The sequence below is a fragment of the Fringilla coelebs genome (genome assembly GCF_963513975.1).
Source record: "Fringilla coelebs genome assembly, chromosome: 1".
Classification (NCBI taxonomy): Eukaryota; Metazoa; Chordata; class Aves; order Passeriformes; family Fringillidae; genus Fringilla; species Fringilla coelebs.
In genome coordinates, this window is record NC_140028.1 from 8391514 (window position 1) to 8513409 (window position 121896).

Here is a 121896-nt window from a genome sequence, read left to right on the forward strand (position 1 = left end):
AAAGTGGGATTCTGTCTCTTTGTTTAGCTACAGAAATAGAACATGCTTCACTGCACCTCATGAATTCTTCCAACATAAGCATCTTCAGTTACATGCCCACAGGCTGGACATGTGTGCCTGTCACCACGGCAAGGGAGAGAGGAATTTCCACCAAAGTGAGAGTGTGGTGCTCCCTTTTATGCTGTTCTCATTGTTAAACAAATGAGCTGCCTTTAAAAGCACTGCAACATTTATTGGTGCCTCCAAAATAGGTTGTTTTCACCCTGTCCCAGTTTGCACTTTAAGTAGCAACATTTTTTTACAGGATCTGTTAATTAAGGGAAATAGTCTTACTTTCAGTCAGTAAAATTTTTTTGTGTGCATGTGGGTGTGTGAAAATAATACAGCATTTTGTTTCAAACCTCGTGGGGTTTCAGCAATTATTCCTTTGACAGAAGATCTCAAAAGTCAACAGCCTTACAATGCCTAACTCCTGGGAACTAGGGTAAGGGGAAATTAAACATCCATCTTGGAGTTTAATGGTGTAAAAATATGCAGTGTAGATAACTGCCATTATGTGCATAATTCCCTCCTGCCGAAATGCAGCTTGCAGAAGGCTCGCCCAGACAAGGTTCAGCCAGATCCCTCCTTGCCCGTGTCAGCCTGCAGGGGAGCACTGCCCGTGGGGAGGAGAGCAGGGCAGACATTTCCAGGTGCAAAGCAGCACGTCCCAGGTGAGGAAAGCCTCACCCACTTGTGAATATGCATTTCCTCTTGGCTGTTCCCTAATCATCCCGCCCTTCTTCAGCTCCTGGTCTTTTTTTTTTTAATTTATTTTTCTCTGATCAAGGATATGCAAACGCTGCTCTGAGTCAGAGCTGCTGCAGCAGGAGTTCTCTCTCCTCAGCAGGAGCAGCCCTGGGTGAGTGTGTGCATTTCTGCTCTACGTGATTGTCTGCACGCCCCTTGGCAGGCACCGAGAACGTCTCCCAAACCGCGGCTCACGTCTGATCACTTCCACTCCAGACTCTTGAGGCTGACTTAGGGACAATATAATAACCAGTTCCTTGCAGGCAGCTGGGCAGTGGTCCAGCCAAAAAAAGTTTAGTGAATTTGCTGGCTGACATCTAACTCATCAGAAGTTCAGTTCCACAAATAATCTTCTACAGTCTCTCGGAAGAGGTGAGATACTGAGAGACCTGATCTTCTTGGGATGTCCTGCACTTGGCTCCCTAGCACATCCTGCCCCAAAATTTGGAGGGATTTAAGGTTTGTTTGGTGCTAAGAAAGGGAATCTCCACACTTCCAGAGATTGAGGGCTTGTGTTTGTAAACCAGACCACCATCATTTGAAATTCATGATTTATTGGCAACAGAGAGCTTTGCATTCAGGTTGGCAGAGATTTAAATGTTTTCTAGTCCTGAAATGCTCCAAGATGTTCACACACAGTGCAGTTTAGTGGGATCTGGTCCCACTTAAGGCCAGTTCAAGTGCACATGGCAAATAGACTGGAGAAATGACAGCAAACAGACGTTTACATGAGAGCCACTAAAGTGAAACAGCAGCATGAAAACAAGAGACATTGAGACAAAACTGGTCCCACAGCCCCATCCTTACCCAGAACTTCCTTCCTTCCTTCCTTCCTTCCTTCCTTCCTTCCTTCCTTCCTTCCTTCCTTCCTTCCTTCCTTCCTTCCTTCCTTCCTTCCTTCCTTCCTTCCTTCCTTCCTTCCTTCTTTTCTGGTTTCAGAAGGTTTCAGGTCCACAGAAGGTAAAATCAGTCTTTTGTCCAAATTTGGCACATTGCCAGGAAGATTTTATCTGAGAAGATACTGCAGGGCTGTGCCCAGGGATGCACCTTCCCATTTCCATGTTCATTTCCAGTCTCCTGCTCACTGCAGGGCACCTGAAGCAGGGGGGTGACTCAGGTATGGCAGGGTGTGTGTCATGACATGATCTGTGACTCTTAGAGCCACCCACCACTGAATGTTTCTAGGAGGGCATGAGGCATGACAGACTCTTCAGACACTTCAGCAATTTTTTACAGAGCACACAATGAATCTTCCTCATGCTCTTCACTATGTCAGGTGTTATTCTGTTGCACACTGTAGTGTGCTCTAGAGTGCACCTCCCTGCTAGCCTTGAAAAAGAAACTCATTAATTCTTTGTGAGTCCTTAAAGCAATACCTTATCACATAAATAACAATTTTAGTAATTTTATAAGCTTTCTATTAAAATGTGGCTTAGTATTAAAGGTTTTTCTCTTTGGTTTTTGGCTTGTGTATCTATTTTCTTGGTTTTGTCATTTAAAAATTTTTGCTCACTCAGGAAGAGAGGTTTGTGGCTTTTGTCTGAACCAGGAGAAACAGTCAGACTCTAATTTGGCTCTGTCAGCATGCTGTGAAAGGATGGAGGAGGAAAGATGGAGAGTATTTTTCATTTTACTTTGGCCACATACTGCAAGAGTTTGCAATACCTGTTTACAGGCAGAACTGAGTCATATGAGCCAGACTCCATTCACAGCTGCTAACCAGTGCTTTACCCTGACAAAGGCAAGGAGTACAGGAATTGGAAAGTCCTGTGGGGATAAACCTGAGGACAAGGAAAAATATGATAAAACTGAGTGAGAGTTGTCAATAACTCACCAAGTAGCTCAACACAAAATGCAAAGGCTTGGGCTGGAGCAGCAGCAGGTTGGAAGGGTCACTTGCTCCAACTTCTCTTAAATGGAGGCAAATAAACTCCTGTGTAACTCTGGGCTTGCTGTTGGTACCCAAACAGGGATGGTGCAGGTGCAGTCTGGCAGTGTAGGAGGGCAGTGGGCTAGCAGAGAAATCAACTAATTCACTAGTCAACCCTATCAAAAGGAGATTAAATAAGTCTAAAGGCTCTGCAAAAGATACTTGAAAACTAGTTTTCCTAGTCAGTTTTTGGTTCTTTGCACTTTGTAGGGGATGGCTATCTGTGGAAGTCATTTTGTTTAGAGGATTGGTGAACAGAACATTCAGGACGGTTTCGTTTATAAGATATTTTTTAAAGCATTCTTTAATGACAGTAATTGGAATTAAGAGAGTGAAAGACAACTTGGTCTGGGTTACAAACAAATTTTAATGGAAGAAGAACCAACTTTGGTCCATGTCAGCACACAGGGATGTGGGTTTGTGCAAGTATCTTTCTTAAACACCCCACCATGGGCAGCTCTGTTTTGCTGTTCTGGCACAGATGTCTGTTGTTGAACAGATGTTGTCTTGTAAGCTCCCCTAAGCAGCTCCATTTTCCAATCAGAATTGTAACTGGAATTATGTACAGAAGATAATTGCAGCATTTATAAAAGGGGAGTCCAAAAAACTGGCCTTGCAGCTCAGCGAATTGAGGTCACCCAGCAAGCTGCTGCCCTCCCCTCCTGCTTGTTTCAAAAAGCCAGATGATTTTATTAGAGTCAGCTGCTGAATAGAGACTGCTGGCATTACAGTCCAGGAAAGACAGTTAGGATACTCTTGTCACTAACTTATTTCTTGGCCAGAGAACAAACCAATGCTTGCTGTATCATCAAACAGGTAATGGTCTCTTCTGTAATTAGATCAAATTATTATAACAGTGATTATAATAATTTGTAGCTATTTGTACCTTAAAGCAGCTCCTTCATCTTGCTTTTCACTGTCTGCTCTGTGACTGTCTTGCTGAAATCATGAGCATTTTGGGCAGGGACTGTCTGTGTCATTTGCGGGGCTGCTCGCCCTCCTCGTGCCTAAGGAGCAAGGTTTTGGAAATTGTGTTGTGTCACTGAAATCAGCTGATAGTAACAGGAGGCAGCAGCATTGCATCTGGATCAGTATGTAGCAACTGCAAGGAATCACAATATTATTTTCCTGCCATTACTTTCAAGACCTGTGCAAACATGTAAATCCACTAGGACTGGGTTGTCTGTGCAGTTGGCTAATGAAACATTGCCAATTAGCTTAGGCCTCAGCTTGTTAGATGCAGTGACCCTGCTATTCAGCAGGTGTAAATCGGTAAAAAATAGCTGTTGAAAATCTGACCCATAGATTAGAGAGCTATATGTGAAGCCAAGGAATGATTTTTGGATATAGCACTGCCTGAATTAAAAAAAAAAAGTTTGGATTAAATCTTCAGTCTGCAATGCTAATATAATAATAATGTCAGAAAAAAGAAAACATCAACCATGTTAAATAAACATCTCTGTGGCAGAAAGAACAGAACTTTTTAAATAGACAGCATATATCTGCGAGCCAAACAAAGAACTCTTAAGAGGCTCTCCAGAATACTTTTCTTCAAACAACTTGAAGAGTTTCTCCACAGCTTCCTTTTTATTCCATGTTCTAATCACAGTGATATGATTTTCTAATGACAATCTCAGTGCATGGCAGATAGATTAAATAATCCTCTGCAGACAAGCTTGTGGTTTGACTAAGTTCCACTGGTTTTTTTTAAGAGCTTCAGCTTGCTACATAGACTTGATTGCAGAATGTCTATAGATGCAGAAGTGTGTGCACAAAATCTGATGTTAAGACCTAAATGGGGCACCGTAGAGCCTTGGATAATGGGCCATGAATTAAAGTGTCCAACTTGAGGTTTTGCTTCATCTCAGCTGCTCAGAAACCCTGCAGTGGCAGAAGTTATGTGCACTGGAAGTTCACTGCAATGACCAGCTCAGACTCCACCAATGCACAGTGACAGCATTGCTTCTTGTTCAAGAAACAGATTTCATTGTTGCACCCTGCACAGTGCAAAGCACACATGGATGAATTTATGTGTATTAAATTGCATGCCTATATAATATACACACCCTGAATAAACATGTATATTACTTATAACTGTAAGGAACAAATATAAATATTTTGAAAAATGAGGTCTTCATTGTCTCCATAAGCTTTCAATTTCTCTCAACTATAATTTCAACATAAATAACTTTCACAATTTTGACCTCATAAGCGCTCAGACTAATGGGGATAAACCAGGTTATTATTCTTGCCTGTTTAATACAAGCTCTTAAAGGACAATGCTGGTTAAGGGATAATTAGCATTCCAAAATACTGGAAGCCACTGGGATGATGGATGGGTTGTGAAAACCCAGCATTCCCAGCATGAGCAGGTGGGCTGGCAGGTGAACAAAGGCCTGTCTTACAGGTCTCTGCAGTTCTTTGTGTGCAGGTTTTTGGAGTGTTTGGAATGATGTTATGCAACTCCTGTTGTGTGACAAGTAAAAGGGACAAACATTCTTAAACATTCTTTGAAATCCTCTAGAATCTACCAGTCACATGAGGGATATTGTTCTCCTAGATTCAGAAGGAGCTGGGAGCTGGAATTTCACCCATGCCTGTGGCCTTCACTGGGAAGAGCAAGTGGTTAAAGCAATCAGAGTCAAAAGTACGAGGTGACAGAAATCACAGCAAAGCCAGTCGTAAGAGAAGGCCCTGTCTGTGATGTGCAGCAATTTTTAGAACCACTGGGTATTTCAGTTTTATGTTGATCCCAGCAGTTTCCCTTGGTCAGCACAGTAGTTGTCCCCCAGCTTGACAGAGGAACCAGAACCATCTCCTCTTCCACAGCACCTCCTGTGTCCCTGCCCCAGAGTCCTGGGCCAGGCTTGGCTGCCCTTGGCAGGGCTGGCTCCCTTCCCCTGCAGCGTGCTGGGGAACAAATTGACTTTAGGGAGTGGAGAAGGGAGATCAGACCTCCTGCTTGACGCACAGAAGAAGCCATCCCTGCCTGTGCAGGTGGTTTAACCAAGCCATCTTCTAGAGCTGAGAGCCAATTTCCATCCCCAAATCAGCGAGGCCATCACTGGACCTGCCCTGTGCTTCACTGCCATTCCCTCCCCAGGAGGATGCTTTAGGGGCAAGGTCTTGTGTGCAAACCCCTCATGGCTCTTCCAGCTGGCTCTGTGAGATGAGGAGCTCAACAGCAGCAGGTGACAAGCAAGAAAACAAAGAGGAATCAGTCCCTGGCTGGCCATCCATGGTCAAAAGAAAACTCTGGCCTCATGGCAGCTTAAAAACATGACAAAGCTTCTTTTTGCTGGCCTAAAGAGGCCTGGGAGTTATGGCCCAATGGCCAGGACATTTGTTGCCCTCCTCAAGAAGTCACAATAGAAACAGCCCAGAGCAGCCAAGGAGCCTGAGAAGGCAGAGGAAGCACTTATATATTTGCTTTCTGGATTTTAACTGCCAGATCTCTCAGGAGAGGTTGGATTCTTCACAAAAATGCTTGATGGGAAGAAACTCCCTAGGAAGGGATTGTTCTGTTTTGTTTTGAACTTAAAGGCCTCCAGTTGACTTGGGACACTGCCACAGCCACGTAAGGAAAGCTTGAAGCCTTCTTACTCAGGGTGGGGTAAAATCCTACTGTGGGTGTACAAAAGGCCTTCAGAGGCACAGCTTTCCCTGGGACACAACCTTCTTGCCACAATTTATTTTGTGGTTGAATATAAACTGTGTGGCTTGGTGTTTTAATGACAAAAATCTACTGAGGTTTCTCTTTTACCTCCCATCCCCCTGTGACTTTTACTCCAGGTTTTCCCTGGAAATAATTTTTTATGCTTCTTGCGCGCCTGCTATCACTTTTTCCCCCAATTACTTTTTTAAATTAAAAATAAATGAACAATCCAAGAAGCAAATGGAAAACTAGTTTGTCTGCTCAGGGATAGGAACCTTCCTCACTGCCTGTATGAGTCTGTGGATGCATTTTGTAGCAAGTGCAGTGAAACCAAACAGGTACAGTGTTGTGACTGCTAAAACTTTAGCCTAACTACCAGTTTCTAAAGCCATCTTCATTAAAGATCAAATCTGTGACCATGTGAAAGATTGCAATATGCTGTGGTGAAAATTTTCCTTCTCTATAGAAGGAATACCGTTGACCCAGAAATACAAAATAAACACATAGTCTATTATTGACTGGTTGTAAATCTGACAACTTTCAAAGCCATAGCATGAACTGCTCTTAAATTTGACTAGCACCACGAAATGCAAACACAGAGGTAGGTAGGCAGAGACATATAGGCAGAGCCTTCCTTTTTTTGCCTAGTGAGGTGACAATGGGAAACTGCCTGCAAGAGTCACCACAGCAATTCAGCTTCAGAACAGGGCTGGGAGCTTGACCTCTGCAGGTCACAGTGTACAAACTGTGCCCATGTCCTATTTAATTGATGTTCTGCTTACCACTCTGTTAAGCACCAGATTTGGAAAGTCTCCAGCTGGTGTGGATGAGAGAATGGCATCTATCTGCCCCTATTCATTCCTCCACTGCTGGGCAGAAGAAGGAAGGATTTTCATCTCTGTTGGGATTTTAACCATTACTCTTCAAAATGAGTAGAGAGCATTTATGATTTTGTTTCTGCCTGTTAGGACTGAACTGTGAATGAGCAGAGTGTGGTGAGCTGCTCTGCTTGTGGCCAACTTGTTTCTCATTTGGCAGCACTAATCCATGGCAGACGTGCAAGTGACATATTTTTAAATCAGATGTCAATGAAAGGATTTGGTTCGCTTCATGTTCGGCACATCCTCCTTTTAAATTATTAATGTCTTTCCTTCCCCACCCCATCCCATCCCCAGTGTGTCCAAGAGGGATTAGTATTGTATTCTGGAAGGACAGAAAAATGGAACTAGTGAGCCAAAATAGTTGTCACTATCAGTGTTTTAGTTTTGGATAACCAAGACAGTGCTTGTAAACAGCACATGTAAGGAAATTTATTGACCAGAGGTGATCCACATGCAGAACCAGGCTGCTCATGGACAGGGAAGGAAATGTGAGTGGATGGAAAAGCTAAATTTGTTTAATATAGTAGTGTGCAGATGTTATCTCTGTTTACAGACAGACAAACTGAAACTCATAAGGAGTGAATTGCTTGCCAAGAAAATAGAGAAAAAGACAACAGTAGGTCTGGAGAAAGACTTTGGATCTACTGTCTCCAAATCATCAGTTCCGAAGCAACAGTTACTCCCTTTAATTAATAATTATCTTTTAAGGGTTTGGAAACAGCTGAGCAACAAGCACAACACAATAAAACATGTCTGTCTTGTTGGCATCTTTTTGGCCATGAAGGATGTGATTTAATATTCCTTCTTTTTGGCATTGAGAAATCCTATATAGGGCAAAGAGCAGCTGTGTCTGGCCTTCATGAGTGATTAAAGGTGAACAATCGATTTACTATTTTTGCTGCAGATCTTGTTGGCAATCATGCAAAATGTGAATTGCCTAATTGTTTTTCTCTTAGTAAATGCAGTGTTTTTAGAATGATAAATACTTTTACTCAAATATTTATCTCTCTGATGACCTGTTCTTTTGCCTTGGCTCTGTTGTGCTAAACCATTATCTCTCTTTTCAACCATATCTTCCACTGGGAAAATTTCAGACCCTCCTTTCACTCATAAGAAAGAAAGAGGGGGGAGGGGGAAAATCCCTTGATTGTTTTCACAGAGATCTTCACATCACTGAAAAAACCCAGCAGCTGGAGTATGTCATTAAGCAATTCCTTTCTGCTGTTTAAAACTGCTTCTTGGTATTTGACTTTAGTGCTGTGTTTGGACCTTCCCAGGATGAGTTACCAGCTGTTTGTGTCCATCTGAGTCTGGCTGCTTCTCAGGGTCTACCAGGTGTAACAGGGATGCTTTGCAGACATCCAGTGTGCAAATGCAGAAGCACCTCCCCAGATTAGGGTTAGAGACATCTTAACTGGTGTCCTTAAACCCATCCAACTCTAGGGATTATTCACCCTGGAGAAAAGGAGGCTCAGGGGAACATTTTCACTCCCTACAATTCCCTGAAAGGAGGTTGTAGCCAGGTGAAAGTCAGTTTCTTCTCTCAGATAACAAGTGATAGAAGAAGAGGAAATGGCTTCAAGTTGTAGCAGGCAAGCTTTAGATGGGGTATTAGGAAAAAATTCTTCACTAAAAGGGTTGCCAAGTATTGGAACATGCTGACCAGGGAAGTAGTAGAGTCACCATCCCCTGGAGGTGCTCAAAAGACACAGATGTGACACCTATGGACATGGTTTAGCAATGGACTTGGCAATGCTGGATTAATGGTTGGACTCAATGATCTTGAAGGTCTTTTCCAGTCTAAGCAATTCTATGATTTTAGAAAGCCTGTGATGGCTGTAGGCAGCCTCAATGCTGTTTCCTTTGCTGAGGCACAGGGTCTGCTTGCAGCCCATGGACAGTGTGATGGTCAGGGGTTTGTGAGGCTTCCACGTGGACTGAGGTTCCTTGTGCCCATGCTCACCCTGAAGCAGCTCTTTATGGGAACAAATAATTCATATCTTACAAACTCCTGCATTCATGTCTAATTTATTCATGCCTGTCTTACACAAACATTGGACAAACTGCACGTGCCCACCAGACCATATGACTTTGTCCCTTTGCCTTCATAGCAGTGTCACTGCTGTGTAAATATTTTGAGCATTTATTTGGTCTTAGTGTTACTTGTGTGCTACATCCACATCCGTACTGACACCACTGTACACAAGTCCACTTTGCCTCAGCCCTTCCAAAGTCCAAATATTAACCCTCCTTCTGCCAGGAGAGAATACATGTCCCTTTGTTCCCCACCAGTGTCAACTACCAGATTCCCAAACATGTGAAGTACTTCCAGTGCCACACTCCCAAGTGCACATCCTCACATAATGCCAATGGTCAGAGTCCAAAGGATTCCTTCTTTTAACCATCCTCCTGTCCATGTGCTCAAAGCTCTTGCTCCAGTTCAGTTCATTGACCTTGCCAAAGCCTTTCCTGCATTTCCACTCTTGTTTAGCTCATGCTTACCTTCTCTTTCTCCCTGTCCCACCCTTTACCTCCTGACACCTGAGTCATACAATCATTGAATCACAGAATCATTAAGGCTGGGAAAAACCTGAACCATCATTACTCAAACCATTAACCAGCACCACTATGATCACCTTTACACCACGTTCTCAAGTGCCACATCTGCACATCTTCTAAATGTCTTCAGGGATGGGATTAGACTGTCATCATAAAAATCACTCCAGGACAGAGGGCGAGTCAACCCTTTCCCAAGGCAGCCTGTTTCAAGGCTTCACAACCCCTTAAGCAAAGAAATTGTTCCTAATATTCAAACTAAATCTCCTCTGGTGCAAATTGAGGCCACTTCCTCTTGTCTTATTGCTTGCTGCTTGGGAGAAGAAGCCAACTCCCACCTCAGCACAGCCTCCTTTCAGGAGTTGCAGCAAGTGATGAGGTCTCCCCCCAGAGCCTCCTTTGCTCCAGAATGAACACCCCCAGCTCCCTGCAGAGCTCCTCATGAGATTTACTCTCCAGACCCTTCCCCAGCCCTGCCACCCTTCCCTGGACACACTCCAGTGCCTCAATATCTTTTTTGTAGTGAGGGCCCCAAAACTGAGCACAGAATTTGAGGTGTGACCTCCTCGGTGTCAGGTACAGGGGGTTGATCACTGCCCTGGTCCTGGTCCTGTTTCTGATACAAGGCACTGCTTTAGGGCCCTCCTGGGGAGCTCCTTCTTGTAGGACACTGATGTGTACCATATCACGTCAGCACTGCTTTCAGGCTGCCACCAAATCTCCACTGTTTCCCTTCTCTACTCGACCTTCTTTGCCTAACTGAGCTTTCTCACTTAGGTTTCATCCTAGGCAGCTGCAGACAGCATTTCATGCTACCAACCAGCAGTGGCAAAGAGGGTGAAGGTCCTCTCACTGGAGTAAATCGAATAACTAAATCTGGCATGTTGCTGTCCAAGTGGAAAAAAACAGGCCTGTGCACAAAATACTGCAGAGCATGGAAGTTCAGTGTGCTGTGCCACTGTGAAAGCCATGACCTGTGCACCTCATGTGATAGCAGTGCTAACTGGGCTCTGAAAAGAGATAATTTTTCTAGCAGCCTCTTAAAGGATGTGGGTGGCAAAACAGCAACAGTAATCAGCAATGCTAATTGCAGTCACACATCAGTTCTCATTGGTGTTTTCCAACTTTTCACATAAAAGACATTGTTCCACTAGAAAGTGGAGGTCAAGTTAGCTAATAATTCACAGCCTGTTTACTTTCTCCCAGGATTGTTTAGGATGAATTGTATCTTGTGCTTTAAAGCTGTTTCAAGGAAAAAGCCTAGAGAAAAATATTTCAGTTTGATTAAAGATTTTTGTAGCTGACCTGCCAGTCAAAGGGATTCAGGTGACTAGCTGGCCTTACTGTCTGGTGAATGAGACTCCACTCTGTTGTTGATTAATGTGTGGGGAGTATCTCTGAGCAGTTGATCTGTTTTTTCCTAAAATGCTGGTGCCAGTGAAATGGTGCTATTAGACATATTTAAAACCATCCACTATGTCTGTTGCTAAAAATCATGGGACTGTGACTCAGTCATCCTGGATGACTTATGGTTCTCTCACTGATTCACTGAAAATGAATGTCTACACAGCACCCAGCATGAACCAAATGAAAGCTCAGATGCAAAGAGCAATCTAACCAAAGGCCAGAGGGTTTGTCACTGGCTAAATAGGGTAAATTATGTTAAAGGTGTTGCCAGTTGGGAGATGTACTCGTTCAGAATGGACTAGTTCCTTTGCAATCATGTGCCCTAGGTTATCTAACCATACCATGGTGAATAATGCATTTTCCCAGCTGAGAAATGTGCAGACATGTTAAAGTGTTTTGAAAGGAGTGTTTTAGTCATTGCATTGCAGTGAGTTATTTTTCTCCAAGTTATGGAATATGACTTTAATAGACAAATGGGGGAGATTAAGCTTTCAATCACAACATATCTATTTATAATCTAAATATAGAATGGATTAAATAACAATCAAGCAAACAAACAACTTTAATTTGTATTCAATTATAAAACCTGGTACAACACTCTGCAGTGAGGACAGTTGGTGATTCAGTTTTGTCAGCAAACTAGACATTTTCCAACCTCATTAATGACCTGGACCTTCTAATGCCACCTTATACAGACCAAGGTACTTGTCCCAAATTTGTCAGCTAATCATTAGCAGCCACTGAAGGCTGGAGAACTCTTCCTTCCAGGACACTTCTGGGAGTTCAGCACCAAGCCTGGCTGCTGCCCCTGTGAAGGGAAAAGCTTTAGGTCAGATCATTGCTGTGGCTTGGCTTCCTTTCAGGGTCTGCTCCAGCTCTCCCTTGCCACCCTTTTCCAAATGCTTTTCCAATTCCCTTTTCCTGATGTTGCCTTCCAGCACACCACAGCCCCAGGAGAGAGGGGCTGTGCCCTGCAGGAGCTGATCAGGGCACTCAGAGGAGCCGTGGGCAGCTGTAGCAGCCACGGTGCTGAGGCAGCTCTGCACAGCAGTGGGCAGTGAGCCAGCACCAAGGAGATCCTGCTGCTGCCCCAGCACCTCCTCCGTGTCTGGGGCACTCACTGCTGCCTTTCTGCAGCAAAGACATGAATATTTATATTTTTTAGATGAGCTGGCACAGAGCCCAGCCTCGTCTGTCCCACAAAAATAAACCCTTTAGCTCTGCCTTACTTTAACCTCCCTATAACTTGTCCCTAGGGCAGTAATGGGTTAGCCCCCCAAGCTGCACACTGCATAGTGCAAAACCACAGCTGCATGCATACACACAGAACAGGGACAGAAGTCACACCACATTTTGCAAATTGACATCTTGTCAGGACACAGGTAAGGGGAACGTTTCTCATCCCTCGGCAAGTTCAGGTCGCATGCAGGATCTTTGCTTGCACCCTTGGTGAGGAGTGACTGCACTCTTATCCTTTATGTACCTTCTGTATGGACCATGGGCAGTGGAGCATGTCCTCCTGTGCCTCAGAGGAGCAGGAGGCTCTGTGCTGGAGGCTTTCTGCACTGGAAGTCCCTGGTGCAAAGGGAAGCACCTCTGGGTTTGGCTGGGATCCAGGACAGATTGGAAGGACTGGTTTCAAGACAAGGTGCCAGGCAACTAAACAGGCACAACTGGAACTCCACGTGCTTTCTTACTCAGGACTGTGATAAGAGCCTTTCTTGCTTGTTCATGTCCCACCTCCATGGACTGCCAGTGCTGCCCGTGGATGGGGCAAGTCTTGCTGTTGGTACCACGTAGTGCTGGTAGGGAACTGGTTCTTTACAGCCTCTGTGCTTGCCTTTCACAAGGACCAGTCACTGAACTAGTTCTGTGGTCAGGCTGATCCAGAAAGCAAAACATTGCTATTACAGGCATCTGTTTGTGTCTGTGTTTGGCACAATCTTGAGGCAACACCACCTCCCTGATCTTCTCTTCCCTGCACCTTATTTTTAATGCATTTTTCACTTCCTGTCCTGCCCCCTCCCTTAGCAAATCTCTGTAGTTTCATTTCCAGAGAATGCCATCAATCACATCTTGAATTCAAAAGGTATTTTTCTAATTCCAGTGCATTCACCTTGCTCATTAGCAAAAGTCCTTATGAAAATTGTGAAGATGTTGGAGGCTCAGAGGGTAAACCAACACACAAGGCTGATGGTACAGGAATCCTTTATCATGGCAAAGGGAAAGAAACCTACTCTTCTACCAGCTCTGGAAACTGGCAGAAGAACTGGCATGAACCTTCACCTCTGCTCTCAGCTATTCCCTTCTGCAATGCTCTTAAAGCAAATTATGCAGCACAGTTCCATATGATTGTCCCTTGTGTTCACATGGGGCTAGGAAATGGATCCCAAATTGCAATGGGAGAGGAGCTGGGTGCTCTTAATGCCTTGTGGTTCCCTTTCTTGAACCATTTTGGTCTCAAAAATACAAAAGGCTTTGTTTTGCACAAAAGAGGCAGGGCAAATCTTTGAAAAAGGCAAGTTTTAGTATCCAGTTTTAGTATCCAGTGCAGCCCACAATGCAGGGCTTTGTGCAGACTCCAAGGAGAAGAACATATGTGCCCATTTCAGTGGGAACTGAAAGAAATGTCTCATCAACTGAGCAGGAGCTGGAATGTTTAGGGATCAGTTTTCCAAGTGAGTGCAATGTCCTAAGGGCAGTTAGGAGATTCAAACCAACGTTCAGAGCAAACCTCTTTGAAAGAGTCTTGTCCTGAACAGAAGATCTCAACTGAAAAAGATCTCTTTCTGAAGTGGGTTTGAGAAACAAATGCATAGACAAGAAGGCATCTCTGATCTCTTTTAGGTTCTGATTCTCCTGAAAACACTCCCATTGTGGAAGAGGACAGGTTGAGAGAGACCCAGGCAGAAATGTCCATCTGGTTAGACATGTTTCTGGGATGCACTTGTATCAGTGGTTGCTCCTCCTAGATGGAGTCTAATCATCCACTTCCAGTCTACTGGATGATGCACTTGTGGGGGACCCTGTTGTTTCTTTTTCTCATGGAAAACCAGATGAACTCCTTTGATCCTTCCTCTTGAGCTGATTTCCGTGAGCAGCTGACTGAAGAGTGCTGCCACACACTGCTCTGCCCGTAGGGTGGTTGGCAGTCATTGGCAGCCAGGATATCAGGGGAAGGAAGGTGGAGACAGCAGAGTCCAACAAGATCTCAAAAATGTGTAAAACCACCGGCCACAGCCTAGAAACCTTTTATTCTCTCACTTTGCTCAACCACTGCAGCTCCCTAGAGCCTTGTGCACCAAGCTGTGAGCCTTGATAATTGGCACAGCAAGGGGAGACTGACTCCTGTGATCTAGAGATCAGGGGGGTGGAAGAACACTCCAAGTTCCTCTTGGGCCATGGTGGAAAGACAGGCAGAATCTCTCTCAGGCTGTTTCACAGCTCTTCTGTGGGGACTCTTGTTTGCTCCAGAAACACTGCTACACCATGGATAATGGCAGACATCCTTTATTTGAAACACCTTTTGTGTAGCACATCCTCTGCCTGTCTGTAAAGTACCCCAAAATACCCTAAACAGGCATTTTTGAATGGGACACTGCTCCAGTACCCCTCTGGAGTGTGAGTCAGGGTTCAGCCAAGACCAGAAGATGCCTGGGTCCAAAAGGAAAGCCCATACACAGGAGTCATCAGCCCTCATCTGCTCTCAGGAGAAGGCTCTTCATCCTCAGCACACAGTGATAGCTCCATCTCTCTCCTGCTTCTGCCATACAAATGCAGGGTAGGACAGCAATGCAGCAAAGCCCTGCACTCCATGTTCCTGTCAGGGGCAGAGCTTGTGTTAGGTGCTCAGATCACTTTTATGTTTATGGAATCTTATCTCTGGATTTCATTGAGAGGGTTGTGTAGGTAAGGGCTGAGCCTTGGCACTCCTGAGGCCAATGCCTGGCCACAGAGCCCCTAAGAGAGGTTTGTTTCTTCTGTTGCACCTCTCACTGCATGATGAAATGTGCTTTTGCTGCCTTGTGCTAAACACCAGAGCTAACACAGAATCCCACCATGGAGCACCATGTTTGTGATGGGGAAACACTGGGATTCAAGTACAGCTAGAGCCTATCTCAGTGTGTGGTTAGTCAGTTACTTTCCACAACATTTCTGCTATGCATAGAGCAGTTCCTGTCCCTGTGCAGCTGAAATATTACACAGACCAATAAGCTATTCCTGGCCTTTCCTCAAATGTAGGCATCCCTGCCCACCGCCTCAGGGTATGTGCACATCAGAAAGACACAAGCTAAACTGGCAGAAACCATCTTTCACACATTCCTATCTCTCCTGAGCAATTCATCTTGCTTGCAGCCATCACCACATCAGTCACACTGTCACTGTGGCATGGACACCACCTCCTTCCATTTGCCACCCACCTGAGGAATGAGCTTGGCTCCCTTGCATTGCGTGGAACAGTGACAGTCCTGGCAGAAGGAGGTGCTGAGACCAAGGGTGTCCCCCACCTTGACTCTTCACCAACAAATGCTGAAATCTCTGGGCCACAGTGCCATGGCACTGCTTACCTGCTCCACAGCAACACCATGAGCCAAGGCATCCATGGGAAAGGGTGTTTCTAAACTCTCTGCAAGCTGTTCTTCTTCCCCAGGCTAACATGTTGTCAATTAAATGGTCTTGAAAAAAATGCTAAGAAAAACATGTGGTTTGCACATGTGTCTAGCAAATAGGCAACCCTCCCCCCAAAAGTAGTCTGTTCCTTCTTCTTCCCCATGCTTGTGGAAATCTGGTTCTGATTTCCATTAATTTTTTCACAAACATTTGAAAATCAGAAGTTCAATACTCTGAGGTTTTTCAGTCTCCTGGTTTGAGTAGCCTGAGGAGCTGACCCATCTGTACACCTTGTTAGCCGAGCACATAAGAATGAGATGCTGAGATTAGCTCTCAAATTTGTGCTTACATGCTTTCCAGAATTCTGTAGTTCTGTTTGAATGGAAATGTTTGGCTGTCCTTACAAGGTTGTGCCCCTTAAAGGTGCATACACACCAGGGCCACACTACCTCGGTGCCTTTGTTTGACTTTTAGACAGTTTTCTTCCTTTCATCCCTCCTAGACAACCTTCTGTGTCCGACAGCAGGTGGACAGTAAGAATTTGTGCCCCCCAAATGCCACAGTTTCACTGAAAAGTGTCCCATGCATCAGGCAATCAGCTGTGCTGCCCTGTGGGACACAAAAAACTTATTTCCTCTAGGAACTGATCCTTGTCTCCTCTGCCACTAGATGCACCAGGGTGGTGACTTTAGAATATGAACCTGAGGGTGCAGTCCTAGGGGAATGCACAAGAGCCTGGGGACTCAAAGACAGCAGGGGTGATGCTAAAGGCAATGTAAGGCATCTGGTTTGGTCACTCTCACTGCATGTGGGGCAGGCTTCTTGGGGGAGGTGCTACCCATACCTAGCCAAACTTTTGTCTTGGGCAGAGCTGGTTGGGCTGGTCTCAAACAGATCCTGGGAAAGAATAAGTGGTTCTGCAGTGTGGGCAGTCAGAGCTTGAGTTGCCTCAGTTTCTTCCCTGGATAACTTTTATTTGGCAAATATAACCCCAGAGCACAGGTGGGAGATCAAACTGTTCAGAACCCACACCACAGTCCTCTGTCTCAGGGACAAAGACACAGTCCCTGGTTTTTGAAGAAGGCTCTTCTGCTTAAAGTAATCACCCCTCTTCTGAATTTTTAGATTCAGAAAGGGAGCACCAAGCATGGGCCTTTTTGGCTACAAAAAGCCCACCCTTCGTGCTGAAGATGCCCTTCCCTAAAAGATTTTCCTTTCCTCCCTCTTCTGCAGCTGGTTGACAGAAGGCCTTAGAGATTAGCTGCGTTCCTGTGAGCTATTTATACAGAAATATTTTGTGTTGAAAGATGTAAGCCCTTTGTTTCCTCTGTATATACACAGAGATCCCTGCGGGCAAGCAAATCCTGCTTTGTTTTGGATCAGATACCCTGTGAATTGCTGTTGTAAAACAGCCCCAAGTGCACTTTTATGAGTCAGTCTCACCTTTTTGCTTCCACATATCACCAGGCACTCTCAGATGTCTGTGCAGCTTTCCAATTGCAGATTACCCTAGTTAAAACAAGTCTAATCCCCATTTGGGATGATGCTTCCAAAACATTTTCTCTGAAACAATATTTCTTGATAAATTTTCCAGGCAGAGAAAACATTTAGCTCCCTGGTTGAGCAAAATAGGAAAGCCCCCCAGTAACATGCTTGGCCAGTTTGACTGGCTGATGTGTTGGATTAGGCAATCCTCACATGTGATGGAATCCTCAAATCCTAAAACAAGATCTGTGGGATCATACAGTGTTCTCTGCTGTTGTGAATGGAGAGGGACTGTGCTTCCACACATCCCAGGTGAGAAAGGAGATGGAGATGGCAACAGCACAAAAATGCAGGCAGACAAACACAGGGATGGATTTCACCCCAGACATCCCTGCCCTTCCTCCCTCCCCAGAGCAGAATGGCTCCTCTGCTGGAGTGCACAGTCATGGAATGAGCAAACTCAGGGATGAGACCCTGGCAGAACTGCCCAGGTGGAGATTTTTCTGTATGTCTCTGCATTGTGGAGAGCACCAGCAATTTGGGAATCTGAAAAACCAGTGAGCTGCACACTGAGCCAGCCTGATGGGTCCTGAGACCCTCTAACCAAACTCCCACAGGTTTTTGGCCCCACAAGCCAGGACTCTGTCACAGGGAAAAATCCAGAGGTAAGAAGCTGGAATACTGCCTTTGGAGGAGAAGTCAGCTGGCAGTTCAAGACCCTTTCTAGTCTCCAAGCCTTTCTCTTCTCACTTCTCCTCCTCTCCTCAGTCTGACAGGGGCAGAGGCAATTGGCACAAACTGACAGAGAGGATAATTCCCTGGACATCAGGAAAGATTCCTTACCACTGAGGCTGGCACAGGCTGCCCAGGGCAGTGGTGGAGTCTCTCCTTAGAGGTAACAAAAAGCCAACCAGACACAATCCTGGGCAACCAGCTCTGGGTGCTCCTGCCTGAGCAGGGGGGTGCACCAGGTGACCTCTGGAAATTCCTTCCTGCCTCCATCATTCTCTGTGGTTCTGTGAATCCACAGGAAAGATCCCTTCCCCTGAGTCCTCTCCCATTCTGTGTGGCAGCAGGGAAGCTCAGCATTAGCAGCAGCCCTCTGTCACAGCCTCTAACTGGGAAAGAGTTTTATGTGACCCAGGATGAGTCACTGGGCTTGCAGGTCAATGGCCAAATACTTCATTTTGTTACACCCTTTTAGTCCCGTGGGTTTCAGAGAGTGGGAGGGTAATGGAGCTGCTCCAGCTACATTTTATTAGAGCAAAACTGCATCTTGGTCCAAGCTGTTTCAAAAACACTCAATAAACAAAGCACACTTAAATATAATGTCCTGGAAAGGTCACAAAATCCTATTCCATTGGGAAGAGAATTAATTTAAATAAGGCTTGGTTGAGCAATAATAGCATTCTAAAGGGAATTTTGCTTTTTCTTGGACAATATAGGTTGCCATCAGTTGCTGAATCCTTCCTCAGTTGCACAATTTAGTGATGCAAACATAAACTGCTGCTATTTACTGGGCAGTATTTACAGTTCTAATTCCTCTGAAATGAGATTTTATGCTAATGGATTCCACACTTCACTGGCATTTGGGTTGTAAGAATTTATATTTGCAGACTTTTCACCTCAGCTTTGATTCAAGGATTTTATTTTTCATTACTTTCATCTGTACCACACTTGCTAGGCATGCTGCAGCTTTAAAGGGCTCCTTCAGATCAACTCAAAGCACTCTGAACACTTTTCCACATTTTTATGATATCTTTGGAGAGTCAATGATGATTATTTTCCATATTGAGACAGCAATATGTTCCAAATGTCCCCATCCCTCCCAAATAAATATCCCAACCAAACAAAAAACATGTCTATAAATCAAGTTTCATTATATGGTTTTTATGAAATTTTTTAAGGCCAACACAGATGAAGAAGGATGGAGGATGACTCTGGCCTGCAGTGGAATTTTATTCTGCTTTGCAAAGCAGAAGTGCTGTAGGAAAAAATGTCACTGTTGCTGCCAGTGTTGCCTTCCAATAACAAAAGTTAAATTTTAACCAATAGGTTTGTTAGAATTGATTCTTTTTACATGGAACCATTCTAGGGTATGGCTGATTGTTTTGAATCAAGCATATTTATGGAGAGTAAAACAAAATATATTTGTGATTTGCAGTTTTTCTTTTACTAAGTGGAATATTCATACTCATTACCTTTCTTATTTCTATTAAAAAGGGAAAATCTTCCACTTTTAAAGATAATAGTGCCTCCAGCTATATTCATACAGAACCTAGACAACAACTCCACATTTTGTCTCTTGAGTTTTTCCCTCTGTCTTCTTCCTTCCTCATATATTTCATAGTCTTCTAAGTCTACCAGCCCTGATTGCTGGGATCATGCCTGGCACTAAACATTTAACAGAGACCTTTTGTTGCTCACTGAATGGCTCTGACAAATGGCAGACTGTTACAGCAGGGGCTGTGTTATCAAAAATCAATCAAGAGTGTGCCAAAAACTCTGACTCCTTTTGCAGAATTCTAGTGTGGAACAGGCATTGTCTAGATTGGAGAAAGAGACAACACATAAACTCCAGCCAAATAAAAACCTTAGGAAGAATGAGGAACACAGAGATGTCCAGCTGGAGCCAGCAAGGGTGTCACCAACTGTGTTCTTTTTTAATTGCTTTTGCATGAAAAATCCCTGAAAGAGAGAGCCTTTAAAGGCTGACTGCAGTAAGGACTGGGGAGGGTGAGTGTCCTATCTGCATTTAAGGAGGTGGAAATAAGGAAGAGGAACAAATCCAAGGAGTTGAGTTGAATGGGGAAAGCTCTTGGAATGAATTATGAAATGGCCTGTGAGCAGTTGGAAGAAAATACAGTGCTCAGAAATGGTTTTGTCAAGAGTAAAGCATGTTAATGGAATTTAGCTCCTTCTCTGACATGGTAGCTCACTGTGCAGGGCTCATGTGGTCAGGTTTTGGTAGTCCAGGGTTTACAGGGGAGGCTTCTGGGAGAAGGTGCCAGAATGTTCCCACATGTCTGACAGAGGCAATGCCAGCCAGCTCTGAGACAGACCCACCACTGGCCAGGCCAAGCCCACCAGCAACAGCAGCAGCACCTCGGGGATAATGAACTAAAAAGGGGGAAAAAACTTCTGTGCAACAGCAGCCAGGGAAAAGAAATCCAGGTTGGTGAAGAAGGATGGAGAGGAGGTGCTCCAGTCACTGGAGCAGAGAGTCACCAGAAGTTCAGACTTGGTGAGGCAGCTGGGGAGGTCCATGGGGCAGCACAGATCCACCTGCAGGGAGGGAGGTCAGTGATGGAGCACAGATCCACCTGCAGGGAGGTCAGTGATGGAGCACAGATCCACCTGTAGGGAGGGAGGTCAGTGATGGAGAACAGATCCACCTGCAGGGAGGGCAGTGATGGAGCACAGATCCACCTGCAGGGAGGGCAGTGATGGAGCACAGATCCACCTGCAGGGAGGTCAGTGATGGAGCACAGATCCAACTGCAGCCAGGGAGGTCAGTGATGGAGAACAGATCCACCTGCAGGGAGGGAGGTCAGTGATGGAGCACAGATCCACCTGCAGGGAGGGCAGTGATGGAGCACAGATCCACCTGCAGGGAGGTCAGTGATGGAGCACAGATCCAACTGCAGCCAGGGAGGTCAGTGATGGAGAACAGATCCACCTGCAGGGAGGGCAGTGATGGAGCACAGATCCACCTGCAGGGAGGGCAGTGATGGAGCACAGATCCACCTGCAGGGAGGGCAGTGATGGAGCACAGATCCACCTGCAGCCAGGGAGGTCAGTGATGGAGCACAGATCCACCTGCAGCCCAGGGAGGTCCATGGGGCAGCACAGATCCACCTGCAGCCCAGGGAGGTCCATGGGGCAGCACAGATCCACCTGCAGCCCAGGGAGGACACCCCACCAAGAGCAAGGGGATGTGTCCTGATGGAAGCTGAAGCCCGTGAGGAGCCCAGGCTGGAGCAGGCTTCCAGCAGGACCTGTGGCCCAGGGAGAGGAGCCCACACTGGAGCAGTCTGCCCTGAAGGACTGCAGGCTGCAGAAAGGAGCCATGCAGGAAAACTCCATGCAGGAGTTCATGAGGGATAGTTGTGTAATTGGACTCCATGCTGGAGCTGGAGAAGGGCATAAGGAGGAATGTGTGGTGTATTGGCTACAACCTCCATTCCCCATCCCCCTGCACTTCTGGGGGAGCATGAAGTAGAGGAGTCAGCAGTGAAGCTGTGCCTGGGAAGCAGGATGGAGGGAAAGTGCTTTCAGTTTTCCTTTAATTTCTCACTGTTGCTAATTAACAATAAATTAAATTAATTTTCACCAAGTCAGATCTGTTTTACCTTGGCAGTAACTGGTGAGTGATCTCCCTGCTCTTATCCCAACCACATAATTTTCACCTCATTTTCTCCCCTCATCCTGCTAAGAAGGAGGGAAAGAGCAGCTTGAGGGGCCCTTGCTGGCCAGCCAAGGTCAATCCACCACACGGGCTCAGCTGACGACCGGGAAGCATCTGATGTAATTCAAGGCATTAGTAATAAAGCTTTGGGATAGATGGTCTACAAAAAAAATCATAATGTTATCACAAAATTCAGTGATATGACTCATAGCAGGGTGCAATAATTGCAACAGAGGTGGCACATAAAAAAGTCCTTTCAGATAGAGATTTCTATCACTAAAATAGAAATCCAATTTACACAAGCAACTGGCATCAACATGTGCAGGCAGGTTCAACACTCAAACTGATCTCATTAAGCAGAACAAAGGGCTTAAATTAGTGAATTTATTAAAAACATAGAAATCAGAAATCATGGACTAATTAGGAGAAAAGAGAACCTCTCAAGGCAGCAGTAAAAGAGAATAGGCTCTACGAACTGAGTATGAAAGAGGATGATATTTGGGAAACAAAGCAAACATCACCCTGGGCTAAATTAGCAGGACTACTGTACCTCAGACATGGGAGGTAAACTTTGCCCTCCATTTATCTCTTTGGGTAACAAATCCAGAGGACCCTTCAGCACCTCTACCTTCCAGATTTCAGTGCCAGCTTTGGATACCAGAAGTTAAAAAATATGTAAAGAAAACAGAGAGTAAAAGACTGTGGTGCTGCCAAGCCCTTTAAGCAACAGGACTTATGAGGAAATGTTTTAAAAATAAAGTTTGTTGTGCTTTTCTATACTAAAAGGGAAAAAGAACGAGTAGAAACACCACAGAAACACACAGAGAAGGTAAGCCTGAAAACTGCTGGCCTTCCTGTACTTGGAAATGTTATCAAGAATGTTACATATTAGAAGGAAAGCTTGTTCTCTAAGTGCCCTTAGCCTATGATAAGAAAGAACTGACAGGAAGAAAAAAATGAAAAATAATTTCTTAAATTAATGTATCTCAGAAGAACCTAGAGAACCCCAAATTCTATTTCTGGAGGATTCTAAAAGAGGTTTAAAAAGTGTTGATAAGCAATCATTACATTTAATTGACCCATGTTCCAAAGAGGCACAGATTCCCATTCTGAGTTTTCTTCAACTCTAGTTTTCTATAATATGATATGAAAATACATGCTCTTTCCACTAAGAGCTGCTGGCAGCATTCTCCCTTTAAGGGGGAAAAAAAAAGTAATATTTGGAACTGCTGTGAATTTCTTTCCAGCTCTGGTTTCCTGTCAATAGACTAAAGCCTTGATTTTTACTCAAAGCCTCAAGGCTAGTAGCCTGGTTTTTTCAAATGTTTCAAAACAGTAAGTCAGTACTTCCAGTAGTGTTTCCATCTAGTATTTTTTTAATCCCTTTTTATGCAGCACTGCATTGCTTTTGGTATTTTATTTTTCCTGAAGACTTTTACTGTTTAAATGGTTACAAAAAGAAAAAAGAAAAAAAAAAAAAAAAGAAAAAAACCTTGAGCTTCCCTAATCCTCTTTCTATAGGAAGCTGGATGAAAACCTTCTTTCAGCCCTTTGCAGGGTCACATCCCATTTTCCAGGATGTCTGAGCCTCCCTTCTCCACATGTTCTGGTGATGTTTATGCTGTTTTCCTTCTTGAAATATTTACTGGGCACAATGCAGTAATTAAATATTTTCACTATGAGGAGGTTGAGCACAAAGGAATAAGCAGGAAAAATCACATTTAGCTTCCAGAGTTACTTGTGTTTTGTCTGTTTAGTATAGTGATGTACGCCCCTGTAGCCCAAAGCCCTTGCCAGCTGGGCTATCCACTTCCCCAGTGGGGCTTCCTAGACTTAAAATCATCTTAAATGCAGTTCAAGTTTCTGAAACCCAGCAGCTATGCCATGTGTTTATCCTTTAAGTGAGAAACAGTCTAGAGAAGATGAAGTTGACTTTTACCATAGCTACCAGATCCCTCCCAGCCCTTTTTTATTCATGCTTTCTGCTACTACATCCCTCCTCTATGGCCAGAAAACCAGGAATCTGTTCCCATTCAAAAAGGATTCAACAAAGAACATTGCAATGCCCGGGTTTTCCTCTTAACTGAAAGCACCTCAAATCCTTGCTCACACACTCAGACAGGGATAGATACACTGTTCCTTTTCCACTTTTATAAACAAACCCCCTATATTAAGGAACTGATTAAAGTATTTAAACAGAAACACACATCAGTGGCAACAATGAATCATTATTGTTACTTAACTGCAGGAAGGACTTCGGGTGTCACAACGTGAGCGAATGTTTATGAGAAAGAAGTGTGTTAAAATAGTGGTTAATCCTATCCTTAAATATTTACCGGACCTGCAGGCTCAGTCCCTCACTCCGTGCCCTGGCTCAGCCTTTCTGCAGTGCCAGGGAACATAGGAACTGAGGCCCCTTCAGATTATTCCAGGCAGGTTTGACACTTGGCCAGGAAAAGTCCAGAGTACATAACATAACAAAACTGCTGGATGTTGGCAGCGGGCACACAGACAATGCGGCTCTAAAAATGTCTAGTTCAGAACACTGCAGCTGCTGGGGAAAAGGACACTTCCCCTTCTGGTGAAGTAAGTTCTGCTTTGACAAACTTTGAACAAGAGGCACTGGCAGCTGCAGAACCCGGGGCGCTTTTGGTACCAGCAGTTACCACGAGAGACATTGCCTGGGCTCTTTTCCTGCCTGCTGTTAGTGTGCTGCTGGTTCCCTGTGCTGACCCAGGCAGAGAACACAAGTGACCCTGCAGCACTGACAGTGGCTGGTCCCCAAGGGCTGGACATTACTGTAAAGCCACTTGCACATAGGTGAGGATCCAATTTCCACAGCACCTTCCCTAGACCAGAAATTCCCATCACCTACTCTTGCAAATTTTCATGAAGGAGGGCCCAACCCAAGGATGTGGATTGTCCCATCTAGAAAAAGCTCTGAAGGACTTTATCATGAGGCAGACAGGGTAACAAACCTTGTCCTTTGGGGATAAAACCCATCAGATTTCTCCATCACCTGAGTGTTTATCACTCAAGCTTGTGAGTGATAAACCTGAGCTCTTGGAAAGGTGGTGGATCAGACCTGGGTGGGCTTCCTGCAGGTAACCCAGGAATTCTTTGGGACCCTCCCTGGAAAACCATCATACACACAGAGAAAGAACAGATGTGGTCTGGCTTTCATGTCTGCAGCTGGAGCTTTCAGCATGGCCAAGACCAGGATTAAGCTAAAACCTGATGAAAGCCAATCAATAATGGGGCTCAGGCAGCTCAAGTCTGCTTTCAGCCTTTGTCTTAAGTTTCCAGTAGTGGCAGACAGAAAGGTCTAGAAAATCTCCGTTCACCATTGAGAATAAACTGCTGTAAAGCAACTTCACAGCTGCCCAGGGATGTGGGGCAAGAGCTGTTCCTTCTCCCAGCCTGCATCAAATGCCATAGAAAGAACACAGCATTAAATTTGGCTTCTGTGGGCTTTTCTGTTCTGGAACCAATGACAGCGATAACCCAGCAGGAAGAATCAGACATGGCATATCTGGTTTTGCAGTCAAAAAATCTAGGTAGAGTTTTTTTATTATTTCCATGCTACCTTAAAAGAAACTTTAAAGTATGTTCCCTATTTTACTGTTATTCCCAGTTTAAAATACTGCTGTATATGGATTGTTATGATTTTAAAAATGTGTTAACTAGTTATGGTCAAGGCTCCCTTTCTCAGTTAAGAATTGTTTTCAGGACCTATTTAAGTTTCTAACAAGATGGGTTTGAAATTTTGTCCAAATATAGCCTGAGATATCATGTTTGAAAATTGACAGTAAAAACTGCAACAGATTTTTGCCCTCTTTTAAACTCTGATAATTTTTAAAGACTTTCTTCTGAGATACAAATAACCTACAATGTGTGGGACAAACAAAGCCATAAATGAATTCCATCAGGGCAAGCTAACAGGAAATCTTACATTCACTAACGAGTATTCTTAATTATTGCCTTATCAGTTTGCTCAGGATCTTTCAGAGCTGAAAGGACACAGAGTGTGGCACAGGCAGACTTTTCAGATACAGGGCTTTTAAGCATGAACTGTTTTGTTTCAGTATGTTCACATTACCCTCCCAGGGTGATGTATTAATCATCCTGCTCAGATCCCTGCTCTCATTGCTCAGATGTGTCCAAGCTCCATGATCCATGGTTATTGTATTTGCTGGGTGCCCCAGGGAAGGGAGGAATGATGAGTCTGACTCCATGTTCTCAGAAGGCAAATTTATTGCTTTATGATACTATATTATAGTAAAGAACATTATACTAACTAAAGAATGCAGAAAGGATCCTTACACAATGCTAAAAAGTTAATCATGAGAACTCATGATTCTTTCCAGAGTCCCGATGAAGCTTGGCCCCGATTGGTCAATGAGTAAAAACAACTCACCAGAATCCAATGAAACAACCACCTGTGGGTGAACAATCTCCAAACACATTCCACATGAGCAAAACACAGGAGCATCAAATGAGTTAAGAATGGTTTTCCTTTTTCTCTGAGGCCTCTCAGCTTCCCAGGAAAAAATCCTGGGCGAAGGGATTTTTCCAGAGAGTGTGAATGCCACACAGGGTGCTGTTTGCTGGGATGGATTCTCCTTCCTGCAAGGCTGCCCAGTGCCACAGACCCCGTGTGGGTGGGTTACAACACTCAGGCCTTCACACAAAGCGTGCCTACGTGCACTCAGAACCTGCTCATCCCACAACACTAATATCTGTGCTAGCTCCAGCACTTGCAATTGCCAACAACCTCAAAGTATTCCAGTCTTATTTTCCGGCCTTGGTTCTCAAGCAGAAAAGAACAGGGAATTTCCTCACCACTTCAATAGTAACTTTTGCCAAAAAATGCCTCTCAATATTAATTTTTAGTAAAATAACCTTAACTTAGTAAATTAACCTTAGCTTACTAAATTAACCTTAATTTAACAAATTGGCCTCAACTTAGCAAACCAACCTTAACGTAACCTTAGCTCTACCAAGCAATGTAATACCAAAATTAATGAATAATAATTAGTCATGTTTGTAAAGCTTTGCTGCACACTATTAAACACCTGTGGCCTTGCATCCACTTATGTTATGGCTCAGCTCTGGGTGATAAAAAGCTAAATTCAATCCTCAGCCATGCTGGCAGACACTTAGAGAGTTCAGTGAGGTAACAGGGATCAACACACACTTCCTGAAAAGCTGCTTTTGCCATTTGGCACCACTGGTGATCAGCCCACTGCAGTGAGGACCCAGGAAGGAACAGCAGGAGGAACTCACTACAGACAGTGGGAGCTCCTGCCCCCAGGCTGTGATCACTGCTGGGCATCACCTGCAGTAAATGGGCTGTGAATTAAAGAGAAATGAAGCCTCTGAGTACTGGATCTCCCCCCAGGGGGATTTAGGATACAAGCTAGAAGGACTGTGCTTCATAGAAAATAAATACAAGTAGCCCTCCAAGGTGCATTTTTTCCAGCTGCTGTTAACACTGCTTTGGTTGTTCCTTCTTACTTTGCTTGCCCTGTACTTTTTGTAAGGCAGGCCTTAGGATTTTTCTATCTCTGTTCATTGGATACCCTCCAACACAGCCCTGAAATTTCCCAGTTTTTGTGACATCCTTGTCCTCAGCATTTTCCCTAGAATTCCTTCCTGCTCCAGCTGGTGCTCTGCACTTTGATGCCTCTGAATCAAGTTTTATTTACAGTGAGCTCTTACCTTTCCAGTGACAACTGGAGCTGGAAAAAGACAGTGCAGCCTCCTAACAATAACTTTAACCAATGTTTTCTGATCTAAAGCCCATCCTTAGCAGTAGTTCTGCCAATGTTGACCACCTATTTGTTCAAAAAAGAAATATGATGTTTACAGGTTTTAAATGACATTGACCTGCTCACATTGACCCTCAGATGTTTGCTCTATTAGATATTTGTTTTGAACATTAAGAAGTGGGTCAGAAAGAACCATATTTCTTCCAAAATTAACAGAGACCTTATGCCTCTCCGATTTTTGCCTTGGGTTTTTGAAACTCTAAGCCTTCCTCCAATATCCAGAGGACATGCTGTACAGTAGAATTTCTGTCCAGAAACTGCTTATTTTTCCAAGTAGGTGTAGCCTCCAGAGTTCCCCTTTTTAAGCACTCTTGGCACCCTTCACTGTTCCCTCTGTTTTACAGTGGAGATCCCAGCTCTGCTGTGATCTACTCTGTGCACTCCTTTCCTTTGGGCCTGCTCCTTCCACTGAGCAGAACTGATTTTGGCTTCCTTTAGCTTTTTGTTAAGTGTCTTAAACACCAGATTTATCTCAGCCTCCCAAGCCACGATTTGTGTCTGTTTCCCCATGATATTCTCTGCCACTACCACACAGGGTTTGTCTTCATCATCCCCCCAGTTTCCTCTCACCCAGGTGTGAGCTGCTGCTCCACCATCCCTGTGTCTCCTCTTGCAGGACAAACCAGCTCAGCTCCCTGACCTTCTCCTTGAAGATCTTCTGCCCTACCATAATTATCTTTGCAGCCCTTTGCTGACCTTTTATGGCTCTTAACATCCTGGTAGGTCCAAAACTGGTCTCACCAGGGATGAATAAATGAGGCAATAATTTCCCTGAATCTGCTTCTCCTGCTATAACTCCATGTGCTGTTTGCACCACCTGTAATGAGAGCAGACTATTTCCTCTTACACATTTTGGCATCCAGATTCCCTTTTATAAAGTCTCAGCCCTTCAGTTCCCAGCCTGTGCTGATGTGTGGCGTTATTCCACCCCAGCACAGAACCTGACACTTCTCCCTGCTGAATTTCAAGCTTTTTTGGTACAGTTTTCATGTTTCTCAAAGTCCTTCTGGGTTAAAGCTTTGTCACTTGGGATCAGTCATTTTCCCTCACTGAGCATCATCTGGAATTTGCTGCAGGGTGCACACCCCTTGTCTCATCATCCAAACCACTGATGAAGACATTGAAAACTGCTGGATGCCCTCAATATTCCATTTGTTACTGGCCTTCAGCTGGATGCTAGGCACTGATTATGACACACTTTAGGCCTGGCATCACAACCATCTTTCAAGCACACTCATGCATCCTTCAATACTTTCTCAGCTTGAAAATAAGAATGCTGTGGGTAAGAGTGTCAAAAATGTTACCTGAGACAGGATATATTCTCAACTGTCTCTTTATTCACATAGACTTTCCAAGAGCTGTCCTTTTTCCAAGGACAAATGTCAGGAACTTCCCATAAATAACAGGATGCTTTGCAGAGGACAGACATCAACCTGGCAATCATTCATCTTTGATGGTTTCACTGGCTGGATGGTTCCTACAGCAAGGAACCCCTCTCCTTCTTTTGGCCTTAGGCTGAGGAAAGCTCTCCTGGAGGTATGATTTGGATTGCAAATTTCTCTATTCTGTGGTGTCTTGAGAAATTCTTCATTTTTCTTCTACATTTGTTTTCTGATAAAAATACAGCAGTTATGTTTTATTTATGGGAGTGTCTGTATTCTGTTAAAAAAACTTATCAGAGTTGTTCTTGAGTTAACTGAAAGCTGTTAAACATATCAAACATTTCAGTTGCTGTGAGAAATGAGACTACTGCCTTCCTTTTGGCACCCAGTTTCAGGCAGATGGAAGCTGAAATACTGCTGAAATTTCCCAGTGTTTTCTACCTATCCAGAGGCTTCCAGCAGAGGTGGTGCTTCACCTGCTGCAATTCTTCATTAGTGAGAGGTTTTTGAGGAGCACTGAGGGCTTGAGGGGTTTGCAGGGGCTGTTCTCTGCTCAGTGTTTAACTCCAGGTGGACCCATGTGATAATAAAACCTACAGAGGAGCCTGCTCAGTTCCTCTGGATGTGTGCAGGCTAAAAGGGACAGGGTGTGAGCTCCATACCCAGACCCTTGCTTTCCCACATGCTGAATTTGTGTTTTGCTCTTTGACTCTGGGCTGCCCTCTCCCCAGGAGCTGCCAGCAGTATGTAGATGACCACACTCCAGCCCACACAGCCTCCCAAGGCTGTCCCATCCTCCTGCAGAGCCTCATGCACACCCTGGGGGATGCAACACACCCCTTGGGCTTCAGGCCATAAAAACATCACTCTCCTGGGTTGCAACACCGCCCTTAGATTTTTTTTTCAGAGCCTTTGTACTCAAAAACACAGCACAGAAATAAAGATAAATCTTAGGACCCGAAGGGACACCACTTGCAGCACAGAAGGGAGCCAGGGCCAAGTGCCACACAACTTGTGGGGTCAGCCTGACACAGAGGGATCACCCAAAGACTGAAGTCAGGCCACGTCACTTGGGGTCAGGGCCAGACACTGGGGCTGGCCATTTTATATTTAGCAGAATGGACACAGCATCTGTTTGAGATGCAGCTTGTGCAGGCCAAAACTTAACACCAAAGTGGGATTTTTTTGTGACTCTTTTGCTCTGCTAATCTGAAACAGATTTACCATGCCTTGTTTAATAGGGAACAGCCTCTAAAGCTATTAAATGAATGAATTGCTGATTTAGAGCTGGCTCTTTGATTCTGAGCAACTGTTTTGAAATGGCTGGCAAAAAGAGCATGTCCAGCATTGCTGCAAGGGCTGCAATCAGCTTACCTACTGCTCTCTTCTCCTGTCCTACTCCCTCCATCACTTTGGCTTAAGGCTACACCCAGTATTTGTCAAAAGAAGCCTTCTAAACAGATTGCAATCAGACACTGCTGCCTGTGTCCTATCCACATCCCTTCTGGCATCTTCTCCCTCAAAACTTTTGTATGAAGCCGTTCAGCCCTCGTCTCCTCTACCTGGACAGAAGTCAGGGCAGAACCTGCAGTACCTGTTTCACAGGTGTTTGTGTTTTATGCCCAGGAGTCCAAGAACAGGAACGTGGTCCCAGTCCTGTTGGTGTGGTCAGCTCTGAGAATCCAATGCCAACCAACAATATCACTTTGTGTTTCCTTGATTCTGCGTTCAAGGTTCTAAGACCAGCACTCATGACCAACAACTTCAGAGAAAAGCAATCTAAGTAAACGCAAGTGACACATGTCATTTAGGGTCTTGAAGGGACCAGACCTTCTTTTAGTGAATTGCTCAGCTCTGTACTGCTCTGCTTTGCCCCTGGGCTAAAGGCCACACACTTTTCAGTGCACTTTCAAGCAGAGGGCAGATGATATTTCTATGTGAGGAAGATTAGACAATGATCAGGCCTTTTACCAGCTCTGCCTTATCAGACATCAGCAAGGACGGAATTCTGACTTGCACTTGCTTAGCTGCTCCTCAAACTGATAGGCTCCCTTCAGCCTGTTCTGCCTGATTTTGAGCTATCTCAGCCTTGGTGGGTTCAAAAGTTCAGCTGAGATGTGAGTTGGATGTTCCTTCAGTGAGGCTGTGAAAAATGGAATGGGAAGGATTCTGGTACACACAGATGAACCCTGGCTACGTGTTTGTGTGTAGCAATGCCTCAGCCAGACTGAGTGGGAGGAAGAGGTGAGGGGGGAGGGAAGCACTTTCCAGATTTCTAGCCAGTAGAGGAACTGCTTTAAAAATATAACAGCCAAAGATGTGAGCAAAAGTGAGAGAGGAGGGCAATTGCACTTCAGTTTTGGAGCAATTTTGCTCAAACAAATAATGACCACAGAGAATCAAAAAGATGCCAAATTGCATTTGATACCTTCTGCCCTAGTCAGTACAGGAAACATCTCAGCTTAAGTGACCTGCAGCAAACTGTTTGAAATCAGATTTCCTAGTGGCTTCCAATTTCTGTGATCTCTTGTTTCTAACAACCTAATTTATCAGAGCACAGACTCAGACACAGCACCTCCTTGGCCACACTTTCCTGCTAAAGAACAAGTTACTGCAAAGTCTGTTTTACACAAATGGCTTTAAAAGTCCCCTTCAAGTTGCTTGTGCAGCCCCCAGGTGAGCTGGGTTAGAACACCCCTGACACTGCCTCCAGGAGGATGTGGGCAGGGCTCACAATGCTCAGGTTCATCAGGAATCCCTCCTTTCTAGTATGTGAAAGCTGCTTTTAAGGAAAGACAATTACAACTTACAGGTACTTCTATTAAATTTGCTGTTGAATTTGCAGCACAGGACAGTATTTGCAGTGGATGGTCAATCAGATTCTCATTGAGCAAATCACAGAATCACAGAACCACAGGAGAGACTGACTTGAAAGGACCCACAAGAATCATTGAGTGAAGGGGGAGGGAGTCCTGGCACACCAAGGTTTTGGCCAGGCAGACTGAGGGAGGATTGCAGATGTAAGAAGTTGTAGATGACCAACTGTGAGCATTAGGTGGGCTCTGTTAAAATCTCTGCTCACTCAATCCCTCAGAAGTTCCTCAATGGTCTGTGCAGCTTGTCTTCTTGTAGGTCATTTTGGAAAGAGAAGTTCAAGGGGGAGGAATGTCAAAGGCTAGCTGTTAATGCTGAAAGCAGTGCTTTCTAATTGGATTTCTTTAGGCAGAGGACACTCTGACAAACACAAACTTTCCCATTGGGGATGGGGTAGAGAAGGCCACCCACCTCTGAGAGAGCTGAGAAAAATCCTCTCATATTTAAAGCCTTTCAAATTTCCATTTCTCCCACCTCTGTCTGCTGTGTAGGACTAAGGCATTGCCTTTAGCTCACAGTTAAGTTAGGGTTCTGTACTTCCTTGCCTGTACATAGCTGACCACAAAAAAAAAAGGTGAATGAAAAAAAAATAAATAAATACCTCATGCCAGCTTGGTAAAGCTACATCTGTAAGGAACTTACTGTGCATGTTTAGTGTAGATCTAAAGCAACAAGCTCTGTGCAATTGTCCACAAGGTGTGTACATGTGTGTTTAACAGATGGACAGGTCTGAGGAGTAGGACATTGCTCCAGCACAAGGAAACAAGCTCATGCAAACCCAATTCTCCAATCCCCCAGCAGCCCCAAACAGCTTTCCTTTGACAAAAAAGAGGGCAGGTGAGTAGCTGGTCAGCACACACATCCTGCTGGGGCCACCAGGGATCTTCATGGGCCACAGTGCATGGCACTGTTCAAACCCTGCACAGTGGCAAGCAGGTGACAGAGAAGGATACACAAAGAACCCACCTGAGCAGCCAAACTGAGACTAAATCTGTGAGTTACACTTTGACTGTGGTGAATTCACCTGAACCTCAGAGAATCCCAGAGCCACAGGATCACAGACAGGGTAAGGCTGGAAGGGACCACAGCGGCTCATCTGGTCCAACCTCTCTGCTCGAGCAGGGTCACCCCATAGCACATGGCACAGGATTGTGTCCAGACAGTTCCCTCCAAGGGAGGCTCCACACCCTCTCTGGACAATCTGTTCCAGTGCTCAGTCACCCACACAGTAAAGTTCTTCCTCATGTTCAGATGGAGCTTCCTGGGCATCAGTTTCTGCCCATTGCCTCTTGTCCTATTGCTGGGCACCACTGAACAGAGCCTGGTTTGTCCTCTGACACCTCCCTACAGACAGACAGACAGACAGACAGACAGACATTGTTGAGGTCCCCTCTCAGCTGTCTCTCCTCAAGGCTGAACAGGCCCAGCTCCCTCAGCCTTTCCTTGGAAGAGAAAAGCTCCAGTCCCTTGATCACCTTTGTTGTCCAGCACTGGACCCACTGCAGGAGCTCCACACCTCTCTTGTGCAGAGCAGCCCTGAAATGCTCACAGAGCTCCAGGTCAGCCTTGCCAGGGCTGAGCAGAGGGGCAGGATCCCCTCTTTGACCTGCTGGCAATGCTCCTCCTGATGCACCCCAGGGTCCTTTGGCTTTCTTGGTCCCTAGGACACTGTTGGCTCATGGACAGCTTGCTGCCCACCAGGACCCCCAGGTCTTCTCCACAGAGCAGATTTCCTGCAGGTCAGCCCCTAAGCTGTACTGATGCCCAGGGTTACTCCTCCAGGTTCAGCACCTTGCATTTAAATGCTCCTTCAGTCTGAAACACAGGTGCCACTGAGACCTCTAAAGCCCCAGCTGGGCTGCCACCAGATCAGGACGTGTGTGAAACGCCATCCTGGGAAAAGGAGCTGCTCTAGCTCCTAACTGAAACCCCAGCTGAGATTTCTTTCCTTTTGCCTTATCCTGCACAAGTTTCAGTGAATCCCTGCTGGCTTAAGCTTTGCACAATAGATAGATCCAAAAATGATGGCTCTTTCTCTGAGTTCTTGGTGTGAGAGACAGGTTTTCATCTAGATAGTGCAATTGGAGCCTTTTCTGTTTGGAGGAGGAGTGAAAGTATGCAGCAAATCCCAATTCCCCTTCCAACTGTAGCAGGGATATAGAACTATCTCTCTGCCTTCACAATGACATCTGTGAGCTGCAGAGCCAAATTCTTCCTTTTTCCTGTTTGGCTTGAAGAACTTTCATTATTTTTACAAAATGCATTAACTCCTTCAGGAAGGATTGCAGGCAAAGCATTGTGCAATGGATGTTCCCCTGCCCTGTAGGCTGTGGCTGAGACTTTTTCCTGGTTAGCAGAAGAGCTGTGCTCACACACAGCTGAGTTTGGTATCTGACACCCAGTCCCTGGTTTCCTGCATCCTCTGTGGGTTACAGACTGTGAGGCAGCACGGACAAAACTCAGTGACCATAGGTATTCATCTCAGAGGGAACTCACAGTCAAAAACCTTATGTGGAAATAAACATAAAATCTATTTTAAACCTTGTCTCTCTTGGCTTTTTCTCTTGGCTAGCTTTAATATTTACCAATCATCATGCTGGCTTCTCATAAACCCAGTTCTTAGGCACTTATTTGTCCATGTCATGGGACCAAAGGCCTGAGTGGGGAACGTGGGGCTGCGTCACTCTGCAGCCGAGTCCTGCTGCCAATGTCACTCACAGATTCCAGAGCAGCAGCAACAGAGCTTCCTACAGAAATGCTTCCCTTGGTAAAACACTCCACCAAAACCTCCTGAAGGCACAAACCTGTTCAAAGCGAAACAGATCAACCCCCCAGCCCCTCCATCCTTTACAGATAAATGCAATCTTCTGAAATATATGTTAAAAAGTCCACTTCCTTTGCAAACAGCAGGAAGTTCCTAATGCAAGACCAAATAAATGACTCACCCCCTTCTATGTTTTTGCTGAAGCAGCTAAACCTGCCAAAAGTTGTTTCCAAACTGGAAATAAGTACTTAAGTGGGGATATGAATAATACCAGGCAAATCTCTGACAAAGGGATGTGAATCTTCAGTCTGTGCTGTTATTTATTTACATTTTTAATTGAGGTCAATGCCCTTGGTTCAAAGCTGCATTGAATAATTTTTGGAAGGACAACTGATCTGAATGGCTACATGTCAGCATCATCCAGGGATCCAAAGACAACAACACAAGACTATAGTAGAATAAAATTCCCAGTGGACAGGGTGTGATATTTGATGGGTCACACAGGGAATGCTTTTAACATGAACCAGCAAACATCAAGTATATTTTTCATAATACATGTAGCTCAATCCAAAATTATCCCTCCTGTATTGTTAGCGAGAACAAGGGAACACCCAGTTTCTTTTGCAGTGACTAATAATATTACCGCTGCTTAAATGTAAACAGTGTGCAGAGATCTTTCTAAACAAATGCATAATATCTTTTGCAAAATATAACACTGTACTCCAACTTTATTTAACTCTTTTTTCCTTCTTTGCTGCTACAGCACAACTACTGAAATTTCCTGAATTAAAGCTGGCATGGCAAGAAGTATAATGTCAAGAGAAAGAGGAATAGTCTCATGATTAATATCTGTTTCCATAGCATCAAAATTGGAATTGACACTCTTTGGTGGACTTTGGATCAGGTCTCTACTCTGATGGTTCTTCATTTGCACCATAGTCTTTTCCCTGGAGCCTTGTTAGCATTGATTAGTTAATGGCTTTAAAGTGCTATTTAAATGCTGAAATAATGTCACTGGAACACATAGGCAGGTTTCTGCTCAGCACATGAGATTAGTCTTTCACTAGCATGGAATTATGGCCTTTCATTCTTTGGTTGTGTGGATACCTACAACAATCCAATTTAGTAAAACAAAACAAAACAGTAAACCAAGGACTTGTTTACTTTACTCTTAAATAACTTGCAGACCTATGCTGCGATCTCAAGTGAAAGCACCAGCAGCACAGAAGAGGTTTCAGGTTCATGTGCACAGCCTGTTTGCTGGCATGGGAATGGAGATCTGTGTCAGGGCAGCCACCCCTCCAGAGATGCTCTTCTCGAAAGGACAAGTGCATGCCAGCTGCACAGAGCTGCTTTATTAAGTGAAATAATATTTACAGTAGAAGTACCCATTAGGATTTCAGAGGGCCCACATGGGTGGCAGCTTGTATTGTCTCCCCAGCCCAGCAGTTCCTAAAGTACACACGTCTGTACACGTACAGCTGCTGCTACAGGAGCCATTTAGCTGCTGTGGGAATGCAGTGAGAGCAGTCCTGCAGCCCAGCACGGCCTGAAAACTCACTGAGGCTCTGTTGTTGCATTGTCAGCAGTGACACTGGCAAATTAAGCCTGGAAATTCCTGTTTTTCCAACCTGTCTTCTGCGCAGACTTTTTCAAGCAGAGGGGAGTGATGTTCCCCAAGCTTTCAGCTGTGCTCCTTTCTGGCACAGGTCAGAATTTGGATCTCTGAGTACAAGCTTTATCAATTACATCTTTACACAGTAAAATACTTCCTAACTTGGATTTTTAGAATTACTTCATTTTCTTTCGCAATCCACCAGTCTCTCAGAAGTGACTGTAAATCACCATGTTATCCTCAGCCACAACCAGCAAAATAGCTGGGAGGAGTGCATGAACTACTGAAGGCTCTGTTTGGATGCACAGACTACCAGGCTTTGCAAGCAACTACTCCTTGGGACTTCTACCTGCCTGTCTTCAGCATTTTTGGAAGGTCCAACACTGCATGTGATCTAAATAACAAACTGCAAGGCCAAAGCAAAAGAAAACATTTCAGTTTCCCGGTCCATTCCAGACTCAGTACTTGTTTTTTAACTGCAAAAGTCTGCATCGAGTGAACAGAGAATAGTTCATTTCATCTGAATCTCTGAAGCTTTCAGCCCCTTCCCCAAAAAGCAGCCAAGCACAGCACACTCTAAAACTGCTTGAGGATGGGCCAAATCATACAATTCAGACACTGCCCCAGATCTGTTTTCTGAAGGACTGAATGTTTTTCAGTGAGGATATTGTTTCATGATCAGATGAAGGAAGGATTATTCTGTTGGAAAATTAGTCAAGCCCATGTTCTCGTTCTAGCAATTGCAGTTGTTCCATGAATTGGGTACGCTGAGCTGGACAGATCTTCCATAACAAACACAGCATGCCAGTGACCTGATGACGTCATTTTGAATGTATGACTTCAAAATAGGCTCAGTTGCAAATTAAATTATTTGTGATGGTTTCATTGGTTTCCTGGCATCACAGTTTAACAAAATTATGAAAAAGATTAAGCCTTTTATCATTCAAAAAAAACAAAGCACATAGAGAACAGTGCTGTCTTAGGATGACAAGTGCTCTCTTGCATTGTTCAGAAATACTTTTCATCCCTGCAGACATTAATTAATCAGAGGGAAGAAAGCAAAACATTTCCTTTATTCTACACTTGGTAATACTTCAGTTATAGCTGCACAACATGATCTCCCATAATTTTGTGGTAAAAAAGGAACCAGATTTCCAGGATTCTACTTCCAAAGGCAGCAGTTTCTGATTCAGGTGCGGAAGTTGACTTAAGAGGAGAGAATCTAATATGCATTTAAACAGAAGCAAGCTTTTGTAGACTCGAGTTAATAACCTTATTATATAGCTGAGAAAACAGAGGCTGAGAGTTTAACAGAGTTTCAGAGTTTGAGGAATTTCTGATTTCCTCTTCAGGCCACCTCACAAAGGGCAATGACAACATACTATGGATTTCATGTGTTTGGGTCACAGAAACATGCTATAAAAGTGAAGTGAAATCACACACTTGGGGGAAGAGTGTTTTACAGTAAAGTCAGAAAAAGCAGCTCAGGCCGTGACAGTTTAACCCGCCTCTTGGCGGATGGCTGCACACAGAACTGTGTGTACAGAGATACTCTTTGCTCAGCAGGCAAGGGCCTCTTCTTTGGAATAAACGGTTAGCTGCACTTCTTGCCAAAGGGCTGTTCACGGGGAAACTCACCCAGCACTTGCAGCACCGGCTGCACCCTCTGAACTCCACCAGAAATGTGCAAAGGCATTATTTCCCTCCTGCAATTACAGTTCCTTACTAATGGTCATTTTAATTTGTGAGCATAAGATTTTGCAACTCTGGTAAATAGCCTTTATATCTACATAGAAGTATGTCCGCAGGACTTTGGCGAGACCACCTGTGCCAGAACCCCGCTGTCACCATCTCCGGCTCAGCCTTTCCCAAGGCGGCTGCCCGGTCCTTGGGCAAGCCCCTGCAGACATTCCCTTCTCCCCGCCGAACTGCTGGAAGCCCCGGCTCGCGGGGGAAGCGGGACGCGGATCTCCGCCGCTGCTGCTCTCCCGCCCGCCCGAGAGCGCGGTGTCAGCGCTGAGCCTCCTCCGCCGGGGCTGCGCGGCCAGGGAGGAGGCGGCCCGGGTTTGCGCTGGGTGTCGGGGCTCCCTGCTGATACCGGGGCTCCCTGCTGATACTGGGGCTCTCCGGCGGGCCGGGCACGGGGCCGCAGCCGCCGCAAAAGCCCGCGGCCGGCGGGGAGAGCCCAGCGGGCGGAGCCCGTGGCGGGCGGCGGCAGCACCGCCCGGCGGGCGGGGCAGGGGCTATAAATGCACCCGGGCCGCGGGCAGCGACCGGAGCGCGGGGCGGCAGCGGCGGCGCAGGGACAGCGAGAGCGCGGCAGGTAAGGGAGCCCCGTCCGTCCATCTGTCCGTTCACCCACCCCCGCGGACCTCGCATTCCCCTCGAGCGCGCATCCTTTCCTCACCCTCCTGCTTTTCCTCCGAACCGAGTCCCTCTCCCCGTGGCTCCGAGCAGGGCTTTGCCGGCTGCCGGGGCCGCGGGGGGCTCTCAGCGGCTCGGGGGGGGCAGCGCACGGACCCCGGCCCTTCTCGGGGGCGGCTGCGGGATGCTGCTGCCAAGGTCCGGGCTCCCGGGTGGCAGCGGGATGGGATGGGATGGGCTGCTTGGAAAACAGCTGTCAAGCCAAGGCACATACTTTCTCTAAGGAAGTTGACCACTGGTGATTGCTCGTGTTTCTCTGCTCTCGCAGCTCTGTGCTGGGTTTGGAGCCCCGGACGGCTCGGCCCGGGGTCCGCTCTGTGTCTCAGCGGGGTTGCTGCCATCGTGTGCGGCGACAGGCACAGCTCGGCACCCCTGCTCCGGGCACGGCTGGGCTCGGAGCCCTGGAGGGGAGTGTGTGCGGTGGGGATGCAGCCACGCACTGGGCTCGGTGAAAGAAGGGATTTCGCTTCTGCTAAGGAGGAGGTTTTGGTTGATGCTTTTCATCATGCTTCAGTTTTCCTATGAAACTGTCAAGTTGGCATTGCTCACTGCATAACCCACTGTTTCACAAAGATCACAGTGCCCTGCTTAGCACCCCAACCCCAAACAGGACTTGGATAGAAATATTTCTCACCTATGTAATTTTGATGATTTTTTTTCTCTGGTTTAAATAGGAACTGTATTTTGAAACTAGAAAATGCACTTGTAATGACATAGAAGAGGTCAAAGGCAACCTGAAGCTTTCTGTCCAGGTTCTCTGCATGGTGTTTTGATTGTTTTACTTTCTTCTGGCTTTTTATCAACTTTTTTTGGGTGTGTATCAAAGTGTGTCAAAGATGCACAACTGCTGCAAAACTCCCTGTTGAGGGCAAGCAATGGAAATAACCTGTAAAGAAGAGCTATCAAGTGCTTCAGGCACACATCTGAGAAGCCTGCCTTGCTGTTACAGCCTTGGCTGTTACAGGTATAATTTACATCAAAACTTCAGCCCCTGGCATTGAGCACTGCACTTTGAACTTGACTCTGGGAACATATTTGGTGGTTGGTTTTTGTGTTTTGGTTTTTTGTTTGGTTGTTGGTTTTTTGGGGGGGGAGGTTCTGTTTTGGTGTTTTCATTAGGTGTTTTTTTTTTTTCTTTTTGTGTGGATTTTTCTTTCCTGTTTATTTTAATTTTGTGGTCTTTTAACCAGCATCTAATGTAGTTTGGCATAGAATGACTGTGTTTTTATCACAGGTACTTGAGTAAACAGCAGGCAGCTAATGCTGTATGATGTTCTGTGCACAGCAAGAATTTAATGACTTTGGATGAAATGCTAAAGCTCAGAGTAGATGCAGCACAAATAGTGATTCTTAAAGGCCTGTACAGTTCTCAGAGTACTAATGAGTCCCAGGCCCTCAAAGAAGGGACTCATGAATGTGTTCAGGAGAAACTGGTGTGTGTTTTGATATGGAAAACACAGATGCAGTGAAAGCAGGTTTTAATGTAGTAATGAGGGACTCCTTAGGGTTTGGTTTTTACACCTAATATTTTTCAGTAAAAGCTGAACAGATGCCACAGCATAATGGTTTGGGGACCTGGAGGCCTCAGCTTCTGAGTCTGAGTTCCTGGTGCAGCAGAAAACTGAATGGGTTTGATTTCAACTTGCAAAACTTTGAACAGGAATTTCTACAAGCACTGAACTGTGAGATCCCAGAATGGTTTTTATTGAAAGATTATCTGTTTAAACTCCCCCACCATGGACAAGAACACCTTCAACCAGACCAAGTTGCTCAAAGCCCCATCCAGCCTGGCCTTGAACGCTTTCAGGGATGAAGCATCCACAGCTTCTCTGGGCAGTGCCTCAGCACCCTCACAGTGAAGAATTTCTTCCCAATATCTGGCTAAAATGGACCTTGTTTCACTTTAAAGCCATTCCCCCTTGTCCTGTCATTACACACTCTTGTAAAAAGATGAGCTCCTCCCCTGAGAATGGGCACTGCAAAGTGAGTGACCTTGAACCAGACTGGGGAAGAAGGGTCTAGACAAGCCAGGGTTTGCATTTGTTTCCCTTAGAAAGAAGGGTTTGTGTGCTTATTTCCTGCCTTCATTGGCCTCTTTACCCAGATGACAGCAAGATAGAGATGTCAAAGTGTCAGGTGTCCATGGAATTAGGCAACAGCCAAAGAAGTGTCACCCTCTGCTGAGGGAGGCTGCCACATGCACTCCCTGTGTTTGGGAACCTGCACCTGGGCTACCAGAAAAGCTCTTAAGGTTTTCACTTTGTGCCTTCCACAATGGCTTTTTTTATTCTTGCCAAAATAAAAGGAAAACTAAAACTGTGGCAGACCCTCTGGGTAGATTGTATGAATGCTCAGTAAAAGCAGCAGGATTCCCCTATTGTCTTTCCTCCAGTGGGAGGTACTCTGCTCTTTGGATATTCCTTTTTGGATGATGACAATTATGTGGAGAGATTACAGAGCACCTTTTGGAACACTTTGGCAAGGGAACCTGATCCTTAGAGGTAATTATAAGGCAATTAAGTCATTTGCTCCTCTTGTTCGGGTGAGATTAGCAGTGAAGTGTTGGGAGGAAAGTTCTTTGATTCAGATTTTTAAGCCTAAGTGATTAAATTCTTTGACTGAAGTGCAACATAAATCTTCTCATGACCAGCTTAAGAGGTTTTGACTACCTTCTAGCTTCCCACAGAAAATGCTGTTATTTCACTTACCTCGTTAGAGCACAAAACATAGAGCATATATGTAATGAGACATTTCCTGCTTTTATTGCCTCAAAATAGACAAAGAGTAAAAGGAAAGGTACAGAAGGGGTGAAGCTGGCTTGAAGCTCTTCAGAACATGAGCAGGAACTGCGAAACTCTCAAAAAGAATACCAGTTCTAATTGTGGTGGATCAGCAATGTTTACATCATGTGCACAGCTGGAGGCTTAAGGCAGCAAAAGCCTGTTTGCTGTCAGGGAGAGCAGAGCCTGGGGAAGCAATGGCTGGATCAGTTCAGCCACAGCAATGCACAACACCAGTGACTTTCTCAATGCACAACACCAGTGACTTTCTCTGACTGCCATGGCTTGATCACTTGGAAGGAAAACCTTCCAATAGACAGGAAATGCAACTGCTTAGCATTAACAAGGATGAAATACTGGTTCTGGAGGTCAAGTAAGAGCTCCAGATGACTTTTAGATTTAACTTTCAAGTTCAGTCACAGCACCTAGAAATACAGAAGTACAGAAGATCCCAATTTTTCCTAAAATTGTTGCTAAAAAAGATGGCACTGGACTTATAGACTGCCCTTGGCTTCAGCTGTAGGTGTGAATTTGAATGCTACCAAAGCAGGATGGTGCTGTCCCTGGAGCTGCCTCTGTGGAGAATTCCCCTGGACAGTAAGGTGGGGGCTGATCTCCAGTTTCAGTAGCTCATCATAAAATCATAAAGGGCTTGTGTTGGAAGGGGACCTTAAAAACCCTCTGGTTCCAACCCCTCTGCCATGGGCAGGGATGCCACCCACTAGATCAGGTTGCTCAGGTCCAGGAGCAGCAGTTACCCCTCTGTCTTCTGTCAAAAGCTTTGCCCCAAAAGTTCCAAATAAATTACTTGCTGCTACTGGGAAGTATGAGGAAATATTCTGCAACTGTTTCAAAGACTAAGAGTAAGGCAAACCCATTTTCAGGTTCAGCAGTGTGTGTTCCTATGGATGACTAAAATCTGGGTTAGACATCTTGGAAATCAATGGCTGTGAGTATAATGGCTATTGAACTTGGTGTTTCTATCAAATGGTGGCAGCTTTTTTCCCCATCTGTGTCACTTCCAGACAGAGCCCTGGGTGATTTCAGTGAGGGACAGCTAGTGGGAGGTAATCCCTACTGTTAATTTCCTTTGGCTGTGGTTTTTAAGCAGCAGTAAGGAGCCATTTAGAGCTTTTCACGTATCACTGAAGTGTTGTTATGACATAATTAATCCCAGTACTGAGAGTCCATGTGAATCAGTACCATTATCTGGCATTTAATCCAGAACAGCAAGTGTGGAGTATAGAAAATAGTAAAGCCTGAAACTGTTCAAGTGTCAGACTTGAACATGCAAGCTCCTGTGTTGGATGATGAGGGTGATGAGTTTAGTTTTACTTTTGTCTCAGGGCTGCTGCAGGTTCAGGCCTTGTTTTCCCCAGCTGGCAAGAGAGTGTTGCCTTTGGATAACGCCCAGGAGTTTGCTGTCAGAGGGGTGTTCTCCATGCAGAGGTGCTCTGTGGTGTGTTGCTGATGCACAGCTGGACTGCCTGTGCTGAGGAAATTTTCCACAGCTGTATCTCTTTGTACTAAGCAGGATGTGTGTCAGTTTTGCTGCTCTTATTTTGTGTGGCTGATCACGTTTCCTATGTTTCTTTTGGGTTTGGGGCTGCTTCCTTTCAGTTAGTTGTCAAAATTTTAATATATCTTTTTCATCTGTCAAGGTTTTTCTCTTGGTAGCTGGAAGTTAGTCAATATGGATCTTCCTTTTCAAGACCTGTTTTTAGAACTGGTTATTCACTACTTTTTAAAGCCATCAACTGGCTGCTTCCTGCCTGACCTAAGTATAGCTTTGAAAGTATAACTTTTTCAGCTTATTTTCTACCATGGATGTGTAGGGCCACTCTGCTAGACCTGTACAGATGATGCAGAAATTAGTGCAAACACCAAACATTAGGTGTTAGTGCAGCATGAAAACCCAACTCACTGCAAAACAAATCTTGCCATCTGCTTTCAACCATTCCTTGGGTGTTTTTTGTGTGTGTGGTTTTTCTGTCCTTGCCATTTCACCACTCTTACAACCTGACTTTAAGAAATTCTGAATTTTGGGCAGCACAAACTAATTAATAAGGATCTTAAACTCTAATGCCCTCATGGAGACTCTGTAGGTGGAGGCAATATGACAAAAAATCTGGTAGTGTGTTTGCTGGTAGGCATAATCTGTAATGGAAGAGTAATCAGCAAAGTAGGATGCAACTTCCAAAGGAACTTTTATTTGTGAACAGAGCAAACAGACATCCAGATGGGAAATGCTCTGTTCAAGGAAGGAAGGATTGCTCTTGCTGTGGATTTTTGGGTTGCTTCCTTCAGGAACTTTGTGTGTACCTTGCCAAACTCATGATGTCACTTTCCTGCTGCCATAGCTCTGGAGTGCTCTAAAACACCCTTTTCGTGTACTGCAATGTATCCCTGCTAAATTTTAAGATGTATTTTTATCCTTTGACAAAGTTGTGGCTTTTTGGGCTATGGGATTAATTATGCAGCAGAAGCACTGCAAAGTTTTATGATGACCTTTTATATTTTCTTTCCTAGATGATTCAGTTTAAGAGCATCACATTTTTTCCCATCTGAAACACTATGAATTTTATCAAGTTTTACATAAACTCCCAATGCTCTATAAAAGCTTGGACATTTATAACTCCAACCCTTCTTGTAAACACAGCCTGGAGAGTGATAAGAAAGTTCTCTGCCTGTGATAGGCACTAACCTGGAGTGTAGATGGGTAAGGCTTCGAAACAAGTCAGCAGAGGATGGTGAATTGCCTTTTGCCCACTTTGAAGGATTTTGAAAAGGCTTCTTTTGAGAAGCAAGGAAAATTTTGGTACTTAATGCTGCTGATTCAGACACTTCCTCACCAGTGCCACCTGTTGTGGTACAGGCTGTGTGCTCAGCCCTTGGGAAGATCATATTGTATATTTGGGTGCTGATGCTTGCAGGCAGTGGAAGACTTTTCCCCAGATGTAGTCCCACGTAATTCAGCATGTGAAAATGCTTACATTTGGGTAATTTTATAAAGGGACTTGCTTGGGAAGAATGAAAGATATGTCTTAACACAATGGCCATTTGTGCAAAGTTTGAGTTCAGATTAAGCTCTAGAAGGCTAAAGTTCATCCTCGAAAAGGGAACTGGCCATGCATGGGAACAGAATGATATCCATAAATTAAACTTTTCTTCTCAACAAACAAGCAAAAACCCTCATGCACTCATCATGGAAAACTTCAGCCCAGATATTTTGGCAGGGGTTAGAATGAGAACTTGTAATAGCAATGACCAAGCAATTTTAATAGTTGGTAGAACAAGTCATTTATGCACCCAGAAGCTGCAACCTGTATAGTAAAACCTCATGAATAAATGTAAATTAAGAAACATCATCACCCTTAGCTGTGATGCTTTGTAACTTAAATCCTCATCACTGCAACATCAATGTGAAAATGCAAAACGTATAAAAAGAACCCACTATAATCTTGTGTGGGTGCAACCCAGAGAGCCAGACAGCATTCCTCCTCTCTGAGTATACTGTGAGCCTCTCCCTTCTGGAATAATCTCGGTGTGTTTTTGCCTCTAACTTTGACAGCACCACCCACTTGTTGAAGCGGCTGCAGCTGGGCAGCAGCTCTGGGCTATTAAAGCATGGCAGCTTGAGAATAGGAGGGGGCAGGGAGCATGTCCTGACACTGGTGAGCTGCAGGAACAATGGCTTTTTTCTTGTCTGTTTAGACTGTAATCTTTGTGGCAGAAGCCGTGTCTTCCATGTTACAAAATACCTAATCCAGCCCTGCCCCCTCATAGCATCTCTGTCATTTCCTCTGCCCCCAGAGCAGGTGTCAGGTCCTGTGTCAGGGCATCACCTCTCATCTTTGTTTCAGCCCCTTGGGAGTGCTCAGGGAAGGAGCAGTGGGATGGAGGCAGAGGAGGCTGCTGGGGCAGTGGAAGGGGACGGGTTGGCTGGCAGGGTGGGTGTAAGGAAACAAAGCCTGGGCAAACAGCTGATTGCTGTTCTTCCTTTCCACCCTCCAGTGCAGCCACCCATGGCCTGGAGCCCTTTAAGCTAAAGCACAACACTGGCACCAGTGTGAATGGGCAAGTCTGGCTTTTTTAGAGATCTAGTTCCAACCCTCCTTCCACTAGGCCAGGCTGCTCAAAGCCCCATCCAGCCTGGCCTTGGACTTTCTCTGCACTGTCAGACAGAACCACTTGTCACAGAGCTGTGACCCGAGGCAGTTTCAGGTAAACATGAATTTTGAGAACTGCATTAGGGTTTGTAACCTGTCCCTCATGGAGCTGTGATGTTATGCTGCAGGTAGTGTTAGGGATTGCTACAATAGGAAAAAGCCCCAAGGCGTTGAAATCTTTCCATTTCCCTGCCAGCTAGGGAGAGAGAGCTGTTCCTTGTATTGGGAGGGGTCCACAGTGGGGATGGGGACAGCAGGGGTGTCCTTTGGCCAGCTCACCAACCTTCCCACAGCCAGCTTCTGCTCCTGTGGAGCACGGGAGGACCTCAAGCTTTCCAAGGAACATTCTTCATGGCATCCCACAGAGAGAGCTTGTGCAAGCTGTATTGCAGCAGTTTCTTGCCCAACATCTGTGGGGTAGGCAGAGGGGCTGTTCCAGCTGCCTGTGTTTGGGTGCTGCTCTCCGTGTGCAGCTGCCAGTGTGGTTCAGGGTGGTGCCCAGCCCCTGGGTGAGGGACTGGCAGCCTCAGGGCTGTGTGTGATCCCAGACACAGCTGAGCTCTGTCCCTCAGGCACTGGGGACAGGGGCACGAGTGGAGATGAGCCAGGGGAGGTGTGCTGGAGCTGAGCCCGGAGATCTCCTCCCCAGCTGATGGCAAGTGGGGCTGGGGGATGCTGTGGCCCCCCAGCTGTGCCTTTGTGCTGGGTCAGCTGCCGGCTCTGTCCCTGCAGCTGTGTCCTGGGGCTTCACCCAGCTGTTCTTGGCACTGGGCTCGAGCTCTTGGCTGAAAGGCTTTGATTTCCTAATCAGATTGATTAGCACATAGCATAAGTGTGACCTTAAAAATGGTTAAAACTTACGGCTCTTCTTGGGTTTTTTGGCTTGAAAAAAATCACTGTAATGCTACATTATCCACCTAACAACCCACATTTGGGTTTTTTTCCCCTTGGATGCCAGCTCTAAATTTCAACTAGAGCCTTCATGAAAACATGCTGGTGGAGTAACTGACAAAGAGGGTTGAAAGAAAATAAATGTTAAAGGGTTAGAAAAAAGTAATGAAATTGAGTACCAGGAGTTACTGTGCTTGAAGAGGGCGAGGTGATAGAGCCCCCAGGACATCTGTGAGCTGGAGACCACCAGGCAGCACAACTGTTTCAGTTCCCTGATAATGTTTGGTTTAATGCTTTGATTCCTGACCTTTTCTCATTTGAAACTTCAGGCTATTTAAGGGTCCTGCTTTGAAACTTGTCTCAGGTTATTAACTTTTAGTTGCAAGTTGAGATAATGTGTAACCAGAGGCTAAGGAAGCCTGGAGAGTCCCAGGTAGTTGAGTGTCTTCAACTTCTGACACTTCCTGCTCAAAATGTTTATTCAGATCCTACTTAAATGTCGAAAGTAATTTGCCTTTTTTAAAGGGGAGAAACTGCTGTAAAAACTCTTTCATAATTTATTGTGTGGAACGATGACAGAGAAAAGCAGTAACTGAACACAAAGGACCTCGTGATACCAATGCCTGTAACAAAGAGTAGTTTAAACAGGGCAGAGGGGGGGCAGATGCTTATGCATGAACTCTTTGGATGCTTGCAAATTTGGTTCACAAACAGGAAGATTAAATTTATGAACTTTGTTATAAAATACCTGAGATGTAAACTGCACTTAGAGATGCATTCTGGCCTAAAACCACACATGGGTGCTGTGAACTGTCTTGTCCCTCTGTCCACTTATCTCTGTTTAGTCTCTGCTTGGTGGGGACTAGTTTTTCTTTCAAGATTGCCTCTAGTTTGCAGTGGCCAGGTTTATGTTAGGCCAGTCAGACAAGTTTGCAGCTTTACTGTTAATGACTGGAAGAGGTCTAATTGACCATGGAAGGCTCAGAGGCTGTTTGAGCATCACAGTAACTTTCCCTCATTGTCAGATGCCTGAGATTGATTTTTTTTTTTTTTTTTTTTTAATGTGGATATTTGCTAATCAGCTTTTTCAGAGCTTTGGAGACATTTTAGCTCTTTTCATTCTTGTCTCATTCTTGCATAATTGTTCTGGGAGCTGCTGCAGGTACACAAAACCTCCACCACCCCTGTCCTTCCTACCCTCTTTGGTGACAGTGCAGAAGATACCCACAGCTTTCAAGGGGTAAAGGACAGACTGATGGGACTGCCTTGGAAGCACCTTTCACCCGTGGTCCTGCAACATAAATTTCACATGGTGCCTCTCTCTCCAAAGAGAACAACACCAGTTCTTGGGAGCTGGGACCCCCAGTGCCCACAATTGTTTCCCTCTTTGCCATTAGATGCTCATGAGTATTTAACCCCAGGTGCAAAGGGATTGCTGACCCTCCTGCTTGCTCAGCCTGCAGAGATGAAAATGCCATCGAGATGCTCTGGTTACCCTTCTACACACCAGTACTCAAAAGGAAAATAATCTCTGCTGCCAGTGTTTAAACAAGCAATTTTGAGGCAATTGCCTTCCTTATGAAACTCAGGCAGGAGCATTTGTTGCTCTGTTTTCTCTGATAGCCTATAAATAAAAACTGGTTGGGTGTGAGGGCAGAGGAATGTGAAGAGCTGGTAGCAGTGCCCCCAAGCCCTTCATGGATGTGAGGCCATTGTGTTTGATTGTGCACCCCATGGCACAAGCTTGGACAGCCCTGCAGGTGCCTTCAGAAATAGGAAGTTTGAAATGGGAGATCCTGGAACTTCTGTGCTTGAAAGGAATTGGGTCACACATTTTACCTGATGTTTGGCATTTATGACTGCTGGGGTCTGGGGATGGTCTGGTGGGTGCCTTCTTATCCTCTTTGCTGGGATCTCTGTTATGCAAAGCCAGGCTGCACATTTATCCTGTACCTTCTACTACCAAAACAAGGCTGCAGCAGGGATTGTCCCTCCAGCAATCATGCAGAGGGAGAGGGGATATATGCTGAACTTTTAATGTCAAAATAATCAGGCTCCTGATAGAAATTCCTGAGCTACTGGCCAGTTGCTGCAGTGATTTTGGAGCAGTGGGATTGGGCTGGAAGGGTGGATAGAAAATCCTCTGAATGAAATTAGCCAACACAGTATTGCACAGATGACTTCACCCTACCCCACACCTTCCTTGCTTCCTAGAGTCTGATGCCTTTCTTAATACTTGGCAAAGATAGATATGCCATCACTTTTAAAGCATTTTGCTACCTCAGAAGTGTTTTAAACACTTAGTTTTCTCTCAGAAGTAGAATTATTTTAAAACAGGTACCTGGGTACAGGGTGGTAGGTGGCCACTTGGTGGAAGTGACTTGTCCTGGAGAGGAGAACTTGGGACCTCTCAGCAGGCTGAATTGGCCAAGCAGAGTGTTAAAAAGTTGTTTTTCTCCAAGCTGGCAACTTTACACTACTGCTTCCAGATATAAATGAACTTTGTCTTTGGAAGGCATCTGTGAGGGAAGTGCTTTGAAATGTGCATAAAGGGATGCTTGTATGGTTATCTATTTAGGAGAGTTGTGCAGCTACGTTAGCTTTGAGCTGCCCTGTCACATAACAGAGGGCAGCACAAAGCACCTATTTAGAAAGTATAAAATTTGTGCTGAACAAGGGTGGTACAAAGCCACTTCCCCATCTTTCTCCTTAGAAAAGAAGATGTTTTTTGCAGTGCTGTCAGATAGCAGGGCTTTGTTTGCCAGCTCTTGTGAACAAACAGCGTGTTGTTATCCTGCCTTGACACAAGGTTGCCGCTCAGTGGGAATGTTTCAGGTATTCCTGATGCACAGAAGGAAAACCCAGAGCTTGGAAATGTCTGATCTGAAAACACTGTGGCTCCAAGATATGGTGTCTTTCCAAAAGGGAGAGCCTGGTGAAGGTGGGGCTTTTGTTCAGCAGACTTGGTGGCAGTCGTGCAATCTGCTGGTCAGCACTTCCTAATGCCGGCTCTTTCGGAAACACAGAGCAACAACTTTGAACTATTGTGAAAACAGGATTGTTTTTAAGGCTATAAAAAGCATCCATCTTGTTCTTTTTTGGCACAGTTTTTTTTCTCATTTGTAGTCAGTGCTCTGAGTCCCTGAAAATCCGAAACTACCCCGTGTGAACAGCTCTATTCCACCTCTTACTGGAAAGCTGCAGGGACCTGCCTTCTTACTCTCCTCACCTTTGGGCAAACCACAGAAAAATCTCTTGCCCTTCTAATCCCTATTGCAGGATTAGGTGCAATATTAAGGTAATTATCTTAACAGAACTTGCTGAATTTAAGAAAAAGAAAAACTCTTAGGTGCAATTGCAGATGACTATTTCAATCTCCAAGTATTGCAACAGCATTTATTTTTCCTCTCTGCTGTGTCCAAAAGCCCACTGTGTAGAATGGCAGAATACATAGATGACTGTAATCACAAAAACATGTAGCATTTGCTAAAATGTCACTTGCATATTTTCAAAATTTTGCACTTTTCTTTTTCCTGCTTATTCTTTATGAATAAAATTTGTAACAAACAAAACACAGTGAAAAACCTGGGGAAAAGGATGAATCAAAGTTACTCGTTTCTCCTGACTATTTAGTACCTCTGATGTCATCTTATAAATTTGAAGGACAAAGCACTGGCAGTGGGGTTAGTTTTGGTTCTGTCTTCATGCCTCAACTGGTGGTGTAAAATAATTTCTCTAAACTAAAATCCACAGTCTAATTTTTACCTAAAATCTCCCCAGTTGCATAGCTAGCAAGAAGAGTTCCTCAAGTCCAAAGCTATTTGAATGTGAATGGACACTCATGTTTTTCCAGCATTAACTCCTCTAGTCTGAGTGTCCCTTCGTTGCTTTCTGCAGCATCCAGCTGTCCTGCAAACTGTCACCAGAGCATCTTTGCCCAGGGACAAGTGCATCGAGTTAACCCATGGGGCAGAGTGAAAAATAATGCTGCTGCCACTGCCTGGGTGCTCCTGTGGGCTTCACAGCCCTTCCTGAGCCATCAGGGCATTTATGTGGACAGCATGATGGGCTTAAATCAGATTTAAGTCAGGAGATGAGGAATCATGCTTTAAAGAATTGATGTAAATTGTATTCTGTACTTCTGTGCTTATTTTCAGAAAATAATTAAAATGTGTTCAGTTACACTTAATCAATAATTCCTAAATATGTTTCAGGCTTTTGGCTTGCTTTGGGTACCCTTAGTCATATGCTTTATTTGAGACTATTCTAAAATTTTCTTAAAAAGTAAATATTTATTTTGTTTTACAATTGTGTAGATGGACAAAATTGGAAATTTATTAAAGATGCCCAAGCCCCGTAGGATATGCATTTCTCCAGCAGACTAAAGGGCATGTAATAAAAAGACTTTGGCTTCTGTATTTGCTGCTGCAGCAGTTCTGGGATCTCTTTTGAGAACTGTTCCTAGTCACTCATTAGAGCTTCACAGGGAACAGCTCTCTGACTCTGGTCCCTTATCTCTGTCAAAGGAATGAGAAGACAAATCCCAGTCTGGAGAAATGCAGAAGGTGCTCTGCACCTGAGCATGACCTATGACTCTGTTTGCCTTGGCAATCACCTCTGCTGGGCTTTGCTGTGCCTGTGTTCCCAGTTAAGCTTCCTGCAGCTGAGGGCTGGACATCACAATGTCCAAGAGCAGGATACAGCACTCTTGTCCTTTCCTTTGTCAGTTTTGAAAAAGGCATTATTGCATGAACCTTGTTGGTGTGCACTCAAAGGAGTATCTGATTTTTATCTGTCCTGAAGAATGGAGTACATCAATCTGACAATAAATCAAACTGTCCAGTTTGATTTTCTCACTGTAAAAATCTGGGGAATAGTGAGGGAGCCTTGCATATGCTGAAAAAAAATAAAAGGTTTTCAGAAAGAGCTGTTCAAGCACATTTCAATAGGCAGTCATGCAGATTTGGCTATGTCTTCTTGCACCCCTGCAATGACAGTTTCCATGGTTCTCTCTGCTGTCCCTACCTTGTTTTCTCCAGCATTCCCTGCTTTGAAGCTGCCAAACTTCTGTTTGATCTTGCAGCCTTAGTATTTCTTTAATCTCATATTGTGCAGGAGTGTGTATATAAATAAACCAGGGAGGCATTTTACAAGAGATTTATAATCTTCTAGCAGAGGTCTTTTAAACTATAACCTGAAAGAGTGGGTCATTGTGGGGGCTGGGTGGAGCAGGATCTTTACTTGTTCCTGTATTTAATCTTTGATGCAAGCTGAGAACAAATCTTTTTTCCTCTTTGCAGATATCAGCTACTGACCATGTCAACAGAGTTCCAGGATGCTCACCTTGCAGAGGTGAAACCTCTGGTGGAGAAGGAGGAGGTAATTAATCTTAAGCTTTTTAGAGCTTCTGTGTTTTCTGTCAGGACTGCTTTTGGAACTGCACATGTGCTCTTAGATTGTTTTGAACATATTGTATGGAAGAAGAAAAGAAAAACTGGAGATGGAATTAGAATAGTTCATTGGGTTGTTTTTTTAAATAATGCAAAACTGACCCTAATTATTTGTTCTTGTTTGGTTTTGTTCTTTTAATATGATGGTGACACTTTTTCTTCTCTGAATAACGTCAGCTCTGTGTGTCTTTAGCTGTATCAAATGATGCCAATTGGGCAGTCTCATGTACATCCCTCTACAGCCACACATTTCTCAGTGTAAAGACAAACTTTGCTCTCTCAGCTGCCTCTCACAGGGAGAGCCTTTGCATTTCCTTTGGGCACAGCTGAGGCCAGAGGTAGAGCTGAGCCCCTTCTTGTCCTGAGTGCACTGAGCCATGAGTTACAGCCAGCTGGGTGTGTGCAACCCACAGCCTGCTACAGCCACTGGAGTTGCAGCACAGTAACATTCTAGCCTTTTTTTTTTCTTTAACCTTGTTGTACTACTTTCCAGTCTTTATTGGACTTTTTTTATTTAAAAAAAAAACCTATCAACAACATCTGGATTCAGTGGCTGGCTCTTTAGTGGTAGCCATGCTCTGTACTTTGCTAGGTTCATGGCAAAATATTCACTGTAATATGTGAAGAAACATCTCAATGTTTTCTTGAAACAAAACTAAGATTTTATCTTGTTCCCAATGACATTTTTTCTTGACAATCATGTATATGAATGTGCTGGGTTTTTTCTGGTCTTATACACTAGAATTCATTGCTCTATCTGCTGCTTTCTTTTTTATTCCCTCCCTCTTTTATGTAAACACTTCAGAAAATAATTTCCACTTGTGACTGCAGTGAAATGGCTACAGAAACTTTAAACACAGCTCCTTTGCCAAGGACATTGCATGAAAGCAGAGCTTGTTTGGATACCACTGAATGCAGTGCTCAAACTTTTCAGAAACTAAGACCCCTTTTTAGTGCCCATATTGTTCAGAACTACCAAAGCAAAGGAGATTCTAAGCAGAAGTCCTGTTGGTACTGGAATATCTTTGCTCCAAAATTCAGAAATATCTTAAAATACTGATTAACTTCCTGGGTTTTGGTACCTCATAGGCCAAAAGTTGGAATCTTTACAAGGAGCCCTATCTGCATTTGTTCATGATGTTACCTTAAATTTTGTCTGCATGGGGGAAATTAGGACAGAGTTGGATTTCCTCTGTGGCCATTTTAACATAGATGAAGGATGTTAATGTGTTTTGAGAAAGGGGAAGAAGTTTCCCTGAAGGATGGTCAGCACATAGAGATGGAGGGGGGAGCTGGTTTGGAGTGGGTTATTGGGTGAGGCTCTCTGGAGCTGTGTCCTGGCTTGTTGTGCTTGGGTTCCTGCTACAGCCAAGTCTTTGTTCCTGAGCAATGATCGCCCTCATTTCATGTGCTGTTGGTACAGGTGCCAAATGCACTCATTCCTTTCAGCCCTGGGTCCCACGGGAGCAGCCGTGGCTGAAATGTTTTGTTTAAAAGATCATGAGACCAACAATACAGTGAGAGTAAAACACAGCAGATTGTCTAAAGCTAAGGCTGTGCAAAATTATTTCTGCTCAGTCAGATCTTGGGTAGTTGTTTACATGTCCAAGACTGTGCCTAAAAGTCACAACTGAGAATTACAGGTTGTACTGCAGTGCTTGAGGGTCCCTAAGAAAGCAGCTGTGGTGCTCCTGACATCTGTCCTTACTTTACCTGGGCTTCTGAGGCTGAGTGACCTCCTTGCCAGGATTCTAAGCTTCCCTTTTTATCTCAATTTTATTTTTCAAGCTTTCCTTTTTATCTCAATTTTATTTTTCAAGCTTTGGCCTTTTGCACTTTACAGCATAAAGTGTTTGCTTGGCTGCTCTTCCCCCTGTTTTATTTCCCTCCAGTGGAAATAAGAGTTTGACTTTTCTTCTCCCTTAAGAAAAGGAGGTAACTAGAAGACATTTCCTCCTTTGAAGCTAAAAGCCTTGTAGGCTGTTGGAGGTGTGGAGGTTGTCACCTAACTCCTTTCCTGGTGGAGACCCTTGACAGGTGCAGGAGATTGTCAGTAGCAGCTATGGTAGGTGACAGGGTGGAATGGACCTCTCTGTGTCCAGCCAGCTTCTCAAACACTGCAAAGATTAATTTTGGACAGAATAAAACCCTTCCCACCTTCCACATCACATAACCAAGTCCCAGTAATGACTGCTTAACTGAGTTCCAAGTGTTCAGTGGGACTTCCCACCCTAGGCAGGACTGAGGCTGTTGGCTGTCCCATGGCTACAATAAGTGATGCAAAAAGTTCAGTTTTACTGCTCCTTGTGAGTGTATTGCTCAGATTTAACAATAACTGAGGATGCATCAGCTTTTAGCCTTCATTTTGCTGGTCTGTAATCTGGCATTTTACTGCTTTCATTTCTCCATGAAGATTAGTGGGTTTAAAATCTCTTGGGTGAATTTTTGGTGCTCGTCAGAAAAGCTTTCATTGAATGGACAGACAGAGCTCTCAGCTGCAGAACTGGGGGGGCTTGAACATATATCCAAGCACAGATTTCCATAGCTGCAAGTGACTTCCATTAATGCTTTCAAATCTCTTCACAGGCTATCACTCGCCTCCTTCCAGACTTCGATGTTCAGGCAAGTAAAACCCTTATTTCCTCCCTCTTTTTTTTTTTTTTCTTTCTTTCTTTTCTTTTTCTTTTTGCACGAGGGGAGATTGAATTGACATTTGAGAAAACAGCAAGATGTGACCAGAAGGGCCTGCCTGCTTGCCAGGAATGCTGTTACTGTGGGAGAGGGGTCTGAATGGGGCTGGGCTGTAGCCTTGTGAAGGGGACCACAGGGGGCCTTTTCAGGCTAGAGCTGAGAAAGATTCAGTCAAAGGGGGTGGCTGGTTTGCAAGCAGTTCTGTTCTTGCTAGGAGAATGAGAATCTTCAGCAGTGGTGGTGAAAACAATATATTCCCCTCCCACATGGACACACACTTCCCCCAGTTAATTTGCTTTCATTAGCAGTGTGCATGCATTTCCTCAGAGGAAACGTTCCTCTGGATGAATCCCATTATGCTGTTGAAATTTTCCAGAATATTCCTGAAGCCTGTGGGGTGGTGGAAGGTGCTAAGCAATCAGTATTGTCAGTAAAAGGAGTGATGGTATTTCTCTATTTTTATTTAGAGACAGAGCATACAGGTTCGTAGCACAGCACTAGGTCACACGGAGGCCCTTTGCTCTCCCTGAGTGCCACGCTTTTGACAGATGACCCTGTCACTCCCCTGGCTCCCCTTATTTTATTGCCATTTGGGCTTTTGACTGGGAAGTTTGTCCTTGCTGATTCTTAGCTGAGACCCAGGAATGGCATGGCTGCAGGAGCCAGGTTGGAATGAGCTGGGGTGGAGATCAGGGAGGGGCAGTGTCAGGGGTGGTTTCCCACTGCTGAGGATGAGCACTGTGTACTGGGAACAGAGGCTCACTGGGGGTCTCATCTTTATCAAGGTGTGTAGAAGTCGAAGCAGACTGTGCAGAACCAGGGAAAGCTATTAAATTGTTATTCTCTGTTCAGGTCTTTGAAGGAAATAACCCTTCTCTACTTTATTGCATGTTGTGCTTTATTAGCACTTGTCTTTATATTTCTATTCAATGTTGTGCCAGTTGCTCTAAAAATACAGCCCAAATTTGAGACTTTTCCTTGGAAACCAAGTGAGACAGCTGTCTTGGACTTTTTTTTTCATCTTTCAATGGTTCTTACTTCTACAGCAAAGCTGCAGTTTACACTAATCCTGCATCTTACCCCTATTTTTTTCCTAATGAAAACTACTGCCTGAGGTCTTGATAAATGTAAGTTAAGATTGTCACCACACAGCTTCTTGCAGGGCTGTACACAGCATGGGAGAAGCTTTCTGTTTGGTTCTGGATTGATCACTTGGTCTAAATAGATTGAATCCCAGATTAAGTCTGCTAACAGGAATACTACAGTCTTTTGATTAAGAATCCAGAAGTGACCCATATTTCATTTCTATTCTTGGAATAAATTGCTTGGTTTGTAAACCATGTGTATATATAGATTGTTTTAACTTGCAAGATCAAATTCTCTAAGCCTTTTTGCTTTTTTTTCCTCCATGTTTTGGATTAACTATCACTAATCCAGAGCAGTGGTTCTTGTCATTTAGCTCTGTTCTGCCAGCTCTTACTTTTTTTAATGATCTATCTTTGTTAAGAGTTTAATCTTTAGTTGTTCTAGTTCAGGAAAAATGTGGAATAAGTCTCAATGCATTTTGTTAAAAATTGTGACTGCAAAGGAGACTTTGCTTTGGTCCTTAAAGCCACAAGTGCCCTCCCTGTGTTTCTTTAAGTTCTTTTGTGGTTGATTTGTGGAAAAAGTGGTTTGGAACTGCTATGAGAGATTTGATTGCTTAGTTCATTAGAGAAATTCCTGTGTGGCCCTAGAGGACCCAGGTCACTCAGGACTGAGGCTGAAGCTCTTAGGGGCCAACCTTTCCTATGAACTTCTTGGGAAGAGGACAGATCTGGCCAGGGAAGGATCTTACTGGTGCTTGGCAGAATGGACCTTCTTATTCAATGCCTGTGTATGGATGTGGGTGTCCACCATGTCCACTGCAAGTTCCTCCATCCTTCTGGGAGCAAGTTAGGCTGTGTTCAGTTAATGCCTTCGTTTCTGCCACTAGTGAAAAGAACTGTCTGTGATGTGTTTTCCTTCCAAGAGTAAATTTGACCTAGTTACTCAGATTTGGAATAAAATAGATTCTTACTTCACATGCAGTTCTAGACAGACTGGAGTTAAACACAGCTTTCCATTTTTAGAGTAAGCCACAGTGTAGTGGGATATTGCCCTTCTGAAAGCACATGTTGCAAGACACATGTGGTTATTTTCTGGAAAAAAATCTTTGGAGTTATCAGGAGATGGCCAAGACAAGAGATGAAAGAACTGGCAGTTCTTTCATCCAGTCAGCAATTTGTCTGTTATGATGTCTGTGGCACCCACCTGGAAATTGCAGTGAAGGTCTCCTGCATCTCAAGCAGGGAATGTTCCTGGCCAAACCTGTTTTGGGATAATTGATGATAAATGGTGCAGAGCACTGTGCCCTGGGTGCCTTTCTTGCCTTCATGCCAAGCACATTTTAATTGCATTTCCAGTTTGTTCTGTGTGTGTGTAGTCTCTAGCTCAGTAGCTTTGGAGCCAATGGAGCCCTGGCTCCCCCTCACTGTGCATATTCACCCTCCCAGCTCTGTTTCAGTCCATCAGGACTCTGCTTGCTCAGTCACCCAGCAGAACTTGGAGCAGCGTGGCAGCTGCAGAGATGAGTTTGTCCCTTGCACTCGTGGCCATCTGTATCCATAGGCAGGAAAGATCAGTTCCTGCTTTACTTCCTCCTCCTCCTGCCTGTTGATGGAGAAGGGAAGAGCTGCAGGGGAGATGACTCAGCTGGAGCAGCTGGCAGGAGGGGTGGGATCCCCAGGTTTGGGGTGCTGCAGTGTGCTGTGTGCATTTCCTCATCCTTTGGGAGGCTGAAGGAAAGGGATGGGGGTGGCAGTGGTTTGCATCAGCAGAGTGAGAGCAGAGCAGGGTGACCCCTGCTAATCGGACTAGGAAGGATCCCTGGGCAGAGCTGTCGCAATGACCTGCGTCAGTTCCTGCTGCCAAGTTTTTGTTCTTGGCTTCCACCTTAGCAGGGTCGCTTACACTTACACCTGAAGTCATCATCCTTATTAATGTACCCCACTCCCTACCTGATTTTGGGGAACCTTTTTCTTAATATTGCTGATTCAGAATATAAATGTTAACTAATAAAAAAATAATGGAAATGTGGTCATTGGGGTTTTAGGGGAAAAAAAAGGCATAAGATGAATTGAAATTCTATTATAGAGTAAAAAATCAATTGAGAAAATGCTAAAGAACTTCAAGGCAAAGGGGGTTTGAAATTCAACATTAAAATAGCGCATTGAAATATCAAATAATTTTAATCTCCAAGAAATTGAAAAAGAAAAGTGAAAAAATAGCTTATGCAGGTATTACTATAATAAAATTCTTAAGTAATTTGAATTTAAAATATACTATCTCCTAAAAATTTTAAAGGTATTCAAATATTCTTTAAAAGCTCAGAAGCTTTTCCCTCAGTTCTAAGGCAAGAGAAGGGAGGTGTATTTAACAGTCATAATATCATGAATTAAAATAAAAGCATGAGATTGTAATTGAGGATTAAGTATATTTGAAAGCTTTAAAATAATCTTGATGGAATGCAGTATTTTACTTCAAATATAAAACATGACGTATTTAGCAAAATGTGCAGTGTGCATGTGCAGGTTTCCTTTTTAGATATCTGAGATATTTTGGGCGTGTATTCCGTACTTCAGAAAATAACTTGTTCATAAACACGTTTCTCAATCCATGTTTTACTTACCCAGGGTAGAGGGGAAGGAATAAGTGAGCCCTCCTGTGTGATAACAAATTGTCTTTCCCTTCAAACCTCATGAAAAAATTAAAAGGTCACTTGAAGTAAAAATAAAATCTATTTTAGGATCTACTAGCTCCTCCAAACTGAGGCAGCCTCCCTTAATTTGCACGTAATGAAAGTATTTTTATGTGTGTGTTTGGTGCACTGAGACAAGACTGCACCTCTGTTAAAGTGAGAGATGTGAACAGATGGTGTGTTTGTCTTTATCCTTCTATCGGATTAGTGTACCTTGGATTTTTTTTCCAAGATAGTGTTTTAATACAAATCAGTTGGTGAAGAGCCTCTTACTATAATGTTGATGTTGATTGGGATGTGCTGCCATCTGTTTTCAGTGCTCTGCATTTTGAAAACATCCATCCCTACATCACGTAGACAAATCTCTTGATCTTTAATAGGATCAATAGGGATGTGAAGTTGTTGATGTCACCAAACAAACTGGTTTGAATTGATTGTTTTTTAGAACCTTGTGTGCATTTCCCATTAAGAATTTGTGCTACAGGAAAACAACACAACCCTATTGAATTAGGGGAGTCTCACTGTGACAGTAATGAGGAATTGAGCCAATTGTTAAACTGACTGTGTTGTGCCACTTATTGGGAGCATGGTCACTTGTTGTCTCTGAACTATTTTTAGTTGGCACTGAGTTTGAACTAGATCCAGGTTTCCAGTTCCGGAAGAGCTCTCTGTGGTGGTCAGTGGGATGTGCAGGTTCAAGGGTTTGGTTTTATCTACCATGAACAGACTTTTTCTTTCATCCATGAAGGAGGATGATCCTGAATCTTGAAGGTTCTCCCTGCAAAGAAAACAGGTCCTGGATTTTCACTGTTGTTGCTGGAAAGCTCTAGCAATAAAATCTGATTATATGAAATGCCTATTAGTCTCTAACTGAGGAGAAAATAATTTCAATATTCCACATTCAGCAGGAGGTGTGTTACACAATAATGCTTATTCTTATTACAGTGCTGAGGTTGCTAAATTATTATTTTTCTTAATTAGCTAAGCATAAGAGAGTACAATGTGTAAAATATCAATTGCCATCATTATTAATTTCAGCTGTTATTAATTCTATATACTGGCACTGCAAATCTATTTAGGAGTTTTGTATAATGACAGTGCCCAAATATAAATTAATGATATAGAATGTTATTGGGGCTCTGAGCAATCTGATGTAGTGGGTGGCATCCCTGCCCACAGCAGGGGGTTAGAATTTGATGATCGTTAACATCCCCTGCTGCCCAAGCCTTTTTATAATTATATTTTAATAGTATATATTAATGACTTACCCAATGTATAAGGTACAATATCATATTTTCCACCAAAAGCTGAACTTGGTGACATTAGTGTGGTGATATAGGAATCCTTTAAACTAAATGTTGCTTATCAACTCTGGAAATACTAGATATCAAGCATTTAAAAGGCCTTGGTTTTTTTGTTCAGAATCATTGTGATTTACACTAATTTTTCAGTTGTTTGTGTTTACTGGAAACTTTAATCCTGCCTTTTAGGAAAGAACTCAATTCTGATTCAATTTAGCATAAGTTTGGGTTGTTTCAGCATTTCAGGTAACAAAACATTAAATGAACCTAAACTTCTCAAAGTCTGATAAAAACAACAACAGAGGAAAGACCGTGCTAAATCCCAGGTTAGAAATTTGGCACTTTGTACATTGTGTGGCAAGGACTTAGTTCATCTTTGATGTCTGACCTCTGAGTACATTCTTCCCCTGGTCAAACCTGGCTCAAATCCTATTTAAGAGTGACATCCTCGTGATTTAGTCTGTTTTGGTTTCCCCAGCTGGGCATGATGGGAGTTATAAGCCTATGTAGGAGAGCAGCTTGTCTATATAACCCAGTTCCCTGCTGGGGCAAAATAAAAACCTGCCACCCGTCCTCTGTGTGACTCGCTGGATTTGTCACCCTGTTTTGCCTAAGGATGGTCCTAGATGTGGAAGACACAGCTTACCTGATAAGTAATGCAGTGAGTATGCAGAGGAATGAGTCTCTGAGGAGATAGAGAATCTGAAAATTAGAGTTTTGGAGTGTAGTTCAGGGACCAGCGATGCTTAACTTGTCCTGTGTGCAAGGGGGGATAGATCTTGATTCACTGCCTCAGTTATAACTTAAAACTGATATAATTGTGTAATTAAAAGGAAAATAGATGAAATGTAGAATGGTGTTGCCTAGAATCCTTATTTGCAACAAACTGTGCAGTGCATTCCTTGTGTCAAATTAAGGAGCTGAGATTTAGATTGGATTATTACTTCAGATATTGGAACGTAATCAAACCTTTTAAAAAGGTTTTTGCAGAGGCTGTACACCTCTGATTTCTACAGCATAATTTTTGATAGATTTTAATTTAATTTGGACTTTGCCTCTGAGTGTTACTGCATGGAACAAGTCAAACAAGCCCTGCAGCAGCAGGCAGTGCACTGCACTGAATGCCATGGATTGTATCTGTGTCCTGTGCTGTAAATAAAGGACTCTGGGGAGATGCAAAGACTGGCTACTGCCTATGTAATTCCTTGATTGTTATATGAATGTAAACATACCATAAATAAGTGTCAGAAATAATTGGTTGGTTTGTGATTCCTTTGATACATGTTGGCAAAATACCAAATTGTTTATATCCATTTGAAGTTCAAGTGGAAAAGAAACAAAAAACTGTTCCATCTTTTGTGTAACTCGCATCTGACTTAGAGATTCAAAAGATGGTGCTCATGGGGACTTTGGTTTGTTAATGAAGGCGTCCTTGGCTTTAAGATCAGTAAGTAGTATGAACTCCTGTTATGCCAAATAATAGCAGTTTACTTTTTAATGTTTTTCCTGGTAAGCATCAGAATGATGTTGTGGTTATTTTGTTCTATTAGCAAACTTTACACAGTTGGGTTTATGCTCAGGTCTGTACATCACAAGCCATAAAACAAACACATGTGGCTGCTGATTTTATTGGGGAAGACTACTGCAATCACAAGGCTTCACAGTGTAATAAATCTTTATGGCAGATAAGCATGTGCAAGCTGCTTAATGCTGCTTTCTTTGGGGAATAGAGGTCATTTTCTCAGCTAGAGTTCTTTTCCTAGAAATCAGAAATATTTTATCACAGCGACTTGTACTTTTGCGAATGTTGAGGGTCATAGTTGTAAGCTCTTGGTATTCAAGGCATCATTACAACAAAACTGCTTTCTTTTTCTTATTCTGTCTTTTAATGTGGTTAAAAACTGTTAAACTGTTCCCTCAGCATCTGGTTAGAGCTGGCAGAGTTTTTCTGCAATTGTTTGTGGACTGGAGGAGGTGACATCAAATGTAAAATGCCAGCACGGAGCCCCGCCATGGGGCAGAACGGGGGGTGTCAGGTGGGATTGCAGGGCAGAGCCCGGCATGGGGCAGGACCCGTGCTCCTGGTCCATCAGGCTGTGCTGCAGCAGCTGTGCAGGAGCACTGGACACCCTGACAGACTGTTGCTGTCCTTGGCAGGAGCAGGATGTGGAGACGGTGCACGGCTCCGTGCGGGTCACCATGTGCGGCACTCCGCGGGGGAACCGCCCGGCCATCCTCACCTACCACGACATCGGCCTGAACCGTAAGTGGCTCTGCAGCTCCTGGGACAGCACTGCCACAGCCAGGGCTGTGGAAGCAGCTTAGGAAACCCTCCCCAGGTCCTTGCTTGTCTGTGTGCCTTGGGAGCTGTTAGATGGCACCTAACTCTTACAGCAAGTGGAATTCTCAGATTAGTTTTTTATCCTTGCTCAGTAAATAATTGGAATGCTTCAGTTAAAGGAGTGAAAGATCTCTGTAGTTCACAGTGACTGTGTGTGAATGCTGTAAAAAATCTCAAGGGGAGGCTGATGGTGTATTGCCAACAGGATTGGAAAAAGAACTCTGCTGGGGCTTTGGGTCCTGTCTGATCAACAGCCTTGTGCTGCTTGGGTTTTTATGAGTTATGTGTCAAGGCAGTATGAAATGAGTGCTGGCTTTGTGTCCTTAGCCAGCATTAGGAAAAAAAACTTCAAGTGCCTTTTATCTTATCTGTCATATGATGACTCAATAGCCAGACCTGCTCCAGTTTGTTCTTTTGTCAGTTCTGTTTCACACAGTTCATGGTTTCTTAATCAGTTATCAATATTTAAGAACACCTGCTGATCTTTATGGGTTGGCTATTGCAAGGGGGTGAATATTACTATAAGACAAAAAAACTGACTGACTTGCCTGTGTTTCCTGGATGTGTCTTTAATTTTGATTTTCAGTGAATCAGCGCAGAGAAAATCTGTAACTTAAGTTTAAATTACACCTTTTCCTTTCCAAAGCTGTTCTGGGCTTGCATATTCTTCTAAAGTTGGTTTGAGCTAAAATTATTTTATATTCTGCCAAGATTTTGGATGTGTGTTTTGTGAGGACATTCAGAAACACAGAGATTATTGAATCATTTTCTAGGCATATCAAAGATGGTACTTTCCACACCAGTATGCTAATCCTCTCCCTGTATTAATATTGATTGAAAATCAGAAATCAGATCACCTCAAGCCTTGGATCCTACAGCACTGAGTATCCCAAAAAGAGGTTTTTGTCTTGAGCTGCAGGGCTCAAGATATTTAACTTGTAGTATTTGGGCAAAAGAATAAGTCACAATCTTAGCCTTGAATATTTTTTCCCTCCGTTTGTCTTGACACAATTAAAGAAAAAAAAAAGGAAATCGATAATTTAATCTAAGACAAAACCTGGGATAAATACCCTTGGCTAAATTTTGTTAGGAATATTTTTTGAGGAATTAGGTGTACCAAGCAAATATTCTAGTAGGTACAAAAATAAGATGGAAAACCTTAGCTGACCTGATTGGTTCGACTTTTCATTAACCTGCAGGATAGATTAATAAATTATTTTTGTGGCTGCAAACTTAGTATTTCATTCAGCATAATTATTTCATATTTTCTTTTCCTTCCCAAGATAAAACTTGTTTCAATCCTCTCTTCAACTTCGAGGATATGCAGGAAATCACCCAGCACTTTGCAGTGTGCCATGTGGATGCACCTGGTCAGCAGGATGGAGCACCATCTTTCCAGGCTGGGTGAGTTGTCAGGGGAACAGCCCATGCTTTCATAGTTACCCTCTTGTGGAAAAGAGTCTTGAGCTGCAGTTTCATTAAAAAGTACTTGCACCAAGCACAGTAGTTGGCTTTTGATCTGAAATCCTGACACTGTTTCTAAAGTACTGGCGTTTTGGAAGCTCTATTTTGTTGTGCCAGTTCACAGTTGACTTGGTGGCTGCAATTCTGTGTTTTAGCTCTGCTAACTAGACTGCTTGTAAAACAGTTCCTTGATAGATCTCTACATCTTGTCAATTTAAATTTAAATATTAAGTTAGCTTGTTTTGTAGTGGCATCCTGAATATAAATACTAAAGGAAAACGAAATGATTGCTATAAAGAAGACAGGCATCAACCTCTACATCACCTCCCATGTAAATCTGTGGTCTTTATGAAGTGGCAGCATGGTAGATGTTAAGTTGATAACCCACCTGGCAAACGCAGGTTGCTGGGCAGTAACAGGGTGATGACCCCCACCGAAGGTTTAGAAGGTTTTAGGGAGCTGTGTACTCCTGACTGTGCCGTGTATGATGCTGTAACTCTTGGAAACCTTGTGGGCCATGAGCACTGCCATTGCCAAAAGGCTTTAGCTGTTTAGGGCAAGTGAGACAGGCTTACCTTGAGATGCCCCTTGGACAAGAATCAGCTTGGCTGAGGAAGGGAGCAGCCAACACGCCAGGGGAGGGAGCAAGGCAAGGAGCAGTTGCTCTGTAAGAACCACGCATTAAGGAGCTTATACGTACCCTTATTGCATGAGCCAGTCTATTTCCCTGCTTAATATTTAAGCTGGTCTGATGCTGCTGCTAGCTGCAATGGCCCAGTTGTCTGTCAGAGCAGCCTACAAAGCTATTTCAGTCACCCTGTCTTTGCATTTGTTTAAATCATGAGCTTTTAAGTGCCTTAGCCCTCGTGCCCTGAGCGAGTGTTAACGCTTCTGAGTTGGCAGCCACAGAGGGAACCATCAAGGTCTGGGGCTGGCAAAGACTTGATGCAATCATGATGGTCATGTTAGAAGCTGTATTATCTCTACCTGCCCTTCAACTGGGAGACCAGCATTCCTAAATTAAGTCATAGAATCATGGTTTGATTTTGAAGGGAAACTTGCAGGTTACCTAGTCCAAATCCTCTGAAGTGAGCAGGCACAGCTTGATGAGGTTGCCCAGAGCCCGGTCCAACCTGATCAGGAATGTTTGCAGGGATGGGGCACCCACCACCTCTCTGGGCAACCTGCTTCAGGGTTTACCACCCTCGCTGTAAAAAAACTTCTTCCTTAGATAATAGCTGTGCTGTGGGGCCCTGACAAAGGAGGACTGATGAGGAGGACTCCATGGATATCAGAAGGCTAATTAATTACTTGATTATACTACATTATTCTATACCTCTAAAACTGAACCTGCCAAGCACTCGACCCTGCACACAACTCTCGCGCTGCGCAGAATCTCGTGACTGTCACCCGACAGTGCCCACGCACACACTTGGCCCTGGTAGGGCAAGGAAACAAAACACCTCACTTTGGGTAAACAATCTCCACATTGCATTCTACTTTGGCACAAACACAGGCATAGCAAATGATAAGGATTGTGTTTTCTTTCCCTGATGTTCAGAGAATGTGAAACCTGGAAATATTCTTGGGAAGAATTGTGCCTTGCTTTTCTCTGTGAAGAGAAATGTGGGGCTACGTTAGATCTAATTTAAATCTACCCTCTTTTAGGTTGAAACCATTATCCCTTTTCCTATCACAACTGGCCCTGCCGAAAAGTTTGCCCTCCTCTTTCTTATAGGTCTCCTTTAAGTACTGAAAGGCTGCCATAAAGTCTTGCAACAGCCACAAAGCTGTTGCAGTGACACCACCTGTTGTCATGTTAAGGTTTAATTTCCCAAAAAGAATGTCTAAAAAAATAAAATGTTTCATAGTACTTGGTGATTTTTGTCTGATTATCTTTTAGAGACTAAACTGGAGAATAATTAGGTATAACAGAGATTTAAATACATCCTAGACAGATGTTTTCCAGCTGTACCCTGGATAGATTTTTTTTTTCCGCATGCTACTCAGTTAAGATTTTGCTCAGAATCTCCTTCTCTCAAAGTTTTATTTCTGATTTAAGAAGACCAGGAGCATTAACAAGCAGCTGTTTTTATTGAGTCTTCTTCATCAGCTTCATAGCCTTTCTTATGCCTTCATTTTCTTCATCAATATTAATGAAAAGCTGTTCTCATTTATCCTATGGTAATGTTTGTGTCCTTAAAAACATGCATGTAAGTTTTTTGCCAAATATCTAGAAGTCATTTCTGTAGTCTCTGATTATGCAATACTGGGAAAATTTTGTGGTGGACTAGAAATACAAACACAGTGAATGTGGTTGGAAACTCATCTCTCTTGTTCAAACTTCGTCATAAGTTCTAAGTGTAAATATTCCCTGGGAAAGATTCATTGTAGTCTGTTTTGTTCTTAGACATCTATTGTCTTGTAACATATAGAATCTATATATAGATTACGCTCATATTTCTGCAAAACTACTTGTGCTTGCTCCTGATTTAAATTCAGCTCATTCATTCAGTGATCTCATGATGACCACATTTGGTACTAGCTCTACAGTGATCACTGTGCCTCTAAACATGCCAGTGTACTCTGCTGGAAGTGGTGTAGTAACTCCTCAAAAACATGCTTGTTTTAGGTATGTGTATCCCTCCATGGATCAGCTGGCTGAAATGATTCCTGGAATCCTGAAACAGTTTGGGTGAGTGCAGAATTGTTTACCTCTTTTTCTCATTCTCTCTATGTGGCTCTCTGAAAGAGCAGGCATTTGTTTTAGCTTGGCTGTCTGGCATTTTGTTTGCTAGAAATACACTTGTGGTTCTTTTGGATTCCTCTGTTACAGATGGATTGCTTTTACCTTGGTTTCTGAAAGGGCTTATTTTTTGGCCCTTTTTGAAATGTCTGGTTATTTTTAAACAGGAAGCAACTTAGGAGAAATCCCATGAGCCTAATTTAGGGGCTTCCTCCTGTATTCTCTGTGCATAGCCCTCACAGGGGCAGGGCACAGACAATCTGTTCTTCCCACTGTAGCAACCCACGTTTTCCTGTGTGGTTAAGCAGAAAAAAATCCAAAAACACTGTCCCATCTGAAGAGATGTACTGTTTTGCTTCTGTGGCTTGAGTGTTCTAGGGGATCAGTCTGACCTCCCTGAGCATCTTGTACTACCAAGTGCAGATGCCAGGTCACCAGTGTTAAAAGCCCTAGTGGCAATGTTCCTGGGTTGTGTACCTGCACCACATCTGGGGATTTGTCCTCACTTAAAGCTCAGCTTTAGCAGGAGCTGTAGCTTGAAGGTTCCTTTTCTGAGGAGCTCATGCTCCTGGTACACAGTGGAGAGGGCAGGTAGACACCTCCAAGGAGTTCTTAGAACGAGCAGAGGAAACCTGGCATTCAGGGTTAGGCAGCCTTGGCAAACACAGGCTGGGCCATCTCCCCAGTTTAGACATTGCAGTTAGGAGCAGCTCTTACAGTACTGTGGACCAGGTTACCTCACTACCTCCTTGGGGGGTGTGTATCTTTTGAACTGCCTAATGACAGGCACAGCATTGCCAGTTCTGTTGCACTGCTCAAAAAAATGTGACCAATAACATCAGTACCTTGGAAATCAATGAAACTGGAGTATATATTCAAAGCCTTGATTTAATATTGCTAATGACATTTAAAACTATCCTCAGGTATTTTCCTAAAAGCATAGCAGGACCTGTTTTTCTCATTGGTTTTGTCTAGCCTTCCCTCCCATGTATTTTCTACGACCTTGAAGGTGATGCTTTAAATCTGATTTCAGTTCATGCAAATATTTGGTTTGTCTCTGCCCTGTTTGGTTATGAAGTTTAAACTTCATCACCCCAGTGACTGGATAGCAGGAGATGTTTCCCTGCCAGACTGCTGTTAGAGAGGAACCCCAGTTGGATAGCTGTGATGGGGAAGGCAGGGGGAGCCCGGGGAGGGGGAGCTTTGTATTTAGGCTGCAGATTTCAGGTCTGTATCTTATAAGTTTTTCTGGCAGAGACGAATCATTTCTCCCCAGGATCAGAACAATCCCGTGGTTACTCAGTGTATTTACTTAAAGATAAGTGAGGATAGCTGCTGCCTTGCAAGGCAGGAGGACCAGGGTCCTGCAGATATCCCTGGGGCCACTGACACTGCTGGGGGTCCAGAGCCAGGCTGAGCCCTCCCTTCTGCAGACACACACTGGCATGTGAAAGAGGAAGGCTGCTGGTGTAACTTTATTTTCAGCACCCTTCCTCATTTGTCTCTTCTGTTTTATTGCTGTGCAGGCTGAAGACCATCATAGGAATGGGAACTGGAGCTGGTGCCTACATTTTAACCAGATTTGCTGTAAGTTTTGTGGAACTTCCCTAAAGCCTCAAGCCTGACTTCCCTTACATATTGTTGTCCCCATAGTGTGCATGGAGAATTCCTGTTCTGCTGTGCCCAGTTAGGCATGCAAGCCAAGCTTTTAAGTGAAATACCACAATCTGCAGGATAGCTAATCCAGAAGACCTAGATTTTCCATTTTAAGGCCTGGGCTCTACCCAGTTAATTTGCAGAAGGTTTTTATAATGGGAGTTCTCTATTTAAACTGAGGGTGGAGAAAAAGTTAAATCCTAATGTTCTCCAGCTGCTCAGTTGAATTGCTTTGACAATTTTTTTTCCATACATATACTTCTTTTCTGCAAGATAAAACTAGACCTACCAACTTTCCTCCCTATGACATAATTTACTAATTTAATTTTTTTGCTGATTGTCGAGCTGCAAAGGATATCTGACAAATCTTAGATCTTCTCTCTTGCAGTTAAACCATGCAGAGATGGTGGAGGGATTAGTTCTCATTAATGTAAACCCTTGTGCTGAAGGTTGGATGGACTGGGCAGCAACTAAGGTAAACATCTTTAAGTTAGAAAAATGAATCTTACTGCAAGCCTGTGGGACATGGGGAGTTAGGCCATCTTGTATGTCAGGCATGGCTGCAGATACTAAACATCCTGGGCTAATTCCTTTTGAGTTTATTCTTCCATTTGCAAAAGAAAGACTTCATACAGGGCTAGTGATAAAAATAAGTGCTTTGAGAAAACAGATACATGTGGCACAATGGAGCTACTGGGAAAATCCCTAACAGCTCATAACTGCTGGGGAGAACAGTTTACCTGGACTTGGTAGTCTTGGAAACATCTTTCAAGAAAACATCAGTAATGTAGCATTCAGTGCTTTCTTGTCCATGGCTTTGTTTACCAACACAGTCCAAAATATGAAGCAGAGCTTAGAGAAATGTCCAGAACAGCAACCTCCATGTTTCAATCATCTGTGACTCTTAGATGCCAAAAGGACTCAGAAGAGAGCATTGGCTACAGATGGTTTGTACAACCAGAAGATGCTGCCATTAAAGGAACTCCTAGGAGAAATTTGCAGAGCCAGGATGTAACATTCTTTCAAGGCTTAGTTACTAAATATGTTTCCAGATCAAATGTATCAAAATAAAGTGATAGACAAACTTATTTAAATGAAATGTAGTCATTTTGCTATGCTGAAATGAACCTCCTGACCCATTTTGATTCTCACCCAATGCCTCAGTGCATTCAATTCTGCCATACCTGTGCCTCTGCCTTCCACCTCTCAGGGGAGGTATTGCTCACTTCGAGAGCACAGCAGGTGCCTCGTGTTCTTGTGTCCTTCCAAAGCAGGAGCATTTGCTGTGGGTTGTGAACTTCTGGTCCCAGTTCCATTGCATTGTCAGGGAGGAGAGTGGGAAGTGGGGGTCAGTGACAGCCACCAGGCTGGTTTGCTTGGTGTTCCTGCAGGGAGTGATTCCCTAAACAGCTCTGTGTGTTCCCTGTACAACTGCATTAGTGAAGACATCTGATGAGAATGACTCAAACCCCTAACGGTGTTCTAGTTGAATTGAGGGGCCAAAATATCACTTTAGGATATTGTACATGTAGGGAGAGCAGAGAAACATCCATTGATCTGTTTATGGGTAATTGGAAGGTGTCATTGTTCAGGGGCTGTGTTAATAGCAGATACTCAGGTGATCTTGCTGTTCAGATTTCAGGTTGGACGAATGCTTTGCCAGACATGGTCATTTCACATCTATTTGGAAAGGTAATATTCAAAAGATTCCTCTGATGTATTCAGTCATCTGTATTTACCTCCTGGGGCTGGGAGGAGTGCAGAAGCTTTCAGTTAAACAACAAAAGATGAAGTTAAACTGAGACAGGATTCATACTTGTGTCCCCAGCATTTTGGGCAGTATTCTGCCATGGGGTTTTCTGTGTCCTGAGTACTCAGGTGCATCTCAGTTGTGACAACTCTAATAGGGGCAGCTCCCTGCCTAGGCAGCCAACGCTTGAACACAGGTATAAGAGTTGTATATGCTCATGTTCTGAGCTGAAAAACCCCCCAGATTTTTTTAATATAATATACTTGTAGCTCTGTGACAGCTGGTTATTGGTATTAACAGTGCTCTCCAATGCAAGCCCAATGCAAAGTGCTAGACTGTTTTTGAGGCTACTTTGCTGTGCTTGAAATTGTTAGTAAATGCAATGGAAAACTCCATTCCAGCAGAACAAGGAACTAATCTATAAAGACTTTAGAACCCAACTGTTTGAAAATGTTACTGATTGAAGTCCTCGAAGCTTAGTTATTTACTATTGTGAAATTGAGTTCCACATTACATGTTTGTAAGCTTTCAACATCTGCTTTACCCTGGAAACATTTATTAGGCTTCTTACCCTGAATCTTCTTTTGTTTGTTTTAAAACCTCACACTTGTCTGACTGTAACCATCTGCACTAGAATGTGTTTTGCAATTGTGAGATTTAAACATTGCAACATATTTGAGTTTTCAAGTGAAAATTGTGGTACTGCAGTCAGTATTAATTATGGGTGACCTCACTGGGTGCTGGAAGCTGTCCCTTCCCTCAAGGTGCACTCCTGTTGTGCTTCTCATATCTATGAGTCTGATACACAACTACTGTGCCATGTCTTCAGATCCTTTCAGAATACAGCCCCTGTTCTGAACAATTCTGTCTCCACTTTAGGAAGAGATTCACAGCAACCATGACCTGATCCATACTTACCGTCAGCATATCATTAATGATATGAATCAAACCAACCTTCATCTCTTTGTCAACTCTTACAACAGGTAAATACATTTACCTGATTTCTAACTGGAAACTTTTGAGAGGCTGTCCAGCTCTTTAGAGAGAGTATTTCTTGTGTGGTGGGATTACATGTGTTCCCCCAGTAGGAAGTTCTGCTTAATAGTGCCTTTAGGGATCTCAGGTGGTTTGCTCATTGGAGAAGGACCTGATGCATTTGTGGGGTGAAAGGTTGTACACTGGGACTGAACTACAACATTGATCCCTCAATCTAAGTGTGGCTCTACATCATTATGGAGGCCACAACATATTAAGTTGTGATAAAATTAACATTAAATCAGATTAAATTAACATGAGATTGTCCTTGCTTTCTCTAAACTAGGAGAATATAGGAGTTTCTATAAAATTCCAGTGTTTCAAAAGCCTTTGTCCTCTCTATTTTTTTTTTTTTTTTTTTTTCAGTCGGCGAGACCTAGAGATAGAGCGCCCTGTTCCTGGAGTGAATGTTGTCACCCTTCAGTAAGTATTTCATTTGACAGCTTACTGCAGGTCAGGGACTGCCATTAGGAGGAACTCCTCTCTTCAGACCTGGCTAACATATTAAAATTGAAAGTTAAGTAGTTCCTGTCACTGTGCATATAGAAATTTGGGCTTACAAAGTACTCAAAAAGTTAGTGTGTTTAGATTAATGCTGAAATGTGTTCTAGTTAATGGAAAATATACCTCTAAAGGCACTTGAGCTGTGCTAATACAACCAAGAATAAAGACAGCTCAGCCTAAAACCATTTAGAAAACCAAGCAAACAAGAAAAACTTCCAGGAAGATGGAGCAGGAATGAGAATGACCGACTGAGAGATCATCTGGCTTTTGCTTATGCTCCAGCTTGTGCGACATAGGTTGTCAAGTCTTTCCTAGCTCAGCTGCTGATGGTTATACACAGGAGACTCTGTTCCTCTGGCAATCTTGTTTGGAATTGGATGCACAGAACCAAAAGTTGGAGCTCAGGGTCTGGGGGGTGGTCGGCAGGAGGCTTTGATGCTGATACTCACATTCAATTTCTTATAAAGCAAGGAAGGAATAAGAGCACTGGCAAGGGCTGATTTGCTGCCAGCTGGGGAAAAGAACAGGTTCTCAGGCAGGGAATCAGAGCAGGTCACTAGATCTGCAGCTAATGCAGGATTTGATGTACCTTTAAGGTGCCTGGAATACAAAACAAATCATTTCACATGCTTAACTTTATCACCCTTCCAGAGCCACAAAATGCAGCTCAGGGCAAGTCCGTGCTGGGTGGCAGAGATAACACCTCTTGTGTGTGCTTCTTTGCAGGTGTCCTGTCCTCCTGGTGGTCGGTGACAGCTCCCCAGCAGTGGATGCCGTGGTGGGTACCTCGAGCCATCTTTGTCACCCTGCTGAGGATGGGTGGGGGAGCCAAGGGGCTGCAGAGCCCCTGCCACACAGCAGCCCTGCTGGCTATCAGTCCAGCCCGGTGGCTCTCCTCTTCCAGACCACAGGAGAGCTGCCATTAATTCTGTGCTCTTTGTCCCTTCTGCCTGTGCACTATTATTTAATGGCTACCACGTTAGGAGCAATCACCACAGCAGTTCCAGTGAACCGCAAATATTTTCCTTTGGAGAGAAATCTGCTGCTGGTATTTTAACTTGCTGTGTGGTGCTGGAGCTGTGCCCTGGGTCACTCTGCAAGCAAAGAGCTTCTTTTTGACCATTATAACTCTCCCCAGATGACTGGATGACTTCAAATGTTGTGCCTTAATGGGCATGCCCAGTCTGCTGGCCCGTGGCCACATGGCTGCTCACCACTTGGGACGCTACCAGATGACCCCAAATCACAAGACAAACAACACTTGTTGCCATTGAAGTCCCAGAAACAGATGGGAAAAAAAAGTCTCCAGTTCCCAAGTATGAGTTTGTAATGTGGAGAAAATGCAGTTAAAAATGTGAGCTGATTTAGGCTTAAAGATGTGTATATGTATACACAGAGTCTTCACACAGAATCAAAAGACACTCAGTTTAGTCTGAATTAAGCCAGAAAACAAGGTGTTGGATCTGTTTTCATATTAGTTCATACTTAAACCCTTGTGTGCAATGCCTTATGCTGCTATTCTTTTCTACAGGTTGAATGCAACTCAAAGCTGGACCCAACAAGGACCACACTTCTGAAGGTAATAACAACAATTGTGCTTTTCAAAATAAACATTCCTCTCACATAAAACCAGTTGGATTTGCTAAAAAAGCAGAACTAGAGTTATGTGTTGCAATACTGATAATACAGTGACAATCCAGTTCTGATTTAAAACCACAGTTCCTTCAGGGTGAGAGTATTTTAGTGGGATAAACAAGACCAGGGGCTTTCTTGTCCGAATTACAGCAGGGAATTTCTCAGCTCCTCCATTTTAGAATACTAGAGATGAGAGTTGAAATGTTCAGTATTTCACATACCCATAATGAATTTGACTAGAGCTGGCAAAGCTGATCTTGAGATATTTTGAAAGGTTTGAAAAGCTGTGAGCAGAGTAGGAGTGCAAACCAGTTCATTTTGTTCCTGTGCTTGCCTCTCAGCAGTAGTGTCAGGTGAATCAACAGCTAATCTATCAGCCACAGTTTGGTCAACCTGTCTTTTATGAGGGTACAGTCTAGGAACCTTACTGCTAATTTCCCAAAAAATTGATAAAATGCTCTTAAAAACAGCAGAACATCATGCAAAGGCTTTGGCTGATGTTTGGCATTCAGAGTATGAGTGCAATCTTCAGCTTGTAATGAAGTAATGATGAAGTAATAGCATGCAACCAGTGAAACAAGTTTGGTCATGCTTTGCCAAGAGCTTCTACTGCATCTGTCTTTAGTGAACTAGTCAGTGAAAATTATAAATTTTTTTTTTTTCCTTTGAGGAGTTATACTCCTGCCCTATAATGTGGGTGTGGCAGACACCCTAAGAAAGTTTGACACGGTCTCAGTCCTTGTATCAGTGGCCAGCCTTTGCTCAGTCCAGGGGAATGGCTGATGCCAGATCCTGCTGCAGGCCTGTTTTTCTGCTAACTAATCCTAGATAGGATTTGGGGTTTCCTGTAATTTACAACTCTGCTGTTTTCAGCTTGTAGTGTTCCTTGGAACAGGACTGTTTTTGTTGGGTTGACTTTGAGGGGTGGAGTGGCAGGAAAAATGAAATGCTCCAAAAATATTTCATGCACTCAAGATAGCTTTTCTCATTTGGCTTTCCCTGCTTCCCTTGGCAAGTCAGGCTGATGCTTGCCATCAGCAATCTCAGCAAATGGTTTTTCCCCTTTTTTCTCTCACCTCTGAGCTTTAGGTGTTTGTTTTCTCTACCCTGTTTGTCATCCAGGTCAATACAGACTCATGTTATTGGAATTCAGAGCTGAACTTGCAAGCAGGACTAATAGGCTGGTTTCTAAGAAACTGGTAATTGTTGCCCAGCAAAAAGCATTTGTAGCTCCAGCTGATGCTTTCCCTGAGCATCAAGAGCCTTTGTGGTTTTCTGGGGTGCAGTCGTAGCTTTATAAACATTTAACAGCTTGCTTTGATGCATTCATCCACGTGTATGTTACTCACACAACAAAAGGAAGTGTTTTTCTGCCAGATAGCTAAAAAGGTCATTTCAATATATCCTGAGCACAAGTGAGTTCCTCTGGCATCCCTCTAACTGGCTGTTCTCATCCCCTTTCAGATGGCTGACTGTGGTGGGCTCCCTCAAGTTTCCCAGGTAGGATTTGCTGTCGGAAATCCTACTAATCACATTCTGCAACAAATGGGTGTTTTCCTGTAGGGTACTTGCTGTTCCCAAATGTCAGCCAAAAGGATGGTTGTGATTCCATGGATAATGATGTCAGTTGGTCCTCTGAGCTTGCTTTTTTCTTTAAAGAGCAATGAAGCACAAAACTAAGATTGGGAGGGGATATTATTTTCACTGATATTCTTAACCAAGTAAAGAACTGAGGTGGGAATGCAGAGGTATTATTTTATGCCTATTTACTAAGATAATGTGGATTAAGGCTTGAGACACTGACATTTTAACAACATTCTTACTTGGACTATTTATAGTATACATCAGGAAAGTGGGAGACAGGAAATAACAATGCTAGGTTATTGCATACACTGGCTCAGCTTGACTGTGGATGAACTGGAGTTTCTAGAACACATTTCGGCATAAGTTCCGAATAAGCTGCTCATAAAGCCAGGCTGGCAAAGTTAAAATTTACCTATGCCCTTGTGTTGCTTCACTTAAAGAGCTGATTTGTAAATCAGCTTTGGAATGTGATCTAACATTTAAACAGATTTCTAAGCAGTATGAAGTGGTGTTTGTGAACTTCAGGAAAAGCTAAATTTGTAAAGGCAGTGTGTGCTCCAAGAGAGGGAATTGGGAGAAGGATTCTTAAGGCCATGTGGCAGGATGTGCACTGCTTCTGTTGTCGAGAGTCCATTCTTTGCAGTGGTTCAGAGAATTATGCAAAAAATATTTTCATGTGAAATAACCGAGACTGTAAAGCTTATGTGGCCACTGTTAGCAGAGGATTTGGTTGTAGGCAGTTGTGCTGGTATATTCCTGGTGAGCTTTCTGGCCCTATACACATAACTATCAGCTCTGAATTGCTCAGTTTGTTCTCTGCTGATTAGGAATTACTCAATTACCAGTATGAATTGCCCTGTACATTTTTTGAGGCCAGTTGTTTTACTTTGGTTCACCTGCCTCAGTAACTGCTCAAGTTTTGAGCCGGGTTTAGACCATTTGTGTTCCCTGGATCTCAAATGCATGTATCCATTTTGCAGAATAATGGGGGGATGAGTAGGGAGGGGAATAATGGAATTTTCTTATAAATGAAGTTTTCATACAGTCAGTAGAAGCCAGAGAATATTTAATATGTCCTTGTTAAGATAGGGCGTCTGTGGAATCTGTAACATTGTAAGATGACCTACTGAGCACTGCCTACGATAACTCTGTCTCTCTTTTGCAGCCTGCCAAGCTTGCTGAAGCTTTCAAATACTTTGTTCAGGGAATGGGATACAGTAAGTATTGGTTTTATTGAATGGCTGATCTTGCTACTGAAGTTAATTGGGCATTTAAGCACCCAGAGAGTCTCTGATCCCAGATGTGTCACTTTTTCCCCTTTGGAAATGCATTTGCAAGGGGAAAAAAACACATGCTGTATCTGGGCAAAGGGTTTTCAGACCAAGTGATGTTATTAAATAGTAGAGAGCTTTGTAAAGAGCTTATACCCACAAATACCTCTTTTAATTCATCTCAATGTTTTTAAGGCTGGCTATTTGTAATAGTGTCCCCTTGTGGCATCAAAGGATGAGGTTCATCTGCTGCACACATTAAAAACCTCATTGGTTTTAAATGAGGTTTTAAACCTCATTTAAACTTCTTTGAGTTGTAGCTGTTTGTTTTTCACATACTTGCTTCTGACAGCTGCTGTGAGGATGCACTATGAGCCTGGGCTGCCAGCAGAGGCTGAATATTGGAAAGTAATGGGAGGGCTGATGAGTCTCTTCAGTTTCCCTCTGGATACTTGCAGCCACAGCAATGTGCCCTAAAATTTCTTGAATCCCACAGCCCTGGGCACTAATTCCACTGTGGAATCTCCTTAGCCACATGCCTGGAGCAGGGGAGGTACTTCTGCATGTGAAGGTACCCTGAAAGTATCTGTTCCACCATGAAGGCTCCTCCAAGGATGGTTAAGGCCAAGGGGAAGGCAAGTGTGGTGGTGTTTGCAGGGATCCCAGGGTGAGGGAAGAGATGAGAATCTTGACTCCATGTTTCAGAAGGCTGATTTCTTATTTTATTATATATATTATATTAGAAGAAAAGGATCTATTAAAAGTATAGTAAAAGAATAGAAGAAAGGATTTCACTAGAAGGCCAGAAAGGAAGGAAAAAGAATAATGATAAAATCTTGTAACTGACCAGAGAGTCTGAAACAGCTGGACTGTGATTGGCCATTAATTAAAAACAACAACATGAGACCAATCAAAGATGCATCTGTTGAATTCCACAGCAGCAGATAATTATTGTTGACATTTAATTTCTGAGGCTGCTCAGCTCCTCAGGAGAAAAGATCCCAGTGAAATGATTTTTCAGAAAATGTGTCTGTGCCAGGCCAGGGCTTCCTTCCAGGTCGGTGCGGCGAGGCGCTAACGAAAGCTCTCCTTGCAGTGCCCTCCGCCAGCATGACCCGGCTGATGCGCTCCCGCACCGCCTCTGGCTCCAGCGTCACCTCCCTGGAAGGACAGAGGAGCCGCTCCCACACCGGGGAGGGCACCAGGAGCCGCTCCCACACCGGGGACGGCTCCAGGAACCGCTCCCACACAGACACGCGGATCGAGCTGACGCCCAACTCGGCCAGCAACGCGGAACAATCCAGCCCCAAGTCCATGGAAGTGTCCTGTTAGATGGCTGTGGGAGGTTTAAAACTGGTCACAGTGTGAAAAAGTGATGGATGCCCCCTGTGTATCACAAAAACATAACTGGTATTAATCTCTAGCTATTCTGTAGGATGAACTCTGTTCACCGGGGTCTGAGAGGGACCAAAGAAAAGAAGCATCTCATTTGCTCTATCATTATTCTTGTATCTCAGACAGCTGCTGCTATTGTGCCCTCCTTCAGTGGATGCCAAATTCTAAAGGATACTTGCCAAAAGCTGATGTGGTTGTAAACACTTCAGAGTCGAACCAGAATTGCTCAATACCCTCCTTTAAAATCAAAGCTGTTACAGGCCCCTTTATCTTGTCTTCTCTTGAAGTAAACTGGCATAATTTGAGATGAGTTTCAAAGCGGGGGAGAAAAAAAAAAACTGCTAAGGATGACTTTAAGAAAGGAAATGAAACAAATGTGTTATGGCCTCATGTTGAAGCTGGAGTTGAATTCATTGTATATAGCTTGACTTCAAATGATAGAGAAGTTAACGTATTGTGCATTTATAGGCCTTCTAATTCATTAGTATTCAAGCCTGTTTTCCTATGTACAATAATATACTACTAAAATAGGCAATTTTAATGTGACTTTGAGATGAACTAAATCTTTAAGGTTTTTCATTTCACTTTTTTTGAGATTTAGTTCCAGTCTTCCTTTCCTTTCCCCCCTCCTAGACCCTAAAACCTGCTTAGCCAAATGAGGACAGGATTTAAATTTGGTAAGCAAGGTAGGATTTCCTGCTTGGGAACTTGGGCCAAAGGGTTTACCAAACTGCAGAAGTTGGTGTAGTTGTAACAAGTAGGATAGCTGTACATGCCAGCTAAGCAGAAACAGCTTGATATTTCCTTCAGAAAGCTTCTTATCTTTGCAGCTCAAGTTTTTTTGTGTCCAGCACAATTGTCACAAATTTGGAATTCTGTAAGCAGAGACAGATCCAGCTGTTCTTTGTCAGGAGAGATGAATAACTGTGGGATGGGCATGTAATTAGATACTGTACATTCAACTGCCACTAATTACTAGATTTGAAACTGATGAGATTTCACTGGTGCTGAAAAGTGTATTCCATGATGTGATGGAGCAGCAACGCTGTATCTCTGGAATGCAGTGTCTAATGACTTTGTAAATGTCATGATCTGCTGGTTCTGCATCTTTGCATAGCCTCCTTGAGTTGCTTTCTTTGAAGCTAGTGGCTTGATACCTTTCTGCCACTCAGAATGTCACAGTTGGGTGTTCTTAAGTTTGTCCTTCCATAGCTAGTGGGACAGGATTTCCACAGCTCCAGTGCATACCTGCTGAATTGCAGTCCTCACACAGACAAAAAGCTCAAATGCTGAGCAGTTAAATAGCAAACGTTAATACTTTGGGGTTGCTTGTTCAGAAGAACACCATCTAGGTTACTTTATATTGACTAACTTCAGCTCTTGTGTAGAATATCCATAACATTTTGTGGGAAGAACAGACAATTTCCGGAAAGAATAAAGCTATTGTGTAAAGTCTATCAAGAAAAGTTTCTTAATGAAGTATTTGTATTTATTTCAAAACAAATAAATTTGTAACTTTGCAATGTCTGGTGTCTTCATATTTTACCATGAGTACAATAATCTTTTTCAGTCCAAATATGTTCTTGTCATGCCTTTGTATCAAGTCTTTCTGATTTTGCTCAGATCTGTCATTCCCTGCTTTTGTACTCAGAGCTTTCTGTCCTCCAGCCTATTCTAAGAAAACAGCACACATTCTTCAGCTTTTTTGCTGACTATTTTAGTACTAAAGGATATAGAAATACAGAAAAATATTGAGCCATGATACAGAGTACTATTTGCTGTTTGAACTTTTTTCTGTCTCCCTGGCTAAAGTACAGTCTAGTGCACAGATCTGGGGTCTGACTTCCTCACTGGAGTTGGTGCCACACTCATTGCATCCTTTCTGATCTCTAAATCCATGGATGTGATGGGTTCCCCATGAATATCTGGAGTTATTCAGGCCTCCTGACTGAAATTGCAGATGCCACTTGGATTTTCTGAAGGTGGTTCTTTTTGGAGCTCTTACAAGAATGTACTTCAGGAAAGTAAAGATTAACCTAGTGACTTACTTAACGTACTGGAGTTTTCAGGGACAGGTGCTTTGATGACTTTGCTGGGACTATTTTGGGCTGCTCATTCCTCCTGTTGCTCAAAAAACCCTGTGATAGGAAGATGCAAAAGCAAATATTTGTCATGTCTGAGCCAAGGCTCTACTGGATGTGATGATTCAGCAGTCAGGACTGGACTGATACCAGCAAAGGGCTTGACAGCCAGCGCCAGTGAAAACAGCAGCAACCTGTGCCAGCTCATCTTACAAAAGAAGGGCAAAGTTAGGCTCTTTCTGAGCTTTTCTGGGAATGGCTAATCATTCCTTCCACAAGGACGCCATGGTGTGCCTGTCAAGCCTAGGCAGTTTATTTTGGTTTAATGGGGAGGAGTGCATCCAAGCCTTATTGCAGCACAAAGGGATCTGCAAGCACTTCTGAGCTGCAGGGAGTTGCTAGGATCACCACAAATGTCAGCTTGGCCATCAGCAGTGTTCATTTGGCAGAGGACGCTGTGTTCCTGTGCATCAAACCTGGAGGGCAGCACAGAGGAGTGGTGTCTTACCTGGCACAAGGAGTCATGACTCCTCTTTCCCTGCAGTACTGCTCTCATGGCATCTTTAGCTTCTGTTGTAACTGAAGAGATGCAAGTGGCTTGCAGATTTATCAGAAATTTTTAGAAAAACCCTTCCTAGACCTGGAAAAGCTGACTTCTGTGTTAGCCTGAATATTGTAGAGTCATTAATCTGGAAAACAAGAGCTGGGGTCTCACTTTTTTCCAAGTGTGAATGGCCACTAGGGAGCTACTGTGGCATAGAGGAAATTCTGCCTGGGTAACAGGAGGTTCCCAGAAAATATCCAGTTTGCCCCTCACAGAGCTTTTGAGGCTATAAAGAAACAAAAAAGGATGGGCTCCCAGGGGCCATGGGGCTTCCTGATTGCATTAGTGTATCTCAATGCCAGATCTTTGCTGCAGTGGTACTCTTCTAAATCACTTGTAGAAAGGATGTCATTGCTGAAATCCAAGTTATTTCCTCCTCTGCCTAGGCCTCGACATCTACTATATAAAAATCTGATTTAACTGCATGCTATCCTTCCCCCTCCCTGTCCTTGTTGAGGGGGAGTGGATGTGCCAATACCATGTGGTGGCAGCAGGACTTTTGTGCTGAAGGATGCTGCTGCTTTCCTCTTTAAAAGTCTCTATTGACTGAACAGCTGGAAACTTTAACCTAGATGTGTTTTCGAGGTTTATGATTAATGTCATGTGCTGTGAGTGATGGACTGAGCTGGAGTGAAAACTGTTTATAGCAAAGCTGCTTATTTTTTTCTCCCCAGTGCTGGAATCCTCTCCCTGTCTGCTTTTGCTTCTTGGGCAGGGTATCTGCTGCAATCCTCAATGTGCCTGTAGTGGGGTCTGTTGCATCCACCAGTGCAACACCCTGAGCAGTGTTGATTGCAGCTTGGCCCTCCCCCTTCCCACATGCTGTTGGCTTCTTCTTTTTCTTTACACTACTTTGCACTACTTTACATTCACAGACACAGAAATCTCTCCCTGTCTATATGAACAGCTGGTTTGATGTGTGGATTTAGCATTTCCACCGGGCCAAATATAGACTTTATGGTGGTAGCTGATCACTGCTATGCCTAATGTTTAAACAAGTGACAGAAAGGATGTCAGGGTATTTTAAGAGCTCAACCCTTCCCCCTCAGCCCTTTGTAACAGACAGACACAGCCTCTCACTGTTTTTATCTATTGCTTCATTAAGGGCTCCATTCATTTTATAAACAACACAGCTGCTGACCAGTGTTAGGGGGGAAGAAAAAGGAAAAAAAAGGCTTCTGATTGCAACTGCCAGACAGTTCAATGTCTGTTCTCTGCAACTCAGCGTGGGGATCATTTGCTTACCCAGCACTCCTTTGGGCTGGAGGAGAGTTATTGTTTTGATGTCATTAAAGAGGCAGCCCCACACCCCACAGACCCTTAAATGCTTTGGCACCGGTGGAATGTGCATCAAACACTGGGTGCAGACATCACTGGGCATGTCCAGAAGAGCCCAAGGGGTGGCAAAGGGGGTAGCAGGCAGTTTTCCTGCACAAGCAGCTGCACCACAGTGGGCTGTGACCTGCAGTAGAGCTGCAAAAACTGTCCCTGGGTGAACTGCCCCTCTCTGCAAGTGCTTGTGGCTGGATGGATTATGGTATTCAGGTCAAGGTCGGTGTGTGGAGGGGGCTGGGGGAGGGCAGGGCTGTTTGCTGGGCAGCAGCACTGGGGAAGGGCTGGGGCAGCTCCAGGCAAAGCCTGCATGGCCAGGGCACTTGGAAAAGAGCAGGACATGCCACCAGCCACCAGGGGCTTTTCATGCCCTGGCTGTGTGTGTGTGCACCTGTGTGTGTGCACAAGCCCCCAGGAGGCTCAGCAGCACGATGGGCAGGGAGGATGGGGCTGCTGAGCTGTGGGTCTGCCCCACCCTTTGGACCTGGCACAGGGAATAGCCAATCTGCCTGCAGGGTTTGGCAAGCACACCAAAGGTGCAAAGGTGCCACCCTGCCCACACACAGCACTGAGATGCACACTGTCCTGCCTCCCAACCTGCTGCACCTCAGACCCACACAGACCTCTCCAGCTAGGAAATTGTCATTTACTGAATGACTGCAATATGTTTTTATTTATTTGTAATGATAATATGACCAAATCAAAACAATCTTAGTTCTTTATCACCAGCTGCCAATGTTTAACGTTGATCTGATCCTGTGGTGTTCCCTCTCTGCTGCTCATGAGTGTTTGGGGCAGAGATCCTACAGAAGCAGAGCCTCACAAAGGGTCAGCACTTCATTTGCAAAGTGCAAAGTACTGAGGAGAGGATGGTATTGCCAGACTAGTGAAAGCAGCCAGGAAGCCCCTCCTGCAGGATTGTGTGCTGGGCAGCTGCCACGTGGGTGAGCAGAGGTTGCAGAGGCCAGATGGGACTCCTGGTGCCTGTAGAGACAGCAGGGAAATATGGTACCTTTGTTGAAAGCTATGGCCAGAGGCACAGGAGGCTGGAAAATTCTTAAAAATATAGAGGACTGCCCTTCTTGGGGAAAGAAAAAAAAAGGAATATAAAAATATAAAAAAGGCACACTGGGAGGGCTGAGAAGGAGGGGGGAAAATGAGGAGAAGGTGATTTCTTGCTATAAACAAGCCCAACTGACCAATCTCAGCCCAGGACAGGAGGTCACTCAAAGTGTTTATATTCCTATGAAGGCAAGTAATGTACTTCAGGCTGGAAGGCAAGCTTGATTTTTTGGAAAACACTGCAGGTATTTTTTCCTAGAATTAAAAGGTAGAATCCTTACTGGGGTTAGCTCTGGAGGTATGTAAATGAAGGGACACAAAACAGTGATTCTTTAATTTAAATGCTTTTCCCCATGTCTTTAACAACCTTGTTTGAACAATTTCAGTGTGTATGGCTTTTGCAAACAGGTTGCTCCTGCAGCTTTTCAAGAGAGCTGATAATGAAGACGTGCTTAGGCAGGTTGAGTAAAACACTCCACTTTGCTCAAATACTCTAGACCTCTGTCCCAAGTCCAATAAGAGTGCTGCAGAAAAAAAACCCAAATATTGAGCCAGAAACAGACCAGCAAAGAAATTTAAGTTGGGAAACAACTGGCTTTTCCAATCTGCCAAAATATTCAAAATTAAGGAAATGCTCTCAAAACATCTTTTTTTACCACATTACAGTGCAGGCTCTTTACTTTTCTGGGTCCTCCAGTTCACAGCTTTGTCACAGACTGGAAATTCCCACTTGGACATTGGCCAGGCAAGAAGATGGGAAAATGAAATGTCAGTCATAGATATATTTCACCTTCATTTGCTTGCCTAAACTTCCAAACAAGGTGTCAGTCACAAATTCATTAACCATTTGCCACTTATTTAATATCTTTAAACCACAGCAGCAATGTGCCATCATAAAAAATCTCACCATGATACTTTACAAACAAGTAATGTGTTATACAGCTGGAGTAACTGCCAAACCAATCTGGTTTTCCCATTAATTTTTGATATATTTCAGTATATGAAACTTACAGAAATAACTCTATAGAAATGTTAAAACTGGAAAGTCACAATTTGAGAAGGTAAATGTATGGAGATGTGCCTCTAGATAGTGAGAACACTGTCTCTATCAGTTTAACAAACTGCTTGTTTCAAAATTCCTTCAAGAAAGCTGGGACAAAAACCTCCCAGGGTTTCATTTACAAGATAATACAGCTTTTCTAAATGTTGTTGTTTTCCTGGAATATTACATATACACAGCACAACCCTAGTGAACACATCAAAAACATGGCAACTGCCCTGCTCCCTGTTTCCAGTTGCATGTACACCAAAATGGTGTTTTGAACTCCAGCCAACACTCTGTGGAAAGGCATTTTAATAAGCTTCATGCCTGCTTTCATACCAGCATCACCAGACCTTCAAAATCCCAGCCCTCAACCTTGACCCAGCCTTGAGGACCGACAGGATGATCGCCATGAGCTGAATGTGTGTCAAACAGCCTTGGCTTAGGTGGATTGCAAAATGGTCACTCTCACCCTTTCTTTAGCCTTTCACCTGCCCATTGCAGACCCTGGTACCTCCTCAATGCTATTGTTGTTCTTCCTTGGGTGGTGGCATCGCTTTCAGGTCCCAGCAGAGACCTGGGCCCGTTGCACAAATGCACAATGAGCATCAGTTCCTGCTGGAGGGGTTCTCACTCTCAACAGAGGCAATGAGCAGCAGGGCCTTGTTCTGGCTCTGAAATCCTGGGAAGTGAAGCAAAGGGCTGGATCCATGAAAGCCTTTGGGGATCTAGATCTTCAATGAATTAAAACAGTAACCACAAAAGTACTTTTGTAAAAGATACATGATTTCCCCAGGCACAGAGGGAGCCGGGGAACTGGATCTAAAGCTGGACTGTTGCCTTAGTCCTAGGGCTAATCTGCTTGTAAACAACCACTAAAACAAAGGATCTCAAATGCACCACAGACTGCAGATCAAGGTAATTGGCTACAAGTGATGCTCTTCCCCATTCAGAGGCACTGGACAGACAACCAGTGGCACAAGCAGAGCAGTAGGGCTGACAGTGCTTGGTTTCCTACAGATTTGTGTCCAATGTCCCCACAAAACTCCTATACAGCAGTGCAATAACCACTATTCCCCATCTGGGATTCCTTCAGCTCTGCCTCCTCCATGGCTACTCATTTCCAGCTGGCAAATCTGTTTTAAAACCCCTTTTTGTGCTGCTGCTGGGGTGGTTGGGCCACACTGCAGACGTGGTGGGTGCAGTGACTGCCTGGCAGGTGTGCATGGGCTTGGCAGGGACAATGTGGTCAGCCTCTTCCCTGCCCTGCTCTTTGATTTCATGTTTTATTGCAGGAATTGCGATGCTTCTGAGATCCTTACACTTCTGCCTGCCTTGTTTGACATTTCCCACAAAGGGGCTGCCTGACAGACAAGAAAATGAACAGTATGGCTGCATACACCCAGTTTCCTTAGGAAACCAGGCTAGAGACAGAAACATCTTTGGTGCATTGGGCAAGAGCTGTGGTTTCCAGGCATTCATTAAAAACTGACACGCACGGGAGCTGCTGGTCATGCATTAGCTCTCAATAGCTTCTTTTATCTCTCAGTGAAAGCCTTGTGTTACAGCCACTGCAGCATTTGATTGCTGTGGTTACAGAATTAACTAATTGCAAGCAGAGCAAGCCAGTTAAGGGACATAGTTTTTCATACATGATCTGGTCCTGTTTTCTTGCTTCCTTATGTGTGCATGTAAGACAAAGAAAGACTGACTGTATTTATAAACACACATTATACATGCACTGCTTTTTATGAACCATAGGAATATATATATATGTAAATATACACATATGTATCTATCCAGGGGCATGTTTCCATAAGGTTTTATATATATTATTATACACAATATTATATAGATTACTGCACATAATATTTTATAGGTGTGTGTATCCATCTACATATAAATGTATATATATGTATTTATTTTTATGTGTATACACACATGCATATATATATATGGCATTTTGAGATTGGCAAGAATTAGAACACAGGGTTCCAAGTCATATTTAGGGGACCTGACTGAGAAAGAACTCCTGGTTTGTCCTCCCTATAACTTAATACACACCATTTTCCCTTTTGGAAAACAAGGTCAAATTCTTGGCCCTGGTGTCTGTTTTGTACGTTCACATGGAACTTTTTTTAACAAAAGGATGGAGTTTGAAATGTAACATTCTCATTCTTGCAAGGGCTGAGGCCTTGTTTAACTAGAGGCAAATAAGTCAGGTATGAATTCTGCTGTCACATCATCCAGGCCAAGGCAGTCATGAGGTTGAATCTTGCAAAATGTGGTGGCCTCAGGTTCCTTATCACCAGAGAAACAAAGGGAAGAGGAGCTTTTCACCTGCATATTGATGTTTACTCTAAGCATCAGCCCAGCTGGAATGAATGCACCAGAAACTATGCCAAGGGTTGCCTCTCCTGCACCCACACATTTTCAGAGTTGATGTGAAGCCTAACACCTGTTTTCTCATTTAACACATCTCCTTTCCTCTTCCCCCATCATATAAAATAATGATTTGTGTTACTGGCAAGGGGGCAGTAGGAAGAGGCACCTGTGTGCTGGTAACACCATGGGGAGCAGGAGGTGGTGGTGGTCCCCAAGCACAGGCCACACAATTTCTATTTCTATCAGAATAAATGGGTGCAAGAGGTCTTGTCCTTCACTTCTTATCTGGCTCTCTACATTTCATCTGCAGAAATATCCTAGGAGCAATACATCACCTGTGGATTAGATGGATCCTGAAAACACGAGCTCTGGAGTGGCTGTTCTGGGTCCAGTCAGGCTATTCAAGATCAGAGAATGCAGAGAACTATGAAAATGTTCCTGGCACAAGATACTTCAAGAGTCTGAGGTGAGTCCAAGGAGAGCAGGACACAGAAGTTCTTGGACCCAGCCTATCGCAGTGAGAGACAGAAACATCACACAGAGATTTCAGGAGAAACATTCTCCCCCTAGGCCTTTCCCATAAAATTCACCATGCAGTAAAATCTGACTGAGAATAACAGAGAGGTGATTCTAGGACTGATCTCAGTGGGACAGATGTTAGACTTTAGCTGCAAGCATCAGGCCATCAAATCCTGGTGTCTAATGTTGAATATAAAACATATATGCCAGTTTTCCAGTTTAGACAATAACATTCAAGAAATGACAGTAAGGATGTCTGAATCTCATGTCTAAGCTAATGACAGCCATACTTTTGCTGTCGTACTAGAGTACTGTTCTTTCCTATGGGCAATTAAACTGCTGGCTTAGTAAATGACAGTGCCAACAGAACTGTCATTTAAGTCGCAGCATCAGTGCATAAAGGAATTTCTGGCTACTGTTAATGGATGAAGATCTATTAGAGTTAAAAATCTTGTTTGTTCAAGGCCTCTTCAAAAACAGTGTGACAAAACAAAGAGATTTAACATTGATGCCTTAGCTTTCATATTTTCCAGATTCTGTACTGCATTAATTTTTAACTCTGAACTTCATGTAAAATGTTAGCAAGCTCTCTTCACACCTTAGCTAGACAAAACAACCCTTTTCTAGCCTAAGAACCAAGGACACCACTGCAGCTTCAGGCCCAAAAAGCGTAACAACAGCAAATTGAGGAGAGCAAACTGAGAGGATGGGACTTGATAACCTGAAGCTGTAATTGGACAATTGACCCCATATGTAAATGGGCCAAAATTTATAAAAGTGTGAAAACTCATGACCAGTCATCCACCTTGGGTGTAGCCTTGGCCAGGCTCTTCTGCTGCCCAGGGTATATTCCTTGAAGGCATTTTTAATAATACCTTTAAATAAATACCTTTAAATAAATACTTTATTCCTTTGACACTCTCTAGCCTCTGTTCCAGGTAGCCTCTCAAGGCATCAACATCCTAACTCAGGAAAAAAACAAATTGCACATTGGCAATGGATGAAGATTCTCCTTTTATTTTAAAACCTCTGTAAAATCAGAGCAAAGGGTCAATTCCAGCATTCAGCCAATTTAATTAGCGATTTCAGAGTAATCATAGTAATGAGCCAAGTCAGCAAAGATGTCATTGGGGTTCCTGCAGTTCAGGTTGCAAAAACAAGCGTTGATCCACATAATTTTCCAGGAAAACTCAGTTCCATCTGGGCACTGAAAGCTCACTTCAATAGTCTTGGACTTGTAGGGCGTGCAGCACCTGTTGTCTGTGCAGACCCCGCAGTATTTGGGCCTGTAGGGACTTTTGCTCACACATCCAGAGATGGTGTAGTTCATGGGCTCATTCGCCCTGTAGACAGCCAAGCATTTCTTCCCAGGCTAAATCAGAGAAGAAAATAGAAACAAAGAGGTTAATATTCAGTGCTGGTATGTGTAGGAAATAAAACCCACCTTGCTCTTTACAACTACCTGAAAGGAGGCTGTGGCAAGGAAGGGGAGATGGGGGGGACGAGGGGCTCAGCCCCTTTGCCAGGTAAAGAGTGGTAGGACAAAGAGAAATAGCCTCATTGTGCCATGGGGGGTTCAGGCTGGATATCAGGAAAAATTTCTTCACTGAGAGAGTGGTTAAGCATTTGAAAAAGCTGCCCTGGGAAGTGATGGAGTCACAGTCTCTGGAAGTATTCAAAAAACAAATGGTCATGGCACTTTGCAGTGTAGTTTATCAAGCATGGTGGTATTCAGTCAAAAGTTGGGCTTACTGATCTTGGGCATCCTTTCCAACTTTAAGGACTCTATTATTCTATTCCGTGATTCCTAAGTTTAAAGGGATTTGTAGCTATTAGGAAGGCTTTTACAGCCCTGACCTAGGCAGTGTGAAAGATTTACATGTTTAGACACAGGAACCCAAAAGTTGCAAGTGGGATACTTGCACAATAGAGTTCATAGCCATGACCAGGCATGCAGCACTGCTTTTCTGCCAGCTGAGTACAGGGCTGTCTGAGCCAGCATCAAGCACAGCAGGCTTGGCTTGGCTTTCCTCGCAAGGACCTTTTGGCTGGAGCTGAAACTCTCAGGGAAAGGTTTTCACACCAACACAGGCAGGACATATTTTGGAACTCTGTGCAGCACAGTAAGTCCATGTACAACCGCAGCCTCCTGAGGCTGGAATGCTGCCAAACACAGGCTGCCTCAGCGTCCCTACAGCTCGAGGGGTGCACAGAGGAGCAGCCCCCACCTTGATGTGCTGGGTTATGTCCACCTCACAGGGCCTCATGTTGCACAGGCGGCTCTCCTTCAGGAGCCGGCACTGCTCGTTGTCGTTGGAAATCCTGGTGGAGATGCCCAGCCCGCAGCTCCTGGAGCAGGGACTCCAGGGCGAGGTGTGCACGATGCAGTTCTTCTGCCAGGCTTCCTCCTCTCCCTCGTACGCTGCGCACACAGATTAACCACACATTATTCAGCCCGGGCAGCTTTACATATTAAACACCCTCTTCCCAGCTCATTGCACATTCAGGCCACTAACCCAAATAACTAAACCCCAGCAAAGTGGCCCAGCATTCCCGTGAGCTCCCTCATCCCACCCCCTTTGTGCTGACCTACTTGTGTCCGACTCTCCATCGCTGCGAGCGCTCGGGGCCGGGGCTCATTCCTTTGTTCCCCTTCACAGCCTCACACAAGGGGGTCCTTGTCTGGGACCCCCAGGTGCTGCCACAATATAAACAATTACAGAAGCCTGAGCCAGCGGGTGGAGAGAGGGATGAGATCTGATCTCACCACGAAGGTTTGTTTCTGAGCCCATTCAATCGGTTCCCCATAGCAGAAAGTGGTCAGCGGTCTCTGCTGGGTGGCAGAGGGCTTGGGAAGCAGCCACAGCCTTTCACTGGGAGGAGGAACAGCTTCAATGGCTCTCAGAGAGCTTAGCAGCCCTTTGAAGAAAGGGTGGGCTCTGTTTTGAAAGCAGCCAACCACCCCAGTTATGGTTCTGTCCCAGCCTCAGCCAAAGTCCCCAGTGCTTTACAGCTCACAGGACAGTCACAGGCAAAACTCCAATAGAAACTGCTGCATTGAGCTTGCTCACTGTTATATTTATTATTATATTACTCTATCAAATGTAATAAATGCTCCTCTGACTTCTATAAGACTTCTCCTTAGAGGAGGAAAGTCAGGAAAGCAAAGCTATGTTTTGCCCCTTTTGGGACACAGGCCATGAGAACATAAGGCCACTTTCAGTAGTAGATATTTTGAATTTGGGCCCACCCCACATTTCAGAGCAATCAGGGACAGAGAAGCAAGCGTTAAACTCTGGTGGTTTTAACTCACAAATGAAGACTGAGGCTTTTTTTTTGTGCAACAAAAGACCAAGGTTTGGAAAAAGCTCTTCCCACCAAGGACCCAAAATCTTGGTTTACAATCTGATCTCTCCTTGAGCTCTGCTTTTGTCTAAAACATGGAACTAATGTGGCTAATGTCACTACAGTGTGTCACAGGGCATTTTGACAATAAATTTAAGACATATGGCAAGTTGAATCCATCTTAAGCATTTGGGACCATTTTTGAGGCAAATGATAGCACCTCTGGGCAGTGGGTTACATGATCATTACCATAAATGTGAGTGTGAGGACAGAATGTTTAATGATGCCGTCAGTTCAGAACTGATGAAAAGTTGTATTACCATGAAGACAACTTAGCCCAGCTCACAGTGAAATTTCCACACAATAACTGCCTTCAAGGTGTTGTGCAAGTTTGAGACTCCTAAGTCCTATCCTAATGTACAGGGGCATCAACATTGCACTACAATAGCAATATAACCTGGACAGAAAGCCTTGGTCCCAAATTAAACTTCTTTTTCCCAGAGGATTCAGACTGAGAGGAAAAAACGAAAATGAAGAATTAAAAAGGACTTTTGATATCTTCAGAGTTCCAGCAGCCGTGTCCTTCAAAGGGGGCTTTGGCACACAGAATTCCAGAATGGTTGCACAAGCATGTTTGATGAATATCATATTGACAGAATTGTGAGATGGTTTGTGTTGGAAAGGACCTTAAAGATCATCTCAGTGATCTCCCCTGCCATGGCCAGGGGTAGCACCCACTAGATCAGGTTGTTTAGGGCCCCATCCAGCCTGGCCATCACCACCACCAGGGATGGGGCATCCAAATCCATATTGCTACTAATGAGTTCCACTGGTGTTTGCCTGTCCTGTCCTTCAGCACGTGCTGTGTGTCTCCCTCCCAAAGGTCAGACACCTGCCAGGTCTGGCAGTACAAGCTGACACTTTGCTTGTAGACTCTGCCAGATGGCAAAGGAGAGATCTGCCTCATTCCCATCGTACCTGCAGAGGAGATGTGGCGTGGAGATGTCTTCCTGATTTTCCTGGAGTCATCACAAACCCACTGCTCGCAGCACTTCCCTGTCATCTTAATCAGCTTTGGGTTTGGGCACCAGACGAGTGGAGGACGTGAGTTTGTGCACATGGGAACGCAGCCCACAGCCCCATTAATGCACGTGCAGTTGTATTTGCAGTTGGGCTGAAATGTCTCCCCATTCTTGTACCTGACTCCATTGAGGACACATCCTACACCAACAATCTCTGAAAAGAAAGAAAAAGAAAGAAAAACACACAGAGCACCATTACAAGAATGCTGGCAACAAACAGCTCCAATGTGTTCCTTTACCAAGCTGATCCCTGGGCTGGCAGTGCTGCAGAGCCTTGTGTTCAGCCTGATGCTGCACCAAGTGTAGTGACACCATCGAGGAAACTGTTTCCATTCTAAATCACAGCAAAAAAAAGAGAACCTTTTAATGCTTCAATGAAAAAAAGTTAGAAAATAAAGCAAGTTTTATCCACAAATTCTTACTTTAAAAAAAACAGGAACATTTCATAGTGTGGTGGTAGGAATTACTCACAGGGTGAGAAATCAAAGTAATTAAAAAAATATTTAGTGGAATTTGAGGTTTTCAGAGTTGTGAGACATTCATGGAATTGCACATATGACACAGCTGTTCACAACACCTGTGTATATCTGAAGCAAAAAGGGAGAACAAACAAGGGAGCAAAAGGAGCCCCTGAATGGCTCTGGATTCCTATATTTAGGAAACTGGCTCTTACCCAGTTTATCACAGAGCAGTTTTCTTGGAAAATGAAGTACACCTTACAAGCCATAAAAATAAATATTTGATGTATAATTTTTTGTATAAAATCACTTTAAAACATCAAACCTTTTGATTGCTCATGAACAGGAATCACAGAGCAGCATTTTTTGTTTGTTTGTTTCAAATTATAGGCAGTTATTTGGAAGCAGTGTCTTTCAATGGCAAATTCAAACTTTAGTCTCTTGTTTAGTCTCATGGAGGCACTGCTCACACACTGGTTGGGTTGCTTATGTTTTGAGTCTGGTCAGAAATGGAGCTGCTTCAGGAAAACACAAATTGAAATGCTGGATTACAATTCTGCAAAGGCTTCCTATTTTTAAAATGAGCTGAATGAAAACATCAAGCACAAATCCCTTCTTCTGCACAAAAATGAGAGCTGTTGGAATTTCAAGAACAGATCTAGATCTCCAGTTCACGCTCAGCTCCAATTTTTGTAATGCTTCAGCCTTTGTAGTGAAAAGGCAATCACTCAGGGCTGGAGCTGGGCCTGAGGATTCAGAGAGACTTCTATGCACACAGATTATGACAGTTCAAAAAATGCTGCGTCTCCTGGTGCTTTCCTACGAGCATATTCTTCCTGGATTATGTTAATTTAATCTCCGGCAAGTCTCATAACCCAAGAGGTTCACCATGAGACCATCCCCAAACACAAAGGGGCTTTGAATGCCTTCATGAAGAACCTCACTGAGGCTGCATCGAAATAAAGTAATTTGGAGGCACATCCCTATTCCCAGCCCCACATGCACAACACCTGCCTCACCCCCTGGGCCTGTGCTCAGCACCTGCTGCCTCTGCTCTGCTGCAGAGAAAAGCCAACAACAGAAGCAGAGCTGCAGCAACTCCCTCCACGTCCCTATTTGACATCTGTGTGGTTAGATCCTGGGGCACACCTCAGCATGGCCGGCCAGACACAGCCTGAATTTCCCCCAGTTTCACCCCACCCCCTTTCCCAACACATATTCCTGACACTTTCAAGGTCTTCAGTCTCCATAAATTGCATTGTTTCTGTGGCCCTTCGCACCCTGGATTCTCTAGATCCAGCCAAAAGCATCCATGTGCAAATCCAGTTCCTCACAGCAGTTAGTCCCCAGCACCAGCACAGGATTCCCACTCACAGGAGCTTTCAGTCCCCAGGTCAGGACAGAAACTGGTGGGCTCAGAGCAGGGTGATGCAGGCTCTGTGTGGCCCAGGGCACAAAAAGAAGACATCAGCAGACCCTGTTCTGTGCCTCTGCTGGGTGCTGGAAACAAAGGAAAGGCCACAGGTTTCTCTGGCAGTCAATCTGCCTCACGTGCTACCCACGGAAAGAGCTTCCTCTTGTTCCCTTCAGCTGAGCACACCGTAATGCTGCTCACCAAATAGCCAGAAATGTCACACAACCACAAATGTCACATGCTGTCATGGACAGAGGGAAGGGAAAGCACAGAGTGGGAGTCCCTCCAGAGCTCCCTGGAGAGCTGGGCTCAGCCTTCCTCCAGCACAGGGCAGCTGCCCCTGGCGCACCGAGCGCCTGTCGTGTGTGGGAGGACTGCAAAGACCAAAAGGTATCTAACCAAGGAAACAACCATTTAAATGAATAAATGCAAAGCAACAGGAGGGCTTTAAAGAGGCCTAGGAAGCCTGATAGCTTTGAGACAACGTCCAGCCTGTTTACCTCTCCCAGCACAGCTGTAACGATGTCATTCTTGACAATGTTTGTCTAACCTGCTCTTGCAGACCTCTCATGAGTGTTCTACACACACTCCAGACAATACATTTCAATGATCTCATATCCTCTTTTCTTAACCTTAATCTTTTCTAATCTTGAAAATCACTGTTTAAGCTTACAGCTCCTAGCACGTAACTTCTCTTGTTGTTATTTTGCCTGTATCCTACAAAAAGCTGGTCAGACTGCACTTTTGGGTTTTTTGGTTTGGTTTTTTTTTTGGTTTGTTGGGTTTTTTTTGTGCCTGAGCCAGTGCAAAGCCAAGGTCATTTTTTACTAGACTTCCCGCCCTTCTGCTGAGGAAGAGCAATGCCTAGTATCACTTCTGTGAGAATCTGCCAGCTCACCCTGAACTTCTTAACTCCTCAAACCTGTCCCTTGTGTAACCTCTGCTCATATTCTAAGTTTATTGAAGCCCACAGTTTGCAAACTTTTTCCTCTTCTGTGGATCAGTTATTCTATCAGTCCATCTCACAGTCAGCTCTCCTCCAGGTTTCCTTTCACCTTTACATTTTCTCTTAAATCACTTGTTTTTATGTTCCAGTCCAGAAGCCCCTTGATTTGAATGGCTTTTTCCTGTTTATGAACCTAAAGCCATGACCATATGTTCTAAAAACTTACTAAAAGCAGCCCTTCTCATCAGCAATGCGTGTGGTTGTGCTGATGATCTTTTCACTTTTAATCATTCCCAGAGTAATAATTTTCAATAATTTCTGACTCATGAGATGATCAGAGTCCCCTCATGCTCTGGAACTCAGAACAAGTGAATATACTCTTAAAGCACTACCAAATTTCTTTTTATGCTTTTTCGTGAAAAGCATTCCAGTGTCACAGAACCAAGAGTTTGCTATCAGAGGTGGGAAGAAATCCTTCTGCCTCATAACAGCTAATGTGACTGTAACCATTGAAAAATTAAGGCTTAAACCTCAATTTGTAACTGACAAGCTCTGGTAGGAGATTATTCATTTCTGACCATCTTGACAGGGTATCCTACAGACCACGTGCTATCCTTCTAAGGTATTTGCTATAGGGAATTAGCCAAAAGTGTCCCCCTAATGCCATGGTTTTCATGTAGAGGCCCATATTGCTTGCCTTTAAATCCAGCTGCCTGCCTATCCTTCCTTCAACCCCAACCCACTACAGCACCTCCTCCTGTTACAGGGAGTACAGAATAATCTGTTTACACATACAGAGACTTTCAAACGCTGATTGGTCTTTGCTCTTGGCAGCAGCCAAATCAAAACAATCAAAAGGCAAGAATTCAGATGTCATTTCTCATCCAGCCAGCTGCCCTGAGAACAAAGACAGCTCCAGGGGAATGGAAGACGATGCACAGAGGGGCTGATAAGCATGAAGCCAGGTATCTAAACCAAGATAAATCTCAACCCCTGCTCAGCCTGACAGCAGCTGCCAGCCTATATCTAATCAAAAATATATGTACATCACTTACGTGCACATACTCCTATTTCGTACCTAGGTCTGTCTCCGCTGTAGTCACAGTACAAGCCCCTGTGGAAGTCACAGGTGTCAGCCTCTGTGCAGCTCTCCCCTCGCTGCCTGGCACACGTCTTGCAGCAGTCACAGCCGTCCGTCACCAGGCTGACGCCGGCCGCGCAGCGCGGAGGGGACTTGGGGCACTCGCAGGGCCACCTGCAGTACTGAGTCCGTGTGTAGGGCTCTGCCGTGGCTGGGACAGTGCTGCTCATGCTGAGGGAGGTCTGGCCACTGGCCTGCAAACAAAGAAACACAGCTTGGAGAGCGTTACAGAGAAATGGGAGCTGCAAACCCTGCGCTGCTTAGTGCTCAGTTAAAATCCCCTCGGGTCTCATGAGTCAAAAAAAATACCTCCAACAAAGCAAGACTGCAAATCAATTATTCATTAGTCATTATTCAATTATTCATTATAAATGAATTATCAAATTCAAAATTTGATAATCCGATAAAAAACCTGATCAAGGTTAATCAAGATAGGAAAGGGATTTCATGTAGCACAGTGATGCCATTCCAGGTCACTATCACTGAGCTCATGGAGTACTGCAATGCCACAGTCCTTATCAAAACCCACAGAAGGTAGAGGCTCACTGCATTCTGAGCTCTCAAATCCCAAGGCAACAAACTCTGGATGACATTTAACAGCACCAGCCATGCCTGTGATGCAGGAAGGGTGCAAATCGGGCAAGTGACAAAGCAAAGATTTCATTTTTCTAAGAGGATCACTGCAAAGAAAAACTGTGCTGTACATGAGGATCAAGCACAGCACAGTATCTCAGGCACAGAAACAAATGGAGTTATTCACATGGGGTCAAGAGCAGAAAGAACATGGCACTGCTTGGGCACATGTGGTCTAGAAGCCCTTTCTAGTGCTGCAAAAAATAAGTGTGTAACCCTAAAAATTTCAGAGAAGGAAAATCAGACTCTAGAAATTCTAAGGCAATTCCATCCATTTCTGTCTTCCCTGTACTGTACTTTATATCCCCAGTGTTTGTTCCTCTTTGCAGTTTGAGATGTCTCAAACAAAAGGCTTTCCAAAAACTCTCCATGAAGAAAATGCCTCACCCAAGAGTTTGTGGGAAAAGACCCCACAGCTGGTGAGCTACCCATCAGGATGTCTTTGCAAAGTGCCTTTACTGTCTTTTACAGTTTCGTTGTCTTTTACAGTTTCGTTGTTAGCTCAGATTTTATTAAAGTACATTTCTAAGCCTGCTACTGATGTATCTGAAGGTGTATTTAAATATCTTGGAAACTGCTTATCCTATATTTAGAACATTAAATTGTGAACACATTGCTAATCACTGCCAAATAGACAATGTGTTTGCTCTGGGCATAATTCCCAATTCCATTAAGGTCCCCTTTACAAACAGTTGGCCTTAAAGTAGGTTTAAAAACACCTTTAAACACTATGTTTAAACTAAAACATACCAATATAATTTTCTCCCACTTTAAGGCTCCTTGATGCTGTCAGAGTTGTTAAAAGAGGAACATTCAGATCGATGAAAAGCCCTGGCCTTTCAATCATAGGATTTTTCATTCCACTCACAATCATTTCAGTAGGTGCAATAATCTGCCACTTGAGAAGAGAGGCCGCCTCAAGTGCCATAAACCTATTTACTTTGTTGTTGATCATTAAAAATGAGCTTAATAATCAGGTCCAGATACACAGACAAAAGTCACACAGCTATTTAAAGAGCTCATTGGCACAGCCCAGCCCTGTAAGTAAATCCCTTCACCGAACCTTGTTTCTATTGTCAACATGAGCAGGCAGCTTCTCCTGTGAACGTGGCTGTGAGCCAGCACACGTAGCAAAGAGGAGCCCTCATGCTCCTGTGGGTTTGATTTATATGTGAAGGGCTGAGGCTGAATTCTTGTAAAGCACAGAATAGCTAGGAGACATTTGATGGCTTGTGAAAAACAGGAGTTTAGAGTAAATTATTCAACAGCTCTTCCTCTAGGACACCTGAGCTGGCCAGAGAAGCCTTTCCAGTGTCCTTACAGTGAGGAACTGTTGTGGATGTGCTGGCTGAATTGTCCAGAGGTGTGGCTGAGTCCATTGGATGGATAGTGCACATGAGCATCTTCAGACAATCAGCGTGGACAGGCACCAAGTACCATCACTCCTGGATTTTGCAGACAGGGAAGGCATGGAGTGGTGGGGTTGGCATCATGTCCTAGGCTCCATCACCACCTAAAGAAAACTGTTTTCCACTGGAGCCTTTAAAAGTGCACAACCTCTACAGCCTTGCAGGCTCTCCTCCTCTCCCCTCCTAAGTCCCTCAGACCTTCACTGAGGGAAAAACCATTCTGTAGATTTATAAAAGTATTGAGTTTCCCATTTCCGTGGTCAGCTGTCATCCCTGGAGTACCCATGTCTCTTTGGAAAAGTCATTCAGCCCTACTACTTCAATGTCCCAGAACATTTTAGAAAATAGACTGTCCCATTTTAATGAGTATGTTGGTCAAATCATCATGACTAATGCTTTCCACAAGTGCTATCAAACAGGAAATCACACTGGAAGAGCCTTCTCCAATGGCTGTCCTTCATTAGAAAAAAAACACCAAAAAACCCCTCCAAAAATCCACCCATGTAATTTAAAGTTTTGGGAGTCATGTACTTAGGGTCAGTATAATGCAGAGGAGGACAATGATTTTGTAAGAAATCTGAAATAAGATTTCAGATTAAGAAAGTGATAAGAGCAAAGAGAAAAAAAAATGAACACCAAAAGTCACAGTAGTGGGGATTTGACAAGCTTATTTCAAAATATCAGAAAGATATAAGAATATGCCTGTTAGGAAATTAATTTTCTGAAGTACTGGTAATTAACCTGTTTCATTTAATTATTCTTTAATCTTGGATTTGTTATCTTGGGTGCCAAGGACAAAATATTCCACCAAAATTATTCATGAGTTCTAATTTTTCTGCTTCTGGAGATACAAGCCCATCCTCATTAAAACGAGATGAAGCCTTTCTTACCTGCTATGCCTGATAACTCACTATTAAAGTCACTCCTGATTTATGCTTGGAAAGCTCCAAAATTACTTTCTTTTTGCATCTGCAGAGCAGATTGCTAGCAGCAATTCCCAGCTAATTTCTGTCTTCACATTCAAGAAAAGAGAAGGAGAAAATAAAAATATTACCCACTGTATGCCATAGCCACAAACTCAGTATTTTTAATAGCCAGGAGTTTTACTACCAATTTTCAAGATATTAAATGGATAGCAGCATTTTAGCAGCACATTCTTCCTACTGACAACATATATTTTCAATCTGTTGAAAAATACCGCAACTGTAAGTATGTTTTAGTTTTAAGAACTGGAAGAACCAAGCTATGGTGCTGAAAAAATTGTATATAGCCCAAATTACAAGCTAGGCAAATTTATTGCAGAACTTTTACATAGTACATGAGACGCCTCTACCCTTCCTTTAAAGCAGCAAAGTGTCACAATATACCCCTTTGCTTCCACCTTTTACAGATGTTTAAAAATATATTCATGTGCATTGATTTTACTGTTTCAATGCTGAAAGATCTCACTCTTAAAACCTTTTTCTTTCAAGTATTTTTCTCTTCAGCTGGGTGAAGGTAGGGAGAAGCTATCCCTGTTCTTCCCTTCCAGATTATTGATGGGGAATGTTCAGACAGGATGGTGACTTCTAAATTGGATTCCTTTGGCTGCCAAGAGAGCTGGAGAAGTGGTTCCATAGCAGCAGAAACCTTAGTACTTCACCAGCTTCCACTGTTTTCTCCTTGGTGGTAATTTAGTCTCAAAGGAGAACTTTTTACTTCAGTCAAAGCTGCCCAAGCTGTGTTTTGCAGGATACATGTTGTTGGGTGGACTACATCTAATTTCTCACAGTAGAACACATTCAAGGAGCAGTTTTAACCTGCATGTCTGACACTGCCTTTCTGAGCAAATGCCAGATGTTGTTGATGGAGGGATATGATGTCATCTGGATTATCCTGTTCTCTATCTCTGACACACTCACAAGTGAAAATGATTAGTGAGGAAATTTTATTAAAACACTCTCTGTACTACAGGGTTGGACAACGTCATCCTGTCACTGTTTAGGAGTAAGTCCAGATTTGGAGTTTGACTTTCTAAACAAGAACACTGAAGTTAAAAATGCAGTTTTATGCAGACACTTTGGGATGCACCTCCTAGGAAAGGGCTGAGCGCTTGTACATAACACACATCTGCTTTCCCCTGGTTCCACCTACTGGCTGAACTATTGAGACAGCACAAGCAGAAATGCCTGTAGAGTCAATTCCAGTTCCAAGAACCACCCTAAGTACTCCCATTATCCAAAATTATTTTTAAGACACTCCAGGAGACTCATACACGTCCCCAGAGTTTCTGACACTAACCAGATGTAGCGCATTCCCAGGGGAACACCGCCTCTGGAGCTCAATTGTAGCAGCACGTGGCTACTAACACCCACATTTTTACTCAATAAATATGTAAAAAATGAAAAGAAAAAATGAAATAGAAACAATCCATTAAATAAAACCACATACCTTTCCATCCCTCAGTTGTATTTCTGGGCAAGCATAGAGAATGCTTAGTTTCATTCCAGAACTGACAGAAGTTAAAAACTCGTAATGCTTGTCAGAGAGATGGCAATGTAAAACAGGACCTGGCTTACAACAGTGGCCTTGAATCAGGCCCTCAGGGTAGACGTTCATTCTTGATTTCGCTCAGCTGAAACTTCTATGCTGAATATTTCTGAATATTTGCATTATTATTATACCCAAAACAGATGGGCTAACAGAGAGCCAGTTCTTACAGGGAGATCAGCAGTAATCACAGTACCACCAGAACTTCCTCGCTGTTAAACTCTTGCAACAAATCCCTAAGTCCCCATGAATGCTCATAAATTGTCACAAGCTAATGCTAGGGACAAGTAACATCAGGACAGAGATATAAATCTGATTCTGCAGGACAAATAATTTAATGGTCAGAGGAAAATATGGTTATGCAGGGCTAAGCTTCCCCATGCATGAGGGTCTAGATAGCTCATTAAAATTGATCCCAGACATGAAATCTCCTGGACATATTATTAAATAAAAGACTCAGAACCCAGAAAATATAAGACAGTTTTAAGATGTCAGGTGCCAGCTGGATTTATTCTTGCTGTGTATGGTAGGTTGAGCAGAAAAGAATGTTCTGCATGAAGCAAAACACCCAATAGCCTAAGAAAGTAAAATACCCCCAGTGAGCCAACGATCATAAGTCTGTGGATCCATGAATGACGAGCAATCAGCTTCCCATAACTTTATTTTGGGAAATGTATCTGTGGGAAGAATGTAGACAGATGTTTGGAATAGCCTGTTCTAACTCAGTTTAGACAATTACAGAGTAAAGATTACATACATTCATCTCTTTGCCAAAAGATTGCTTATACTGGCAAACTCAGTGTGACCTCCCCTTTTCTTCATATTTTTCCGTGGAGTATTCAGAGGGAAAAAAACTTCCCTGTTAGAAAGCAATCTGATGTTTTATAACTGTGACCCCAGTAGAAGCACTTATTTAGAATAGGGTGACCTAAAAATGTTTGGGCATCATTAACAGATAGACACTGGAACCACTGGCTCCACAAATAGAGATATTGAACAGCACAATTTCTGTGCTCCAAGAGCATTTTAATGTCTTGTGCTGCAATGAGCTCATCCCGTGAAACAAGCTTGAACTGGAGTATGAGAAGTAACAGGGAACATCTGGAGGAGCAATGAGAAAAGTCTCCAGAAGGTACAAGCAGACAGGCTTCATTTTTAGGAAAGGGAAAATGCGTGTTGACCATCCAAGATCACAGAGTTTGAAACCATCCTAAAACTGCCCAGTACAAGATATGGCTGAATGTGCCAAAAGCTGGGTAGCAAAACCAGTATCAGTTCCAGCAGCCAGACAGGAGCAGAGTGCTTTGGCAGAGGTTTTACTTTACAAGTGGCCTTGTTCTGCATTTGCTTATCTCCTTTCCAGTCATGGCTATGAAATCAAAAGGAACATACTTTTCGTCTTCCTCCCCTCTTGGGGACATTCTTCCATGCTGTGAATAAAATGTAAAGAAAAATTCAAAAGCTCCACTTATTTGTTTGTTTGGTTGTGGTGTCTTTCCCCATGGCAAGAATAGTCCAGATTTCAATTAAGTTCTTCAATATTATCTTGGTTTTCATGATTTTTTTAAATAAAAAAATCTGCATTTTCAAGCATCCTGAATTTTCCCTTTCTGTTTCTGTTCCAATAAGAAATTTGACTTAAAACAACTTTTCAGTTTTCAATTTCAATGGTTTTTAAATTCTCTAATCTGAAACAATTTACGTGACCTAATATCTGTTCCTCCCTGGAGTTGCTAATTAACTGATTAAGTCATGCATCCCTATTTCCCTTAAATAGCAATTTTCCCTCCATATCAAGTTTTCACAACTATTTCTCTCTAGCTCTGAATTCCTGATTCGGTTACTTTGTTTTCCAACTATCAGTTTCTTGTCCTTGAAATCCATATTAAGCGCTCTCATTTTGCAATTCCCATGTTAATAAGTTTATTTAGATGCAATATGGAAAAGAATCTGGTTTTGGTGAGATATCAATAGAACAATTAATTTCCTGGACTACAGTCTTGAACTCTCACTTCAAATGGTTTATGGGAATTTGAAGTCTAGAGCATGGCAACCAAGATGGTCAGAGACCAAAAGGAAAGATACTGAGGGAGCTGGGCTGCCCTCAGTTCACTCTTCCCAGTGGTAGCAGAGGGGGAAACAATGGGCAGAAGCCACAAAATATATTTGGGGAGGTTCTGAACACAACTTCTGTACCAGCAGAGCAATGCACCGCCAGGACAGGTCGTCCAGGGAGGCTCTGGATTCTCCATCCTCACGTGTTGCACAGAGAGGGCAAGGACAACCAGCATTCCTGGCAGCCTGTGCAGACACACCTTGCCAAATCCACATGTGAAAATGCCCCCAAACCCAAACCACCTTCAGGGCATCTTCCCCAGTCCAGTTCTGCATTGTCCACCTAGTCTGCTTCTGACTCGGGGAATAAAAACAGATCTATTTGTTAAATGGTGCATGTAATGCAGATAAAAGAATTCTATTTTTCAGGACTATCCCATCTCCTATCGTAAGCCCAGCCAAACAAAAGCTATTTGACAGATTATTATTTTATTTGATAACAGGAAACATACCATAAATCTGATTTTGTAGCTGGAAGGAAAAAGAAGCTGCTGCTCCTGCTACTTTAATGGCCCCTTTGGAACACATGGTATGCCTGGCTTCATCCAAAAAAACATAGCTGCCATTTAATACAGTGTTATATCATTCTATCAAAGCCACCTCAGTGAAAGCCATCTCAATGAAAGATGAGCAGTCTTTGCACTGCTACATCCCTGTGGTTAAGTAACAAAGAGATGGAGCCTACAACTTGTCTGAATAAACAGCAGCATTTCCAGATACAGAGTCCCATCACAAAAGGGTATTTTGTGCCAAGTATGGCATATTTTGGTGACTGTGGCTCACAATATATTATGAGATCTGCTAGAAAATGCAGATGGAAGACAGAGGTCAGCAACATCTTTAGGGCCAATAGAAGATGCCAGACTTCTGCATACTTGAGGAGGACCTGAAACTAATCCTGAGTCTGAATGCAGAATATTATGATCCAGCTTGAAGTGGTATGAGTTATCTCACCCTTTGCCAGGCAAAATCATGGCACAAATGTCTTGTAGCATCTGAAGTGAGCTGGTTCTGTGTGTGCAAAAGGATCAGTAAAGCAGCATTTGTACATTTGAAGCAAAGGCATCCCCAGCACATGGGATGGTTGCCTGATCTGGGTGTGGTCTGGCCATACTTCTGTGAGGAAAGCAGCTTCTCTTCACAGAATCATGGAATCCAAATAATCCACCAGACTTTAACTAGAGCCTGTGGCTCTTTCTAGAAAACCAAATCAGGAAAGCAGCGAAACACAGAAAAGGAGAGGAGTATAATTGGATTTTATCTTACACTAAGCAGGGGGAAAGAATAATGGCATGAGTGCAATTCTAAGTACCAGCAATGACAAACCCCTTCCACGTGATTGCTGTGTTGTGCTTGCAAGGACAAGACTTGCACCGTGGTCTCCACCACAATTCAGCTCAGCTTGAGATACTTTCACATCTGTATTGTGAAAAATGTAGCTGATATCCCCCCACCATGAGTTCCTCTGAGAAAAAAACAGATCAAATTCCAAAGATCAAATGGAACAGTATTTAAATGAAAGAAGGGAAACATGACTTGAAGATGCATCCAGACAGCAAGAGGTCTGACTGAAGTTCTGAACAAGCAGCAGGCATCTGGAAATCCCTGAAAACAGGACCATGGCAGTGCTAAGACATCTGGGAAGTGAATGAGTGTTGTCATCACACTGAGGGTGCAGAGGAAAGAGAGACTCACACAGAGGACAAACCACAAAACCTCCCTGTGAGTTCAAGTCATATGACATGGTTAAGGCAGGGTGAGGGACAAACCATGAACATGAGGAAACTGGAGTGCCCAGGATGTCACAAAGAAAAGGGGAACTGAACACCTTCTGCTTTCCCCCCCATCACCCTCTGGGGGTATCTGATCACACTGACAGCAGCTCAGAAAGAGCACCATGGCCTGTGCTACTTCCAAGGGTTATCTTTTCTGCCCACATTGTCATATAAGTCATGGAATCACAGAAGATGAGGGACTAATGTGGATATCCCAAACACCAACAGCCAAACAGCTGTGGAGCCAACCAAAGGTGTTGGCAATAAAACTCTGTGAGAAAGAACAGGACAGGCTGAAGAAGTGATCACAGGCAGGTAGAGCCAGTACATTTCTGGGATAAATGTCCTTGCTCTGGCTCCTGCAGATTGACACAACACAGTTCAGCACAAGGGCAGGGATGAAGCTGAGGAACAGGCTCAGGGGGAATCAAGATCACTAAATACCCCCAAAGCTCCCTGACCCATTTCCAGAAAAGTCAAGAAGAACAGACTGTCTGTGTATGCTAAGTAATTTCCATAGAAAATTAGAAACTTATTTCCAGGGCAGGGAAGATTTATCAATAAAATAGTACCCCCATGAAGCCCTGGTGTCCTTGCCCCCCAGGAGCCTGGACAGCCTATCAGATGGATCACCAGGACTGGTGATGTCCCTCTTCCCTCCCCTCTCTCTCCTTCTTTAATCCAATCCACCTCTCTCTCTTTTCTCTATCACCCTATTCCTTTACCCAAATCCCACTGCTGTGTGCTTACACTAGGAGAACAGGGTTGAATTTACACAAATTTCCATGCAAAGTGAATAATTTGCCAATAAAACTTTGTCAATTTTCATGGACTTTTGTCATTGTTTGTCAACATGAATACCTTGTCGACATGAGCACACTCTTGGGTGCTCCCCTTTCTTAGAAGGGTGGGAGTCCCTTCTGCATCTTTCAAACTCCCAGACAGAATTCCCATGACATTTCTCTACACTACAGTGTGAAATGATCCACCCAGACACACATCTAAACAATCTCCAGTTCAGGGATCTGAAGGAAAGTATAAAACAACACACAGCACAGAGCACATGCTGTTTTAAATCACATCCTAGAGGAACTGAAGTAGAGATTCCCTAGGGAGACATTATCTTCCTAATCTGTTTTCTTCCTAAAGCTGGTATCAAGCTTTTAGCCATATCACAGGGTACCAATGTCAAACAACTGCCTCTTAAAATCCCCCCAAGAGATTTAATTATGTACTTTGTCATTGTGCGTTAGAATGTGCAGAAAATGTTCTCCAAAGGAAATCTGAAGTCCTTTGCAGCAGTGATGCCTAAAAAGAGAAGCAAGCAGCAGAATGCTAACACAAGCCTTCTGAGCATTTTTTCTTCTCACTTGAAAAGCAAAAATCTACAAAACAGCAACAACACACACATGCAAAAATAGACTTAAGACTTTTAAATAAAACCAGAAAATTCAGTATAAATGTAGCTGCAAGCACTGCATGAGATCAAGTGTACAGAAGACCATGGCTGGAAGGGAGTCTGAGCCCAGGCACAGCAGGCAGGCAGCAAGCCAGACACGGGGTGGTCCATAAGCTAGAGAAACGACAACTTGCTCTAAGCTCATATTAGAAGATAAACTGAGATCAGCACAAGCAACTTTGCCAATTTTATGATGAGATCATTTAGCAGGAGCACAGTGATTAGCTAGAGGCCTGCTTTTCCCAAGCTTTGCTGAACTTATCTGCCTAAATCCCTGGAACAAGCCCAGCCTATCTGAAGACATTTACTCGTTCAACATGTGGAGCAGAGACATTATGTGCCAAAACATGTACACAGCGACCCTTCCCAATGATGATATCAAAGAACTTTAGGCCTAAAGCCATGAGGATGGAAAGGAACACTAAAAAAATCTGTAATTTGTTAACTTTTCTAGATGGTAGTTGAGACACTGAGGTAGATTGGAGCACAGTAAGAAACTGTAAATTTCAGATATTCAAGGTACTCATCACCAGATGTACCAGATCCAGGACAGCCCTGTGCTCAGTTTTTTATGATCTGTTACAAGTGACAAGCCTGCACAGGTAGTTTGTAGTGTACCAGAACAGACAATGTTGGAAAGAAGCATCTTCTTTCTTCGAAATCTAGGAAAACAGATCAAGTGTTGTTACCCAGCTGCTCAACTCAGTCTCAGTGGTGGTCAGGGGTGAAATGCTTACAGTACCTGAATTAAGAGATGTGCAAAAGGACATCAGAAGCCCACAGACTGAATGCCATCTAGAATGAAAATTACCCCTTAAAGCTGGCACCAATCTGTGACAGATGAGCTCTTCATGACAGACTTTAACCTATCTGGGGATCATGCTAGAAATCAACATCAGCACTGCATTTCCAAGAGAGCATCTAATAAGATATGTAAAACCAGGAATTGTTTTTACATATTATTAATTTTCTTAGTTGTGTCATAAATTTCTTGTAAGCTACAAGCCCAGCCACAAGCAAACTAACCTTCATTTTTTCTTTAAGAAAGGAAAAGAAAATCTGCTTTCAAGACAAGCCCATCAGGAGGAAAAAGTTTTGGGGCACACAGTCATTTGAGGGTCAATCTATCCCATTAAAGGTGTAAAATAAACATTTTTCTTCTCTGTGAATGTAGAAGCTACTCATTTCTTACACATCCAAGTAGATATCTGACCAGACTTCCCCCAGAAAAGGTAAGAATCCAGTACAGCAGGTTGCTCAGAGCCCCATCCAGCCTGGCCTTGAACACTTCTAGAGACAGTGTGTCCCTAACTCTGGGCAACTGTGTCAGTGCTTTACCACCCTCACAGTAAAGGATTTCTCCCTAATATCTAACACAAATGTCTCCTCTTCTGATTTAACCTGCTCCCCCCTGTCCTGTCACTATCTGCCCATGTAAAAAGTCTCTGTCTCTCTTTTTTATAAGCTGCTTTTATAAGTAATGGAAGGCTACAATGACTCCACCCTGAAGCTTTCTCTTTTCCAGGCTGAACAACCCAAAATCTTTCAGCTGGAGAGTCAGAGGTGGAGAGATGAGGAGAAATGGAGGAAATCAATTTTGACTGGGACCTGGAGATGCCCATGCAGTAAGACATAGTTACAAATAAGACTATTAAAGAGAAGTTCCTTTTCTAATGCAGACCACAAAGCCATGTGGTAATTGCACATGGATGCAGCTTGTTCACTTCTCATAGTCACTGCAAAGGATAAATGACAGGCAGAACAGCATGACTAAAATATCAATGCCTTAAAAGAATATTTCTGCTAATAAAAGTCAGATAATTTGCACTGACAAATTAATTTGATCCAGTCTGCAAAATAAATCCCCCTGGCAGTCAAATGTATGAGTGTTTTGGCTCTAAAATTGTGCTGGAGCAAGTCACCAGCTCTGTGCTGTAGAAGATCTCAGGTTTGGTTATAAAAAGTAACCACACTTGTGAGACACTCAGTAGATCACTGGGGTCTTTGGCACTGGTGAAATGTGTCAAAACCCACCCACCCTCCTCAGCTTCTCTGAGCAAGGAGCTGCATTCACAGCTGCTGGGTGCAAACCCTGGTGCAAACCTGTGCTAAATGCAGAGGGGGTCATTGCATTGACCTCACAGGAGTCTTGGCAACTCTACATAAAATGCCTGATTTTAATGCAGCCAGAGGTGGAGAACATAAACTCTACATTTGAAGAGTAGAGCATGACTTTGCTGTTTGAACTCAGCTTTAACCTCTCTGTGCCTGCAGAACAAGAATGGTAACAATTCTTTTGCTACAAGGAACAAACTCTGAAGATTGTGAGCTGCCCAGACCACATAGGAACATGCAGCTGCCAGGGAGAAGGGAATGAAAGCAGGTGAGGGAGACCCCAAGAGTTGCCTATGAAGATATCAGTATGGACAGGGGGAGGTGCTACAAGGGCTATAAACCCAGGGCTTTGCTGCTGCTGCACCTGGGAAGAACAAATTTCTACCCACTCACCCATAGAAATATCCTTATTCAGCTTTTAGCATATGATTTTATCTGAGTGTGACTTTTAGATGTGTCTGGAAGAGTTCAAATACGGTGGAACCCCACAGCTGAGCACCTTCAAGAAATCTACTTTATTAAAAAAAGGTTTCTCCATTTTCTTCACTTAAGAGGAACAATGGTTTGGCAGCCAGGACATTCTTCAGGCTGGGTATTCCTGTAGCTCCAGCAGAAGAGAGGCTTCACTCAGGATGGCAGAGTCAGATGCAACCAGGTCCTCACCAAGGGGTATGATATCACAAATGTCATCAATTAAATAGGGTGTGATAGCCCCCAATGGCATCTATTAATTAGTGTGCAGACCCAGAAGGAAAACAGACACAGGTGAAGATTTTGTTCTGGTATGAAGGGCTGAAACACCCTGTAATTTATCCCAAGATGAGATCTATTAGACACTTCCCCATCTCACGCACTAAAAATTCTCTTTACAGAATTCTGGTACATTGGTTTTCTGCTGGTGCTCTTGCCAGGGAATTTAATAATTTCAATTACTGTGGATTAAACTTAGAAGATTCAATTATTTCCCGTCCACAAAAACAACATGACAAAATGGGGATTGTGAAGGACAGAAGTGCTTTCACCAAGAGCAAGAGGAAATCCTATTCCTTTTGAATTAAGTGTTAAATTACAGCAGGATGTGTAATGTGTGGGGATGTGCAAAAAGAAGAAGGAGGGGAAAAAAAGGATGGTCTGGACAGAGAAGGTAGACATTTCCCTTAAGGAGAGAAACTGGTGATCCTGAAGCAACATAACTGCAAGATGTGAAGGGTTAAATTCTGTGTTTACAGAGCCATCCAGTAGGAAACACAGCTGTATCAACAGGAAGTGGAATCTGGAGTCAGAAGTGCATTTTTAAACTTGTCCTTTCCTTTCTCAAACCTACCAAGGAGATGAACAGTGGAGATTTAACACAAAAAAGAAAGACCACGAGTGTGCACACTCTGAAACACCAAAGGATGGAGAGGGCAGAGAGGACAGAGGAGAGGGCAGGTTCCAGTGTGCTGGCACAGCACTTAGCAGCAGTAGCTCCCACTCTCCAGCCCACCATGAAGACACAAAGCCTATTCCAGGCTCAGGGAAGGCTCACATGATGGGAATTTACTGACATGGGGATGACTGACAGGCCCTTGGGTCAAGCTGAGCCAGAAGCAGCCAAAGTTCTGTGGACCAGACCTCCGTGGCTGTCCATCTCAGCATCCACCCCCACACCTTGCCTGGCCTCCAGGCCATTCTTCTCCTCTCTCCCCTACTCTCTGTGGTTGAATACCCTTAAGAAGATATAATTTCAATTTTGTAGTTCTCAATTCCTTCAGCCAAGCTCCCAGCCCTGTAGGAGTGTCCAACTCTCGTTGGTTTCAATATAAAAATCAGACACAGAGAAAAATAAAGAAATGTTGGAATATTGGTGTGGATCAGGTTCCTGACCCTACCCAGAGCTCCCATTAGCTTTCCAAGTAAACAGTGGAATTCAGCCTTTTAAGTGTAATACAAAAGGACTTTTCTTCCTGTTCCCCCTCTTCCTCCACCCCCCATTTCTGATACAGTTCATCACAACTCTACAAAAATGGCAGGAAGTGCATTAGCATTTTTATCAGAAAGTGAGTAAAAACCTGCAAATTTTGTAACAGGGCACTTGGAGTGTCCTTCCTACTCAGTCTCTTTTATTAGGAAAAACAAACCACAGACACACAAACAAGCCAACCTGTAACAGAGACTGATGCAAAATGAGAAGGAACAACATTTTATTTTTCCAAATACACTCATTTTGCAAGCCAAGAACTAAAGATTTCAAGTCTGCTACAGCTGCATGGTGGCTGGGGGAGAGTTTAAGGCTGACCTTTAGGAACCAGAGTCTCACCCCCCATGTTCACAAAGCCCACAACCATTAACCCCCCAGGTCAGAAGAGAAAACAGATACTGCCTGCTTGGTAGTGGCTGTGGAGAGAGCATGCCTGGGTTTCACAGTCACTCTGCCACATTTTTACCTTATTTTCAATAATTAAGACGAATTTTGATCCATATCCTATTTCTCTGGGGGTTTTATTTCAGGTAATTACTCAGCTCAGGGGAAATGGTGATGTATCATTTCATGCCATAGATTTTAATAGCATCAAATAATCCACATAGATTGACCTAAAAAAACCAAAAAACAGCAAACAAACCCACCCCAAAAAACCAAAAAAAACCCCAAAACCAAAAAACAACCATTGTCTTATCCTTTAATAGCATCAAAGGGAAATAAGATGATCACAAAATATTATGAGATTTAAAAAATGCCAACAAGAACCAGGGGTTTCCATAGGCAGAGGCTGAAAATCCAGGGCAACTGCCAGGAGGCAGCAGGTATGCTCATAACATTAGGATCATTCAGAATGTCTGCTGTTCAAATATCTCAGAAAGATTTATTCAACGTTCGTGAGAAGGGAATAAAGGAATGTTTTTGTTCCAAAACAGTGTTTCCTCAGCACTGAACTGGGGTTCATGAGGAAGTTACCATCAACAGATGTTCTGAGATGGTCTCTGCAACTCAGATTTAAGGGAAATCTCTTTTTAATAGTTTGGCTACTTGATAACATTCTTTAAAAAAACCCCTTGAATTCAGATTCAAAATTTTCACCTTTATGTTCTCTCAGATTTGTAAAGTTTTCTTACTTTGTCATGGGCAATTTCACCACATCTGGTCCGTGTTGGTCTGGATTTCCACAGAGCTCACATTTAAAATTCAACAGACCTGGCATGGGAAAGTTCCTTCTCCTGGCCGCTAGCTCATGGCTAGGAAAAGAATTCTTTCCCTTTCTGGAAATCAGCAGCACTTGGCTGAGAATATTTGGCATGCAAGGCTTGGATACAGCTGGTTATAAAGGTGGTTATAAAGGTGGTTATGGAGGTGGTCAGCTCTCAGGGCCAGTGCATTGTGACAGATCTGAATCAATCTGTTTGCTCCTTCCCTGGAGCCCACGTGAAGGGGAGCCCACTGGGTATTGTGCTGGCAGGGAATGCCCCAACAGAGGCAGGAGTGATGCATTTCCAGGTTCTCAGAAGGCTAATTTATTACTTTATGATATTATATTATATTAAAGAATACTATACTAAAGAATACAGACAAGATACTTACTGAATGCTAAAAAGATAATAATGAAAACTCGTGACTCTTTCCAGAGTCCCGACACAGCTTGGCCCCAGTTGGCCAAAGAGTCAAAACAACTCTCACCAGAGTCCAATGAAGCAATCACCTGTGGGTGAACAATCTCCAAACACATTCCACATGAGCACAACACAGGAGAAGCAAATGAGAGAAGTATTGTTTCCCTTTTCTCTGAGGCCTCTCAGCTTCCCAGGGGAAAAATCCTGGGCAAAGGAGTTTTTTTCAGATTGTGAATGCCACAGTTGGGGCTGTGGGTGCCCAGGCCCCAAGGTCACCATCTGCCTTGGCAGCCCCACGCTGTGGCTCTGGAAGACAAAGAGTCCCTGCTGCTGGGAGGAGAACACTACAGAGTTCTCTCAGGCACGTTTTGGCTGCCCAGAGCAGCAGCTGAGCTCAGCATCTAGGATGAGAAGGCAGCAGGGAGACAGAGCCAAAGGCAGCTTGGAGAGAAGATCACCTGGAGAAGTCTGCCATGTGAGGCCAGGTAGATGGGCTGATCCAAACAATTTTTCTAAGGGATATTTCTTTCTTTTCAGTGAGAACTGCTCTGGAGGAGCAGTCAGCAGAGTGATGGCTATGGGCAGCCTCTTGTCCCCCGTGCCAGGAAAGAGAAGGAAGTGGGGGTGATGAGTCCCTGGACAGGGAGAACAGGCTGTTCCTGAAGATCTGGCCTGGAAACAGCAAAAAGAGCAAATCTGTGCAGTGGGAGGGAGGGGGCTTAGAAGAAGTCAGAGCCAGCTCTTGAGCCAGCCTGGGCTTTGCACTGCAGCCTTAAACCAGATATGCCTGAAGCTCAGATCCTCTTCTAATACACAACAGAAAGCCCCAAAAAGCAGCAGTACCTTCCCTACCACCCCTAACAAAAGCTGACACATTGCAAATGTGGAAGAAAGAAAATAGAGAGAGGCCTTGACTTTTACAAGACTTTGGGGGGAAAACCATAGCTTTTGAATTAAATACAATGTAGTGGAAACTACAAGTAAGGAAAAGGGAACACTTCCTGGCACAAATTCACCAAGAAAAAAAGAAAAAGAGTGAAATTATAAATATAGAAAAAGAATTAATTGAGCTGGAGAATTAATCCCTTGGATCCCAAGGTCAGTGGAAACAGAACTGAAATTCAGAGCTTTGGTAAAAAGAGACGCCAGAGAATGAACCTAAAAAACTGATGCAAGAATTAAATATGAAAGCTGATATACTTAAAGGTGTCACCTCTCCAGCTTGGAATGCACATACATCACATGCACAAGCAAGAAGAGGGTGTCACATTCTGTTTCTCGGAGGGATTACTCATGGGGGAAGGAAGCAACTTTCATGAGTGTGAAATTATTAAATGATCCTGTTTTAATCTGAGGCCCCAGAGGTGAAGTGACTGTCCCACAAGCAGACAGGATATCTGTGGCAGAGTCAGAAACAGCAGTTAGATTTCTTGTTCCTACCCTGCAACCATACCATGATCCCTCGTCCTACACAGCTAATAAACTGAGTTCTTACTGGATGCAAAAAAGAGTTTGTTCCACTGAGCTGCCTCTCAGGTGCTGTCAGCTCAGCAAAGCCAGATTCTTAGTGTTTGGCTTTCAACCCTCACATGCACCTGATGTCTGCAAAAGGGCAGAACTCTTTCACCTCTCCAACACCTTCAAATCCCTCCCATCAGTGGTGATCAGCAGTTTATAGCTCGATGGGTCTGTGCAGAGTGATGAAATGGGGCTCTCACAGGTGATTCCCTCTTGCTTGCAGGCAGCTCTGATACTGCTGAGACTAAACCAAGCAGGTGATAAAATTCCTGTTTGTGATCCAGAGACCTGCTGACACGATAAATGTCATAACACAGAACAAAACAAAGCAAAACCAAACAGAACTTTGCTCAGGCCGGGGTATTGCTGCCACTTCCCCATCCCAAACAATGCCTGCCTGGAAAGCGGCAACATCTCGACCCTTAAAGAGTTAACACGGCGGCTTCCACTCAAGGAGGACGACCCCAGCTGTGTGGTCTGTCTCTGGGAGGATGAAGATGGATTGCTGATTACGTGGTTAGTGAAACTTTGGTGTCCCACAGCCCCGACACGCGAGGGCAGTGTTGGTGCACGAATGCCGCTCCCCGGCAGAGCCCGGCTCCTCCCGAGCAGAGCATCCCCCGGGCCGAGGCTGCTCCACGGACACCGTGGGTACCAGAAACACCACATTCGAGACGGCAGTGGGGAGGGGCCGGGGGCTGTTAGGCCAGGATGTTTATATCCTGTCAGCTCCCACTGCAGAGGCAGTTTTTATAAGGAGGTTTCCCTTGTATGTTAGAGAGTGAACAATGGAACCCTGATCAACCCCTTTACAGTCATATAGTCCCATGGGAATGAAACAAATTCAATTATTTAGTAATTGCTCTATCAAATGTTACAGTTATAGAGGATGCAGAGGTTTTAAAGGAATCTCAACTTTGCTGCTGTAGTATCCATTTACTTCTCTGGTCAAATACTCCAGACTCTCAGATGATACTCTGGCGAGCATTTGAATACAGTTGGGACAGGGAGAAACAGTGAAAAATACAGCACAAACATCTCCTCAAGTGCAAGCAGACTCTCTGTATGATATGTATGGAAAAACTGACACAAACCAAAAAAATACAAAGGGAGTGGGGGGTGCATATATGTACTATATATATATACACACACACACATAAACCACACAAAATTAAACATATCATCTTTAAAAAGCAGAAACATCTTATTTGAGCCTGAAACTAGGTATGTAATGCATTGTTCCACCACAAACCTGGGAGCTCACCCGCTCCCAGGCAGCTTTGGTGGGCAAGGAGGTCACCAGCCCTCATAAGCAGAATCACACCACCTCTGTGGGGAACCCCAGTGCACTGAACCACAACAGCGCAGGTTTTGATGCGAAATCTGGAAATATAAGTCAAGCAACCTCCCAAATTCCACTACCTATGACCCCTTTGTCAGGCCCAAGGACTGCTGTGCCTCATAGAATAAGTGTAATTTTAAAAATGTGCCCTTGGGACGCCACTAGAACAGTGAAAATTAATAGTGAACAGTCTCCATAAATGAACTGCAGTGTTAAATAGGGATGTCATTTTATATTTAACTACTAGGGTCAAATGTGGAAATAAAACTCTCAGAAAGGAGCCAAATGAATTTGCCCTCACTCTCTTACTTCAGTGTTTATCAGCCCACACACAGATGCTGTGGGTGTGATCCAGTCCTGTAAGTCCAAGATCTTGCAGGAAACATTGCCAGCAGTGCTTATCAATAAATCACCCGCTGAATGGCCAAACCAGTTAATGAAGCCTTTTTCCTATTTTCCTAATTATTGTTTCCCAGCCTTTCTTTTCCCCCTCATTAAAATGCAACCAAAGAGTTTTATCATGCAATCCATTTGCAGATTTTTAGCACTGGCTGCAGTTTTTGTGGTTTGGTCCTTCCTTGCTAAACAGCTAAAGTGACCCAGCTGTTTGTCTCAACCGCAGGAACTGGTAGCCTGGGGGCAGCCAGGAACATGTGCCAGCCATTCAGAGGAGAATTTAATTCTCCCCGTGTGGATTTCAATGTCTCTGCCTCCTTATCAGCCCAGATACAGAGTTCCCTTTGTCACAGCTGATACAAGCTGGTGATGATGAATGTGAGCTATAGCCTGCTTGGTCATCACATACACCCAGGAATATACTGGTGGTCTTGAAAAAACCAGAAAGGAGGGTTTGCAAGTCCAAAACCTCGGATACAGAGTGACCTCATGTACCTATAGCTATGAGAATGCCAAGGACACATCAGGCATGGCAGTGATGATGGCACAGGGGTGTAGAGCACAGCTGGGAGATGCTATAGGATAGTCATGGCACTTTCTGGGGAAGTTCTCAGGCTCTCTGCAGAGCCCTGGAATATTTTTCTTCACCCAGTGCAAGAAGGCTGGTCCCTAGATGGATAAAACAAGTCCACCAAAGTCGTTGCTTTGGGTGGTTATTGTTGTTCCTAAAAGGCATTAAATTGTATCCCAGCAAAGCCCTGCTTCACTTCTTACTCTATATTCTTTTCACAGACCAAGGATATGTGTGTGGAGAAGAGGAAACTTCAGCAAGAGAAAAAAACAACCCTCTGCCCATCCTGCCATCACTTATAATTCAAAAAGCTTCAGTAAGAAAGCAACAAAAAGAAAAGCCTGATCATAGTGTGAGAAACTGATGGAGCATGGAAAGAATCAAAACCTTTAAAGCACTCAGAAATTAAAATGTGAGTTGGGTTACAAATCCTAGAAAAGGGAGAGTGTAACAGTTCATGCAGCTACAAATTATTGCTACCTTCTAATGAAAATAAAATGAAACATTTAATAATGATAGTCAGTGAGTCATTCAGGGCAATTTTGGTCAAAGCTGTGAAGCCTGTGTGGGCTGCACTGTTCCTGGTGGCATACAGCTAATTTTCTGTCAGGCATTGTACAGAAGTAAAAAACTGGTTACTACTCCTGACTTTACTGTGTTCTTTTCCTTGTATACAGATCCTGCAAGGGTGCAAGGGGTAATGAGTTTAAACTGAAGGAGGATTTGGATTAGACATAAGGAAGATTTTTGAAAGGGTGGTTGAACACTGGCACTGGTTGCCCAGAAAGTTGGTGGGTGCTCCATCCCTGAAAACACTGATGGTCAGGTTGGAGGGCTCTGAGCAGCCTGGTTGAGTTGAAGCCCCTGCTCATTGCAGCAGGGTTGGACAATTTGACCTTTAAAAGTCCTGTCCAACCCAAACCATTGTATAGTTCTATGACTATACATGATATTTACATATTTCTGAATCTAATGTAAATACTGAGTCAAGCCATGCAGTTGCATGTTAGAGATGTAATAATAAAACCAATCCATTACATCTACTTCCAAGGCTTTCACTGGAGATTGTATCAATGTGTTTGGAAGGGAAAGGGCAAGTTTACTTTAAGATGCGTAAGAGTTTGTTTCATGGTGGACCAAGAGATCTTGCTGCACCTTCCCATCACCAAGCATGAGATATTTTTTCCTAGGAAATCCTGTGAATTTGCAATACAAGCTCATAGGATAAGGTCCTTTTGCAGTGCTGGAATTGCTTCGTGACAGCAAAGGCTTAACTGTGCAGGTGTCCAGCAACATCAGGATCCAGGTGACTCATAACCCTCTGTGGATGAGCCCACAATTATTTCTGCCAATACCTCTCAGGTTTCCTTTTGGGCTCATTGCTCACCATCCTGGATTTCGTGAAACTTGGCCTTCCAACTTGCTCATCTCTTGTTTGCTTTATAGGTTAAGTGGAATGACAGACCCAGACTAATAAAACAGAAGAACAACGTGGGAGCTATTGAGAAAGAGAAGAGGAACTGAGATGACCACAGAATCCTGGAATGCATTACCAACCCAAGTATTAGAAATTCATTATTTGAGCTGTGCCACAAAGTTCAGCTTAAGTGCTATCTTCTTCCACAGCCATTTCAGCCCAAAGGCTCTCCTTGCCTTCCCCAACCACTAGAATATTTTCCTGTGGGACAGAGTCAGTGGCTGGCACCCACAGAGGTAAAAATGCCCTTTTTCCCTTTTGCTTTCCCCCACACCTTTCCCAGATTCAAGGATTACAAAGCCCAGCAACAGTCTATGAGAAAATACAAGGGATTAAAAGGACTCTAGAAGCTTCACCCAGGATGCCAGAACACACATAATGTTTCAGTATGGATGTAAATAAAGAGCAGAGCATCAGCAGAGGTACATCCCAAAGCTGGGAGAGCACCAGGCTGTAGAAGAACCTGTGATCCTCACCCATAGCTAGGAAACTCAGAGCAGCCTCAGAAAAAACCTGCACAGAGCTCCTAAAGCAGCAGTCAGAGCCCCTTGACCCTGCAACACATCTGAAAAAATCACATCTGTGATCTCCTGCAGCAATGGGGAGATGAAGAGAACTCACCTCAGGGTGCAGCAAACCCTGGGGGGCACAACACGTGAGGAGGGAATGATGGGGAAATTGGGTGCTGGAAGTCCAGTCCAACTTGGTGGACATCAGAGCACAGAAAGGAAACAAATGGGCAGCATTTCTTTGGGCTTATCAACTACCAGTCAATATTTCTACTCAACAGAAAGGGAAAATTGTGCTTTTAAGATAGGGGCCATAAGAATGAGGATGCTTGATCTATATCATATGAAAGCAAAGGGGGAACAGGAGGAATAAACTAATGCAGGATACCTACCCAAACCTCCTACTGACAAATCAAAGACTGAGTAAAATCTCACTCTGCTTTCTGGCCCACACCATGAGACACTGTCAGGTTCAATATTCAAATGCATCTTCAGCTGAAGCTGTGGGTGTCCAGCTTGGCCAGGCCACAGCTGCCAAGGTTCACATACATTTCTTGGGTTTATAAACAGCTTCAATTCCACTCAGGCATGAGAGCCAGAGCTGTCCAGACAGGAATGCTCGACCCCTCTGGGACACTGAGACATCCAAAAGGAGCAGTTCTCAGTAAGCTGAGCCCTGGCAAGATGCAAGAGCAACTCTTGACATCCTAACATGGGATCCCAGAGCTTCTGCAGAACAAAGACAAATGTCCCACGTGGGTATAGAGGACTTCTGAAATTTCTGACCACAGCACCTGGGCAAGGCAGGAGAAAGTAAACATGCATGAGTCCTTGAAGGGACAGACACACAGAATCACCACACAAATCTCACATTTTTGCTAAAATCCATAGCTATCACTTTTAACTAATGCCTTCTCCTGGAGAAGGCTCCCCTGAGGGCAGGACTGCTGCAGTGTGGAATGGGGACAGGACCCATCCCAGGGGACATAAACAGGCACAGCAGTGAGGAGGGTGAGGAAGCCAATCCCTGTCCACAGCTCTGTTGTGGTTGATGCTGGAAAAGACATTGACAGGAGAAATTATGAGAGAAAATGCATCAGGTCCCTACTTCTCTTAGCAGAAATTCTGTGTGTGTGTGTGTGTGTGTACTTAGGAAGCATCTTCATCAGAAACAGACTTGGGTGTGGGCCTCTGATCCATGTGAAGAACATTCAGTGCTACCTTCAGGATGTTGCCTTAGCAATGATTTCACTCTGCAAGTGGATGTGTGAGGGGGGTCTGCCAAAGGAAAGATCAGCTTTGGGAAGGCCCTGTGCACACTGCAGCCATACCCATGGGAGCTGTGGCTGCCAGCTCCAAGCCTCAAGATGTTAAATTTCCATAGCTGAGTCTTCAGCTGCTGTAACCAGAGCAATTTTAATTGTCATCTATAATTTATGGAAGTGTAGGATAAGAGCCCTTCTACAGAGAAGTGCATCCAGTCTACCTCTGGTAAGCAGATGTTGTCAAGCAAGAAGGAATAGTGGGAAGGTTAGAATTTTGAACAGCAATTTTGAACCTGTGCTGCCTGAGATTATCTGTGCATCATTAGCCATGGTACAAACCAGGAGCATTCTGCTAAGAAGTACTTGACAGGTGAAGCTCAGCTCACCCTCCATGGAGAGCCATGGGATTTTTGCAGGGAAGAATAAAGGTGTGACTTTTTCTTTTTTTTGTGTTTTTGTTTTTTTTTTTTTTGGTTTTATGTTTATGTTTGGTGAAAATATGTTTTTTCCTGGAAGACCCCAAAGAACTTTTAAATTTTTTACCTGCTACCAAATCCAAATATCTTAAAGATTAAATTCTTGGCTTTATATCTGTAAGATAAATCTCATAAAATAAGGAAAAATAGCACATTGTGGTTCTTAACACACCACCTGAGCAGCCCTGAGCCTGGGTCATTATCAGTTACTAGGTAGTGAAATAGGTGTCCACAAATGAGATGGTGCCAAATAAAACCATTTTTGAGCATCTCTCTCCTCCTTCCCACACATCAAAGCCAAAAGCTTTGTGTTTGTGTACCATGGCTGCCATCACATCAGATAAATCAATACCTGCCTACTAGTAGATGTGATGAAGAACAGCTTGATTCTTTGCTTTCTTTCTCTATTTGAGAAGTCTGTAGGTTTGCATTCACACTATTATTTTTTTATTTTTGATTGTCAGATCCACACAGCACCCATTCTTCCACTTCAAATGCCTTAGAAACCTCCAGTGCTGTTCTTCCTACATAAACTCCTTTACTAATTTTCTACAAAGTGCAGAATAGTTTCTTTAATCACCTCCCTGGTTTAGGACATTTTGTCCTTTCTGAATAAGTGGTCTCACACTTCTGAGTCATCAGGACTAGAGACTGAAGATGCTGGCTCTGACTCCTCAATGTGCAGCACTGAAAGGAGCCAACACATCCAGTTTGAAAGTCCTTGCTGCAAAAAATGACTCAGGCACTGAGGAATCTCAGCCTGGTTGAAGGGACTTCGGCTCCCATGGTCTCTGTCCTTATATCTATATTAAAAAAAAACAAAACAACAACAAAAACCAACCAACCAAACAAAAAAACCCCAAAGTATTTCAAGTAATTTTTCTAAAACTTATGCCTAAAATTCCAGCTATGTTCAGTTATTTTTTTCTTCACAAGCCCATCACCTGTGCAGTTTTGCCCTAATAAAAACCCCTGTTGATAAAATTCCTTAAGAACTGAATAATTGCTTGTAGTTTCAAACAGTACCAGGAGATGCAGAACATGAGAGCTGCCTTCTGAAATGCCTTTGAGACCTGCCTGACCTTCCTATATTATCTCCTCTGCCTTTCTCCCTGGAAAAATATTATATCTAACCCAGAGGGTCAATCCTCTTCTTTCCCAGTGGAACACCTTTTTCTGTCCACAGTTCTTCCTATATGTGAAGAGTGACAAGTCTCCAGGCAGACCACAGGGCTCTGCACAACGTGCACAGTGACCTGTCTGGTGCTACCACTCCATGGATGTCTCTGCAAAGTTAGAATGGTATTTATTACAGTTGTGATTATGCCAGCAAAGACAAAAAGCTCTGGATGATGAGTTGGGACAGTGTTGGAGCTTTACCAGGACTCATCTGTTATGACTCTCATGACTTATCTAAAATACCTCATGAGCAGCGTGTCCATGCCAGCTAAATATTCACAATATCCCAAAATAATTGCAATATTCCTTGTTTCTTCATACAGCACCCTTAATCAGACCTTAATCAGACTGAGAATTCTCTGCTCCCAAAAGTCCTTTCAACACTACATAGGCTAAAGGAGTCCTCCCAGATGCTCTGCCCAGCCCCTCTCACTGCTCTGTGCTGTACACTTTTTTCATCCCAGTTTCCCCATTCCTTTGTATATGACAAACAGAATCCTGCTTTTCTCAGCCTACCAATCCCCCATCACATCCCAGCTCAGGCATGGAGAGGGTCCAGAGAAAGCCAGTTCATTACTGGGGAGAAATTATCCCCACTCAGTGGTTTCTAAGCACAGCCTTCCGAGTTCCAACCCCATGGGTGTGTTCAGGAGGTGACAGTGTCCCCACATGCTCCAAGGAGCAGCTTCACCTGCTCTGTTCAATGGGGAGCCTGAGCTGGACCTGTTGAGACCCAGGAGACTTTTCAGGCTATTTTTTAAACTGTTTTGAGCTCTTTTTAGATACTCTTTAGACCAAACATGCTGCTAGGAGTATCTGGATTGCATTCACTTGCCTACAAGCTCAGCAAGAGCATGTGCCTGCATGCAGTCACAGAGATTTTCATGCCCCAGCAGGTTTTTCACAAAAATCTTTGATACCAAGGGAACCCAGGACAACCACTGCACAATTTACAAGACTTGCACAGATCTCTTCTAGTGACAGGGTTTGGGGGGCAGGGGGCACCTCCCTCCTTTGATTTTTTTCCTTGCTGAATAAAAATCAGCTGCGGTAAGCACCAGCTTCCCGCAGGAGCGCAAGAGGTGCAGTTTGCTTGCCGTCGGTTTTGTGGTGTGTTTTATTTTACAGTAGACACCCTGTTATCAGCATCCACGCAGGACTTATCTCTGTGCCATCTGCTGTCACCCAGGTGTGCCGCTTTCCTGGTGTAGAGTCTCGCTGTGTCTCACAAAACACGAGCCAAGCCCGATGCCAGCAGCCCTGCCGCGCAAATCCCCTGTGCAGAGCCGCTGGTGTCACCCCGCTCCGAGCACGGGGATGCTCAGACCCCGCTGACACGTGTCTGGCTCCGGGAACACCCCACCCCGAGCAGGGCAGCCCAAAGGGCTCTCTGACATCCCTAACTCGCTCCCGGGGTGCCCGAGGCTCCCTGAGCCCCGAGCGCAGCGCTGGCTCCAGGATGGGGACAGGGATCGCTCCCCTCCGAGGACAGGCGCTGCTTCTCCCGCCGGACCCTCACGGCTGCTCTCAGCCCAACCTCCCGGCCGGGAACTCCACCCGAGCTGCGGCAAGCGCCGGGAAAGGCAAAGCAGAACTCCGGCACCTTTGGGAAACGAGCGGCTTCCCCGGAGCGACTTTTCCAAAGAGGAGGGGGAGGAAAGCGGCTGCTGGAGCTGGAGCAGCAGCTCCAGGAGATCGGGAGGGGATCAGACAGACCCTGCTCCCGAGGCAGCGGCGGGAGCGGCTCCACCTGCGGGAGCGGCCGGCGGCACCTCCGGGGCCCGATCCCGGCGATCCCAGTCCAATCCCGGTCCGATCCCGGTCCGATCCCGGTCCCGGTCCCGTCACTGCTTCGCCCGGCCCCGGTACCGGCACCAGGGCTGCCTCGGTCCCGGTACTCCTGGGCACCGCCGCCCGTCGGGAGCCTGCCCTTTCCCCTCCGCACCGGTCCCTGACAGCCTCAGCCGCGCTGCTGAGGGAAATCTCCTCATCATTCCTCTGCTCCATGGCACAAATAGCAGCAATACAAAGAAAAAAAAAAATCCCTACAGTTTTCTGTGCTGATCCACCTGGATGCTGAGAAGAGCTCAGTTCTGAGACACTTCTCCATCCTTTCCCTTTCCTTTCCTTTCCCCTCAGCTCACCTTTCCCTTCCTGCTCTCACACCTCCCCAAATCTCTCCAGTGCCCTCCTTCCCACACGCAGCACACTCGGCTCTCCCAGCCCACCCTGCTTTAAACCCCAGTGTGTGTGCAGAAGCCAGCTCTCCCCGGCAGTTTCCAAACTCACCTGCAAAATGCTGCTTGCTGCAAGAATCCAGGGCAAAAGCCACCTCATCCCTGGAAGCCGGGATTAAATACATTTGATTGAACCCAGATTTAGAGCCGTTTTGAACAAAAACACCACTTTGGGGAATGCAGAGCAATCCTGAACTGGCAACCCAGCCTAGGCACTCTGCCTTTTTCTCTTGGCTCTTTAGGGATTTTATTAAAGACAGACCTGACGTCACGGTGAAGGACAAGCCCTGCATTTTTCCTCTGGAGAAACTTTTCCTGCCTTCACTTCTTCATTTTTGTGTGTGGTGTTGTCCCACCTCCTGCATTTCAGTGCATCGCCGTGAGCCAAAGGGCTCTTAAAGGGGAAGCTGCAGCGCCGGGGTCCAGCAGGCTGCGATTTTAGCTCAGCTCCGAAAGGCTCCGAGCTCATCCCTCATGTTGCTGAAGGCGTTCAGACTCTGGCAACGTAGCTGGTACAGCAAGAACCGTTTGATCTGGCTTTACTGGTTACAATCAATGACATGACACGTATACAATTATTCACAGATGTTTGATGTATTTGATTTTTAAAAAGAGTGACTTCATTTGAAGAGCAAAAGGACATTTGTCCTGCACACCCTGTGGGAAGCAGTCTGACGACTCCTTTGGGACTCCTCTCTTTACAGAGCAACCCCAGATCACACCATCCCCTGCCATGCCTCGCATCCCTTCCGTGATTTCAGTGTTTAGGAGTGTGCATCAGCCCTATTACACTTCTATCCTGCCCCAGCAGTGGGCATGACAAATATTGTCCAGGTACATGG

General features: G+C 44.0%; 2 protein-coding genes across 3 annotated transcripts; one reads left to right on the forward strand and one right to left on the reverse strand.

The window, feature by feature from the left end:
• Positions 1-38442: 38442 nt before the first annotated feature.
• Positions 38443-78577, forward strand: NDRG1 (N-myc downstream regulated 1). Of its 2 annotated transcripts, XM_084219231.1 has the most exons (16): positions 38443-38511; positions 51753-51831; positions 54489-54524; positions 61830-61935; positions 63297-63417; positions 66110-66172; positions 67750-67810; positions 68268-68354; positions 69515-69571; positions 70509-70612; positions 71031-71087; positions 71895-71946; positions 72700-72747; positions 74268-74303; positions 75553-75604; positions 76755-78577. In XM_084219231.1, the coding sequence occupies exons 2-16, from the start codon at positions 51769-51771 to the stop codon at positions 76988-76990; spliced, it is 1179 nt and encodes a 392-aa protein (XP_084075357.1). In that variant the 5' UTR covers positions 38443-38511; positions 51753-51768; the 3' UTR covers positions 76991-78577. The 2 variants fall into 2 exon arrangements, with proteins under 2 accessions (XP_084075357.1, XP_084075358.1); XM_084219232.1 differs by lacking the exons at positions 38443-38511; positions 51753-51831; positions 54489-54524 and adding an exon at positions 60179-60333.
• Positions 78578-87150: 8573 nt separating this feature from the next.
• On the reverse strand, positions 87151-121154 carry CCN4 (cellular communication network factor 4; the record flags this gene model as incomplete). Its single annotated transcript, XM_084213688.1, has 5 exons — positions 87151-87450; positions 88307-88500; positions 90402-90659; positions 94379-94658; positions 121107-121154. The coding sequence occupies 5 exons, from the start codon at positions 121152-121154 to the stop codon at positions 87151-87153; spliced, it is 1080 nt and encodes a 359-aa protein (XP_084069814.1).
• Between the last annotated feature and the right edge of the window lie 742 nt (positions 121155-121896).

What these genes read in the sequence shown, in the direction of transcription:
- NDRG1 (XM_084219231.1), top strand. Translation starts at nt 51,769, where the DNA reads ATGTCAACAGAGTTCCAGGATGCTCACCTTGCAGAGGTGAAACCTCTG. An exon ending in CTCTGGTGGAGAAGGAGGAG is followed by an intron (nt 51,832 to 54,488) that starts GTAATTAATCTT and finishes ATCTCTTCACAG; the next exon opens with GCTATCACTCGCCTCCTTCC. An exon ending in GGCTCCCTCAAGTTTCCCAG is followed by an intron (nt 74,304 to 75,552) that starts GTAGGATTTGCT and finishes TCTCTTTTGCAG; the next exon opens with CCTGCCAAGCTTGCTGAAGC.